The sequence below is a fragment of the Typopeltis vanoorti genome, chromosome 25 (genome assembly GCF_054136105.1).
Source record: "Typopeltis vanoorti isolate ZY-2024b chromosome 25, IOZ_Tvanoo_1.0, whole genome shotgun sequence".
NCBI classification, from domain to species: domain Eukaryota; kingdom Metazoa; phylum Arthropoda; class Arachnida; order Uropygi; family Thelyphonidae; genus Typopeltis; species Typopeltis vanoorti.
This window is the reverse complement of record NC_143573.1, coordinates 67,532,846-67,677,024: the sequence shown is the minus strand read 5'-3', so window position 1 is coordinate 67,677,024 and position 144,179 is coordinate 67,532,846. Positions and strand designations below refer to the sequence as shown.

General features: G+C 35.4%; 1 protein-coding gene across 1 annotated transcript; it reads left to right on the top strand.

Annotated features, from left to right (window-relative positions):
• The first annotated feature begins 42,392 nt into the window (after nucleotides 1–42,392).
• Nucleotides 42,393–142,978, top strand: LOC150092817 (transmembrane protein 117-like). Its single transcript, XM_090414289.1, has 7 exons — nucleotides 42,393–43,198; nucleotides 63,387–63,646; nucleotides 78,228–78,460; nucleotides 88,004–88,264; nucleotides 122,809–122,935; nucleotides 133,141–133,296; nucleotides 142,318–142,978. The coding sequence occupies exons 1-7, from the start codon at nucleotides 42,393–42,395 to the stop codon at nucleotides 142,740–142,742; spliced, it is 2,268 nt and encodes a 755-aa protein (XP_090270415.1). The 3' UTR covers nucleotides 142,743–142,978.
• Nucleotides 142,979–144,179: the final 1,201 nt, after the last annotated feature.

Sequence of the window (144,179 nt, the reverse complement as noted above, 5' to 3'; positions counted from 1 at the left end):
AAAGTAGAGTAGGCAATTTATGTTTCAGTTGGCTACCTGAAAAATAGTCAGTAAATTGTCTTCTTCTTATCATTAAGTTAAGTTGCTTATTTGATTTTATCTGTCACCGCCCTCATATATAATGAAGGCTCTACCCTCAAAGTACTTACACATTGTTGTGTATTTCCTTTATAATACGTTGGTTTCTGAAGCTAAGTCGCCTACTGATGAATCTCTTTTTTTTTATTAATCTCAAAGTCTCTAATGAACACTTGACGCGCCGAAGATGTAGTTTTAAGTCCATATAATTTATTTTTTTATTTTAATTTAATATACTGAGAGACAAGCTGATTATTTCCTCCTAATGGTGAGTAGTCCCCCTCCATAGTCCTCAGAATAGCCAACTCGTTGGGTGAAGGTGGTGGACGAGATATCGAAAGCGTTCCACATGCAGAGCGCATCGCGTTCATCAGCTGCTTTAATTGCACTAAGGTTTACAAGGTGAATACGTTGTGAACAGCTCGTTGTACCTCATCCCATAGATTCTCAGTTTCGAGTTTTGCGAATTAGTAAGCTCACTCTTCTGAAACCATTTCCGAACATTTTTGTGCCTTGTGATGCATTATCCTGCATCAAGTAATCATTATCAGATGGATAGACTGAGAACATAAAAGGATGCAGTTAACCAGCAGCAATGTTCAACCTAGTGTGGCATTCAGACTTGGGTCGAGTAGTATCAGAGAACAAATGTGGATGAAGAAAACTCTCTCATATCACCATGACTAGCAGATGGCAATATTGACACCTGGCATGATTGATTTATTAGTTAATGCTGCTGCTGCTACCACCATACACGGTCTAGCTGTCCGTCTGAAACAAACAGAACCAAGGATGATGTCGTCTACGGATATACCACATCCGCAAACAGAGTTCGACGTATTACAAGTTCATACATGTTCATTTGCAGGCCAATATTGTGTTTAATGATTGTAGTAATCATCTGTTGGACTGTATTGATATTGTCTGAAATTACGAGTCAGCAAAATATGTAGCCCAATCAAGATCATATGTATATGCAATAAGGCTATCAGTGCTGAGTTTGATATCAAGTTAACTGCGTTTTTTTTTTTTTTTTGGCCGGTTTGTCTCTTTGACGAGATGAAAAACCTTAGCTTCCCAGATAAAAAGTTCTTTATAAAGGCTAATTCACTTTCACCTTTTCAGCTGAGTGTGAGTTAGCCCTTATAAAGTTGTAAAGCTCTGAGTTCCTTCACGAAAGTCAGAGCTTACAACTTGAAACTTTAGTTGGAAAACGCTTGTTTTCCAACTAAAAGACAAATGTCGCGTCGTTCTCGAAACTGCGCTGGCAGGCGCCAGGTAGAGAGGATACATCGCTCCCAGAGTAAGAAGCGAAAAATTTATAGCTGGCGCTGTCTACTGCAATAGATGTCACTAGTGTCGAGGAAATAAACGCAAAATTACGATGAACTTACGGACAAAGTTATGGAAGGAGTCTAGCGTTTATGATAGTAATTACTGAGAAAATCAAATAAAGCACACATAATTCAATTTATTTGTCGCTATATTAAATCTGAACGACAGCGGACGTCGGTCATTTGACCAACTTACGCTGTAAATGTCTGTCTGTAACTACCTTGCAGGCATTTAACAGGAGTACCCTAATACATTAGAGAATACATTATACGGAAGATATTACTTGATATCAATGTTCTGCAAAATTTAACAAATGTCAAATTTTGCAGAATAATAAGCTATACATTGTACAAAATGCCTGTTTGGTTCTTCTATGGCATAATGGCATAATAAATGATTAAATAAACAACCTAAGGCTCGCAGAAGAGGGTCTGATATCGACTAAAGGAGATTATTTTTCTGCCTTTTTTGCTGCTGATTCCACGATCTTTGGTGCTGACAAATAGCTTTCTACAGGTTTTTAATCTCACAGTGTATCAATAAAATCTACAGTAAAGCATAGAATAAAAGAATATATACATATAAAGTCTAGTTAGGATTAGGAATATTGAGTTTAATCTAGCAAGGCGTGGGAATGCAGTAAATCGCGAAGACGGTGAGAAGTGGAGCCTGACTGCTTACCGATTTCCGAAAGGTTAGGGCAAAAAGGACTGCGTCCATTTCCCTTTGGGGATTTAAAAATAGTTAGAAGATTTATTTTATTTATAAATAACTTATAATAAACTTAGAACTTTTACTAAAAATGTACCCAATTGTTACTGATTAAAAACAAGAATCATTTCGCATAGCGTTTACCATATTCTTTTCAACATCATAATGTATATTTAGTTATTTTTAAAACAAACAAAATGAATCCCGTAATGCCTTTTCATTCTTCAAAGCATAGGTGGCACTCTTTTTAAGAAATCTCTAGGCAGCCAGTTTCCACCTCTCTATTTCCGCAGGCATTTCTTAAGGTTACTGAAACATTGTACTCCAGAACATTGTACTTCAATCTTATATCTTATGCATGTCAGCGCTGACAATCTCAACTAATCAGCGACCACTGGTTTACATTCCGTCAATCTAGATCCACGTCTGATCTCTTAGCCTGAGCCACACATCAAGTAACACATACCATAGAAAGGTTTGGAGAGTCGTGCTCTGTCGATCTTGACATTCTAATGGATTTTGACGTTTTGTCTGGCATTGTGGTCTGCTTAGCGAACTGCGTTTCTTCGGTCAACCTGCCACCCTCTGTAACCGGATAGACAGCTTTCTCTGGTCGTTAACTGCGTGTCATGATGACCGGCGCGTTCTCTTTGAGAGCTTTGCCACAATGCAGGAATTCTTCAGGACTCCTTTCTATAATCTACTCTCTTTCTCTATACATAAATGACTTACTCTTAATCACACCAATTCTATCCACAGCTCTGCCGACAAAAGCACACTCCATTCATATTCTTTCTACAAACCGTGTACTTCTCAAGCATCAATGGCATCAGCAACTAGTACCTTAAACACTGATCTACATACCATCCTTAGTGGGGACAAGGACAATCTGGGCATCTTCAATGTTACCAAAACGCACTGCCTTTTATCTCGCAAAAGGAATCTTAGTTCGCGTATTATTGAGAGTAAGTGTACTTACTCTCAGTAATACACGAATCACAGACAGGATCATCTCTCTCTCTCTCTCTCTCTCTCTCTCTCTCTATATATATATATATATATATATATATATATATATATATAAAGGGTGTCCCAAAATATATATATATATTTAAATATATATATAAAGGGTGTCCCAAAATTCACGCAAGATTTAAATTTAGCGCCATTTGTGCGGTAAAGTGTTGCCAACGAGAAAAAAAAGACAGCGTGACAGCTGACAGTTCAGGGTTATTAAAAATGGAGCGCTACACGAAAGAACAACGCATTTTCTTTGTTGAGCAATATTTTAAAAATAATGAAGGTTTGGCAGCTACAGTTCGCAATTTTCGTGCAAAATATGGTAGGAATAGTGATTTAACTTCATCAACTGTGAAAAGATTAATAAAAAAATTCAAGGATACTGGATCAATTAGTGATCTTATACACTCTGGCCGTCCTTCAACAAGTCGTTCAACAGAAAACATCGAAGCACTTCGTAAGAGTGTTGCTGAGAGGTTTTCTTTGGGGTTTTTTGAAGTCTAAGGTTTATGCCAACAAGCCCACGACCACCCACGCCTTGAAGGAGGAAATTGAGCGTTGTATCAACGAAATTCAGCCACATTTATGCAAAACGGTCATGGAAAATTTCGACAAAAGAGTGCGTATGTGTCAGCAAAGCCGTGGAGGCCATTTACCCGATATGCTATTCCATGCATAACCCTATACTGTATACTTTATGAATCAATAAGAAATTACAATTTTTAATTAAAAACCTGTGTTTTCTATCAAAATTACTTCTTGCGTGAATTTTGGGACACCCTGTATATATATATATATATATATATATATATATATATATATATATATATATATTTCTCTCTTCTCAGATTTACTTCCCGCTTCTCTACTATGAACACATCACATCAATTTCCTCGGTTTCTAAAAACTATGCGTTCTTTTCCACTCAAGATGCCACTAACCCTATACAAATCCCAAATATATCCATCCTTACATCCTTTTCACACATTTGGGATGGCACCTAAAATTTCCTTAAAAATTCTTGATGCTGTCCAGAGGAGAACAATTTGGCTTATAGATGACCTCTCCTTCACAGACTAACTTCAACCTTTATCACATAGGCACGCTGTTTCAGCTCTGTGTCTCTCCACGGTTACAGCTCTGCATACCATCTCCATACTACCAACGCTGGAGTGCCTCGAGAATCCTTTCTATCATCTACCCTCTTTCTCTATACATAAATGACTCAAACATCATTTCTCCACATTTTCTGTTGAGCCTCTTAAAACAAGATCAGCAACTGCTTAGCATTCCTTTTCAGTGCAACCGCAAATTCTCCAAACCTGCTTCTCTTCTTCCTCATTTATCCGTCTACTTCTTGTTATGTGGAGCAACTTTCCTCATAATGTGTATCAAACCACAACCACCCACTCTTCAAGAAAAGTGTCAATAATTTCTTCCTTCTCAATCCTTGCTTTCACCTCACACATGGCACTGATGCGCTATAGATTCTTGTATACTGCGCGCGCGTCTGTTAAATATTAAAAAATATAAAAAAGCGCCGAGCCCATGTAGGCCTGTTAAATAAGAACAAATGATCTTAACTTGGTATTCATATACAAGTATTCGTATGTGCTCGCTTGTCTGAGCTGTGGAATTAAAAACTGGAGACTGCTTACAGAAGAGGAAGGGGAAAAAAAAGCCTGTTTATTTGCGCCAAAGATAGACTAATCTGGAATCAACTGAAAAAATGCCTAGGAAAAAAAGTTACCGCAGTCCGGTGACCTAGAACCAAACAGATAAGGCCTTTCTTTGCAGACTTTTTACGTGGCAGTTACCAGAAGGATACGCCGGTCTCATTTTTCCATATTCGGTATTTCCAAGTGCACATTTTGAACGAAGACTATATTGCTTGGAAATGAAATACTGTCTTCACTTTTATTATGTAATATCCAAAGCTCTAATTTTTGATATGAGCTATTCTAAAAGCTTATTTTGCCAAAATGTTATTTTTTATTTTTTTTTCTTTATTTATTTTGCACATATTCGTATATTCATTATGCAGATACACTATGTACCTTTCCAGCATCATTTGTTGCTCAGTAGCAGTATTTTTTTCACTAATAAAATAATTCAAGGCTAAAAACAAATAAAGTAAACTATGAACTGATATTCCGAAAATGTCTATTAAAATGAAAAGAGTTATTTAAATTTTGTAACCATTGTCACAGCCAATAGAAGAACAGCAGTAAACATTATCAACATAGTTTTCGTACTAATACTTTAGTTATGGTACTCATAATTTGTCATACTTTGTTCTCACATTGTTGATAATACAATAGCAGCCATTTGACCTTCCCACATATCGTAAAAAAATCAACCTTACAATTGCCATTGTATTATTCTGGAAACTTCTTTCAACAGGTAATGTTCGAATGCCTACATTTTTATGAGAATTTTTATTGGCTTTTCCTTGTTGCTGAATCAACTGTCAATAAAAACAGATTCGCAATCATTTTTGCTTCGCAAGTTCAAATAATAGCGAATACGATTTTTTCCTATACAGCCATTTTTGACATCTTAATATTATTCTGTTGAGCTGTAAAAAGATCTTATTGCATAGACTTATAGAAATATACTTAACTTCAAAATATGAAAAGGAAAGATTTACAGGAAAAAACCTTCAGCTTAGAAGGGTAGGTATGTATGTCAGCCGCACTAGCTTGACAAGCTAAGGCAATATATTCTTTATCAGTCTTATTATTTATTTTTTAATCTTTAAAACTATAAACAACATCATCGGTGTGTTGCTAACAATTGTATAACATGCTCTGCTTCACCAGTTCGTAATATTCTGATGGTGATTTCCAAAGTTTAACACAATATTTTACCACGATCCTACAGCACCACATATTCATATTCAAAAAGATCAATAAAAGTATAAAAATATTCTGATCATCGTGATATTTTCCTTAGTGCTGCCAGATGTTAAGCTAAACAAAAACTAGAAAAAATAGTCCAAGAACTTGTTATAGGTCTCCGTAGTATGTAATATAAATAATGTCAAAATCATAAGTAGGGACGAAATGCAACACTATAAAGCCACCGTATTTTCATACGTATACATACCTATATATATATATATAAAATATATCTTTGTGTACTGCATATATATATACACGTATTTATGGGTATGAAGATGCTGTATTGTGACTACTGTTGCTTTTCGCCGCCTATCTCCTAATCTTTCTTTAAGTTACGTAAGTAAGTGAGGCCGATGACCTCCAAATAATCGAATGTTTCACTGCATAAAGGACCTTCGAGTGTGTCCCCTGACGACCGTATTTTCATGTGCATTATCTCTTTTTTCCGTGTGTGTGTACGTGTGCGCGGACGATCTTAGCCATCCATTCCCATAAGCGTCAGAGCAGTATAAAAATAGACTAGCAGGCGTGTGATGATTTTCGTGCAACGAAAGAAGACTAGTGATCTCGCTCTCTGCCGATTATAATGTGCTCGTCGATTGCTACGGAAAGAATTGAATCTTTTCTTAAGAAAGATCATGAAACTGCACACAGACGTGCACACGTAATTACTCAGCTGCTGATATCTAAACTACTTTAAAATAAAAAAAAAAAAAGATCCCGGAATAAGGAAAATCGGGAGAAAAAAACATCAGTTGACGTAAATGGTGAGCATGGTTAGTTTTTTTGACGTTTAAAATAGAAATTACTTCTGGGAAATCCACGCTTGCATCATATTAGTTTATTATAGTTTTATAATACTGACAGCTTGTTCAACTCACACTGAATTAAAACACTAATTTAGTAAATGACCCAAATTTTCGGAAGGGGTGACGCTTTTATCTCGATATGAGACTGATTAACTCACGTACATTTAAAGATGATTCCTGGCATGGCAGATGGAATTTGAACGTAAGTTTGAATACTGGGAACGCATGCTCCCAGTATTCAAAAATACAGAGCAGTCTAAATAGACTATTAAAATAGCGACTACATGTTAATAATTCTAGTTTTTTTTTTTTTTTGAGTAAATATAGGCATAGGCTGCTAATATATATATATATAAGCAATTCTTGAATTTCTTTAGTTTTGCTGAAGTCTAATTCCAACATGTATAAAGACTAATAATCCCACTGAATGACTATCATTAATTCGGCAATCAACACACACACACACACACAGTGATTAGTTGACCAGCTGAATAGATTCGATATTATTTGTGGCAACAAATTTCTAGCCTTTATGACGAGGCAAGTATCAGAGATCACAGAGGACTAGATTAACATCAACAAGTTAACATTTCTCGAGTGTTGCAAGTTCCATAATCTTTCCCCCAAATACATCACCTTAAGAAAGTATTTAGTACCATTAAAACAGAAAGAGATAAAATAATATATTATAGAGCAAAAAAGGATCTTCTAAAGGAACGGATTTTTGACAGTAAGCGTACCTTACCACATTTGTACTCCCTTATAGCTTTTTTTATCCTCTGCTATCGAACAAACATTTGAAACTAATACTTGGCAACGTATTAATGATGTGCTTAACTTCAAGCATTTCATGTCCAGAACAACATCGACAAAGTTAAATTAATTAGACAATTTGAGGATAGAACAACAAATATCGTCCAAACACACACACGTACTTTTTTTTTTTCACCATCAGTCTTTCTAAACTTCTTTTACAACCAACGGTGCAGAGCAAACATAAAAACTATTTACACTTAAACGCGAGAAATACAATTTGATTCTACAAATAACACTAATGCTCATATACTGTACGCACACGTATTGAAGTTAATCAGTAAGGGTATAGCAATGACTTCTGTGCGTATGCGTTAACAACCCATTAGTGACTTATCACGGATGAACCGCTGAATTGGTCATACAAACACTCCAATTGCAGTCTACTCCCAATTTGAGATCTTTAAACACTTTAATTCTTTAGTAAGATTTCCTTCTTTCTATGCATCAATGATAGTCACAAATATCTTGAAAATATTAGCATAGTTTCCACGGATAAGAATTGCTTGAATCTTTTGATAGGCATGTTAGGAGAAGTAAAGGTCCGTGGATTCGTACAAGTTATCTTGTGTCCTGGAATGTGGGTGAAAATCGTTCCCTGTACTTTTCCAAATGTACGCTTCCAATATAAATTCAGCTTTTTATGAAATTTTTAATATAAACAAGAAATTTGTGATTTATTTATATGTTGATAACTTATGTTTTATTATACATTCAATGAAACGATTTAGTAGACATTATTCGATATTCAATGCAATCTAACATATATTGAATGCAATATGACCATCAACTCAACTCAGCTGAAGTACAATTATTAAATTTCATTTAATAATTTCTCAGCGTGAAATTATTAAATTTCACGCTGAGCTTTTTGTTTTGGTCTGGTTGACAATACAGCAGAAGCGTATATCATGTCTTTTAACTGTGTTAATAGACAAGGATAAAATAACACAAATGCCCTGCTCTAGAGGCGAAACACAGTCGTTTTAAAGTTGTCAAGTCACTTTGGACCTCTAATAAAGATGATGAGGATGTCACAGACATACCGCAGTGGGAATCTGGAGTCTGTTGGTAGCAAACTGATGGTGCTCTTCACCCTGCCATTATTGGGAAGGATTTGATACGTGACATACAGCTATTTTCTGATGACGCAAATAGGTAGGGTAATCAATAGTGCTGCTAATTAGTAGTGCTGCAAATCATTCTGCAAGTAGTACTTGCAGAATGATTTGAATAGGCTGGAATTGTGGGCATGTGAAGTGGTTATCAATGTTAATAAATATAAAGTCATGCACTTTGATGTGATTAGATATCCAATGTCGTATTATATCGGTGGGATTATGCTTGAAGAAACTGATGAGGCTAGGGATCTTGGAGTCTGTTGAAATGTAGACAGGAAATTGAAATTCAAGGGTTATATAGCAAAAATTGTAAATACAACTCAGAGAATAATGGCAATGCTGAAACGAACCTTGACATGTAAAAATAAGGAAGTCATTCTGCCTTACAAGGCCTTGATAAGATCTCACTTGGATTGTTGCGCGCAGGTATGGTCTCCTGGTTTCCGTGGCGATTCGGATACAGGGGAGAGAGAATGTGCAAAGGAGAGTTAAAATTATATCAGGATTGTGGAATATAGATTAAGAATTTGTAGGCTGCAGACAGGAGAAAGAGGGATGATATGATTGAGACTTACAAACTTCTGAATGTACAGAATTTTAGTAGATGGAATTTTTCATTTTATGGAGGGTGGGGAAAGGAAGCGAGGGCATCAATGGAAGTTGAGAATGAATCCTGTCAAGAAGGTTAGAGCTAAATTTTTCTACCATAGAGTAGTGCGTGATTGGAATGGATTGCCGTTGGATGTGTGTGTATGCAAGTAGCGTGAATGAATTCAAGAACAGGTATGACAGCTGGTGCGAATAGTATGGCCTCCCTCGATGAGTTCCTGACTCTCTAGAAGTCTCTCTTAAAATAAACATTACATGTATTTCCCCTCTATATCTCAAAAAAAAAAAGTAATTAGTAGCTCTTGAAACAAAGTGGTGTTCTGCATATTCAGAAGCTGTGAACTTACATTCCTGCCAGACTCACTTCTCTCAGTTATTCTGAATCTGCCTTTTGGTATGAACTTGAAATCTACGAATTTTCTGTTGGACAGTCTGTATAACTACAGATACATATTGTATATCATAATTTCATTGCGCTGTTTCTCATGTTTCAAGTGAAGCAAGTACTCTTACTGCACTTGAAACTAACACAAACTTTGATATAGTTATCACCTGTGCATTTGTGCGTGCATTACGTGTTCGACATGTGCTCCGTGATGACGTTGCCTTATTCCTAAATTAGCTAACTAAATTGCAAACTGATATTAGAGGCATTTATAAATCCACTAGTTCTTGATAATCCCCTTTCTACTCCTAGCTTTAAGTCAAATGAAGTTAATCAACAAACAAATATACGGGGTTAATCAATTTATCCTAGCCAATATAGCATATTATCTGGGATGAAACATTTCTTGATTCATTAAGTGACGCATAAATGTAGTTCAGTGGAAATAATCCTGTGAAAGCAGTAAACGTTCTGTGTGAATAACAGAAATTATATGCGCTAAACTAATAAGTAATTGCATGAATGCATTACATGGGCAACTGGTTGCTGACATATCACGTACTCCATAAAGATATCTCTTCAGTTTCCTATTGCAATAAATATCCACTTCATTGAAAATTTATCTTTTTCTCTTTTGAGGTTCTAAATTCTTACTAAGAGGCACGGATACTGTGTTATTATCTTAATAAAGTATAATTAACTTAGAAGAACCACTTCATCCGTGTAATTTATTCCGGCAGAGCAGGCATTAAGCCAAGCACTCAAATCATATCTGCAGTCTTTTGTTGTCAGTTGTTTCACGCTCCATTGCCTGGTCTTCATGCATAAAACATTCATCGGATGATCTTATAACTTCGAAATCATTAAACACTTCTGTGTATACAAGTCTCTCTTTTGAAGCTCTAGCACCACGTTAAAGGAAAGAACGCATTTCTTCTTTCATTTCTTTTTTCAGTTTAGAGAAGTAGAATCAAATCATAAGATGAATTCTATGGTCTTTAAATTTTGTTTACCGCGGAACACGTAGCCAGTAATGAGTTCTCGCTTCCCATTCTCCTCCTTTGGGGAACTTTTCAACCTAAAAACCATTTTTGTTTCTCCATCACTGCAGATTCAATTTTTTTGAATCTGTGATGATGGAGAATCTTTAACTTAAATTCTGTTTCGCTGTTGTGTGTCTGTATGTGAGTGCGTGTTCCATTCATTTTATTTTTCTTTTTTGTATAAATTTTGTGGTTAACTATAAACGGGCATCATCCGTTGTCAAATCCCAAGTGCCGTCATATAATTAAACCCTGAAGCGGTTCTGCGTTCAGTTTCTCTATGAACTAATATAAGGGTATCGCTTATCCTTAGGCTCCAACGGAGATAACTAACTTCCGAACATTTGTTGTTCACGTACTGTCAAATGCAATGCGCGAATTAATAACCAATTCTAAACAAGAAAATGGATAAACTTTAACAGGTTTTCCGTTGTAATCACTACGCACCAACCCATTTCTAACTTTAGTGTAGTTAAAAAAACTTATTTTAAACCAGGAACACAAAAACAATCGTTTTTGATTATTTTCTTTCTTGTGTAATGTTTCTAAGTGCAATCATAAGTTTTCTACTGAGCAACTCAAGTGATCTGTGCCACCAGTTCCAAATGTTCATCGTTCGAGTCTTACGTACGCTGCAACTATTTTTAGATATTTCTCGAAATAATCGGTAAATATTTAAATTATCGAAAATTTTAAATTATTTAAAACTATAAATTATTTGAAATACTGAAATATTAAAAGTTGAGAGAAAGAATTCTCTCAACTTTTAATCAATACGTAGTGGAAATTCTTTCGCATAAAGTGAACTATATTTTATAATAAACGCTGTGCAGTGTTTTCACAATGGGTGGAAATCTTCCCTCACAAGTGCAGTTCGGATTATCACATACAGTATAAGGATCAATTCATGCACCACGTCCAGTGACTTCAAACTCAGATTCGTCACTAGTTAATTTTTTAAATTATTTTTTAGTTATTCAGTAATATATGAAATATTACTTTGGGTACAAGATAAAAAAAGCATTCTTGTTTCACTCTATACTATATGTATTGCACAGCAGGTATTTACAAATAAAGTCGGAATTTATATGATGGAACGTGCTTCGGAACACTTCTCATACTTGCTGGAGCCACTTCTCAGCGTCTTTCTCCTGCATTTACAGTGTAACGGAAGCAACGACTTTTGATAGTTCAGCAGTTTGCATGGGGAGAAGGATTTCTGCGATAAGTGCTGAGTTAGTGACAAAGACGGTAAGGCGTCTATACTCGCTATCGGAAGTTCTGTGGGAGAAAGACGCCAAAAGACTGTCAGTGATAAAAAGATGATTACAAAAATATTATAAAATTCTTTTTTAAGATCACTGAAAGACGGGTCTCTGGATTTTTCAACTCTTTGTGAAAAGATAAAATACAACTATGATTCCTTGATGTCAAGAATCTCTTTTTCTTCTTTTCTAAAGGATATCAAAATAGAAAAATGACCTCCTTTCTCCATTTTTCAATTATTTAGAAGCATAAATAAAAAAGGCAAGATGCGTTTACGTCAATTATATTAAGATAACATTTTTTCAATAAATTAAATACATATAAGTAATAAAGGGGAAGGGAAGTGATAAGAGGAGATTTTGGAATATTAATAAATACACTCTTATTGTGTTTAGTCTCGTGATAAAGTACAGTCCAGTCTTCACAACTCTTTGCCATTATTTAAAACTTCAGTTTATCGCTGCAGTGTAACTGTATATCACAAACAGTATTCTATTATTTTCCCGTTGTGATGGTCTCATAATGGAACGTGAAATTCATTCACCACCTGAAGACATTCACAAATATCTGTGAATCTAGTAGAATTCGAATCCGCGGCTTAATAATTGAGAAGTGTAAGAACTCTTCACACTACCATCCAGGCAGACGAAAGCGCCTAAATCTAGCACTTTCACCTACATTTTTTCATATCAATCCCACACGCACATGAGAAAGCTGCAAAACATAATATATAACAGTATTATATGTGAACAAGAAGACATGGAGAAAGAAGATATCTGAAAATGTGGTTTTTAAAGAGCTGGAAGAGTATTCATCAGGAAAATGATATGGAAAAGGTTGTTACAAAGAACAGAGACAAATGCAATCAAAGAAGAAAAGGAGAGGTTAGTTCGATAAGTCTAAATCCGAATTGTATATTTATGTTGATTAGTAGCGTCTCGAGTTTTTATTTTCTGTCAATGGCATTGCTCCGGTGGAGCAATGTCCATGACAAATATCTGGAGAAAAGGCACAGTGTAGAAACATAGCATACACGTGTACATGAGAAAGTTACCGGAAAGAATCTGTGAAAGAAGGATCACATGTTAAGTAAACTGCTTTCTGAATAGAATCAGTTTTTGATGCTATTCAGAAAGCAGTTTTGCTTATTTTGATTTGCTTAATGTGTTTAATATCAAAATATGATGCTAATCAGAAGGCAGTTTTGATGCTATACAGGACAATAGTCTTAGGGCAGAGTTGATTTCGGATTTATGTGGTGTTTAGAGTTGCAGAAATGAGCAGTAGTGTCCCAAATGGAAGAGAACACTAAGCCTCTTAGAGGCCGAGGAGGCCATGAACATAATATCTCTATACTAGGAACGACTAGAGATGTAATTCAGCCCAAGAAGAGAAATATTCCGACCCTCTAACTGGAGGTTTGAATATAGATATAGTATCAAAAGGAGAAGCAAAATGAGAGCTTACATCCCTGAGATATGTAAACTTTTAGAAAATAATACACTCAAGAAGTTACAATTCCTATTTTGAATGCATTTTATGAGCAATTATCACTCTCGTTATGCGCAGTAATCCTAACTTAGTGTATGAATGGCATATGTTCGCTGTGATGAGACAAAGAGTACTTTGTGCAGAGTAAAATGTGCAGGCTAAGGTAAGTTAGTTCATAGGCCGCATCGTCCATTGGTATCCTTTTGCTATGGTAAGCCAATAAAGCTAAACTTTTAATTTTTGGAGTGGTCCATATGTTTAAATGGTGTTTTAAAAACATTCATGCAGAAAAATGCAAAACTACAAAGTATTATAACTAATTTTTGAAAATAATATTTTAATTAATAATTAAAACTAATTATTAATTTTTATATGGAAAACGGGTGCAATTTAATTCGAAGTTATCGCCGACTTAATAATAGCTAGCTAGAAAAAGTGGATGAAAATTTTCATAAACCTCACGCGAATTGCAACCGAATATCTAACATGAAGCCTCTTCAGCAAAATTCGCGTAGATATTTATTGTAATTTCTAACATGTAAGGGATTGCAACATTTCGAATCATTTTTCCAGTTTTCCCTTGAAATATCAGATTTAAACAAAGCTGATGTGAACAGACAAATTTTGATAACTCCAAATACCAAACTTCTTTGTAATCTGTTCAGCTAGAATGGAGTTGCTAAGTACGTTATCATAGCCAACAGACAAACGACAATTGACTATCCTTATTATTTTTAGTAGTACACCCTCTGCCCAAAAAGAAACCGAATTTTTCGAAAATAGAAGAAACTAGTGGCACCACTGTTTTATCTTTTTATTGTCGAAAGCGGCAACCTTCATTAGTGTTGTGTCAACTGTTTATGTTTCCTTCATTAGAAGCCGAATTATAGCGCCAAGAGTGACAGTAGTTTGACAAACGATCGGTCGTCACGATATTCATGCCGTACGCGACGAATTCTCGCTATCAATCGCTTCAAAATTTAGAGATAAAACTCACCACTGACCGTTTGGCCAGGCGGAACGAATTCTTTGTGGATAATGTCCTTGGAATCGTAGAAACAAAGCATTGACTTTACTTTTGACTTCTCCAAACGAATTTTTTTCTGATGTCCCTCTTCTAGTGGTCTCCACTCAACACTCTGGCGCTTTGTTTCGGTCTCATACTGAAAACACTACGTTTTGTCACCAGTAACGATCAATTTCAAGGAAGTTTGAGTCCTTACGAGCGGTTTTAATGAAGTCCTTGCAGTGTTCAATTTGATACATTTTTTGGTCGTCGGTCAACTTGTGGAGAACAAATCGCGAGTTCAATTTACGAAGGCCCAAACTCTCGGTCAAAATGTTGTGCACAGTTGATTTTGGAATCCCCAATTCACCTTCAATCAATCTCATGGACGATTTAGGATTTTCTTTGATGAAATCACGCAATTTTTGGATGTTGCCTTCGCTCAGTCCAGTTTTTGGACGGCCCGGCTTTTCGTCGGCCTCAAGCGTCTCACGACCACTTTGAAATCGCTTAAACCACTTGTAAACTTGAGTACGGGATAAGCATTCATCATCGTATGCTTTTGAAGCATTTGATGCGTTTCAGTAAAACTTTTACCAAGTTTAACGCAAAAGTCAATCGCAGCTCTCTCCTTGAAACTTATTTTCCGACCGTTCGTCAAAACACACTGTCACACTTGGCACTATAACTCGGCTTCTAATGAAGCAAATGTCATAAACAGTTGACACAACACTAATGAAGGTTACCGCTTTCGACAACAAAAAGATACAACAGGTGGCGCCACTAGTTTCTTCTATTTTCGAAAAGTTCGGTTTCTTTTTGGACAGAGGGTGTATCATAGTATTTCGCGACTGTAACCAAAATTCTGCAAATTCTTAAATGGGTTGATCTGTATATGCTAGCTCGAGACATTAATCACGGCGTCGAAAAGAGGCTTATTATTACTTGCTACATTCTTGAGTAATGGTGCTACACTGCCGCGATAACCAAATAGCACAGCAATGTATAAGTAAGCGGTGCGTACAATAAAGTTGTGTCCAGAAACTGAGCGTGATTTATAGATAAACATTTTCACCGATTAAGTTTATGTGTTATTGCATTGCATGCTATTGTATGCTGTTATTATACAGTAGAATCGTTTCTTACTACTGCAACACGATTACAGCGTCTCATGTCAACTGTGGCTACCATCGTTTAAACATGAAAACTTGATGGTGAATGAAAGAAAAAAACTCAAGAAAGTGTTACACAGATCAGAGCACATGATTAACATCAGATGAGATGATTTTTCCAAATTAACACAGTAAACAAAGAATCTTAGAATGTTGTTGCTAAAATTAGAACAAATTTCGTATAATAAGATGTAAATTAAATTCTGCAAAATTTACGTTTTGCCGAAAATCGAAAGGGAAAATGCAAAAAAAAAAAAAAAAAGAAAAGTTCTGTCTACTCGTACTTCCTGTCGTATATGAGGGAAATTTGTCAACCAGAAGTTTGGACGCCGCCACTTGGAGAAGTATGTGCCAGAATGTTAAGTACTGAACTCCACAGTGTCGGATTTCATGGAAAGGCTGCTACATTTTTTTATTATTTTTTTTTTTAATGTTGGGTCCATACACGAGAGGTTGGTTGATCAATCTAAAGTACATTAGTGCCATATATGGATACATGCAAGTCAAATATAATACTAACAATAAGGAATAGAGTGACAAATTACGATACATAGCTTTTATTTAGATCAAACCAAACTAAAACTGGCAGCCGCCATATTCAAACAAGTCTGTAATTAAAAGTATGTATCGTAATAATGTTCGGTTGCATTACGAGCAAAGCAACTAAGGCCATGAAGAAATCCCTTATAAAAGGGTTCTGAAGTCCAAGACGGAATTAGGACCCAGGTCTTCCCAGCTGACTGTTAGAAATCAGGATCGTTATATCGCACATTCTGCGATTATTCTAAACAGGAATATATTTCTTAGCATTGTAATCAACTGTATTAAGGAGTCTGTTCACACAATCAATACAGCGTTTCACAGTGGCCCTTATTCTTAGTGATTTGTTCTGTTGTTGAAGGTACGATGGCGTGTAGGTTGTATGAATCGACTGCTTGAATGCAACTAATTAGATGGCTAAGAATTATATTCATGTTTGAGTAATTATCGAATGAGGTGGAGCTACTCCTTGTCTAATTTACATCTTATTGTATGAAATTTGTTCTAATTTTAGCCACAACATTCTAAGATTCTTTGTTTACTGTGTTAATTTTGGAAAAATCATCTCATCTGATGTTAAATTAAAATCTATATTTAAACTTTGCTAAAATGCTTGTTACGTAAGGATTGCTGAGTAATGCAATAGTACTAACTTTAAAAATTTTAGGAATAAACAATAATTAAATTATTGAATCTCATGTTAGAGAGGGATTGCTTAGTGAAATAAAACTAATGATATCATAATGCATCTTTGAGTGCCTTTATCTAAATATTAATTTACGAACAATCTTTCCTCCCTTGTACCCCCATACCGAGAGTAATCTCGGATCAAATAATATTCCAGATGTTCTCTTTTTTTGTTTTGTAGTTTGAACTAGAATATGGCAAATTCCACCTTCATCACAGTATTTCACTAAGCACCTTCGTAATGCAGTCGGAAGCAAACGACACTTGTTGGTTATAAAGAACCGATTTTGAATCCCGTCTATGATGCAAGGAACTTTTATAAGAACTTTATTTTCGACTGAAGGTAAGTTAGCCGGTCTGATACGGTAGCGGAAGGATTTTTTCCTAGCAGAATCCCCCCCACGCCCCCAAAAAATAAAATAAATAAAAACATGATTAGAAAACATATACGCACCGAGTGAGAAACAGTCCATCAGTTAATGAGTACGTGTTCTCCAATAACAAAATTACCAAAATTAGATTTTGTAAGAAGCCAAGAAAAGAATATGGAATTATTTGGCAACATTTTAAACATCAATCATATTAAACTGCAGTCTACAAATATTATCACTTCAACCTGAGGATACAATGTTATTTATAATGTTATTTATGGTTATGTAGATGTGACCAAATATACAATTAAATGTATAGTTGTCCAAGCTGTTCGAGCTGAACCATCATAAACAACGAAAGGCAGAGAAGCATTAGCCGACAATTAAAACGTTCATTTAGAAGGAGATTTTGACCATATTTTGGCCTCTGTAAGTAAATACAGCTGTCTTTTATTATTATGTCCATCCATCCATTTTAAAATCTAAATTTATATATATCTCTTCGTCCTTCCGGTGACAAGTTTTTAACAATTACACTATATTAGATGCAAGAGCATTTACTGCTATTGAGATTTGTTGCGTCGAAAAGTATGATTTATTCCCTCTCCTCGAGTCGAGCTATCACTTTAATGAAACCAGCAGAAATTTCTCTCAAATAGAACTTTATTACAGATGGTATCGCTTTTGAAATATCTAGATAGTATTTGAACTGTGTGTGTGTGTGTGTGTGTGTGTGTGTGTGTGTGTGTGTGTGTGTGTGTGTGTGTGTGTGTGTGTGTGTGTGTGTGTGTGTGTGTGTGTGTGTGTGTGCGTGCGTGCGTGCGCGCGCGCTCATTACAATTATTTATATTTATATACAAAACTGAATTCATCAGTTATATGCAGTTTATAAAGAGGAGATTAAAATAATCAAGAGTTGATTATTTGCAGAGACCTATTCCAAATTACTTAACTGGACGAAAACATGAGAACCTCCTTTTTTAAGTTAAGGGATATAATATCCCATATTGTTTCTTAGCCGAATAAGAAACTCAAAGAGGTTCATGCCGAATATAGAAACTATATAAAGTTCAGCGATTCCAAGCAAATACGTAAGTTGATAAGGCTGTGTATTACTAAAAACCTTGATATTTCAGGGTCTAGCTACTCACTGAGGAGACCTCAAAAAAGGTTGAAACCGGTCTGGGTAGTGACCCCCCCCCACCCATAATGTATAACAGTATACATCTCTTAGTGAGATGTGTTTTACATTATGAGAAATACTAAGAATAGTGATCAGACTTTATCCACCTTTACAACGAGTTGCTCTAGTGTTGCATTACCTTTAGAGTTGAACTACGTTCAGGCGCAAACTTAACTGTTTTGCTTACTTGGGAGAAGGAGTAAAAAAAAAAAAACAAGTATATATATATATATATATATATATATATATATATATATATATACTTGTTTTTTTTTATTATATATTTTTTTTTATTATATATATATATATATATATATAATGGCCCGCAGTACTTACAGGCCTTTAAAGGCTTACGACCTATCAGAATTTCATAGCAGTCATAACTTTAGGATAAAGTACAGTAGTTAGCCTTATGCCTAAAAAAATATATTGATTTCAAAAATGAAGGAATTTCATTTATGAATGAGGAAATTTAATTCCCTCATTCATAAATGAGGGAATGGATTTCAATATCATTTGCTGTTCCTGTTTTTCCAATAAAATTAATGAAATTAGCAAATTCCTTCTTTTGTTTTCACAAATACACAAAAAGGGACATGGCAATGCTTAAATAAAACTCTGTACCCTCAGAGCTTAAATATTCCTACTCCACTGTTTTTAAGAGAACAGATCAAAATACCTTCACTAAAATTTAAAAAAAAAATTGCTCCTACGCTACATTAATTTGCTAATACTCTATGACAGACCGCTTGAATATTACAGTGTTACTGCGGTTAAAAAAATACAACAACAGTTGCAAAAGTAATACACCAAAAACTTCCATAAAACAACAAAACTCCATGCAAAAAAAAGCAGTAAGACTTGACCAACATCCCGGGCTTAATATCAACATTCACAATGTGCACTACTACTTTAGACCGTAGTGCACATTGTAGATAATACTTTTATTCACCTCTACGATTACAGCTCACCTAAACTTTCCACAGTACATCATGTGCATGATGCTCTTTGCAAGAAGGGAGATGGGGAGTGCGGATTTTACAAGTCTGATTTTCCATGTCTTTTTGTTGCCTTTACTGCTCCCCTGATTTTGATTATATAGACTTTTTGATTAAATAGTTTCGGAAATTCATTACACGCAGTCTAATCGCTTATCAGTGAGATAATCATCCCTGACGATTTTGATAACCCCAATTTCCACTGATTCTTCCCTTCTCTAATTTCGCAAATCACGCTGGAAGAGAAGCTGAGTGTTTTCCGTCAGTAATGGTCTAATGTAGGGTTGGCCAACTTTTACGTTCCGTGCACTAATTTTTCCAAGTGAGAGTTCTGATGCGCCATATACCTCTTGTACCCTTAAAAACTCCTAAAAATATGTTATAGCCCTCATTTTGTTTTTAATAAATTTCATGGTTGAAAATGATTGTTCACATCTGTACGAAACGACAGATATAACTCTGGGAAATTTTTCTTAATTCTGGAAAATGCTCACAGGGCATTTGCCAGAAATTAATCATGTTGGAAACATTTGGGACGGAAGGAAGATCATCAAATTTCATGTTCAATAATGAATTTGTTTTCAAGTCAATAAGATTCATTTGTATATTACTAGGCATTTTCATGATTTTTTGTTCACTAAATGTTTTTCTTTTACCCATTTTCTTTTGTACTGTGATGGGCAATATAAAAGATAGGCTTAATTTTCGAAAAAATACAAAACTGCAAATGTTCACAAAGGACGAACAAAACACAACTCAATAGCGCACGAGTAACAATTGTAAACAGATCGACATAAACGTGCAATGCACCGCTGTTGCTAACGTTTAGTCTTAGGATCAAACGAATGAATGTTCAAAAGATGTGCACTAAACAATAAAATCGCCAAAATAATTACTACCTTTTAGCGTTCTTTTTTTCTACAAATTGGTTTTTGGTTAATACTTTTTGCATAAATAGGCTTACTTTGTATTATTATTATTATCATCATCATTTGGGTCCATTTTGGGCGCATGTGCCATAGATTGGCCATCCCTGGTCTAACGGAAACTGATAACCTATCTACCAGTTCCAGATAATCTTCATCAACCTCCCAACATCCTGAACCATTTCTTAACTAGCTCTCTCTCTCTCTCTCTCTCTCTCTCTCTCTCTCTCTCTCTCTCTCTCTCTCTCCCCCTCTCTCTCTCTCCAAATACACCACTGACGTTAACTCTCCTTTTGGTAACTCTGACTATAACCTCAGTCTCGTATCATATGGTACTGCAATGGTGCCAAATGAAGTGTCTTTCGAGATTTCTGTTGCAGCAAACGTGTTTACTGCATAATAAGTAACATAATACTAATATTTCCACAGAGAAGTGAACTACGGAGTTTTATGACAAATTTGAGGGTGCCTCCATTCTATCGTCCACAAACTGACTGATACGTTCAAAGAAATATGAAATGTGAGTAGTTAATCTATTTAAAAGCCACTCCTTGAAGCAAAAGTAAAGGGAAAATTTACTGGTTTCAAAAGTGAAATAATTGAACTGTTAAGGCTTAGAAAACGGAGGAGAGCTGACTCCGGATTTATAATGTTTTTTGAGACGTAAAACTAGATTCAGAAGACAATCACATAAAAACAATAAGGACGATTGATCCTTACTGTTTTACCACTACAAATGGATAAAAGTGAACCGTATTGTACAACTCACTCTCAAATAGGCGATAAGTTTGGATCCTATCGTAGCCGGCAACTTTGCCAATGTCTTTAGGTGTAGATGATTTCATTACCTACTGTAGTGTGTGAACTTGCACCCTGCTTATTAGAGGCCTGCAGTGGATTGAAAGTATCATGGTTTACAGAGCAGGATTTCCGAATGATCTAACTCTTAACTCCATTTATGATCCTGTGTGCTATAAGTTTACACCTTTTCTTAAGTTTATTTATTTATATGGAGTTTCTCCCTATCCCCCCCCCGTCCCTTACGACTGGTTGAGCCCTCCGGGATTAAGTATATTTTTATGACTGTAGATCATGGGGTCAGTTTACCTGTTCTGAGGGACGAAAAACCTGAGTTTCTGGGTGAAAAAACCCTCTACCTCCGTATGAGACTAGCTAACTCACCTTTAGTCGAAAGAGACCGGATAAAGGTTCCTGACGTCATGGACGGGAATCGAACACAGATCTTTCCGACCTATGCCGACTGAACTACGGGAGCTCTACTTTTCTTATGTGAAAAAGATATAAAAATAAATTTTAGCAATGATTTCTAATTGATGTCAGCTTTCTTTACTAAACTAGTGGAAGCTAAGTCTATTTGAAACGTCCCCAAATAAGAAAGTGTACTCTGTATTTGACAACAGAATCGGAGGGTGTAAGAAAAGGACACAACACAAAATGCTGCTTACTTCGATAAAGTAGCTGGTAAAAGTCATTGCTTGCTTGCTAACTGCAAAGCTGAAGATTCGAAAGCTGCGTAAGACAGGAATGCTTACGAATATAAAAGCCTGCGCTGGCGAACTTGTATAAACTACTTCAGGTTACAAGGTTTGTCGTAAAAATAAATCATAGATTTTAAGAACAATGGAAGATACATTGTCATCGATACAAAGCTCATTCGCCAAAAAAAAAAAAAAAAAAAAAAAAAAAGATTCAAGCAAGCATAGAGAGTGATTAAAATGTGTCTTATATAACTAGATAGTGCAGTAATGACTTTTTATTATTTTCCCCTTACTCCTTAACAGGCTTTCGATGTTCCCTTCAAATCCTAGAATTTTCTCTTGGAACCACCGAAACTCTTGGGATTTCTCGCACCGCAGAGTTTCCCGGTATACTAGTTGAGTCTCTAGTAGGATGATATTTTCCAAGAGCGTCAGGATATATTGAAAGGATACCTTCAGTATGTGTTGCCAAAAATAAAGTAGAAACAAGGTTTGTTAGAAAATCAACACCAAACCAACAAAATATTAGCAAACCCTCATACTGCTTGGACAGTTTCCTAATTCATTTCTAAGCGAATAATTTCAGTGATGAGACTGTAACAAAGATTCCGATGCAGAGATTTAGAACAATCTCATTAAAGTAGGGAACAGCAGATATTACGGATATGATCTAAATGAGGTTATTACCAGTCGCCGGGAAAATATGAACACTTACGAGTATAAAAATGTCTTTGGAAGAAGAAGAAACAATGAAGCCAAGCTAGTGACAAGAGTTGCACCAACTTATGGAGGAAGACAAATGTTTTTCTTTCTATAGCCGAATGATAAATGGACTTTTCGTCTCTTCTACTCACATTTATTTCATCTGCGATAAAGTTGTATACTTGGTTAATATATAGAATACTGTGAAACTTTTTTTATTTGGTAAACGACTTTCGTCATTTGCTGAGAAACCACCACCCTGCTTACGAAGGCCGAAAAGTATTGAAAATGTTCTACGTATGTACAGTAAGGTTCCCGGGTTTATCTCATGGTACCGTTGGTGGGGTAATCCCCTAGTCCACCTGCGGTGATTAATGTATTATAAGTTTACAATCTTTCCTGATTGTCGGTCCCAAAAAACTTTTCAATACATATCCATCTCTTATGATAATTTTATGGCAGTACTCAATGTGGAATCCGTTCAGTTCAGTTAAATGACGTTGTAATTTCAAATAAAGCTTAAAGCTTAACAAGTATAACTGCATTTAACGGGAATGGTGATATACGACTGCTAGTGTTGGGCAGGGGGAGGGGGGGAGACAGAGCCCACAGATGCATGTATGAGATCACAATAATGAGAAAAATGTAATGAAGGAAAATCAACAGCAAAATCCATCACAGGATGGCAATGATAGCATCTAACACCAGTATTTTTCTATGCATTTTAACTTTCTCAGAAACTTTTTCTGATAGCAAGATAAATATGATATTTTATTCATTTTCACAATTTACATAGATCACAACTCTTGCTCCTTAGCCACCTGTCTTGTAATCTGCGTGCTTCAAGTCAGCAGTGCTGGTGAAATCGATAAATCTCATTGCTATTCGGTACAGATGGGAGTGACCCAGCATGTGGTTGTAATCCAATTTGCTAATACTGTTAGCAAAAATAGTGTCTCCAACAGACTATCGTATGTAGATTTGCGAAGAGAAAGCCCTAGGAGGGATAAAGATAGGATCAATGACGTTGGTAGTATGCGTAATTGTTTTACCGATCTTTGTCTGTCAGCGAATATAAATTAATTACAGACAAGAAGTTTGCAAATCTAGGGGAGTGGGGGAATAAAATAATATTTAAAGCCTTGAAATTATGACTTTCCCAACATCACCGTTCTCCGTTGTCATTCCCTCAGTCTACTTTCATGCAATCTCGGAAATGATACACCAATTTACTCTATCGCATTACACCAGGAGCCATTTGCACTTTAAACAACGTCTTAATGATGGTAGAATTTGATTTTTCCATAACTGATGAAGCATATCAGCAGTGGAGCAAATATCATCTTGTACACTAATTATCACTTTGAATTTTCAGATAATTATTTTCTCTTTAGCGACGCTTACTGTCGAGAACGATCGTTTTCATTTCCTGATGAATGCTCTATTTGAAAAACAGTAATTATTAATGGACAAGATTACTTCGGTGTTTTATCTCGATTGATAAATATATCTCATTAGTGAGAGGTAATTCTAAAATTTTCGCCAATGCAATAGTTTGTTTTATTTTGTCGTTCTTTGATTTCTTTTCGCATCTTCTGACTAGCATTATTGTGTTTAAACTCCATTAAAGAAAAATTATAATATAACATAAGAAGTTATTCAAAGTGAGATAAGACACACACACACACACACACACATTAATTATGTAATGAAGTTATTACGTGCACGCACGCGTAATTATAATTACTTCATTACATAATTACTTAAAGCATTGCTTTGGTAGCTCAGCTAATAAAAGCTAGTGCTTATTTACCTCAAAGCTTTGGGTTCGAATCTTACACAAGGCTTAGGTATTTGTAAAAGTCTTCTATGCAAGACCATATATAGCTCTTAGAATCTAATAAGGCTTCTTTAAAAAAAATGTTTCTTTAAAGTTTCTTTAAAAAAAATGCAAAAGAAATTAAGAACAAAATCCAGGGTCTTCTACCACCCTAGATTTCTTGATAAGTGCAAAGCCTATAGTGAATGAGAACAGTATCTAAATATTAGGAAAAAGACATTTAAAACTGGTGGAATCCAATCTGTCAGAAGCATGGGGGGCATAGTTTCAAGTAAACTGCAGTTTGCACCATCCATACACAAAATTAAAGGTTAGAGAACTGAAAATATAAGGCTTGCCTTGGTGTTTTATTATCACCTAAGCTTATTACTACGGAAGACTATCAGTTCAAATCCCACATAAAGCGAATGTTTGTAAAATCATGCACTGAACAAGTTTATATAATCTTCCATCTATTATACTTGTATTTTATCCGAACAAGTTTATATTATCTTATATTGTATAAAATTATTATACTTGTATTTTATTTTTAAGGCAATATATTCATATAAAATTCATTAAATTTTTTTATTAAAAGATGTCGAAATCCAAGTCTTATAGTACCTGCTTACCACTAGTGTATTACCAAAAAATACACATATCAATGAGATGTTTGGGCTTGTATATTTGCAAAAATATTTTTAAGTTGGTTTCAGAGATAAATTTGCAATAAACAGTCAAGATGAAAATGCAGTATCGTATTTCTACTGTTTTTTTTTTTTTAATATAAAGTTTGTCCCCAAATGTATGCCGATCATGCAACAGAAATTAGGAGTAAAACAAGAGTAACAAACAGCAACCAACTGCAACACTGTTCAACACTGGAGTGTTAAAATACAATTTGTTAGCACTCTGTTTGTATCATTACAAACAATTTGTAGCATTACACCAGGAGCCAGTTGCACTTTAAACAACGTCTTAATGATGGTAGAATTTGATTTTTTCATAACCGATGAAGCATATCAACAGTGGAGCAAATATCATCTTGTACACTAATTATCACTTTGAATTTTCAGATAATTCTATAAATGTACATTAAACACTGAACATTTTGAGCATTTTAATGGCAATCAAAAAAACATTATGTAACTTAATCTCTAATACAATAGAATTGCTCAAAGTAATTTAGTACTGTGGATAGGTAGGAAATTTATAAACTGTAGATTGTATTTTGCAAAATATATGAATGGAAACCTCCCTTCCGAAGGAGAGTAGCAGACAAAAAAAAAGGAAAACTGCGTGTGATTAGAGTTGAACTGTGAATGGAGTGGCTGGTCTCTGCACGCGTGCCTTAACAGATTCAGAGGAAAGTGGGGAGAATACCTTCTAATGAAAAAGTCACAATGAAAATAAATGTAGAAGATGTATGCAACAGAAAGTGGATATCTCTGAGAGAGGGGGGGGAGATGATTCATTAATCGACAGCACTATTCATAGGAGCACCATGATATGTGAACAGTATTTTTATGATTGGATAGATTTTCGATTATAATGAAAAGAAAAGAAAATATAAAAGAGAAAAGCAACTTTTTTCATACCATCAATACATTTTAATAAATAACACAGTTGAGAAATTTTAATATGCTGCATATTCCAAATAATATAAGTAAAGAAAGAAAATAAAGAACTCCTGTACATGTGCAAGTAACTTAATAAGCAACTAAGAATTGGATACTCTGCAAAAACAAATTGATTTTCGAATGACCCCTTGATTTATTATTATTGTGAAATCTGAAAGATTGCAAATGCGTTACTTTGTAATAAGTTTTAGCACATTTCACTGTTTCGAAATTCATTCTTAACTAAAATCAACAGTGTGTTTAATTTTATCTTTATTTGCATGCTTATCTTAAAAACAGATATGCTTATTTTATTTTGCAAGTTCTGGATTCAAATCCAAGTCCCACAAGCTGAATTACAGCTGAATTAAATCGTATAAAAATGAAATCTGGTCATAATATATATATATATATATATATATATATATATATATTGCAATATGTATATTGCTGTATAAATATTTATGTTTGATGTTGCATCGAGATTAAGAAATTAAACCTCATTGATATCATCTCAGTTTACTGTTTTAGTATTACATATTGAATCCAAAATTAGCTTGTCTTCCTTTTTGTAGATTGAAAGGATACGCTGTTTAAGACTCCAATAACCTTTTCATTCGCTATTTTCTCTTTCGAAAGCCGCATCAATTCAAACCAACTGCTATGAAATATCTGTCGATGGACTGAGAATTTTAAACACTCCACAAGTGTAACTTTCAAACTGAAATAGAAGAATATCGTGCCTGTCTTCTTTAATTACTACCAACTGCACTTGAAAGGTTTGAGTTTTCTTCAGAAGACAGTTATAATCAAATTTGCGAGATTATCTGTCAAGGAAAGAGTATAAACAGCTTCTCTAAAACCTAAAAAACACTGTCTATTTGTTATTTGTTACACATAACGTGCTTCGTTTCGTTTTTTTCCTTAAGGATTAATATTTTGTAGTGAATTGCAACGAACTACACCATATACATCACACTAAAATAATGTAAAACATCTCATTATAAAAAAATCTCGGAACAATAACAATAAAAAAGATCTCGTGCATCTCATTTCTGTACCTTTGAAAGGCTGTTGATCAACGTTATGATCTTATAAAAATAAAATAAATCATATATAAAATAAAAGTAAAACCCTCTTAGACTTGACCGTGCGCATTCAAGGTTCAGTGATATAAACGAACAAGTCCCCTTCTAGCAAACATTACTTACTGAAAGAAAAAAATAAAGTATAAATGTATAAAACGCTAAAATAACATTTCACTGCGGTATATGAATCTTACGCTCGCAGTAGAGAGAAATTTCAGTAGCTTGACGTGACATACACGACGTCACATAAGTACCTCAGCGACCTACAAAATAACTTTACTTGTAATGTAAAGACAATTTCTCTCTCTCTCTCTCTCTCTCTCTCACACACACACATTTTTAATTTTATTTAATTTCTTGGAAATAAGTCACATTTGTCCTGAGATATGAGTCAGGAATTTTAATTTCTCTGTAGCGAGTGTTTTAATTGTTTAAAGCACGCAAATAATGTTCCAATGGCTGCAGCTTAGAGACCATTTACCTAGTCAGTTGACATCCTGCAATTCTACGGCCAGAAATAACGCAGGTTTGCTACTATGCTGGGTAACTGTACATAATAGATGATGAAGCTACCGCTACAAATTGAGACACAGGTATATATATATATATATATATATATATATATATATTGTGTGTGTGTGTGTGTGTGTGTGTGTGTGTGTGTGTGTGTGTGTGTGTGTGTGTGTGTGTGTGTGTGTGTGTGTGTGTGTGTGTGTGTGTTTTGGGGACAAGAAACTACAGAAGTGTAGAATAATAAGACTGGACTGCAAAAATTACATGAAGTATTACTTTTAGGTTTTATATATTGATCTATACGCCTGCTCATTATAATCTTCCATAATCAGAAAATGATACATTTCGAGAAAAAATATCTGTTAAGTATATTATTTAAGAGGCTGAAGCAACACTCAGAAAAGTACGCAACAAAGTCAGATGTTTTTATTTTTATTTTATTTTTTATCACTCAAAAATGTAAGTGTTGCGAATGGCGTTAAGTATAAATGCAGTATAAACAGAGAACCAGTGACCCGCTACTCATTCGCAGCAACTTTTACTGGATTTTTGTTGAAAAAAAAACACTCAAAATCAACTGTAAAATACTGCATTGAATAACCTTTTTATGATTATTTCATCTAGTATTTCTAGTATCTAATCGAATATAGTACTCCACTACTTAAATACTGGAAAAGATAATTTTAAGAACTCAACAGTCTAATATTTAATTTCCTCTATGGGACAAAGATCACCTGTGGCATTTACCAAAAGTACGAAACCAACAAAAAGCTATGTTTATTACGTGGATGGAATTATATATAGATAGATTTTTATTAAGAAGGTCAAGCACCTTTTGTCTACTTGTATATGAGATATATATCTTCTGCATTACTTCTCAACTTTGGTATCTTTCCCGGGTCTGGCTCCCATTGAAGAGACCTCAATAAAGGTCGAAACCGGTCTGGGTAGTTGCTCTTCCCATTATACATTGCATTATATACGCCTGAAAGAGGATGTGCTTTGCATTATGGGATACATACTAAGGCAAGTGATATGAAGTCATTAGTCTCTATATACAAATAGCTCAGACGTAAATATATTTCACGCGCATAACTTTGTTTTGCTTACTTGGAATTTATATATATATATATATATATTTTTTTTTAAGATATCATTTAGAATTTAGATGAAGTATAAAACAATCGAAAGAGCTGATAGAAATCTGTTGACTGATGCGATATGTAACTATGCCAGCAATATTTTACTTTCAATTCCCTCCTTTATAACTCTTTCCATCATACAGGTCCAATCACATGGAAAAATTTCAGGGGTAAATGAAACACAATAATGTATGATTTTTTTTTAAAATTTTTTTTTTTGCCTAGGAACGTTTTGATGACCCCAGCACAAGAAATAATTCTGTCAGTAAAAGTGAAGGATTCAAATACACGAGTTTTCTTAGTTAGGCCTTACTTTCCATACTATACTCTGTTTACTTCAATAGTCTGGAAGACTACGCTATACTAACAGCAAATGACGTGTAGCAACACGAAATCTAATAACGAGTTTTCGGTAATATTACTTTAGAACTATTCCCCTGTGGTTTAGAATGTTTCGGAACTAAGTAGCCTCATTTCATCATCCTGATTAAATGAGAAAAGTACAAATGAGTTTCATGCAGATTAAATATAAAGCCAACAGTAATTTGAAAGAAGAAATTGCTCGAGAATCATTTATCACTAGGTGATAACTGATGACATCGCTATTAAATGACAGAGGAAATGACATGAAAAGAAAATGCCTAGTCATAATATAAATGCATATTCACCTTACTAAAAAAATTCTAATCAGGCGAAAGTACATTTCAAATAGTGTAAATGCATTCCACACAGAGTCTATACGCACTCTTTGGACAAAAAAAAACAGTGAATTGGAGAAATTCACCGAGATAATGCCATTATTAAATTATAATTGAAGTCTTATAAAAGATTACCTAAAAATTACATAACCATCAACTACATTTGTTGGGGTGTCAAAATGAAGGTATTAGCCAAAACTAACTGACATACTAGCCGAAACGAGGAAAAAGAAAAAACCAAAATGCTAATTCCTGCCGAAAAACTAAAGCTGTGCGAATGGGAATGCTATTAGCAGTAATCACTGAAGAATTTACTATCTGGCGTAAGTATTCCATCTCCTACTAAACAGTATGAGACTTTTATAAACAGAGGACTATATAGTGACCGTATACCAATTTGTAAAGCGCTTATTTAAAAGGCACCAAGGAGAGGAAAAACTAAGACAGGAAACCTTAGATCTTATGAAGAAAAGAGATTTGAATGACACCAATAAAATAGAATACGGAAATTTGTAAAACTATACGTAAAAGGATGAAACATGAACTTAGATCGTATAATACTAGGAAAATTAAAGAAACAATAGAAAACAATAGTAATATGAAGGTCCTAAGACGAACATTATCAGTTGGAACAAAGGAAATAACTGCTGTAAGAGGAAAAAAATGGTGAACTGATAAAAAATAGAGATGCAATAATCAAAAGAATTCAGAAATTTTATACTGAACTCTATGAAGACAAAGACCGGGACATCCAAGAATCATCTATGGATTACTCAAGTGAGGAAGAACATGATGCCTCTTAGATCTTACAAGGTGAAGTGGAAATGGCACTGCGGGAAATGAAGAATGGAAAGACCCCAGGAGAAGATGGAATTATGGTAGACGTCTTAAAACTGGGAGGAAGCCCTGTCACCAAACAGTTGAGTAAACTCTTCAATAAATGCCTAAAACAGAGAAAAATTCCGAAAAATTGGAACAATTCACTTCTAATATTAATTTTTAAAAAGGGCAATAAGGAAGAAATTAAAAACTACAGACCTATAAGCCTACTCCCCACCATATATAAAGTTTTCGCAAAATTATAAATAATAGAATAAAATCTAAACTAGAGGGAATGCAATCCTGTGAACAAGCTGAATTTAGAAAGAAATTACAATACTTTGGACCATATTCACGCATTAAGACAGCTCATTGAAAAATCAATTGAATACAATAAACCCTTATGTCTAGCCTATATAGGCTATGAAAAAGCATTTGATTCAGTTAAAACATCTGCAACACTAAAAGCACTTGAAACCCAGGGAACTGAGAAACCATATATTGAAACACTAAAACATATTTACAATAATGCAACTTCTGTAATTAAATTATATAAAAACAGTGAAAAGTTCCCAATACAAAAAGGCATCCGGCAAGGCGACATCATATCTCCCAAATTATTTACAGCTGCACTAGAGGAAGTCTTTAGAAGGCTTGATTGGGAAACAAAAGGAATAAATATAAATGGAGAAAGGCTGCATCATCTGAAATTTGCAGATGATATTGTCCTGATAGCAGATAATCTTGAAGATCTGGAAGAAAGGCTAAATCAGCTAAACGAAGCCTCCAGAGAAACTGGATTAAAAATAAATAGAGAAAAAACAAAAATAATAATGAATAAATACATAAACCATAGAACTATCAAAGTTGAAAACCATGAAATAGAACAAGTTACTTCATATGTATATTTGGGCCAATTGTTATCCTTTGAGGAGTGCCAAAAAAAGAGATTGAACGAAGAATTCACCTTGGATGGATGGCTTATGGGAAAATGAGAGACATATTCAGAAGTGACATCCCTATGAGTCTAAAAATGAAAGCTTTCGACCAGTGCATACTTCCTGTCCTAACATATAGAGGAGAAACATGGACTTTAACAGAAGCCCTAAACAAAAAGCTGGGAACAACACAACATCGCATGGAAAGAAGTATGCTAAAAATAACATTAAGAGATAGGATGACAAATATCTGGATAAGATCTCAAACAGGTGTCCTGGATATTGTAAAGTACATTAAACAGGCTAAGTGGAGATGGGCTGGCCATATTGCCAGATGCAGTGACGGGAGATGGACTAGAAAAACAACAGCGTGTAGACCAATGGACGGAGCAAGACAAAGAGGAAGACCGAAAAGAAGGTGGAGAGATTAAGTGGAACAAATTGCAGGAGTGAGATGGATGGGAGAAGCAGAAAACCGAGTGATCTGGAAAATCATGGGGGAGACCTTCGTCCAGCAGTGGACAGAACCTGAAGGTTGAAGAAGAAGAAGAATACCGATTTGTAAAGCACTTGCTCAAATTCAATTGACAAGAGCGCCTTCGGTAGCACAAAGGAGAAAACTACTTGAGATATTATGGCCAATGACGAAAGATTATTATTCGAATAAATGGAAAACCACAACGAAAAGCCTGAATCCTAAAATCTCATAGCAGAAACTACAATGTGAGGATTGATGTATACAACATTACACTAAAGCCACGATGTGATCGTATTTATTGCGCTTGTCAATAACGTGAGTTATCTAGGCGGTTCATCTGTTCATCTGTTTTTACGGTAAAAAACTGAACTATCCCCGTATGAAACTGGCTAACTCATCTTGATTTATTCTCCTCCCCTTAGGCTGCCTGTTGATCGAGTGGATCGAGCTGTTGATCACAGCTCTCAGAAGCTGTGAGCTCGAACTCGAATCTTTGTGAATAGCTATTAATGAGTAATACCTTTTTAAGTGGCGAAGACAATCATTGCCTGGTGTGAGACCTCTACCCTACCTATTAGAAGCCTGAAGCGACTGAAAAAAAAAAAAAAGGTTTCCTGTTTAATCTTCACAACAAGGTTCCAAATCTAATCATAAGTTAATCTACGTTGTGCTGTAGATTTCCAAGTTAAAGGCATAAGTATCATAAAAATTGGTTCTATAACTGACTTGGATTTTTCCAACCAAATGGCACGTGCCATGATGAGGATTATAGTGGAGGAATAACAAATAAAAAAATATTTCAGACATATGCGCAGGAGAAATGGCCTATAGAATTCAAGGAAAAATACTGGCTTTCAAGGAAAGCCAGTATTGGGCTTTTTCTTTAAAACTGGGTGAAAATGTTGTTTAATCACGTGAGCCAACTTTGTTAACTACATTGTTCTAAGAGCAAGACTGATTTTCAACACACCATGGCCACCAGGATATCCATAATTTAAATCTACTATCCAGCACACCCAACTTCAAGTTTTCTCGAAGTTCTGTGTGCTGGAGAGTGCTTATGATACATCGGTGATGCTCGTTCCCTTTAAGTTCTCCCTTGAATAGCATTCGAGGTGGACTATTAAGATTTCGTTTGGATGATCTGAATGGTCTCGGTGACTTAATGGAATGATTTTCTGCAACACTTACGGAAGACAATGTTTTTTTTTTTTTTTAATTTATTATCGTTTCTTACGGTGAGTTACAATGGCAGTCTATAACGAGGTGATGTTCATAATGTAGAAAATTATCTTAATGTAGCAAGCCAGTGAAAAGTCAATAATACGACAACGGGAGAAGAGTAACGATTGAAATCAGTACGCTAAGTTTTTTGGCGCCATTGGCAACTGCCACAATGCTCTAACGTTCCAACGCTGCTTATTGAAATAATGAATAATAAAAGAGAAAAAAAACATAGTTTCATCATTCAGATTGTTGTTGTTGTTGTATATACGTCTATTAAACCCTTTCATATTTAAGGAAAAAAACCACAGTAAAAAGTCCTTACAACACAAATAGTATGAATAATTGCCAAAGCATCAATAGAGAGTATTTTTACTGACTTTAGTCATTTAATATTTTAAATCCAAGATAAACCACTATTTAACGAGATACACTATTCACTTCATCTTGTATTTGCTGGGCAGAAAATCTTTACAACGTGATGTGACTACCGTTTTTACGGAATTATTTTTTATTTACATTACTCTCATGTTACCAGTACGAAATGGCAGTGAAGTTTAATATGCTCATATTATTACCCAATTATAATAGCCATTCAGTGTAAGCAAGAAAATGTTTCATCTAGTGGAACATACAGGATAATAGAGATTGAAGAGCAGGTAGAAACAATCGTATTAGCGAGTAGAATCCAATTTTTATCTTTTTTCTTTTTCTTTTTTTTTTTTAATGCAAATCCTACTATTGCCAAAGAAAGAACGACGGTTATATTAGACAGCATGTGATAAGAAGACTTGAAAATGCAAGACAATTTGCAAAACCTTAATCCAATATCCACAATATCATGACAACGTGCGGTCATAACTTTTATCGCCACCGATAACAACTGGAAGTGAGTAAAGACGCTTGCACTGAAAATGCCTAATTCAGTTACTAAAATTAAAATAACAATCCCAAGACAAAAGTATTGTGACATAAAAGATAGGAACAGAATCCATAGTTTATACTGTCAAGATTACCTCTTCTTTAAAACTGCTGAATATACTATTATAATAAGTAAGTGAGCGAATGATTATCACAACGTTAAAATTTTTATTGTAAACATCTGCAAAACACTTAAATTAACTATGTTATTTAGTGAACTTTCTCGCTCTTGGAAAAACGACTTAGATGAATGATTTTATTCTTTATACTATGAGTTAATGGTTAGGTAACCCGAGAACCCTGCTCTACAGAGCACATCATATTAACCAAATCACTTAGGTTATATGCTAATCTTCGATCCTAGCAAGACTTGGTAACAGAATTTTTACATTGCTATAAACAGTTGACTAGCTTGGTAAGCCATCCTTTCACATTTGGACTCTCATTCCATAGCAGTTATAAGACGATACTTTGCTTAATACTCATATCTTTTGGTCTTCTGTTAAGGGTATTTTAGTGCCATGCTAGAGAAAGGAATTCGAATATAATTGCAATACTATTTATTGTCCATTCAGTCAACGTGTACGTTCCAAGTAATCTATGCAAGCATGCTTTCATCTATATTTTATTATTTTATATATTTACCTATTAGACCTCAAAGAGAATGTAGTCACGTGCCACATCTTGTATGTCTTCTGTACTTGTACGGAGCAATTCGTCATCACTTTTTTTTTATTTATTTATTTAACGCAGGAAGCAATGAATAAAATAGAATGGCGGGGAGACCTATAAACAAGAATCCCGTTCATAGCAATAGCTCTCAGTTACTATAGTAACGGGAAATCACTCTGTACGGTAAATAAATGTAGAGTAAGTGATGAAACGAACGTTTCGCTGTAACATTGACACGACCGGTTACCGCCTGCAGCAGACATGGGCTTATTTAACATCTAGGTTGTAGGTCGTTCTTCAACTGCCACCCTATTTGTATGATCGAAATCATTCTGTAGTCCTCACCATTCCCTCAGCTTATTAATTTTACGTTCCTATTGTCCAGTAGTCTGAAAGAGCTTTTCGCACTTCGAATGATGGAAAACTTGAAAGGAATGACGTAGTAAAATTCCAGTTTATCATCTTCCTCAAAGAATATTTGCCATATAAGCGTCAACGAGAAAGTTATTTGCTGCGGAGAGATAGAACTATTTTTACATTACTTTTTTATTATTGTCAGTTTTCTGTATTATTTCATGCGCAAAAGGAAAATAAAAAAAAAGTCAGCAATTTAAATACGTATGAAAAGCAGTCGTTATACCATTCACAACTAGCACGTACTGATATAAAAAGTCTCGTCAGTAATCCTAAATCTATTCCTTGGAGTTTCTGTTGACGTTCTCAAAACTCATTTCAGATAGACTAGAAAGGCGTTAAAAATTCTGAAAGTATAGATCAGAAGAAACTTGGAACTTTTCTTGACATGAAATTTCTTGAGTTTTATATCAATAAACAACTTCGGTGAAGAAATCTAAGAATTGTAATTACAGGAGACAAACTCTAAGAGGTCAGAGAGAGAGAGAGAGAGAGAGAGAGAGAGAGAGAGGAAACAACAACAACGAAAAGTTCAAGTAGAGACAATATCAGTTACGTAAGCTTGATGAAATAAGTATATGGATTTGAACTAGCAGAGACGTCTAGACGCCGCTATTAATCAATCTTAACGTTTGGCGGAAATGTTATAGCTTAATAAAGCAAAGTACAACAAAATTTTATTTAACCCAAGGCCGAAGCAACTAAGGCTATGGGAAATTATGTCTATTAATTGAATGTTCTCCTGCTGTTTGCCCTCGTTTTCCGAGATGAACCAGTTTTTTGGAGAAAAAAAGTCTGTCACTCAAGTATAGACTTGTTGACTCACCTCAGAAATGCTTAAAAAGGAATTTCATTTCATCTTAAAGTGAGTGTTCTGTCGTCCTGGAGAGGATTTGAACTCATGACAAATGTCTACCTAGGCACGGGTGACAAATTCACTGAAACCAAAGAGTAAACGCCACGAGTGAGCTACGGGGACACGTAAATTTAGGATAAGCTTATTTAAACAGACGTCAATCATTAATAATGAATTATGCGCCGATAACGGTCCAAGACATCCTTGGATTTCGTAACCATGATTCCAGGATAAAGTGATTAGCCCTATGCCTATAAGTATACTTTGTATGTAAATTGCTTGAGTTCTCCTGGTCTGTTTGCAGGATGAAAAACCCTACCACCAGTTGAAAAGCACTGATATAGTTCTTCGCGTCCTAAACAGGATTCGAACCCAGGTCTTTCCAAGAAAAACGCATCATCTAAACCAGGGGTCGGCAACCTTTTTGGACTGAAGAGTCATTTTTAAAATTATATCTGTTAAAAAACATTTTAGGGAGCCGCACGCAGTGATGAGCAACCAATGGTCCGCGGGTTGCATGCGGCCTTCTCAGGTTTGTTGTGTGGTCCATGGTGTTCGTTTTGTACGGCAGAATTAGTATATTTTAATTAAAAATCTATTTTATGAATGTTGATTTTTACATGTGGATTTATTTTTGCAGGTTAAAAAAATTAAAATATACCTAAATAATGGAAAATAAATTAATACTTTCTTATCAAAGAAAAAGAAAATATTCTTTATGCGGATCGAACCGAGTATTTGATTTATTATTTAATTGCTCATCACTGCTTTAAATTTAGAAACTACATTGAAAAATATTATAATTAAATTATTTATTCAGTTGTTGTTGTTGTTGTTGTTGTTGTTGTTGTTTTTACAGTAACACGTTATCATACTTGTAAAACACAGGGGTGGCATGTCACACGAAATTATATGATATTTTTAAATAGTAAATAATAAAACAAAGATTTGCTCCTCCTTACAAAAACATATGTATAAAATCCAATAACATACCTATTAATTTAATTTTTTTTTTAATTTAAAATATCTTCTTAGTGCGACTTTTGCTGTTGAACTTCTTGGGATGGTTTCTCAATATGCGGCGAATACGCCGTAATTTTCGTTTTCAAACATGACGAAAGACTCATGTTGTTTAGTTGGTTTCTCAACTTACTTTTAATAAAATTCATATTAGAAAATATTTGCTCACAGAAATATGTCGATCTGAAAATCGATAGAAGTCCAAATGCGTGTGTTTGAAATCACCGAATGAAAGTGGCCGGTAAACAATTCCATGTGTCAAATACAATCTGATCTTGTTTTTTAAGATCTTCTATTTCATACCATTTGTGTTGTATTGCAAGGGTAGATTTTTGTCTTTCCAACTCCTCCAGGTCAGCTTTAAGATTTCTAAATTTTGAATTCCACAAATCCTGGGTTTTCAGGTCCTCTAACTCAAGCTGAAATGCAGCCTCATCAATTCCAGCAAAAGGTGAAAAATTTAATTCGGCAGGATTAATTTCAAGTGGTCGCAATAAAAACGACATAGTTGCCTTGTTCTTTCTAAATTCCTCAAATCTCCCATTAACTGCAGATCGCATATTTACCACAATTTCTTTGAAAAAGGTTAAATTTATGGAATTATTATCAGCTTGTTCTTGTTGATATTTCTTCAACGTAGGAAAATGTAATAATGTGCCTTTCTCTAAGTCTTTCGCAAACAAATATAATTTTTGTTCAAACGACATCACTTCTTCTAAAAGCAAAACTGCTGTATTTCTCTTTCCCTGTAGTTTCTTATTGAGTGCGTTTAAATGGGAAGTCACATCCACCATAAAATAGAATTTTTGTAAAATGTAAATAGAATGTAAAGAAGGATTATCGCGTATGATTTCAAAGAGTTCAAACATGAAAGTATTAAATTTTTTAGCATCGCATGTACTATTTTCAATTGTAAAATATCCTTGACTTAATGTAAAATGTCCTTAATTTATTGCAAATGCTAAATTTAGGGTGTTTAGTTTCTAATTTAATAAATAACATTCATTTTGCATTATTCAAAAATAGATTGTTTAATAACGAAAAGAGCCGCAATTATTCATTCAAAGAGCAGCAGGTTGCCGACCCCTGGTCTAAACCAAATCAGCTGCGGAGGCTCCAAATTTAATTACTACGAAACGTGCTCATTTCAATGAAATCTTTCGAGCTTTTCTAATGCCACACGTTTTGAGAAACACTATAAAGCATTTACTGCTACTAGAATGTAATTTACACAGAATCTGAAATACTATTCATCTCACGTGCGTATCTAGCTGCTAATGCACGCAGTTACAATTGTCTTCAAAACTGTATAATCGTTTTCGTAATGGAAAGATGAAGTCTACCGCTACACCTACCATTTTGTTTTTCCTTTCATATAAGACGTCTTTCTTAAGTTAAACTTACCAAATTTCACACAATCCTATGTAAGCTTTTTTCCACACATTCAAAACGTGTTATATACTCCAGCTCTTCTGTTCTTTCATCTTTTGAAGGATGCAATGTCACTGTAAATTTCTTAATAAAATTTCTAACCAGACATGATTTACTTCTTCTCTTTACTTTATACTGTTCTGTTTCAACATGGTGCCAATTTAACTGAAATGGAATTGATATATAGGAGTATAATTGCTTTTCTGGGAGAAACTCTGAGGAAATGGTCGAAAAAATTCGCATTTCATCTGACCGTAAACAATAATGGATTTTGGGACAATGTATGTGCCGCAATCATTAGTAATCGTTGGCAATAAAGACATGGGCTACATGCGCTCATTTTTGTCTAACATCGGAACAAAACCCGCATGTGAAACAACATGGCAGACTGAACGTTTAAGGTAGAAGAATGTAGAATGACGATTTAAGTTCAAATGATTACTTGAACAGCAAATGTCCCTTTTTTGCAGTTAACAGCTGTAATTAAAAACTACGTTTAGTAACAGTCCTGCTTTTTCATGTTTCAATATTATGTTTAGAACTTTAAATGCGTTATTTTTAATATCACACATCATTTGAAATTTTCTTTTAGGATCTTTGTTTTAGTAGAACTCATGTTCACATCACAACATTAATATAACATGCCACAGTCACTATTTTGGAATTTGTTATTTTATATGGTAGTACTGTAAATCAAAGAGCATTCACCCATATTGCGGATGCTATTAAATTTTTTTGTGTGTGTGTGTGTGTTTTTCGCCTCACTTTCCCATAACAAGTTGCGCCATCTGCCGAAAAATTTTGAAATCATTACATCAGCGTGGTTTATTGCATCCCATTATATAATCTTAAGAATGTAGAGCAACATTATAATTTCCATAAGCATTCTTTCTCCTCAGCTTAACGAGCATTAATAATCGCTTTAATAATTTACATATCTTTTATTAAGATATACAACAGTAATTGGTAAGTATTCACCAGCAAAAAACTGATGAACACTTACAGTTCTTTGGCAAACGCCCTTAATACAGCATATTACATATAACTAACATATCCAAAAATTGGTTATTTGCAGAACTTTCTGGAAATTTTCCATCGAATGCTATTTTTGTGGTCTTTTTAAATAGTAGCAGTGATATGTCCAATATTCTTCCTGAAATTCATATCATTCTAAATACTGCGAATGATTCTCATTTTAAAGATAATAACTAACGGCTTCCACACTGAGAAATCTTCCATGTACAGTAATACTATATTCCACATCTACTCAGAAAAAGTTTCAGCAAAATTGTCAAAAAGTAAATCAAAATAAATGTAATCTTCAATTCAGGAAAATTTAATCTTCATGGAAATCATATATAGGCATGATTGTGATCATATACAGCCATTCAAACTTCGAATTCTCATGATTTTCCCTCTCTTAAAGCCTTGCCATTTGTTTTATTTATTGATTCATTTAGTATTATTTTTATCAGGGCTCGACAAATTAAGGAAAATCCTACTCGCCACACAAAAATGTACTCGACCAAGCTCTCCTTTTTTTTAAATGATATATCTCAATAAGTCAGCAGGAGTTCATTAAACAGATCAGTAATGCTAGATCTGTGATTTTTAAAGTTAAAAAGATTTTCTTTAAAAGGTTACTGTTTATTAAATAAAAAAATTATTTTTGTTCAGTCTACTTCTATTCGCCAACTGACAAAATCTACTGTACTCTCCACTGGTGAGTGTATTTGTCGAGCCCTGATTATTATTATTATTATTATTATTATTATTATTATTATTATTATTATTATATCTCTAGTAATATACATACGAGGATTGTTCAATAAGTCCGTGCAAAAAATGAAGAAAACATAATTTTTTTGGGACAAACATTTTTTTATTTTTCAACATAGTCTCCTTTGAAATCTATACAGTTAGTCCAACGATGCTCGAGTTTTTGATCCCGTCCATATAGTATGATTTGTCCAACTCTTCAAAATAGGCAGTTGTTTCGGCAATCACTCACCTCATCGTTTGATGAAAATCTCTTTCCTGCCATCCATCGTTTTCATGTTTGGAAACAGATAGTAGTCTGAGGGAGCCAAATCTGGAGAGTAGGGGGAATGCGAAAGGACTTCGCAGCGTAAATCGAACAATTTTGCACAGTTCGCGTTGACGCTTTTCATCCAGTGTGAACAAACGTGGCATCCATCTTGCGGATAGTTTTCTCATATTATTATTATTATTATGTAACACCTCCAGTGAGTCCAAGGACTCATCGAGGGAAATGTTCATGTAAAATATTATGTATTATTTGAGATGCCGACAGCCTTAGTAATTTCACGCACCTTCACTCTTCCATCATCCATCACCATGTCATGGATTTTTTCAATAATTTCTGGAGTAGTGACCTCAACAGGGAGTCCAGAATGTTGTGCTCATATGGCCACTTCGAAAGTTACTAAACCACTTATAAACCATTCTAATTGAAGGTGCAGACTCACCATAATGTTTATCAAGCTTAGCTTTGGTTTCCTGAGCCGTCTTGCCTTTCAAAAAGTAATGTTTAATCACTACACGAAATTCTTTCTCATCCATTTTTTGGAAATCACGGCACTTGATCGATTCAAATGAACGTCAGACAGAGAGTAATAAATCTATCTGACCGACCTTAGTGTGTGTGTGATCCTCCAACAGTTGCCAGCAACTAAAAATAACCTCGATACGTACTGGTGGTGCCATCTCTTAAACTTTGCACGGACTTATCGAACAGCCCTCGTATTCCGGTCACTGAATTAGAAACTTTTATTTAATACCGTGTTGGATCTTAAGCATGCGACTGCCAATACCAATCCTCTTCAATTCTTTACTCATGGTTCGGTGAGATATGGGTGGGGAACAGTCTACATTAATTGCTTCGGTCAATTGCTGCACACAGGAAGTTCTGTTTGTCCGTGCAAGCCTTCTCAGACGACAGCGATCTCGTTTCTGACAGACTGTCTTAAGACTACAGTTACGCCTCTTAGACAAGCAATGTGGATTATTTTTCCACTTATTGAACACTCGCGATTTCATTTGATTTTTATGGCGCAAAGACATCAAAGCTCATAGTGCACCAGGACACAGGTTACAGCAGTACACATAGTAAACGGTTAGTAGGGAAATCACAAATATCCATGCCTTTGGCGAGATTCAAACCTCCAGCATCTTGGCTGGAGAGCTGATAACCACACGGCCAACCAGGTCGGCAACACCCGGAATGTCTCACCTTTTGAGAAACCAGTCAACTTTGCTGTTTTCAAAATCGTGGTTCCAGCCAGACGGGCAGCCACAATAATCCCTTTATACTCCGGAAGATCCTTTGTTTTGTCCATTGTGATCAACAACTATTGACGATTACTGACCAGGAGGATTCTTCAATAGTTGCCTAGAACACGTGGTGAAGCAAGTATTGTGCATATACACTGCAAGTGACGTTTACGTACATCTGCATGAAGTTTGTAATTCAGTGGATGGTATATGTGTAATAGATAGCTTCTGCAGACTTTCTCATGGAGCGTTCTCCCCCTATTACTTAATATTATTTTTATTAAGTAGTAGAGATTATAAAAGAGATTACTGCATTTATTATAGTAGCGTAGCTTGATCAAATAAAATGTACAGCTCAGCTTTGTATTAGTGTCAGCTGGAATGTCAAGTGAAAAAAAAAAAGCAAAAATCTATTATTCAATAGGACATCAAAACTTAAATCAATATTATCCTGAAAACTATTAATCTGGGACAGAAAGTTGGCTAATTTGACATTACTTTTTTTTTCAGACATATCTTTGGCCTGACCCTTGCCGATCATGTGACACAAAGTCATGGCTTCTCTACGCAATGTGCCTACCGGTCCTCGCCGACTTAGCAAACGGAAGAGGAAGTTCAAAGACTTCCACCCTGGACTGAGAATAACTAAAGGGACCACGGGCCGGAACTCGCCCTCTCGTGTGACGTTATGGCCTTTTGAACTAAGTGACGCTAAGAGAACCGAGAATCTCTTACCTGCTGGAGTGCCCTTCACCCTTTACATCCTTCCATAGTGATCATGTGTCAGATGGAGAAGAGGGAGACGTTCGGTTCCGATCCGTTCTTGGATGTTGATCAGGAAGCATGGGCGACAGCAACGGCTGAGGCCATTCGAAACATCGAGGAGCGGTGTTCCGCTGGCGAGTTCTTAACTTCGACCTCTCCGACCTTGACAGCGTCAGAGCTATCTTGTCGGAACAGCACGTGGGACATCCAGAGACCGATTAGGAAAATTAGACCCAAGTCTGATTCGTGTGTGGAGCCTCAGAACGGACATCTCCATCCATCACGACGGGCAGCCTCTGAAAGATTGGATTCCCCGAACCAAACTCCATCCCGGCCATCTTCAGTAACCTTCAAATCAGACTACCCTGACGAAGGCAGTCCTGTTCCAACATTCGACGCAAAATTGGAAGATATTCGGTACATAGATGACAGCGCAAGGAGTTCCCTCTCGACGAGTATGACTGAACACCCTGCATCCTCACCCCCACCTTCAGCATGCCCTTCCATTCCCGAAGAACAAGTCTCGGAGCCAAAGAAACAACCTACCTTCCATTTTCAGTGGCCGGCCGATGAAACCGATTCACACCATCCAGTCCAATGGCAGGTGACGGAGCATAAGGACAACCAGGCAGAGCAATTTTTACAGCTGAAAGTTTCGGACACAGATACTGCTATTGTTAGTCCTTATCCATCGGACTCATCGAAAGAAATCGGATGTACTACAGACCCGTCTACGGAGTCAGAGTTGCTTGCTTATAACACTAACATCGATATGGATAACCAGAGTGTTTATTCCTTGACAATGGAGGAGGATTTCAGGTAAATAAGATTTTTAAGTTTTAATAATGTCATAATGTCTTTATGGTTCTTTACTGAATGAAACTAGCAGACACATGAAACACAGACTATATAAATATCCAGGCAGTACGGGTGCCACTTATAAATTAAATAATATGGGATTTTATCATTTAATTGATATTACATGTCTAAAGTTTCCACTTTTGACTGGATAATCAGAATTACATGGAGGAAATTTTCAGTATGCTAATTTTAAGTAGATGAAGACTTGAATACTGTTATTCAATGAGAACGCATCAAGCTAAGCTGGATTTATATTTTAAGTTAAACAGAGTTGATAAGTAGAAAACAGCGTTTTAAATTCATATCTCTATTTTATAAATATCAAATAAACCAAACAAAATACGGGGCTCAAATAGCTCAAATCCTGCTTCAGCAGAGGTGTGAGTTATTGCTATTAAGTGGCAAATGAATTTCACTGTTGACATGAGCCAATCACCTTCCATACTGTAGGTCACAACTAGTTTAATATTTCATGTTTACACTCTAAAACAGGGTTCCTCTATAATCTAACTCTTATTCATCGACAGTATTGATGTGCTGAAGATTTAAAACATTCTGAGGTCGGGGAATGTCATTATAAACGGTTGTATACCGAGGACTATCAGATGACCTATATATCTGCTGTAATTCAAAAGCACTTCCTTACGACTGGCGTATATTGTCTTTAATTATAGCAGTATTTGAGAGTTTCATTTCAGATCTGTCCCTCTATCCAGCTACTAGTCAAGCATGATCAAGTAATGAATAGAAACAAATTCTATAAAGTTTCAGTACTAAAAACAGCGCCCAGCTGCACCCATATTTTCTCTGTATACCTGATTGCAACCATACTATTAACCATTTCAATCTACCTATCGTATCTAACTAAATAATAACTAAAACTGTAACGAAAATATGCGAACAAAATTGTTATCTCCAAAAAAACAAAAATCAGCGATATTATTTTTTTTAAGCTTATAGCATATTCTTGCCATACTGATGGTTGATAGGAGCTTGAGAAATATGTCATCAACAATTTCTCAATGGAATCAACGAATACGATTAGAAATGTAATATATTCATAATTGTTTCCTAGCTATGAGTGCATCATACTCTCGAGCGTAGATGTTTATGGGATTTCTTCGATTTGAACGATAATAGCTTAGATAAAATAATATTCGTATATTTCGGAATACTTTTTAGGAGAGAATACAATCAACTCTATCCACTTATTCCAACCAGAGCGTTGTGTCCGTCTGTTGCACTCAAGCATTTATTGATGATTTCCTCTAAAATATCTGACATACTCTGTTAGATTTATTAATACTGCCTTCTTTTATTTTTTAATCTTTTTAGTGAATCATTTCAATGAGGTTTCTTTGGATTATCTATGAAAGCATGCTATAATCCATGCGAAGGCATTCTATAGACAAATATGACGAGAGATCCGATATATTTATTGTCCATTTCGATAACACTGTACCATTGCGACTGTCCATCACTGTAGCTTACGTCATAAGGAACTGTCAAAAAATCCAAAAAAAAAATGCTTCTAATCGATTTATGACGACATTACCAGACTGGATGGCTAACAGCATGTCTACAAAACCTTGTAAATTCAGTTAAAATTATTAACTTAACTTCTAGAACTGAGATAACAATAAAGCAACACATGGATGCGAGAGAAAGAGAGAGAAGCACAGGTCATCCTGTTTCTTTCTTAACTGATTCACTGAAGTGTGATATTGGTGTACCTTACTCAGTTCTTATTTATATTGTTATTCGACACTTATAATTTCAACTTCATAATTCTTTGTAAAACTGCACATTTCATTACGTTCTCTATGTAGCAACTTCCTCTCAAATTTTAACGGTAGATAATAAGCAATTCATACATAATGATATCTATTAGGAAAAACACTAAAAGAAACCTCAAGCATTGTGTGTGTGTGTGTGTGTGTGTGTGTGTGTGTGTGTGTGTGTGTGTGTGTGTGTGTGTGTGTGTGTGTGTGTGTGTGTGTGTGTGTGTGTGTGTGTGTGTGTGTGAGAGAGAGAGAGAGAGAGAGAGAGAGAGAGAGAGAGAGAGAGAGAGAGAGAGAGAGAGAGAGAGATGGAAGACAAAAAAATTACTAGATGTTTACAGGTAGAATGCTGATAAACAAAATAGGTCATGAATGGTCGATAAATGCCTTGCGATGTTGGCGTTATTTGTCACTGATGAATGCAGTCATAGTAATTTCCTATTCTAGTCAATCAGATGTGCCATAATAAAGACAAGAAGAAAGCTGTATAGTATGTACGTGTGTAACATTAGGTGACCCTGTTGATACACTTAGCAGATAACCTGAAGAATTATGTCACCGCAAACGTGTGGTAGTTTGCTGCCAACTCATACTGAGAGTACCGGCATTCGAAGCTGCTCCATTGCCAAGTTATCGACCACTGATGACCTAGTTAAGGCTTCAGCGTCTTCAAAGTGTAAACAACTTACTTGCTCCTTCAAGTCGATTTTCTTCTCTCATTTTTTTCAGGCGGAAGAAATTCATACAAGTTGGGAAAATAAATAGGTTCAAATCGGAGGTTTCTATTCTTTATCCTGTTGATATGGATACTGCCATTGAGAATGCTCCTATGTTTTCTCTCAGTCTAATTTTCAGCATCCTTAATGGCACGCGGAATGACTTCCCTCCGGTGGTGATTTAACAGCCAAAAATAATGCCTTCGCAAAGTTATTTGAAAGCAGTTTGATAATTTTATAATTATAGGTTTCATTATTTTTTTAAATTCATTTTATCCTGGATAAACTTTGAACCACTCAGAAAAAACGGTGTTGTACAAAGCTCAAGGATATCATGATAATTTCAAAATAATCAACCTTTCTAATAAAAATTTGCATATCCACTTCTGAAAAGAGAAATAAATGAATATCATATACTTGGGTATCTCTGTTTGAGGTTTTTTTTTTTGTGAAATGGCGCATTTGTAACTTTTCACTCGTAGCAAAACTGAGCAAACTGCTTATTATTAAGGTGCTGATGATAAATGAACCTTTGCATTTTTCTTATATATGTACTCACGCCAACTGCACAGATCCCGCGATGACCAAGATGAATTTCTTTAGCAATCCACCATATATTGCGAATATGATCGACGTATGTTTGTATATCGCGTGACACTAAACTGTGAAACATGCGGAAAAGAGACATGATTGATTGTTGTAAGTTATGAGAAGCGCAATATAAACTATCTCATTTCTCGCTCTCCGCAGTTCATACCCCCCCCCTCTCTCTCTCTCTCCTAAGAGACATTAAGCTAAAGATAAAAAATCAGTCATATCTGCTGGACCAAACTGAAAATAAGACAGCACTTCTTGAAACATACAAACACTTGTTTCTAAACCAGCACAAAATGAACGAATGTTAAGTTTATATTTTCATAATACAATTTTGTACGAAATCTACACATATTTTATTAACGTGACTATACATACGTCTTTATTTAACACCTGTCGTAAACACACAAATGTTTAATATATTTCCTAAATAACTTCTGAATTACACTGTTAGTAGTTCCCTACACGACACTCCCAAGCGCGGTCATTTTACACGTTCTAAAAATAGAGCTACATTTATTTTTAATTTGGTTACACTATACGGTTTACATTTATTATTTAATTGTGGCATTTTTCATTAATCTGGAAATGCAAACATTACCTTGTGATACTTGCATTGGTGATGTTTCCATTGTGAAATATACTTATACTTCTGTTAAAGATACCAAGCAATTTTATAAGCGCTAGGTTTTTTAATCCTTTTTCCCAAGTAAGCAAACAGACAAGTAAGTCAAGTTTGCGGCTGCACGTAGTGCAAATCGTGGTAAAGGTGGAGCAAGCTCTGATCACTTTCCTTGGAATTTTCCCCTAATGCAAAGCACATTTCCTTGCGGAAATGTATGATGCTATGCATTAAGGTAATGGTCACTACCCCGATTTCGACCTTTATTGAGGTTTCGTCAGTGGGAGCCAGACCTAAAAAATGCCAAGTGTGAAGTGATACAGAGCTTATAAATATTTTACCTAAACAAGTTGCCATAAGGAGCTTTGACCTCATTAAATAAAAATCTCAGGATGAGAGTAATGTGTAGAAAGTTTTTTACCTTGAGTATATATTTTTATTTTTATTTAATAGAGATGTTTATTTTTAGGTAAAATATTTATGAGTTCTGTATTACTTCACCCTTGGCATTTTTTAGGTCTGGCTCCCACTGACAAGACCTCAATAAAGGTCGAAACCGGTATGGGTAGTGACCATTACCTTAATGCATAGCATCATACATTTCCGCAAGGAAATGTGCTTTGCATTAGGGGAAAATTCTAAGGAAAGTGATCAGATCTTGCTCCACCTTTACCACGAGTTGCACTACGTGCAGCCGCAAACTTGACTTACTTGTCTGTTTGCTTACTTGGGAAAAAGGATTAAAAAACCTAGCTTATAAAAGTGCTTGGTATCTTTAACATAATATATACCCAAGGTAAAAAACTTTCTACATACTTATACTTCGTTTGAAATATACTTCAATTTAATTGCTTGTATTTATACTGACAGTTCGCAAGATATAATAATAGCCTTCAATACTTCAATCAAAGCACAGAAATACAAATTATTATGTTTTAATGCTTTCTCTCTAAAGTCCAACCCCCTCCTCCACGTCGTGGAGGGTAGAAGCAGCATAAAGTCGAGGATTGCTTTGTAAGGTGAAGCACAGTGGGGACAGTGTGCTTCGAGCTGATACGGTAGCCGTGAAGGCTTACAGAGAACCTTGAAAAATGGCTGACTAAAGGGGCTCTGGCGAAGATGTGGACTGCAATGACATCTGCTGTTCCATCATTGGTGGAAGAATTCATATATCAACGGCAATGTGAAAGAACTGGCAGGCGGAAGAATCTGAATATAGATCAACGGCTGGCAGAGTGAGCCAAAAAGGAAATATTTTACGGCACTTGAAGAAGAAGGCTTTCTCTAGGAAACACACACACACACACACTCTTTTTTCTTTCTTTCTTTCATTATTTTTTTTTGAAATTAAGTTTTAATTAATTAAAAGTAATTAGCGAAGCTTTGTAATCAAGATAAGAATATGCATTATATTATTCTCTCGTCCTCGAGTTGGGCTGTTTATTTCCAAACTGTCACATTACCAAACAGATATAGGAAAGTTGGTCACCGTATCAAAACATGCTTTAGATCTCCTCTCTAACCCATATTACAATTACATAATCAATTCAGGTTCTGAATGGGGGAATTGTTAAGCGTAGTGAGTGTACGAACCGCGCTCCATTATCACTGCGACCTCTGTTCTTCATCCACGTTTAATAAACAGCACTACGTGACGACAGGGACACTCGGTCAGAACAATAACATTATCTTGTTTCGCTAAGCACGCTAGCCTAAACCAATAGAACGGAGCTGCACATGTTACAAATACCATGCATCTTTTACCCGTAATACGTTATATTGCAATAACGAAGCACAAGCCACAGCTGGAACGTTATTGAATTCATTACCTACAAGACAACATGGTCAAATAGGACTTCGTAGCAACACCAAGTTCAAAGGACTATGTAGGTCATACTCCCTCCAAGGGATGAAGTTTAGTTTTATAAAGATGATAAAAACTCAAATTTATATATTAAATAACGCCTATAAAATAAGTCATTTTTAGAATTTTTCAGTTTTATTGATCATATGGAATAACAATTCTTTCATGAAAAAACAATGTATAACTTTTTTTTTTTTTTCTAAATTTGAGATTTTCGATCCGTACTCTTGAGGTATTTTCTGCACATCATTTTGTATGGAAAACTGAGAAAAATATTATAATATTTAAAATAGCTTTCTCGCAAAAAGAAGACCGTGTGTGTGTGTGTGTGTGTGTGTGTGTGTGTGTGTGTGTGTGTGTGTGTGTGTGTGTGTGTGTGTGTGTGTGTGTGTGTGTGTGTGTGTGTGTGTGTGTGTGTGTGTGTGTGTGTGAATCAGCAAAGTGACTTTAATAATTTATTCTCCCCCAAATTTGTTAATGTTACATTGACATCAGATTGTTTTTGAAATATAGTTTTTTTGTTATAGCTATATTGACAACAAAACCACATGCCCTGATGAGGAGGAGCTAGGTGAATTTCAATAATATTTTAACCGATGCATTCTATAGTTAACAGATAAATTTCAGGCAATGCATCCGTACAACGCCAGCATTTATCATCAATGTGTAATGTGATGCACAGAAAAATAACTAATAAACAGAATTCTCAAGAGCAAGTTCTGTGATCATCTAGTAGCTCAAATATTTCAAAAACGGTATAAAAGAAGCATCCATAAGAAGATACCAATCACAGTAAACAAATATTAGAGCTTATAAACTTCAACCGCACAACATATCATTTTCTCATGCTTGTCATATTTGAACAATTATAACCTGCAAAGTAATTTCTAAACTTTTTTAAGCCTTCAGGCTGGTCCATTAACTTACGAATGAACTACAGAGTACATCATTTCCATATTATCTGCACAATCTTCGGTATAATTAAAATACAGTAATTTCTAAAATAATTATTTTTTATGTCACCGATACTCACAAAAAGTGTGCAATATCTGGCAGTGAGTTTGAAGCCATCCGGTATGAGGTGGAGGTTATCAAGATAAAATACGGGACTAGCGAACAAATTAATCCTAGTAAGCCGAATTTTCGTTGTTTTTAGTTTTTGGTTTGGTGTTTGTTTCATTTCACAATTATTTTGGTTTTAGTTTACTATTTTCTCATTTTAGTTCGCTATTTTGGTTGAGTGCTGCATGTTTTAACTGTCTCTACGATGTTTATTAATAGTGTTATGAGTTTTAATACTGTAAACAAGTTGACAATTCGTAGTGTGTTTTATTCATTTTGTATAAAATGGATACATCTCCAAGAAAGCGATCAAAAATATGTACTCTTTCTCAGCACATATCCATGACTCAAAGACAAACTGCCAATGAGTGGGGTGCTGGTTTGGGTACTGTTAATGCGATTTGAAAGAGGTTTAGGGAGACAGGTAAATTTTCTCCTGGCAGAAAAGGAAAATATGAACGAAAAAAGGAAAACTACTCAAGATCGTTCACTAGTTAGGATAAGTAAAATGAATCCAAGATTGTCTAGTGTAGACTTAAATAGACATTTGGCAGCCAGTGGGATTAATGTTCTGACATGACAGTTCGTCGAAGATTGTTGGAAGCAGGGAGGACTGCCCACAGATCAAAAAGAAAAGAAACATATGTTGATTAAGGTTGTGTAGAAAAAGAGGTTCTACTGCGCAAAAGTGTACAAAAATTGGACTGTTGAGAAGTGGGTAATCTTCTCAGATGAGAGCCATTTCTTTGTCCAAGGAGAGATTGTGTACCCTATATTAGCAAATCAGCGGCTGAGAAGACTTCTCCCACCCACCATCAAGTTCCTAAACACCCAACTAAAAAATATGTTCTTCGTTGTTTTACACATGACGGTCCAGGATCACTTGTGCCTGATGAGGGTATGATGAAAAGTGACCAATACATAAAATATCGAAGAAAAGAGTGGTCCCACAGTTCCAGAAAGACAAAGAACTCATCTGTCAACAGGATCTCGCTCCATGCCACACTTCAAAAAGGGTGAAAGAGTTCCTAAAAAAAAACAACAACATTCAATTGCTTCAGTGGCCTGGTAACTCTCCTGACATTAATCCAAAAGATAATTTGTGGGTCGTGAAAAAGATACTTGGAAAATTAAATTGTGATACAAAAGATTACTTAATACAATCCATTATAAAAGTATGGTTTCGAGATGCAGAAATAAAAAAAATGTGTTCTACGTTGGTAGAGTTCAAGGTATTAATTTGCTTAGGTAGAGCCTAAGCAAATTAATAAACTTATTAGGAACAGAGAAGCACGTATAAATTATTAGGTAAAGCTGGAGATTAATTTTTGTACTTATTTTCTTGCGAAATTAAAACTTTACATTAAAATGTGAGTGTTCGAATTAATTTGTTCGCTACTGTACAAAGTGGGGTATTGTTACAGACCTAGTGGATCGTTTGTTGGTGACAAAGAATGCATCACCAAATAAAGATGATGGGGATGCGAAAAGAGTAATCATAATGTAGACTTTAATTAACCGAACATTGATTGGGTAGTAATCTCATGAGAATCACGAAACTGAATTTATTGTTGCGAGAGAACTTCCTCAAGTAGCATGTGACAGAAGGAACTTGAGGTCAAAGAGTGTTAGTTTTGATTATAGTGTGAGAGTGGATTTTATTTAAAGATTGACTGTCCTGCCGCCAGTGGGTGACAATGACCATGCGTAATTACTTGGAAAGTGGCTAAGTTTATGAATATTCCATTCAGAAAAGATTACGTGCTGAACTACACAGCAGGAAGTTATAAATAACTGAGGAGTATGGTGGATTCTGCGCTATGGTATCAGTTGTTGGATAGGAAAGATATCGACAGTGCATGGAGATGTTTAAAAATACTTAAATGATACCATATCAGAATGTGTCACTAGAGTTTGAAAATTATACAGGGTAGGATGAAATGGATATGTAATCTTATCAAACGAGATATTCGGTAAGAAAAGGGTCATGTGTAAGGATTATATGAGATCGGATTATAAAATATTAGCGTGGATAAGAGGATGGCTTACTGACAGATATCAAAAAGTGGTATGAGAGGGATGTGAGTCTGCAGGATTTAAATTAACCAGTAATGTACCATAAGGATCAGTCCTTAGTCCACTATTATTCAATCTGTACATTAATGACATTGGGAAGGATTTGACAGGCAACGTATGGCTATTTGCAGATGATGCAAAGACAAGTAGGGTAATCAGGAATGCAGCTTATATGCAGTACTTGCAGAATGATTTGAATAGGCTGGAATTGTGGGCATGGGAAAATGGCTATTAGTTCAATATGAGTAAATGTAAAGTTGTAAAGTCAATGTCCTGCTCTAGAGGCGATACACAGTAGTTTTAAACTTGTCGAGCCACTTTGAACCTCTAATAAAGATGATGAGGATATCACAGACATACCATAGTGAGAATCTGGAGTCTCTTGGTAGAAAACTGATGGTGCACTTCTCTCTGCCATTTTTGGGAAGGATTTGACATGTGACATACAGCTATTTTCTGATGATGATGCAAATAGGTAGGGTAATCAGGAGTACTGCTGATATCCAGTACTTACAGAATGATTTGAACAGGCCTGAATTGTGGGCATGTAAGAGTGGCTGTCAACGTTAATAAATATAAAGTTATGCACTTTGGTGTGATTAGATATCCAATGTTACATTATATTGGTGGGATTATGCTTGAAGAAACTGATGACGCCAGAGATCTTGGAATTTTAATAGATAGGAAGTTGAAGTTCAAGGGTCATACAGCAAAAATTGTACATATAACTCAGAGAATAATGGCAATGCTGAAACGAACCTTGACGTATAAAGATAAGATTCTGCCTCTTTACAAGGCCTTGATAAGACCTCACTTGCACTGTTGTTGCGCGCAGGTCTAGCCTCCTGGTTTCTGTTGATTCTGATATAGTGGAAAGAGTGTGCAAAGGAGATTGTTAAAAATGATATCAGGATTGTGGAATACTATTATGAAAATAGATTGAGAATTTGTAGACCGCAGACACTAGCCAACAGAAGAAAGAGGGGTGATATGATTGAGACTTACAAACTTCTGAAAGGGTTGTACAGAATTTCAGTAGATGGAATTTTTCATTTTATGGAGGGCGGGAAAAGGGCGCAAGGACATTCATGAAAGTTGAGAATGAATGCTGTCAAGAAGCAGATTAGGGCTAGATTTTTCTCATATAGTAGTGCATGATTGGAATGGATTGCCATTGGATGTTGTATATCAAGTAGTGTGAATGAATTCAAGAATAAGTATGACAGCTGGTGTGTGTAGCATGTGGCCTCCCTCGATGAGTCTTTTGACCCCAGAGGTTTCTCTTAATAATAATAATAATAATAATAATAATAATAATAATAATAATAATATGTAGCACATCTGAGTACCGTAGGCAAGCTAATGATAATCCAGTAATCCTGCTTTAGGAATCAAACGTGGTACTTTTTCAAGTTATTTCATGCCTCCCAGACGGCTCTATAACAGCACATCGTCAGTAATCTTCTTCCACATAAAGGTTTTCAGAAGCTTCTATGCCACAGTAGGATTTGAACTCAGAGTAGATAATAGAGATGCATTGCTGTACGCAAGGCCAGCCAAGTGAGCATAGATTATATTTAATTAAGCTCACCTCAATTGCAAGCAGTCTGTTCATGTTAGTATCCTATGCACGAATGATCATGATGATAAACAGCCTATTTTTCTACCCACTGCAGGGTGAAGGCCTCTCCCATTGAGGGAGGTTTGGATCTACTACTCCCATGGTGACCCAGTCCATATTGGGAGAGTGTATCTATACTTGAATGTATGAAGGGAGAATGAATGTATGAAGGTGGAAGCAATCACAAATATCCATGCCTGCACGGGATTCGAGCCCGCAGTCGCTTGGCTGGAGAGTGGATACGCTAACCACTCAGCCAGCCAGGCCGGCAATATTATTTCTTAAATTTAACCTTATTAAATAAAAATCTCAGGAGGAGATAAAAATGTAGAAAGTATTTTACATTATAAAACCAGGTTTAAAATAGCTTGGTATCTTTAACATTTATTATACCCAAGGTAAAATACTTTCTACATTTTTATCTCCTCCTGAGATTTTTATTTAATAAGGTTAAAACACCTTATGGTAACTTGTTCTGGTAAAATACTTATGAGCTCTGTATTACTAAAATCTTGGTATTTCTAGCCTGGCTTCCACTGACGAGGCATCAATAAAGGTCGAAATCGGTCTGGGTAGTGGCCCTTGCCTTTAATACAAAGCATCATACATCTCCTCCAGGAGATGTGCTTTGCATTATGGGTAAATATTAAGATTAATGATCAGAGCTTATTCTACTTTTACCATGAGTTGCCTTGGTCTTGCACTACGTGCAGGGTCAGCTAGACTTGCAACACTTGCAGGCGCAAACTTGACTTGTTTGTCTGTTTGCTTACTTGGAGTAAAACCAGGTTTAAAATAGCTTGGTATCTTTAACATATATATATGTATATATATACATATATATATACATATATATATATATATATATATATATATATATATATATATATATATATATATATATATATATATATATATATATATATATATATATATATATATATATGTGTGTGTGTGTGTGTGTGTGTGTGTGTGTGTGTGTATACACAGGTAAATCTATAACAAACCCGAGTTTTCGGAAGGAAGAAAAACCTTCCACCTTTGTATGAGATCAGCTAAACAAACTTTAGTTAAAAAGCACTTAAAAATTGTTCTTTCAACCTAGTTAGACGAATCCAGGTATTTTCGTTACTTGACTGGGCTACAATGCTCGGAGAGCGTGTGGCTGAAGTTAAATAAAATAATAAAAGACATCTAACATTCCTTTGTCATTTTTGAAAAGTTTACAAAAAGTTAGCATTTCTCTCTGTAAAGAATTAATTTATATCTCTGTGCCAATTACAAATCAATGAAAAAATTTTATTTGTATTTTTACTACCTTACTACACACTTCTGAAATGAGAGATTATATTTTTTTTTCCAGCTGTTGCATCTTAGCGATGTTTCTCAGGGCAATGAAATATTCTATTTATATTCGTCTATGCCGTGAGTAGTAATCCTTTTCAAAGTTGAGAAGGAATGCGACATGTTAGTATCGTATGCACGAATGATCATTCATCCCGTTTAGTGTCGCATGCACATTTCGGCATGAATATTTTAATTCCTTGATAAATTTTTAATCCATTGCTCAATATCATTACCAAATAGAGAGGACAGTCATTCTTGTAGGAAAACAAGCTGTACAATAACTAATTTATTAGAACATTTTTATTTTTATCCATAAACTGACTTCAGCTTATGGCCTCCATATCACGATGATATGGAACGGAAAGCTTCACCTGTCCGTTCCATATCATAAAGAAACAGGTCGATTGAGGATTGTGTGTGTGTGTGCGCGCGCGATTCAACTCAGTAACGAAAAACAGTGCGAAAGTGATTGAATTGTCATATGATAGTCGATGATAGATATTTATATACAAGAACCACAGAAACTGCTACCCTGCTGGAGTGTTTACGTAGCATTGGCTAGAATAAAAGGAGAATGCGCTAATAACCAGAAAATATTCTGCCACCAGCAGTCGTGTAATCAGAGTTAGGTTTCTCATAGCAGAGATCGATAGGAAATTAACTGTGGAATTGTGCAATATAACAGGTGAACCACATGCAGTCAAAAGGTTACTCAATACAACAATTATCGAAGAAGAATATCCCAAAATTCATTGCGTTGGACCAACACTGATATGGTATAATTTGCAAAAGAAATTGATGAGTTCGACTCCTATCAAACAAGGAGCTGTAGTAGGAAAACGAACCTCAACAGTAAACAGAGTTGGGAAAAAGGTATATTGGTCCGACTGGTTTCAGTTGTTCTACACTAATTAATGGCAGAGCTGAAGAATGGCGAAAACTGCATATTCTGTATGCCTATCATGGCAGGTGACGTCGAAATATCAAAGCATACCTAAACACTGCTGAAGTCAGGCCCATACCTTAATGGCTCACAGTTCATCAATCTGATAAGAGTTACTTCCATCAGGATAATGTGCCGTTTTAGTCATTTCTATTATAAGCTCTCAATCCAATGGAGCATTTATGAGATTAGGTGGATGTGTTGCAGTTCAATATAAGACAACTGTGAGTAACATAAACGAGCCACGATGCTCTTTGAGTGAAAAAAAAATGGTTACGAGTGATGTATGGGACGCGAAGCACCTTTATTAGGACTTTTTTATCTGAAAGTGAGTTAGCCAGTTTCGTAGTTTTCATCCCGAGTTTTAATCCCACAAATCAGGCAAACTGGCTAGAAGAACACATGCAGTTAACAAACATAACATAATACACTGACCCCATAGCCTTACTTGCTTGCTTCAGCTGTAGCTATAGTTCACAACAGCACACCATGGTGGAATATACACTGCTTAGAAAGAAAACAGACACCATAGTGTGAGGAACAAATGCCATGGTGTCCACCTTAATAAGATGTAAGATCTCCTTTCGCTGCGATGACTCTAACAATCCCACTGGACATACTGTATTTTCCACACGCGTACGATAGCGATCAATGGCAATTTGGGACTATTCTTCCTGTAGCATGCGCATGTAATGAGGTCCTGGACTGTTTTGGGGCGGACGTCCCTTGACCTCACCCGACGCTCCAGTTCAGTCTACAGAATGTTCAATATGGTTGAGATCAGAGCTCTGTGAATGTCAGTGAAGTGTGGTGACGTTCATGTCCACAAACCACACAGTTACAGCAGTGGCCTTATGACACGGTGTATTGTCTTGCTGAAAATGACAATGGTCAGTTCCATAGAAACATCACATAGTAAGAAGCACTGCATTGTCCAGAATGTTCAGATACCTCACCGAGTGGAATGTTCGTGGCACCACAATGCTCCGAGGCCAAATCAGAAAAAAAAAGACCATACCATCAAACCGCCGCCTCCAAATTTCATAGTTGGGGTTACTCTGGTAAAAGGCATTCACCGGACATCTGACACCCACCCACCAATCTGCCCGGTAGAGGGTGTAGCGTGATTCGTCGCTCCATAACGCAGCTTTTGAAGCTTCCATGTCTCACGTGACGTCTTACAGGCTCTTTACACCACTGAAAACGACGCTGCATGTTGGTTCGGGTAATATGGGGCTCGTATATTGTGGTCGTACCATGAAAACCTATGTTGTGAGCCTCGGTTCTGGATGTGTTTGTGCAGATTCGTGTTCTTTTTGATGGCCGGAACTCCGCATTCAACATGTCTGCGACGAATGGCGGTTTTTGCATATTATCCTTCGTAGCAACCTACGGTCACGTTTGATGAGTGTGGTCAGTCGTGCTCCATGGGTAGCACTTGCACAACACTCTCTGCGCTTCAATCTCAGTATGATATCACTGACTGTTGATCTGAGATGGCCCAATTTGTCAAACAATTTGCGGAACAAATAAGCCTGCAACATGACATCTTATCACAATGTGTCTTTCGAACTCCGTCAGTTCTCTTCTCGCAGTCATTTCAACTGGACACGGCTGCACTGAATTGGGAGTATCGTATTCCTCCAATTTATACTGGCTACAAACATGTGAGTCGTTACATTGTACGACACGATGCAACTTGCTCATGGGGATGTCCGCTTACTTCTTTGCAAGCAGTGTATACCCGACGAGTTGATATTCTTTTGAAGGGTGGAGATCTAATTGGTATTAGATAAATGCACCTAATAAACTGATCACTTATTGTATAAATCCAGTTGAAGATATTTTCAATGAATTCTATTACTACTTTCGTTTTTTAGTCATACCTTGACCAAGGTGAAGCACTCTTAATCATATTTCTCCAGATCTATATACAATTCCTTTTTAGTAATTTTATCATAAATAACGAAGTTTGTTAAGAAACTGGGACAAGTTCTTGCTTTTCAGTGCAATACGGAGATCCGTTTATAATTTAAGTATCAAATTATTCTACACGCCTGCTTTAACAACATTCCTTCTCCATTACTTTAGTGACGCTGATGTTTCATTCACGGGTTGGTAGGCATATTCCTATTTCTCCATTCGATCTTCGCTTATGGAATGGAATGGCATCGTTCCAGTCGACATGACCACCCCTCGCTTGCTTCATATAATATTAATATAGTGCCGTATATATATTTCAGTATCTACAGAAATTTTGAAACTTTATACGTTTCTAATCAACTTTGCTTTTTATTCAGGTTTTATTATTAAATCACTTAGCTCAATACTTGGCTTCATTTTTTGCTACCTCCGTTATGCCAATGATTACTGATGCAGTGAATGACATAATCTACTCTCCGTTATCTACTAAAGGATCGATATGAATTATGCGTTTTCTTTTTGTTGCTAAGTGTGCGTACAATTTCTTACTTCTTACATTAACATTTTTGGCCAAAATATCGGCATGCTGATTAATCAAATCTTGATATTCTTGATCCTTTTTATTAAGCATAAGGTATCCTTGCCAACGAGTTCTTATTCATCATGAAATGAACTCTATCCCAGCAGTTCCATTTCATGTTTTATCTAGTGTTTTTACACCCTTGTATTAATAAGATACAATCCTGATCAACGTTTCTTTGCTGCCACACTAAATAATTTGGTCTCTAAACCAAAATGTCTACTTTTCTTAATAAGGTGATTATAGCAATCAAGTTGACATAAATTTTCCTGTTGATATCAATTTATCATTCATCCTTTTGAACATTGCAATCAATCCAACACCTATCATATTCATAATCTACTACTCTGAACATCCCATCTTCCTTGCAATTTGCCAGTTTCTTTTATGTTTACGAGCGAATATGCAATCACAATTTTTTTCTTATTTTACAAATTACTACTAATTTTTACTCGCCTCATAATTTGCAGAATGGCAATTCCGCAAATATGCCGATCAGTTTGTCAACAACTGATGGTATCTCTCCTCTAAACAAAATTATTCTATTTGAATCTTAAGATCCAAATTGTTAAGTGTTCATGCTTCATTTTTAAATTTCTATCTTCTTTTGCATTTGACAATTAACATGTTCATTTGCATTTAACGTTTTCCTTAAGGTTTCTTGACAATCGGAAACTTTGTTGGGTGCAAGAGGGTGAAATTTCATGTTAGTAAAACCCCATCTGATTTGCTATTTGTTTGGGACTAATAGTTACTGGTATCTTCTCTATCCCCAATTGCACACTACTTATTATAATATTTACATAAGACAGTGTGTTTATATATATATATATCCTCTTTCTTTTCTTGTTTTTCTCTCTTTAAAGGACCTACTCCCCTCCCCCTCCCCTCCTCCTCCTCCAAAAAACGTTTATTTTCGGAGTCTTGAAAACGTTGATGAATGATTTTGGCCTTACTAAATTTTACTAATGGTGGTGGTGGTTTTTCCCTTTCAGTCGTTTCCGACCCTAGGTGACTTTGTAGGAATTGCCCACAAAGTGTTCTTGATGAGGTTTTTTACAGGGTAGTTCACAATTGCTTTCCCCATCCCAAACCCCCAATTCTATCCGGGCTCGGAACCAAATTTTACTAATACTATATGTAAAAAAAAACCTCATATTTACATGAACATTATCAAATTATTCGAAAATTGCGGATTGAACAGCAATGCCGAAATAGCATGAAATCAGTGCAATTATAAATGCATTATTAACATTTGAAGCACCAAGGCTATAACCCAGTGTATTAGGCTAGTTGCATGTGTTTTTCGACCAGTTTGTCTGTTGTAGAATGATAAATACATTTTCCGAAGGGGAGTCCTATCTCCTCTGTATGAGACCGGCTATTTCACTTTATTATTATTATTATTATTACGGGCAACTCCAAGGAGTCCATAGATTCATCAAGGGAGGCCCTAACATCATGTCAAGAACAGCTTTCAGTATGTATGTGTAACATTCACACAGTATCATACTTCGCCTTGAATTCATTTACAGTCATGGCACCCACAACAGACTCTGGCAGCTTATTCCACTCATTCACCACTCTCCAAGTAAAAAACCTAGCTCTAACACCCTTGCTAACCACACTCTTACCCAGCTTCTATGTATGACCCCCTAGTTCTCTCACCACCAGTCCTATTATCAAAAATATCTTCTGAATTAATCTTATAGAAATCCTTCAGTAATTTGAATGTCTCAATCATATCACCCCTTTTCCGCCTATCAACCAATTTCTGCAACCCACAAATCTTCAACCTGTTCTCATAAGGTTCATTCCATAGACCTGCTATCATCTTGGTCACTCGTCTCTGGATCCTCTCCACCTCCTCTCCATCAAGAAAAACCCTGGCGCCCATATCTGGGGACAGTAGTCTAGATAGGGTCTTATCAAGGTTCGATACAGAGGAACAATAACCTGTTTGTCTCTGCTTGTTAAGGTATTTTTCAGCAACCAAGTGATTTAGCCACTTTTACGATGTGCCCCCTAAACCTTAACTCTCTATCCACCAACACTACCAAATCCCAGGCCTCATCAATCTCCTGGAGTACAGTTCCCAATGTGATATACTGCTCCTAATCTTTTCACCCCAAAATGCACACCCTTACATTTTGCCACATTAAATTGACATCCATTCTCCTTAGCTCAGTCCTCCAAACTATCCAAATCATCCTGCAAAATTTTGACATCATGTGCATTCACTATTGCTCTACCCAACTTTGCATCATCAGCAAACAAATGAACAGTTCCTATCAGATCCTTTCCTATATCGTTAATGAACAAATTGAACAGTAGTGGTCCAAGAACAGAACCCCGCGGCACATCACTAGTCACAGGTCGTCTTCTGGAGTCTACTTCTGAATAAATCACTCTCTGATATCTCTCCATTAACCACCCTCCTATCCATCTCACCAACCCTATATACATCCCCACATGCTGCAGTTTACTGATTAGAATTCCATGTGGTATCCTGTCAAAGGCCTTAGCAAGGTCCAGTAGAATCACTGTAAACCCATTACCCTTATCCAGTTCAGCCGTCACTGTGTTATAAAACGTGAGAAAGTTACTGAGGCATGATCTACCCTTCACAAAAACATGCTGTCCCCCATACAGTATCCCATTTTCATCTACCCAATCCTGTATTTTCCTCTTGACTACTTTTCTCCAAGACCTTGGAGAAAATAGTCAAGATTCCTGGTTCCTGATATGCTGATCGGTCCGTAATTTACAACAGCAGTCTTGGAACCTCCTTTATGCAGTGGAACTATTTTCCCCTCTTTCCACCACCTTGGGACTCAACCAGACCCGAGACTCAAATTAAACAAAATGGTCAAGGGAACTGACAATTCTTTAGCCGCTTCACGTACAACACGAGCTGGTATACCATCCAATCCCACAGATGTATTGACATTGAGGTTTTGCAATAGACTACTCACCTCCACTTCATTCACCACAATTCCCGTATAATCTATTGGTTCTTTCATTCCTGCAATGTCATCACCTGGATGATATACTCTTGCAAAGTGCTCGCTCAGTAATTCCACTATATCAACTGATTCGGTTACCTCCCTACCATCGGCATTCTTTAAAATCATTCTGCCGTATACATTTTTTCTTTTACTTGCAACATATCGAAAAAACTGTTTGGGATTCTCTTTAGCCTGCATGGCTAATTTTCTTTCATAATCCACTTTTGCTTTTCTTACCACACTCATTATCCTTTTGGCCTGCTCTTTATACCGTTCATGTGCCTGCCGGTCACTTTTCTCCTTAAATTCCCTCCACAGTAGTTTCTTTTTTTGCAGCTCAAGCTTAATGGTGTTATTCATCCATTTAATCCCTACTTCATTTATTATTCGGATTCTAGGTATACAGTCAGCCATTGCTTCATGCAAACACTTCTTTACCACCTCCCATGCACAATCAATTTCTAGCCCTTGCAGTTGTACATGCCATGGCACTGAACCAATCAATCTACTAAGCTTGTCATACTTACCAGCTCGATAATTCCACATGTACCCTGTCTTAATTGTAAATTCCACAGCCAAATTCTCAGATGCAATTACTAGGTCAAGTACTCTCTGACCCCTTGTATTTTCCATTACATGCTGTCGCAGATAGTTATCCCTTAATAACCGCATAAAATCCAATTCCTTCCTCCCATGTGTCCTCTCCTCCTTCCAATCAATGTTACCATAGTTGAAATCTCCCATAATAATTACCCTCCTTCCACTCATTTCTTCTATTTGCTTATGCATACTATCTTCACCATCTATTCCATTACCTGGTCTATAGTAGTACCCAATTGTATATTTTGTTCTGCTAGTCTCAATCTCACACCAAATAGCCTCAAATGTGCTCTTTTCTCTATCCTGTAGTTCAACTTCTATTCTCCTTGGCTGCAGCTCATCAGCTATCATCAATAACACTCCTCCCCCCCCCCATTTTGTTCTCCCTGTCACTTCTGAACACACCATACCTCTCACATTCAATCCCACTTGCTATATCATCTTCTACTTCTGTCAGCCATGTTTTACTAATGCCAATACTCTGTGGCCTGGAAGTGCCAACCAAGGCCAAAAATTCTTCCTTCTTGTTCCTATTTCTTCTGGCATTAGTATACATGAATTGCAGAAGCCCATTTGTCCCATCCCTATTTTGATGCCTTATATTAAACTATCCCATTCTGATTTGTTGTCCTTCCTACTCGCTCGGGCATATTACACATATTCATACACTCGACTGTCTCCCTAAAGTCTGCATATCGACTCCCCCCCCCCCAATAACTCTAGTTTCCCTGATTCTGCACATCAACTTCATTCAACAACACCTTTTCAAGTCTCCGTACACCAAATTCATTCAAATGCAAACCATCCATCTTATATAAATCCTTCCGCCCATCGAACTCACTCCACACGTCCACAAATTCCACACCACTCCTCCTGTATAATCTGCGCTTAGAGTCATTAGCAATTATGGCCCTCCTATACTCTTCACTGTCATACCGCGAAACAGACTCACCATCCTAATTCTCTCACTCTTCTCTTTTGCTACCGCAAGTAATTCCTTCAAGTCCTCTCTCATAGCCATTTTGTCTCCTTTCAAATCATTCGTTCCTGCTACTACTATCAGAACTTTCGGAAGAAAAGTTCTTATAAAGTTTCCTCGTATCCTAAGTAGCATTCGAACTCAGTCTTGCGATATTATGGTACGAATGTTATTTTGCTCAAGTGGAATGAGTTAATTCTCATTGAATTCTTTATCGCCTTTTATGGAAATATGATCATTCTGACTGTGCCTTTTTGTAGGCCAAACTTAACAGATAAAAAAAGAACAAAATAATGCAATCTACATTTTAAGACCTTATTGAATGTGTAATTTTCCACTATTGTAGATTATTATGTTTGTTTATATATCTATAAATATCATTATTTTCATATAAAATAAATAATCTCTTCTTGTTTCTATATATATTTAGATACTACTTCCAGCATCCGTATGCGAGGCTGTTCGTTTCTTATTTTGTTATCTTCTGCAACTTCCTCATCTTTGCTGAAGATCCTGTATCCCATAGTCACACAGAGAGTGAGATTCCAGTAGTAGGGAATGTTTTCTCCTTTGTCGTCACCAAATACCCTCCACAGTGGGGCTGGTGTGTCCTAAAGGTGTCGTTGTGGCTGATCGCAATCCTTGGAGGACTCATCTTCGGCAAATACTTCATCCATCATTTTCTGCTTCGTAAGATTTTCTCACTGTCTCACCGTGTAGTGGCGCTCTGTGTCTTCATATCTCAGCGCGTGAGTCTGTTAAGTGGGCTGTTTTAAATGTTAGCATCTCATGTTTTCGTTTAAGAAAATCCTTGTACTGTCTCACCCATGATTATCTAACATGTCTCGTGAGCCTGTGGTGCAAATGGAAATAGAATGTGCGAAAGAGAATGTGGCAATTCTGTGTTAATAAGAGAGAAAGAAAGAAAAAGATACGCAATAGAAAAATGTGTCTCGTTTTGTAATATGCTGCTGGAGTTTCCATCCTGCAAACTGCTTCATATACGAAGCGTTATACATTTTTATAATTCGCATGTATCTTAGTGTAGCAGATGCAGAGCTGCTAGTTATAGAAACCAACTAATGATTAGTAAATAGTTCGCTAAATAGTTGGAATGTAAATTTCTTAATTGTGATGTTTTGCTTGTTTAGCTGATGACAGAGTGGAAACGTATGAATTTATTAGCATTATTAGTATTCTTGCTTATATAAAGTATTCTGTGTTCCTATTATATCCATAAATTTAAGAATTATGGAAATATATGAATTTTATAGGGCAGACCGTAGCTGACTGGAAACAAGATAAGTTCATACACAATGGTAATAACATAAATAACGAACCACAAAATTATCGAGAGGTACGATAGAATTACGTCAGCCGCGATCTATTCTATAAAAATAGATGTAATGAAGTTTCTTTTAATTTTTCTACTGGTACCATAAATTTTACCATTTTACACCATAAATTGATGTAATCAAAATTGTGTTATTATATATAATAACCATAGTTTATAATAACCATAAACAAACAGTCATGAAAGTCTTCGCTGGAATCAAAACCTATTAAAAGAAAGAATAATAAATATCTTTATTGTTATATCACTCAGAATACAACCTTTGCCACGAGCGCTACTTGGTACTTCCTTACTAAAAATGGCAAACTCTACCCAAGAGTCTATTATTAATATTTCTCATTAAAAGTTTTACTAGTTTGACAGCTCTTTCAAAATGTTGGTTCTAGTCAGAGATTGGGAAGAAACCCTCTGAGGATAAAAAATATTTGTTGTTGTTGTTATGTTCCATCGAGTCGTTTTCGACTCCTGGTGATTCTATCATACATTCTCCATTCAGATCTATCCCTGGACATATATTTCAGAATTTCCAAGTGCATTCCAGTTGCTTCTTTAACTCCATCCACCCATCAAATTCTTGGTCTTCCTCGTCTCCTGCTTCCATCAACTTTAGCAAGCATCATCATCTTAACCACACTGTCATTTGCTTGCATAATATGTCCGAAGTATGACAATTTTTGCTTGATGATCATAGCTTCGATGGAGAGATCTGGCTTTATTCTGTCTATCACTGATTTATTGGTTTGCTTTGTAGTTCATGGCATTCTTAGTAAGCGTCTCCAAACCCATAATTCGAATGCATCTATCTTCTTCTTTCACTCTTTCTCAGCGTCCAACTTTCACATCCATACAGTACCACAGAGAACACCACTGCTTTCACGATTCTGATTTTTGTTGCGAGGATAATATCTTTATCTTTAAAGATCTTGCTTAAATTTGGCATTGCTTTCTTTACGAGTAATAATCTTCTTCTAACCTCTTCAGTACAATAACCATCTTGATCAATTCGGGATCCTAGGAGCACAAAATTGTTAACTGCTTCCATTTTCTCTTTTCTCCCCATCTATTTCAAAATCATTAACTTCACATGTTGCCATAACTTTTTTTTTTAGGTTAAGTTTAAGACCATATTTAACACTTTCTTCTTTAACTTTCATAATAAGGTCCTCCAAATCTTCTTTGCATTCTGCTAGCAAGGTGGTATCATCTGCATACCTCAAATTATTAATATTTCTTCCACGAAGATAAGTTGGTGCATCTGTCATAGGCATCCATGAAATTGCAAGTTATTCTATCAAGTAGTTTGTTTTATACAGCTGTCTGAAGCAAAAGTGTTGTCTATATCCCTTGAAATGGATAAAATTCAGTATCGTGCGGTTATAAAATTATTTGTAAAAAAAGGTTTAACGTCAAAAGAAATTCATTCGAAGTTCATAAAAGTTTATGGGCACTCTTCTCTTTCGTTTTCGACAATTAAGAAATGGGCTGCCTAGTTTAAACGTGGCCGTACCAGCCTTGAAGATGATCCACGTGAAGGACGTCTCAAAAGTGTAACAACACCAGAAATCATTGATCAAGTGCACGATATGATATTGGATGACCGGCGAGTCAAAGTGCATGAAATTGCTGAGACTATACGCATTTTAAAAGAACGTGTAGGATATATTTTGCATGAAGAACTGCAAATGAAAAAGCTTTAAATAGCTCGTAAAAGTTGTTTTTCATAAGGATCGGTGAATAAAATCGCATTTCGAAGATTGCATTATTGTAAGCTGTCCGTCGCTTTTGAACTTTTTACGTTTCAAAGGCAAACACATTGTTTGCTGCTTGACTATGAAACAATAACAGAAATGCCCTGTTTGGAAAGAAGTCAACAGACAATCTTCCCCCAAGGGCAATGTGTATCGTGCCATGTAATGGATCATCTGTTTGTAGCCGGTATCAATTGGAGGAATATGATGCTCCCAAGTCAGTGCAACTGTGTCCAGGTGAAATGGCTGCGAGGAACAGACAGAGTTTGAAACAGGCGTTGTGATAGGATGCCATGTTGCAAGCCTATTTGTTTGGCAAATTGTTGACAAATTTTTGTCCTTGTGACCTGGGATGGCCCAATTTGTTGACAAATTTGGCCATCCTAGGTCAACAATTAATGATACCATACTGAGATGAAAGCGCAGAAAGTCAACTGCAAGTGCTACCCGCATTGGACGATCCACCACACTCACCGAACGTGACCATAGGGTGCTAAGAACGATAATGTGTAACACCGTCATTCTGCAGCAACACGTCGACTTTGCAAATGAAGTGCGTTAGCCAGTCTCATACGAGGTAGTAGCGTTTTGCTTTCCGGAAAATCGAATTTTTTCATCCCGCAAACAGCCACACCGGCAAGAAGAACACACGCATTCAACAAACATAATACACTGGCCTCACTTACTTAGTTTTTCGGCTGTAATTCAAAATAATTTAACTCAGATAAGAAGTTCCATCCATCAATTGAAAAGCAATTATCTTTTTGTTCATATACTTTACTGAGCCCTGGAATGACTAACATGTCTTGAATTGTTTATTTTTCACTTTTATAGTCTATAATTCTAAACTTGTAGCATATAAGTAAGCTCACCCAAGTAGAGTTTAGAGACTGAAGGATTAAGACGTTAGAGTTTTATGGTTCGAAGACAGCACTGATCAAAATTGTAAGTTATATATTTTATATCAAACTTAGTGTTCGAAAGATATAACAAAAACTTTTCTCATTTATGACAATAGAAAATTTGATAGAAAATTCACAATCTTTTGGCATGAAATCTCACTTTAGCAAATTTGGTACAGAATCTTAACACTATGACTAGTGAAAATAGTAAACCTCTATAGTTCTTGGAAATTAGTCTTACTATAACCACATATCACATTGTGAGAGAGAGAGAGAGAGAGAGAGAGAGAAATCACTATCGCATGACGTACTATTTATATGCGGGCTTCAAAGAAAATATAAGCCTAAGTGGTTAGATTATCAGGCATACCAAATAGTGTGTTCAATCATCGGGTGAGCTTTCAGAACACTACACTCTCAATGTGCTAAGAAACCAACTTCAAGAGATCTGTGAAACATTCCAGAGGCATTTTGTCCTAAGTAGACATGATGAATTCCTGCAGTTCCATCAAATTTGTTGGCGATTTTCTTGTCAAGGCAATATTGTTAAACCACATCAAAAAGATACTGGATTGAGTTCGATAACTGAGTAGTCTAATCCATTAATGTACAATTATTATCGTGCCCCTGTAACTATTTCTATGGCGGCCATTATATGCAAATCATCAGGAACAAATGATCATCTTGAATGGATCTATTGGTCAGAGAGAGAGAGAGAGAGGTGTTCGGGTAAATCATGTCATTCGGCTCTTGCTGTATCAATGGTTTAAGCAGTGCAAGTAAAGCATACACCAGACTGTCATTCCACTACCATGTTGTAACCAAGTATAATGGTCCCCAGCTTTATATTCTTGTCCCTTACCTTACCTCTTCCGCATGAAATAACAGAAAATCTTGTCTATAAATTATGTGAGCTAAAAACAGAGGATTTCGAAAGAAGTTTCGACGCGTCTATTTCAAAGAAAGCAATGCATCAAAACTTTATGAACAATACAGTTGCAGTTATGCCTTATGGAAAATGCATAATCTTTTAAAGTAACAGGAAATCTTTTAGAGTAACAGGAAATGCTCCTCACACACTTTGTAGAAGTGTGTCAGAAGCACAGACTGATGTTCAATGGGCAGAAGACTGTCTGATGAATCAAAATTCCCTAATCCATATAATAGCATGGCATTTGGAGAACAACTCAAGAGACCTTGTATTCTCCATGTATTTTCCGTACAATTCCCATTTCTGGGGGTACCTATAATAATCATGACAGTTTTTTTATTAGGAATAATAGAATGTATACTTTATCATCCCTAATAACAGACTGTCCTTTGAACAGTTGTTTGATCCCATACATATACCTGAGACGCTCCTTTTCGACTAAATACAGCTTATGATGACAATATCCAATAGGTGATATCAGTCTAAAGTTTTCAAAAATATTAGCTCTCTTGTTATTGACCTGCATCAATAACAAGACAACAACAACAATGCATGTTGTTGTTGTTGTTGTCTTGTTATTGATGCAGGACAAGACAACAAGACAACAACAACAATGCATGTCTGGAAAATACAATCTTTCGAATTCAAATTTATTGAACATAATGGATATTCTAAATTCAACCTCTCTCTCTCTCTGAGATATATTATTGAAAAGCTCCTCATAATTAACTGATGAACCGTGATTACTTCTTGTCTCTATGCTATGCGTACAAAAGCAGTTCTAAAGATGGTTGATTCATTTTCTTTAATTAATGCATTATACTTATCGAAATAATAGTTTTTTTGTTAGATTGGTGTTGATTTTGAAATACATGCAAAATAATTCCATTAATAATACTTTTGTTGTCACAGAAAAGAATACACGGAATACTGAGATAGAAGTAGAAGTAGGAAACAAAACACAAGATCAGGCCGAATCAGTAAGTCAAATGAATGCAGACGTTTGAGTACATCTTAAGATTTGAGACCTGAAATGGATAATCGACAAATAAATTAACATTATTCAACAATGTTTGCAAAATAAAAGACAGCAAGGATCAAATTATAGGAGAGAAAAATATTAAGAGGGTAGATCTATCAGGAAAAAAGTGCTTTAACACTTACACTAATACTCTAATCTCTTACACTGATTACGTTTTAAAAGATTTATCATTATCATTCAGTTCACACCAAGAACAAACTCTCATGTAAAACTAAATTACTTTAAACCACATAAAACTATACTGATTACTTGTTTAATGTTAAAAACCACATAAAAGATAAATAATAAATAGAACACAATATCTGATTACACTTCTTCAACAACTGCATAACAAGAGACAAAATACACGCACCAAGTTATCTCAGAATTAACAATGGACTCCATCCATATGGAAGAAGTTGTTTTTTTTTATCAATAAGGTTTATGCTCCCAAATAAACAAATATCCTCTTTATTTTAAAAAAGTTGCAATAAATAAATGAATAAGTGTGTGTGTGTGTGTGTGATAACACTCCTCATTGTAAATGCTTGTTTTCGAAGTACAGTTCCTAATTTTGGAGCTTATAAATAACTACTCGTTAGCTAGCTGAAGATCGAAATCACTTGTATTTTACTTATTTATAATATCTATATAAAAGCCTAAATCTAAAAACCTGTACAAAAACCAAAGCTGCAGTAATTATAGATGTTTTGCTATTATAATTATTTATTGAGTAGCATCTATGGGTATGGTACAATGTATCACACATGCACACACACAAACGCTCTCCTTTCTTGTGTCTCTTTATTTGTATCATCAAATAATGATAGTCTAGCTTTTTTATAGACACTTAAGTCACTCGCTGTCAAGTGCATTCTTCCTCGCAACTTTATGAAGGGTAAATATAATTCTTTAAAATGAAATAGCTCTGGTGTTATTAGCTTGACCAGGATGATACGAAAATTAAAAAAGAAAAACAGCAAAGAACCATATAAATAACAGTTAGTTTAAAAATTATGGATTAAATAAGCTGATGTGGACGGCACTGATCACTTAAATAAACACAGTGCATTTAATCCCTTCCATGTTCATAAATTGGCGCTTGACAAGCACATTTATATTATTTTTCACATTTTGAAAATATGCATGCTCACCGTTTACAGGCAAAGTGTAATTATAAATCGTAAGGGCGGAAGTAGAGAGGAGTGAAGTGTGTGTAAAAGTTACAAAATCATCAAATAATTAGGAATTGAGTAATCAAGTGACAAGCTTTCTTACATAACAGTCCTCCCTCCTCCCCCTTTTTTTTTTTTTTTGTTAACGTTAGCTAGAAGTTCATATCGGTCAGTTACCATAGTAACAGGGACATAAACTAAATGCTGGTGTCGAAACTTATTCTTCTTTATTTTCTCACTAAAGTCTATAAAAACTCGTGGGCGGTGCCAATTCTCTGATCGGAATTATCTTTTGTTCGAACAAAAGAGAAAAGGTAATGGAACAATGTCTAATTTTGTCTGTTCCGTTCTTATAGCTACACAGGTTAATCGTTTTAGGTAAAAACAAATCATTTGTTAACATAATAGTTATTAAATGCAGCAAGATTGCGAAATATTATGAGCAAGAGCATGAGCATGCCCTTATACGAAAAGTTGGCTAAACAACGATCTTGAAATAGCATGTGTTAGATAAGAAAATAGCACATTTGAAATCACTAAAATATGAGATGCAGAAATCTTAGTAACCCATAATTCAAAGATTTTCATTGAAGACGTCGAAAGCTTATATTAGCTAGAAAATGTTGATCCTAAACTGAAGACCATTCTGCTGCTCCCCTCCACCACTTTTTTTTTTTTTAACATTGATAAATGGTGAGGGTTTTCGTAAGTTCTCTCACACTGGATATGAATTTCAGCCCGTTCGGAATCATTAGCATGCAAAAAAAAAAAAACTCACACCGTACATGTCTACGAATAACGATAGATCCACTCGTTTTTCTATTTTGCAACTGATAGTGCAGCTGTACTATCACTATATGATGCCATCAACATTTTCGTAATCCCCCCCCAAAAAAAAAGTTATGTAACTCCTATCCACGAAGGGCTGCAAACCTATAGTACATTAGGGAAATTTATTATTACTTTGTCTTATATTATATACATTTTACACAAATCCCACTCTAGATACTAAGCATAAAACTTTTTTAAAGACACATCAAGCGCCTTTAATAAACAAAGCGGTGGTCTCACATTGGAAGATGAAATTCACCTCTCACCTAAATGAAATGAAAATCGAATTACACGCTTTATTTCTGTCGTTCAGCAGACTGTGAGAGCCTAATCGGATATTGAACCAATCACGTAAATTAAACTTGCCAAGAAATTATATTCTTGTTTTATTCTTTATCCAAGTGTAAGCAAACAATGTTTGCGCGTGAAGTATCTTCATAACTAGGCTGCTAGTGCAGAAAGGCTGATGACATAACATCAGCTGCTTTAGTAACCCATAATACAAAGCACACTTTCTTTTACAAGTATATTTCTATGCACAGTAATATACATTTAGACCAGTTACTTTCAGTAAGTGGCCTAAACACGGCACGAAAGACACAAATATGCACGTGGCCAATCAGTCATACAGGTCATTTTTCTAATTTTACACATATTATTCCGGCCTAGTTGGCCGAGTCGTTAGCGTATTCACTCTTCAACCAGTGGGCTGCAGGTTCCAATCCCACCATTAGCATTGATGTTTGTTATTGTCTTTCACTAATTCCACACAAACATGCATATATACAAATATACACTCTTCCAAGATGAACTGGATCACCATGGGAGAAGTATCCGTAGTTCAACTCTACCGCATTTTCCCTTCTGCTGATTGAAGATGCCTTCAATCAGCAGAAAGAAAACTACTACTTCTAGTTGATATTACAGCCGAGGCCATTAAAGCTATGAGACCAGTATATACTGTGTTTGTTAATAGTGATTCTTCGGTCGGTTTGCCATTTTTTGAGGTGAAAAACTTGAGTTTCCAGGTTAAAAAAATCTATTCTTTGTATGACACCGGCTAACTAACTCGCTTTCAGTTGAAACGTCTGTGTAGTAAAGGATCGCGCTAGGCGCAATCTGAATCGGTATGAGGCCAGTTAACACACATACACATCTACTTGAAAAAAGGCCCATATGAAGATACATCACGTTATAAAAATCGAATCTTCTTTTCCAGTCGGAGAGAGAGAGAGAGAGAGAATGTCTCATCGTTCCTCCAAATGCACTGTAGAGTTCGCTACTACCTTTTAAGTGCGTTTAGAAATAATGTGTAATGATCGCACTAGGATCACTTTATATGTTCGTTCTGCTATACCTGCAAGCTGCTGTTCTGGCGAAAAATAATATATGAAGTCACTGCTAAAATTTATCTGGCATTTTAATTTTGGTTAAAATTATATTATAGTTTTAGTAACAAAACTATTCGAAACGATAAGAAAGAAATGACGTAAAGGGACACATCGATGTCCATAAAATAATTTTTCTTGCCTCTTATATTTGAATTATTTTTCTTAATAAGGCACATGATATAAGGATGTTTGGACTGTTCTCAATGATTTCCAATCATTTCTGGGGACTCACTGACTCAATGCGGTAGCGCAGCTATCTTGAGATCTATAAAGAATCAAATAGTTAATAATTGATATTTTACATTTTCACTACTTTTAATTTTCTTTCTTTCTTTTTTTAAAGCAGTGCAGTCATAATAAATTTTAATTCTCTCATGAAATATTTGATTCTTCATCTGCATAAATATTGCAACCCCCATGCCAAAAGAAGTAGAAGCAAGAAAATAGGATTTATTTAAATTAAGGGGATATTAAATCCCACATTGTTTTAAAACGAAAAAGAAACTCAAAGATCGGAATCAAAGAGTTTCATGCCGAATATAGTAAACTATAAAAGTATCGGCGACTACTAGCGTAAGCTAGAGCACGTAGTACAACCTAGGGCAACTCATAGCAAAGGTGGAGAAAGTTCTGATCGCTATTCTTAGTATTTCCCATAATGTAAAACCCATCTCCTAGAAGATGTATGATGTTATACATTATGGAAGGAGGTCACTACCCAGACCGGTTTCGATCTTTGTAAAAGTGAAACGGGTTCTAAAAATAAGACGATCCCGAAAGATCGCCCAACTCCGCGTTGTTCCACTCAATGACAGGCTCACCCCGTCACCGAGAAGAACTTCTCAGCATTGGCTCTACCCAGTGGCAGGCTCACCCCACCACCAAGCAGAGCCATAATCTCAGCGGTGGCCCCACTCAGAGACAGGCAAAAACCAACCTCCAAGTGGAGCCTCTCAAAGCCAGATCCGCCCCGCACCGGTTTCCATCCCTCATTGGGGTCTCATCAGTGAGTAGGTAGACCTAGATAATACTAAGGGTATAGCGAAAAGAACATATATACTCTGTTACACGAGTTGTCAAAAAAGTGCACCCATAATTTATTTAAAATAAAGAGCCAATAGGCTTCATTTCGGCGATGTAAACATTATTTAAATTAAGGGGATATTAAATCCCACATTGTTTTAAAACCGAATAAGAAACTCAAAGATCGGAATCAAAGAGTTTCATGCCGAATATAGTAACTATAAAAGTATCGGCGACTACTAGCGTAAGCTAAAGCACGTAGTCGTATCCTAATTAAATGTCTATTTTATACAATTATACAGTTATTAGTCTTACCTGTTAAAGAGAAATACAATACACCACCAATTATAACAGTGCAATGTGTGAGAATACAAAACCATGGTGTTCAGTAAATGTAAGCAGAGCTATATCCCTCTCCTAATTGTTATGTTCATAATAATATAGTAATAACTTGTTTTATATGTTCACTAGGGGGCTCAGTTGGTTGTCGTAGGCACCAGGGAGTGCCTACGACAACCAACCCCCTTCCCTGTTTCGGACTGGTAGACCAGTTCTCCTTGAATTCTTATGACACGAATTTCGAAGACTCGACACTCAGAGTAGCCCCTGAGTTCGAGTCTTCAAAAGGGGTACCTCCGTCCCCTGGCGCCCAATCCCCCGGGTTCCGGACTGGTAGGCCAGTTCTCCTTGAATTCTGATGACTCGACTTTGAAAACTCGAAATGAGGGTTCCGGCCCCTGGCGCCTACATCCCCCCCTCCCACCGAGTTCCGGACTGGTAGGCCGGTTCTCCTTGAATTCTGATGATTCAAATTTTGAAGATTCGAAAGGGGGAGTTCCATCCCCTGGCACCTACGGAGCCCCCCCCCCCGAGTTCCGGACTCGAAATGGGGGTTCCTCCCCCTGGCGCCTACATCCCCCCCCCCGAGCTCCGGACTGGTAGGCCGGTTCTCCTTGAATTCTGATGACTCAAATTTTGAAGATTCGACACTCAGGGTAACCCCTGAGTTTCAAAACGTTTCAAATAACTTGACAAAAAACGTGACACAAAAACGTTACATAAAAAGGCTTATTATTTTATTTATATATATATATATAGGGTAGATTATGTGATAGATCTAAGAGAATTTTAACAGATTAATCTAGAGGGGATTATAAAAAGAGTAGAAGGTATCAGAACTTTCTCCACCTTTGCTACGAGTTGCCCTAGTTTGTACTACGTGCTTTAGCTTACGCTAGTAGTCGTCGATCCTTTTATAGTTACTATATTCGGCATGAAACCTTTGATTCCGATCTTTGAGTTTCTTATTCGGTTTTAAAACAATGTGGGATTTAATATCCCCTTAATTTAAATAATGTTTACATCGCCGAAATGAAGCCTATTGGCTCTTTATTTTAAATAAAAGAAAATAGGATTTTGTAAAGAAAAGTTTGTTAATTTTTTTTTTAAGTAACAAAATAAAACAGGTGGGGAGAATGATAACAAAGCTCCTGTTTCCTGTTTTCAAAAGATTGTAAGACCATGTGGAAAAATAGGATGCCTCGCTTTTACTATAACGTAAAATGAAATATATTACAGAAGCAGTGAACTTGAAAAGCATATCCTGAGCCCTAGACATGGTATATCTTTGTTATCGGGAAAGACATATTGCCAAAGGCGACATGCAACAAGGAGAGGGGGAATATCATTTGATGGAGTTCACTAGCGCACATGGCCTTCTAGGCGACACCGGAAGGACTGGAAATACGATGCAATAGTTCACGGACGCATGAAAATGTAATATAGTTATTACCGCAAAGCATTGATCAAGAGAGAGAGAGCATGAATGACACTGAAATCTCTTTCAACTATCGAATGAATGAAAAATGAATGCCCTATGACTGGGTGGAAATAGCATATTAATAACAACGTACAGCCATCGGGATCCGGACATCGAACAAAATGAAAGACAGAATATTAAATTTCCTCTGAACTATTTTTTACATACAACAAAATACTGATATCTAGCATTCAAAAATCTTCTCTTAATGGGTAATATTTTACCTGCGATTCAACAATTTTTTCCTCTATAAACTCTGAAAAATAAATTTAAAAAATGCTTCTCCTACGAATACTAATTCGCTATATAAAAGATGCTGATACAAAATAGATTTATATTCTTGAAACAATTCGACAAATGGCTTATTTACTTATCGTGGATTTCGACTATTTCACGAATTAAACATGAATACCATCACATTTCAAAGCTACGTTATTAATAATTCACCCCAAAGTAAAATTCAGTCATTTGAAAATAAAGAAAAATAAAAACGAATAAGTTCTCCAAACACAAATTTCAACTCAACACAAATACATTATTTACTAAAACCATATTAATCCTTATATTATTTAACGTTAATTTTTAGATCCATTTAACTTCACTCGAACCCCTATTTAAAAATTTATAACAAACAATATTATTATTTAAATATTTTATATTATAACTCATATAATAATTTATTTTAATATCATTAATTAATAAACTTTAATGAATAAACGTTAACATATCTATCTATGAATGGGTTAATAGTGATCCAACAAATCATCGAGTTCATTAGATATATGGCGTTTATCCTTGTCTAGCCATTCCATATCTTCATTTTCGTTGTGAGAAAACAGTTTTTTATATCTCGTCTCGTGCCAATAGGCATAGTCATTATAGGATTGTGCGTATTATGTCCAAATTTTATGTGGATTTGGAGAATAATGTTTTTAATGCTAAGAATGTCAACCTGCTAACACAACTTATCCCAATGCTCGTACATGAAAGCAACATCTATCTATATTCCAAAAGAGGGAGCTAAAAGTCTAGTGGCCCACCAGTTAATCAATGATCACCGATATGGATTTTGTTACATTAAATCCCTTAGTCTGCATCACTCACAACTGGATAACATTGGACTTATCTTCCAGACCTTTCATAGCACGTGTCACCCACTAGACATATGACAAGGAAAGATTCGGTGAAACATGTACTGTTGTTTTTCACATTTCCAGAGTATTTCATCATATCTGTTGTCGAGGCTTGCTCAGTAAATTGCTATCTTTCCCTCTGCAAATGGGTTTTCTCTGCATTTCACGGTGGATAGATTCCTCTCTTACAGCTTCTCCATCCATGCAGGAGTTTCTCAGGAATATGTTCGAGTACCAACCTCTTGATTCTATAAATAAATGACTTTCTCTCACTGCCCAATAAACCTATCCACAGTTTTGCTATTAATGATATACACCATTACTGCTATACACTACAGTGCACAAACATTCCAAGCTTCGTGATTATCGTGAAACCCTACAGTGCACAAACATTCCAAGCTTCGTGATTATCTCTAAAACCAGTGCCTTAAATGGTGACCACTATACTATTCTTAAACAGGACAAGAACCAGGTAATCTTCAATACGACGAAATGTTGTCTTTCTTGCCTTCTTTATCGAAGAAAAAAAAATTCAACTCACGTTCTTATACCTTCAATAATACGCAAAACCAGACAGGATGAGATCTCCCCCCTCTCTCTCTCTCTCTCTCTCTCCTTGGACTGATATTTACCTTTAATTTGTCCCGTCACCAACCACGTCAACAGCTTCCTCAGCCTCAAAAACTGGCACCTAAGGAGCTACCTTTCTCCCATCCTGCTGCAAGCTCTGTATAAATCCCGACACCGCCCATTCTTAGAATACTGTTCACATGTTTTAAGGTGGGCACCAAAAAACTCTCTAAAAATTCTTGATAATGTCCAGAGGAGAGTGATTCGCTTCAGAGATCCCTCTTCTCGCTATCTCACAGGAATATTTCAGCTATATGCTTTTGTACGGGTACTTCCAAGGACACTGCTCCACATAACTTGCATCCATCATTCCTCCACTAGCCAGTTGATTTGTTAAAACACGATCAACTGTTATGCAACCTTACTATACAGTCCAACTGCAAAATCACAGAATCTACTTCTTCCTCTTCCCCATTTGTTCCATCTGCCTCGGTCCACTGAAACAGTGTTTCATTGGACCGAGGTGGTCAGCATTTCAAGCAAAATATCAACAGGTTTCTTCTTTACTAACCCTCGTTTACATCTTCCACCCTATACACGGCACTAATTATTATTACATGTCACTTCCAAGAACTCATCGAGGGAGAACACTATAACTCTGTCTCCATCACTTCTTCCATCATCATCTACACACAACGCTATTCACTGCTCAGCCTAATACTTCGGCCTGTAAATTGTGCATGTGTTCTCCTGGCTGATTTGTCCGTATTAAAGATGAAAAACATTGTTACTTTCGTATGAGATCGGATAACTGACCTACAACTGAAAAAGCTCACATAAAGATTCCTCTCCTCACGAAGAGAATCAAACTCAGGTCTTTTACAATGGAAGAACGAAATGTGCTCGTTCATCCAATTGTGCTACGGAGGCACAATTGGATGAACCTGCGGTTCGAATCCGGCCGTGGGCATGGATATATAATATGATTCTCTTTGAGTGGTAGATCGATTTCATTGCCCGGCGTGAGACTATGACCTGAAATGGCCTGAGAAAGTTTCATGTTTGGTCTCTAAACCAGGTAAAAATTAATAAAAATATAATGAAATTATAATAAAAACAGAAAAAATAATCCTTAGCCCACCCACGTATCACTGGTTTACAACCGCACCTCTGGTGGGTGGTAGGAGTTATTAAAAAAAAAAAACATCCTTTTCTTTCTTCCTTGCTCTTGATATTTTCACACAGATCCGATATTCTTATCTTTTAATGATAAATAAGTTTTTTCAAACAAGAAATTATCTTCTTAAATTTACTAATACTGTGACTAAACTATGTTTACTGTTATATATATATTTTTTCCTTCCCCTCTGTAGGCCGTATTTTCCGTCTGAAGATGTTCCGAGATGAGCAAGGTACTTGGATGATCATGTTCTTGACGGCGATCATGTGCATCTATATGGTTTCCTTACTTTACAACGCCTTCCTATCTGGCCATCCTGAAGCTGATATCTATAGCATTAATGCCCTCATGGGAATCACCAACGCTAATTTCATGAAAGCTGCTGCCTGTGGTACCTGGCTAGGAGATTTCGTTACAGCTTGGATGGTAAGGTCATCCTAATTTTTACAAATAAATGCAGTGAAAGGAAATATAAAGTTCCTTGGCATCAAATAAACTTTTCTTAAATAATTTCCTTATAATCGACACAGCAGTTTTCTGGAGTTCGCTGATTACTTAATTATCCTCTTCGTGCCATTTGGCATATATGCCCAATATCCGTTTCTTCCAGATCCCTATGTCTTGTGCCAATTCAGCTTCTCTCCAGCTCTCCCAACCAGCGATTTGTCTTTCTTTTGTTCTTTCTCTGTCATTATCTGCCAAGTTAATTTAGGCTTTTCCTTTTCCTACCCTTTGTCTGCTGTCCAGTCCATTTTGATCTGTTTTTTTTTTTTTTAATTTCATTGGTGATGCTTTTTTTTCCCTCAGTCAATTTAGATAAGTTGTCGTTTGTTATATGTTAGGGCTAAAATATTTTTTAATATTTCACGCAAATATTTTGTTTGAAAACTATTTAATTTAGCTTCTTTTTTATAAATTTCCATGTCTCTGATCCATATAATAATACGACCTTTATACTACTATTGAAGTCCTTTCTTTTGGTTTTAATATGATATTTGGATATATTCTTTAATTTTCTGAAAGTAGTATTTGCATTATATCTCTGACAGTTAGCCCATCAATATCTAAATTGGTTTCCATAAATTAATGAACAAAGAGAAAAATCGAAATAATTCGTGGGGAAAAGGGGGGGGGGACATATGAAAGTCAGGTACACTGTAAAAAGTGACGTCATCAAGTCATGTTATCATATATAAATGAGCAGCGCTGTCAGCGGTATAGGCAAATGAGCTACGGCATAAAAGTGGGACTTTTGGAGTGTTTTTCCATTTCATGCCTGGAAAGAGAACAAGACATTTCGTGATAGCAAAATTCTTGCATATGGTTTCAAGATCATCATGTAACCAATGAATTCAGATTAGGAGCCTCAAGAGAAGGCTGACAAACTGTGAAACCAATTACAACAGTCACAAGCAGCATCCCAGAGATACAGTGAAGGAAGGCAACTGGCTATAAACAGTGCGTGACGTTCATCTCCGATTATTTGCTCGCCAAAACAAGAGTTCTACCCCAAACCAGCTACGATCTAACTTTGGTCGGCTACAGGAACATCGGCATGTGCTTCTGCTATGCGTAGAAGGCTTCATGACGGTGGTCTATATCCCCACGCCACAGGGGAGAACGTTGGCAATTGGTCACGCTCCACATCAACTAGACTCAAGACATAGGAGTAGATATTGTTTGCAGACGAATCCAGATTTGCTCTGCAAAATGATACCAAGTGTGCTCTGATCTGAAAAAAACGAGGGACACATTATCATCCTCCGACCTTCCCATATTATTGTCCCTGGATCTTCCTAGGTCGGTCTATTGTGATAGTTTGCACAGGCATCTTCTTGGGTGGAGGCACCAACCTATATGTACAACCATGAATGTTGCAACTTATAGAGAAGTAGGTCCTGAATCTCCTATTCGTCCGTATGCGGATGCGATAGGGGAGATAGTTATCCTCAATGAGCGAAGCTCATGGACCAATATGTTCAAGAAGAGACTATCGTACGTATGTACTATTCAGCCAAGTTTCCTGACCTTAATCCTATTGAGCATGTCTAGATTGCTCTCACCCCCCTCACCAAAACCTTGAAAGTCTTAAAAGGTTTTTGCAAGAACAATGGTTGTTATTATCAACTGAGCTCCTGGACACCATTATAAACAGAATGAAACATCGTTGTGAGCGCTGTATTAATATGAGGAATGACCACATTCCTTATCGACGTTCTTTGAGAGTCATTTGACCTCTTGTTTTTGACCATTGTCTTTATGTACCAATTTGTTACTGAATTAAACTATTTATTTACAATTTTTATGGGAGTTTCTTCCACATCTCATATCATACTCTTTGTTCCTTAATTTTTTGGAAACTAGTGTACATTTGGTACCAAATATGTAAATTCTTAACTTCTTAGACAGCATGTTGATTGACTTTTAATTCCGATTTTGCTTGTATATTAGTGTATTTTGATGATGTCGTCTGCATAATCTGGAGCTTTCAACTGAGACATAGCAGTCTATTTAATTCCACCAATACACCTGTAAGTTTTCTCATAATTAAATCAATAATCATGTTAAACAGTAAAGTAGATAGACATTACACAACCCTTTTTTCACCAGTCCTTACCTCAAATCAGTTTGATGTTATTGTCTATGTAATAACACAACTTTTACTTCCTTTATACATTTTTAATTATTCTCACATATTTCTAAGGAATTCCATAGCTTCTAATAATTAACCATAATAATGAATGTCTATTTTCTTGATCATCTAACCAGAGTAATTATTTGGACAATAGATCAAGTGTTAACTAATAAATATTTATTAAACCTACTAGTTTCACCAAACTTTAGCTGTTGGCATCTTCAGGGTACAAGCACTTAGGTTAAAAAACATTACACAAATATGAATAACTATAAAATTCTAACGATTATAGTTACAAACTAAAATAGCATTGAACGTGAGTGATACACGTATCGCGTGTACATGATTAACTAGTTGTTGCTAAGGGATTCTGTAGTTTGCATTGAAGTTCATTTCCTGTGTGTTAAGAGATCTAATTAGGGTTTTCCATATCTTTGGGAGTATTAAACCCTGGTTCCTGTTAAGGTTATCAACAGAGCGAGCGACTGTAGCTGCTTCTTTAAACATTCGGGAATGGTAGTTCTATGTAAGGGAAACAGCTTTTATCCCACTCAATGAAATGTCAGTTATAGAGAAATGAGATGACAGGCCTGATATGTCTTGTCTATTGTTTTTGACGTAACCAATGTGCTCCTTCTGTCTAATTTCGAGGTTTCTTGATGTCTTCCCGATGTAACTTGAACCATATGAGCATGGAATATTGTAAACTCCAGAATATTTATAGAAAGGATGGTTATCTTTTGCTCGCCAGTCTCCTCAAACCACACAAAATAATAGTGACATTCAAACCTATAGAAACAATTTGTAAACTACTAAGATCTCCAAAGGATAAGCATCCTTTCTATAAATATGCTGTAGTTTACAATATTCCATGCTCATGTGGTTCAAGTTACATCGCGCAGACATCAAGAAGCCTCGAAATTAGACAGAAGGAGCATATTGGTTACGTCAAAACAACAGACAAGACATATAAGGCCTATCATCTCATTTTCCTATAACTAACCATGTCATTGAGTGGGATAAAAGCTGTTCCCCTTACATAGAAGACTACCACTCCCAGATGTTTAAAGAAGCAGCTACAGTCGCTCGCTCTGTTGATAACCTTAACAGGAACCAGGGTTTAATACTCCCAGAGATATGGAAAACCCTAATTAGATCTCTTAACACACAGGAAATGAACTTCAATGCAAACTACAGAATCCCTTAGCAACAACTAGTTAATCATGTACACGCGATACGTGTATCACTCACGTTCAATGCTATTTTAGTTTGTAACTATAATCGTTAGAATTTTATAATTATTCATATTTGTGTAATGTTTTTTAACCTAAGTGCTTGTACCCTGAAGATGCCAACAGCTAAAGTTTGGTGAAACTAGTAGGTTTAATAAATATTTATTAGTTAACACTTGATCTATTGTCCAAATAATTACTCTAATTAACCATAATGTTTCATTATCAACACTGTCAAATGCTTTGGCAAAATCTATAAAATGTACATTAATGCGCTTCTAAGTTCCATGCTTTTTTTCAACGATGTTCCTTAAAGTAAAAGTGTGATCCACAGTACTCCCACCTGTTCTAAAACTACGTTTTTCATGCTGTAATATTTTTCTATTTCACTTTTAATCATCATATTTATCAATTTTTACTGAATGTTTTGCAAATACTGACAGCAGACTAATTTCCCTCCGGTTTTCGCATTTAGTGACATTGCCTTTCTTTGGGATTATAGCTATCATTACCAATTTTCAATCTACAGTATACTGATAAAGGTCAGTTGCAATTTCCTTAGTTATCTTTATCTTAAGCATTTCTATTGCGATATTATCATTGCCATATGCCTTTCCACTTTTTATCTTCTCGATTGCATTCATTATTTCATTTTTAAATATTAGATCTAGTGTAATATTTAAATCTATGTTTATATGAGGTTTCTTTCATTATCGAACTTCTGTAATGATGATGTCGGTTATATTGATTTCTACATTTAAAATCTCATCAAAGTGTTCTTTCCATCATCATCATCACTTTCCTGATATATACCCCCAAGGAGTGTTCAGATTACAATGACAACACTAATGATTAAGTTTACATTATTATTAATCTCCTACCAATTTTCCTCCAAATCAATCTGTTACTTGTGAGCACTTCAATATTGTCATATCTAACATTCCGCTCTTCTAAGGCACTTCTGACTGAATCAATCCACTTCCACTTTAGTCATCCTCTGAGTCTCTTTCTTGACATCTTGGCATCAAACATCTGTTTTGTTCACCTTTCTTCGCCCATTCTATTTAAGTGGCCATACCTCCTTAGATTAGCTCTGCTGACATTCTTGAATGCAAATGATGTCAGGTTCCTTTCAAATATCTTCATTTTTAATATGATTCTGCCATTGATGTCATCGGATCATTCCCCCTAATTTTTCTCAGAACCTTCATATCTGTGGTCTCTAGTCTTTGATCAAGTGCTTTGTTTCTAACTCAAATCTCAGATCCATAACTTAAAATTGGTTTGAACACTGTCATATACTGCTAGTTTGGTGTTTTGGCAAATTTCTCTCTTATTCAATATAAATTTATTCAGCTGGCTTCCCACCATATAATATTTACTTATTCTGTTGTCTATTTCCAGATTTAACCTGCCATCTTCACTATAGAGCTGAAATATTTTACTTGTTCTATAGGATCGCCATTCAGAATGCAGTTGAAGTTTTTTATGCTCCTGCCTATTTTCATAATTTTGGTCATATTATTGCTGATTCTCATGCCAAAATTGTTACAGCAGCAACAACATCACTTACATGAAGCAAAGAGCTCAGTTTGACATCTCTAATTTTAATATCAGGCCTGCTGTCTGTCACTTTCTTTCATAATGTGATCCATATAGGTGATAAATAAGAGTAGAGATGATGTGTATTAGTCAGCTGTCTTACCTTTGATTTTACAACAAACCATACCCATGTATTGCCTTCAATTCTATATATATTATCTATATGTGAGCCATATAGATGATGAATAAGAGTGGAGATAATGTGTATCCTGTCTTACTCATGACTTTACAACAAACCATACTCCTATATTTGAAGAAAGGAAATTTCCTTCTAATTCTAATTATTAGAATTAGAAGGAAATTTTAATTCTAATTAGAATTAGAATTCTAAATTACCAACTAACAGCTTAAATATAGACTATGTATTGTTCTATACAATGCTCCATTCGCCCCATATAATTGTAGTGTTTTGAAAAGATTTTCTCTGGGCACCTTGTCGTATGCCTTTTCAATATCTACATATAGTTGTAGATCTGGAAATATCAACAGATCTCAACTATTTGTCTCAAAGTGAAAATCTGATCTTGACAACCTCTATTTGGCCTGAACCCAGCTTTCTTCTACAATCTTTCTCAACCTCTTTTCAAGTATGCTTGCATAAATCTTACTTGGAACAATCTTACCTGCCTAAAGTTGTGAATGGTTTTTTTAAAGGAAACGTACGCTAGCTCTCAAAAGTAAAATGCATTTCTCTAAAATACGCTAGGAAGAAAAACAAAAGAAAACAACTAACCTATGGTGAGTATTAGTCCGCAAAGTCTAACTTAAAAAAAAAAAAAAAACAGTTTTCCGTAGTCATAAGATTCAGAGCAATCCGCAAAGTAATTACCAGAAAGAAAAATCACCTGGAAAATATGCAACAAATATAGTAATGGCATGCTCTTAAAATAATCTCGAAAATAAATAAAAATATGAATAAATGAGCACCCAAAATCTTTGAAAATCTTCGCGTATATATGAAAACAGAACTCAAAAATTAACAAATATAGCTCAAAAAAATGTTCAGAATAAGTTTCGGGATTTGATGCTTCCGAAGTTATGACCGTAAAGTTGTAATTGAAAAAAATTTTTTTTCGATTAAAACAACTTGTAATAAAAAAAAAATTCAATTCAATTCAAACAGCTGTGACTTAGCAACCGTTGAGAATTGGAGATTCTGAACGGTTGGTTTGAAAGCTTATAAATGACTTCTTTTTGAGCGAAAAATGCATAAATGGGTCCGACAGTTACGAGCTACAGCTGTTTTGGATTTTATTATTATTATTATTATTTCTCTCCTCTTTTACCTTGCAGTGTCGAGGATTTTTCTACATTTAACCGCTACCGTATTGAGGATAAGGTGGTTAGCCCTGTGCCTCCCGGTGTGTCCCATGTCTGTAGATTCGTGTGTTCATAGACCGGTTTGCCTGTTCTGGGAGACGAAAAACCAGAGTGAAAAAAAAACCCTACTTCCGTATGAGACCGGCTAACTCGCCTTTAGTCGAAAGAGACCAAATAAAGATTCCTCACGTCACTAACGGGAATCGAACCCAGGTCTTTCCGTCCAAAGGGCTTCAGTCTATACTAACTGTGCTACGGAGGCTCTATTATTATTATTATATCAAGTTAGTAAGTAAGAGCTATTCAATACTGAATACATAAATAAATACCTTTTTATGATTTTTTCCTTTTCTTTCTTTTTTTATTTTATTAAATTTTATTTATTTATTTATTTATTTTTGATTCGAAAAGACTTCTAGAATGATACTGTGAATGGTCATATATAATTTCATCAGTTCACTTTTTTACCTTATATTCTAATAAGCTTTATTTTAATTATATAAACATTACAATCGATGTAAATCAAGAAACACACTTAAAAAAATAATCTGACAGTAAGAAAAACTGGTTCAAATTAAAAAAAGAGGAAAGAAAACAAAAAAAAAATCATTTGTATCAGATTCTAATCTGAACTATTCTAGGAGTTCAAACCAGTGGAAACCTATTGATAATTCCTTTTGTTCGGAACAAAAACGGAACGTTTCCAGTGCATAAGCATACATTTTTAGTAATCTACAATTCCTTGTTCTTCAACCTGTAGTACGCGGACCGATGCGGGTCCGTGGCTGGAGCGTTGTCAGAAACAACGCTCCAGCCACGTATATCAAATTTTCTAACCACTAAGCAACAGCAGATGTCGCACTAGCTAAAAATTGTAATTCATAACATTGGATTTAATAAATAAAATACTATCTACATTGGTTTATGTTTTTCTCTTAGCCGTCAGCCGGTCCGCGAAATATTTCTCTATTTTCCCCGGTTCGCAGGTGTAAAAAGTTTTAAGAACTCTGATCTACATTTTTCAATAATGTAGAAACATTTCCCAAGCATTTTTTTTCTTTGAAGCAACGAATTTCATCTGAAGAAATTTTACAAATTCAAATAAGAACAATGTCATATTTATTATTCTGTATACTGTATTTTAAATTTTAAACTATCATCATAAAATAAATGCTCCCAGTTTAGTGTTTATTTTTTTACTTTTTTTTGGTATATAAATAATTTCTCCCTAAAACAAATTAAACCTTTATTTCTAACAGTTTTACTATGCTCTATACAAATATAAAGCAGTAAGGATATTTCCTCTTCATAATTCAAAATTCACAAATTTATTCCAAAGACACAATTTAGATTCTTTATATATTTCGACTCTGAGCCAAGAAATATTATCAGGTATGCCATGAGTTCACTGCTGTAATTAGAGCAGTATAAATTCATTGGGGTTGCATTGAGCCTATTAACACTCTACTAATTCTTTTTATTCATTTATTTATTTTAAGAAATGTGATTTTACGCATGCCAACTGGAAATGTAAAAAATGGCAGATAAATTTGTTCAATCCGGACGAAAATGACGTCCTGGATTTGTATTTGAATAACAACCTCTAGAAAATGCATCGAGATTTTTAAGAGAGGAAACATCACGCCTTCATCAAGAGTGGTAGACAGATATAAATATAACCAAGACGTTCCGTCATTATCAGCCTGCAGTAAAGAACGATTTTAACACTTTCACCCTACATTGCCATTTGTCACTGTATGGTTTATTTTTTGATGCAAGGAAAGTCATTTGGTTTCAGTCCATGCAGTTTTCGTAGGGCATTATAACTCTTGACATAGGTTGTGCTCCTGATAAGTCGCTAGAAAAAAATGCAGTTTTCTGAACGTTTTGAAATGATTAAACTGGAAGCGAAAGTATTAAAAACCAATACATATGTTTATAAAACTCACCACAAGTAAAAAAAAAAAGAAAGTTAAAATCAATAAAGAAGAAAATAAAAATATATATAATTAATGACGCGCACAACTTAAGATGCCTATTTAATATGAAAAATGAAAATATAAAAAAATTAATTTCCAAGGTAAAGACTAATCGCTGTTGAGAATATGCGTTAGCTGTAAGTAGGTAAGCGCAAGGCTTGCGAAGCTTTCTTTAAACATGACCATATTTATATTAAAAAAAAGCAGAAGAAATCATTCTCCTTTTCTTTTGTCTGCCCCTTAATGAGTTTTTAATAAATAAAAGAACAATAGCATGCAAATGTGTTGATGAGGAAATAAATATAAAGTGGTGATATCGGTTCGATAACAGAAACTAGTGAATTTAGAGAAGAGAGTGAAACGTCATAAAAAACCCTGCTGTTATGTATAAAAAAATTAAGAAATTAACAATTAAGATAAGAAAAAGGCTAATTATACATAGATTTTAATATGGATAACCTTTAGAAGCATTCTCATTTAATAAAATAACTGTGGAAAGAAATCAGACTGAGAATAAACTTTTGTTAGAAGTAATTAAGATAATTTTAAAGAAACGTTAATATAGATTAGTATACCTAACGATGAGGCTCCGTAGCTTAGTTGGTTCATTCCTCTGGTTGGAAAGACCTAAGTTCAAATCCCGTCTAGGACGCGAATAACCTTTATTAGGACTTTTCATCTGAAGGTGGGGGGGGGGGGGGTTTCATCCTGCAAAATACGCAAACCGGCCAGATGAACACACGCAATATAGAGACATAGGGTACTACGGGAATAAGGATTAACTACCCTATTCCGTCAGATCTGGTTTCAAATGCCTGTATGGTACGATGTGGGTCTTACGCGAAAGTGTAAAATAGAAAAGGATGGATATCCAACGATCTTCTGTGAATATGTTATATTTTATAGTAATTAGCAAAAACTATATATCTTGTTTTAAAATTTGCCACTAAAAATTCAAGGAATATTATTTTAATGTTAAATTAATTTACTAATTCGTGATGTATTATGGTGGCGCATTATGAATTAAACATTTGTGATTAGAAACAACAATACCGACACCAATTACTTATTAACATATTTAAATGTTCTGGAGTCAAAATTATTTATCGTACTGTATAGAGTGAATCTGAATCTAATGGCATTTATATTGTTATTTACTCTTGTTTCTCTTGTTTAAATCTTAGTTTTTCCTCTCCACCAGGTAACTGACATGATGTTACAAGATAACTTATATTCGCAATGGGCTAGACCAGTAAGAAGATTTTGGAGGTCGCACGGACGGACGCGTATTACTATTTTTTGGACAGGCTCAGTAGTAATAACTACTCTTGTGGTTACACTTATCGTCAGCGATAGAATCAGCTGGGATTATTTAAATCGGGATTTTGTGGCTACAACCGAGTTGTCCCGGGCCTTTTTAGCTTCTTTCATTCTGGTAATGGATCTGCTTATCGTGATGCAGGTAACGTGTAAGTTTTTAAATTCTTTAATGAAACACGTTTAGTTCATAACAAGAAAGGATCCAAAGAAAACAAAGAGAGAGAGAGAGAGAAATTTGAATTTTAAAGAATTATTTATTTACCATTACATTTCACACGTTCAGAATTAATATACTATTAAATAAGTATACTAATATCAATATATTATTCAATATAAAACAACATTAAATAAATCGTCCATCTTTGACATTAATAAATGTGTTAAAAATATGAATGTGTACAATGCCGTAAATTATGCACAAATAAAGATAAAGAAAATATTCATAAATAAGATATGAAATCATGATACTAGGTCTGCTCAAAAACTATTGAATTCTAAAATACATGAGTCTAGAAACAGTGGTTAAATCCCTTCAAAATGATTTCATTTTAGATGTAGATTTGCTCGTGCATTTCTGATACTATTGAAACGATCTTTTCAATTGACTATTGAAACGATCTTTTCAGTATCCTTAATTCTACTTTCGTGATCAACAAGCTTCAAAGGAATATAATGAGATAACCTCTACACAAGTAGTAACTCATCAAGATTAACGTCCCTAAAAAATCAGTTTTAAAGACACGTGGTTTTTGCATGGAAAGATCTGGGAATTATGTTCAGCATGTGAGGAAACTTTACAAGAAACTGAAGGAAAGTTATAGTTTAATGAGGCAGTATCGAGTATAAAATGATAAGCAAGCGTTTGTTCAATACGGAGCTTCCAACAATAATGAACTGTTTTTTGACTACCGGGAGATAACTGCATGTCCTCCAGTCAGTAGCATAGTCAGAAATGCCCAACTGCATGAACCACAGGTTGAGAATACAGCAATACCCCGCTTTACGGCAGTCCGCTTATGCGACGCTTTTAACGACATGACGCTAAAATGTCGTTAATAAAATATATATTATTCTTGTTAACAATGTTTGATAAAATTCAAAGTAGGAGTGCTGTTGCTTCCAGTGAAAAGAACAAGACGCGTAAACTTATTAGTTTGGTCACTAAGGTTAAAAGGATTCAATTTAGTGACAATGATGTATCGAACACTGCGATAGGCTTCAAGCTAAACTTACCTGACCAGGGGTATCTTTATAGGAGCATTTCAGTTGAAGGTGAGTTAGCTAATCTCATACGAAGGTATGAGGGTTTCCTTTCCGGAAAGTAGGGTTTTTCATCCCGCATACAGTGAAATTGGCCATGAGAAATACACGCAACTTACAGACAAAAAATACTATTAGTGGTGGTAGTGGTTCGAAGTAGATGGCGTCGTGTAGTGATGTCAGTAGTGTCGCTGGGTGTTATAGATGGAGGATTAATAGGGGAGACTGTGTGTGGTGGAGTAATGCGTCCTTCCACAATGAGTCCTTGGACTCCCTAAAGATGTCATGTAATAATAATAACAATAATACCTTGCACTATTGTTATAGCTGTTAAAAACAAAGATAAAGTTTTTAATGAAGCGAAATGTGCCATATTAGTTAATGCTACAGTTATCGGTAAGTTATCTTATTGACGAAATGGAAACATTTTTAACGATGTAGATGGTCTAAACTGGTGGTCGTGTTCCCTTAAGCCAAGCTATTCAGAATAACTTTTTCGTTTGTGAAAATTATTCTAAATTTTTCGTTTGCGTATCAGACATAAATAAATAGTGTTTCATTTACGTTATTTACACATATGACTGCTTAAAACGTTATCAAACTATCATATATGCATCTACAAGTGAAAAAAAAAAGGCAGTAATTCGCTATTCGACAAAATTCGCCATATGACAGTGGTATGGAACTTAACGTGTCGTATGACCGGAGCATGCCTGTGTCACTAAGGCAGCAGCGAGATTTTTTTCTCTCAAGAAAATTCAGTACCCCTCCCCTCAAATAAAACCAAAACCTTCCATAGAACGCAGGCAACTGATAAACATAATACACTTACCTACGGCCATAAGTCTCTGAAGAATCCTTCAATAAGAACAGTTCGGCACATCAGGGAAATCATAGCCAGATGCAGTTTACAACGAAGTAGTCAGAATCGATAGTTTTTGATCAGATGTTGAACAAATGCTTAAATAAAAAAATTATATATTTATTAAGCAGTAAAGGTAATTAAACTACTAGTTTTATTAGTTATAGCATTTTTTTCGTTTAATGTATTATTCGCGCTAATAGCAATAAAATGTAACAAAATATAAAGAAGTAAAAAAAAACATGAAAAAGAAAAAAAAGGCATACATGTGAAGAAAGTAAATTAAAGAAATATGGTATAAAGAAATCAAAAAGTACTTATAACAAATATAAATTAAAATACATGTTCAAAGTTAATAAAATATATTTATTCAATATATTAAGTAATAGGGAAGAAACATTCAGACAACATTTTACATAGCCTTTAATTTTATTGTTCATTTTATTTAATCATTTTTCACAGCACCAGTTAGTACAGGTTTCTAACTTTTCATAAGTGAGAGTTTCTTCATTAAGCAGATACAGATATCTACTGTACTTTGCATTCTTAAGAGTTTATGCAATCAATCATGGTTATTTTTCGATGGCGAAAGTATTGATATATAAGGGTTATGAACGAGAATTGTAGGGTGAAATCATACCTGTTAATGGAAAAGATTTCGTCCTTTATTTTTTACCTTCTGACATATTTTTTTTTTACTTCCTCTATTTTTAGGAGTCTTGCTAAGCAACCATGTGCTGTTTAGGAAATTGTTTAATGAGCATTTTTTTAGTATACGTTTTCCTACACAAATGATTTAATAATGTAATGAACATAATTAACGGCATTCTTATTATTAAATTGATTATTAGCAGCTTGCATTTCTAAACGTGCTGTCTTATTTAAATTATTGTACAAAGTTAGCCAATTAACTTTGTAAAATATGGTTGCTTTGCAACCAATTAACAAGTTCAGTCTCCAGATGACAAAGTATAAGCTATAAATGTGTATATAAATGAAATTAATATAAACGATATAAATACCATAATAGAAATTACAATATAAATGGTGTAATATACCATTTATATTTTCATTTCTGATATACTAATTGACCAGCCTTTCCTGGTTGGATAAAATGCACTGTTAACTGGCATTTTATGACTAAACGCATATGAGGAAATCCGGTTTATGCATATAACTAAATCCAGTTTTTGTAAAGGTACATGGTTTTCTTAATTGCTCATTTCAAAAATATTGAAATATTAAGTAGCTTTATTTAAAAAAATCTCTAACACCAGTTTAGTGTATTGTTAACGGCGTATCTTCGAAAAGTATGGTTTGTCGGTTATAACAGGGAAAAATCCCTGCCACCTCCATATAATGAAAACTTTCCTTTTTAAGCAAGTGATTGTTGAAAGCAAGAAAGTGACGTGTAGCAAATAAGACTTATTTGGCGCAACGTACATATAAAAGGTATATTTAAACTGGAATATTCGAATTATTGCTATTAATTTATTAATACGCATTGCTGTATTTTTCATATTAGTTCATAATATAGTGTATAGTACAATAAATCGAAAAGTGTTTGCCGACATTCTTATTAGACATACTGCAATGTTATAAACATTTCTGAATATATAAATGAGAGATGAACTCTAAATCCGTTTGTCATAACTTTTCCAGCTTCAAAACAGCGCTGGCTTTCCAAACATGACGTATCGCCCACGGTCCAACGAAATATTGTAGACAGGTTTGATTTATAGTTTATTTGGCACAAAGACAACACATGCCATACTGTGCCATACTAAAGGTTACAACTATACATAAGCAGTTACCAGGGGCGATGCTGGTCTTGAAATTCATGCTTGCTCTTATCATTAAGGGAATGGGAAGTAAGATTGAAGTCTGATTAGCGGAATAATGAATTACTGATCGTTTAAAACTATGTACAGGTAACCCTCGTATAACGTGGATGTTAGGTTCTGCAGAAATGCAGTGTTATATAAAATCGTGTTATGCGAGTCTCAGATCACATAGAAAAAGTAGGGTTATGTTCCTAAATTTTTTTTTTTTTTTAATTAGATAAACAACAATGACGTATCCAACAAAAATATATTTTTATTTAATTCAGGTAACTCATGCAAGTTCTGAAAACATATAAACTATGAAACAAATACATAGTATAAAAGTATAAAAATTACAAATTGTACTTAAACTTCATTGCGCATAATGCATAAATGTTTCAGGCAAAATAAAATAGTGCATATTTTAATCTTTCATAGCACGAGGATTGGTTAATAAACACTGGTTTTGTCATGTAATCACTTGATGCATTACTACAAAACAGTAGAGTAATTCTATCTTTGGAAACTTTGAATCCAGGCGCTGATCTTTCATTTTCGAAATATAGGTGCATTTTTGCACTTTTTTCCAATATAACCCTGATTCATCTGCATTGTACACCTGGTCTGCACTATAAGTGTTTATAAACTTTGAGTTTTTTTGTTTAATAAGATTTCCATCCACAGGAATTTTCTTTTGAGGTGCAATTGTCTATCGAAATTATTAGATTTCTCCATTTTTCCATTAGAATATCGCGTACACGAGCAAGGCGCTTTGCACTTATTGTTGACCCAGGAATAAACACTTTCTCGGATTTTATGTTCATTTTGTTTGATTGTTCGAATTGTTGATTCATTTAAATTCAAAGTCCCTGCAAAAACTCCTGGTTTTTCTCCATTTTTCAACCAATCCAAGATTTTGAATATTTTTCTTCGAAAGAAATTAATTTTGTTTTCAATGTTGGTTTTTCCCTTTAGTTGCAGTTTGTGACCATTACTATAAAAATAATTTTTTACACAAAAAAAGCAAGCATTACATATTTATGCAACTCTCCAGAAAATAAAGTGCTTAACTTGAGATGAACACACTTATGACTTTTAATGCACTTTCCTGGCAGAAAAGAGGACAATTTTCAACAATAAACATTTTATACAGTAAACAATTGAGATACATGCATGTTAAGGAGTATTTCCCCTAATATAAATTTGCTACTTATAATTACATGCAGAATACAGGCAGACACAAATTTAACGAAAATAAAATTCGATTTTTAAGTCGCACGGTGAAAAACATGAAAAGATAAAAGGTTACTACAATTTTAGACCGCGTTATACGAGGATTACCTGTATTTAGAAATTTATGTACATTTAATCATATATATACATATACAACATTTATTTTACAAATGATATCCTATCTTTTTCAATTTATCTACTTGAATACAAATTCTACCCTATAGTTCTTTATGAACTGGTCAATAACATCGTCATAAAAAGTTGTAATTTAATTTTCCAAGCAACACGCACACTTGTAAAGGCTGGCTGAAGCTTACTGGCTAGAGCTACTTGGACTGCGTATGGCCCATGCTTAAGCAACAGGGTGAGATGAAGTGGAGGAAGCGGAAATGGCTATGCGCACACATGAAATCTCAGTGCTGAAGAGAGGACCTGGATGCTCCCACAACCGAGCAAGCCAAGGTAGCTTTGACTAGCGTCGGCCTTCAACACACAACGAAAGCTCAATTATTGCTGCGCAAGCTTAAAACGTCTTCTGTCTACAAAAATAAAAGCCTAAATGGAATGCTTATAAATGCATGCATTTATTAAGAAATAAATATTACTTCTTTCTCAATTAATGAGCTTGTGCAGCAAGCATGGAGAATTCGCCACTGGTAGTTACATAAAATTGTAAACAATATGTCTGTACGAAAATCTAGTTCCACAAAGCAGCATCTACAGATAAACAGAACTGCTGCAGAGGGCACAGCAACACACAAGGTCAGAGGTTATTACGGTAGTACAAAAATAGTTAGCAATATAAGTTAATACTCAAAATACGCAACACCAAGCCAAGGAATGAAGTATCTACATATATGTAAAATTATAACCGATGCTTTTACAGCAGTAGAAAAATAGGCAAAAAGGGATTATTATACCATATGCATGGATGAAAATTAAATTTAGCAATGCAGTAAAACAGAATTTAGCAATACATACAGAATTACTAGAAGGTACACAAATAGACAAGGTGTCCTACAGCAATACATAATTAGTCGAAAAATAAACTAGTAAATAAAATGCATATACAAAATTTATGTTAAACAATGCAGTATCTACATATAAACAAAATTACTGCAGAGGTTTCAGCAGTACATAAATAGATAACAGTAGAAGTTAACATATACATATACAAAACAAGTCAAGGAAAGCAGTTTCTACATATAGTCAGATTACAACAAATGTTATTATACTAATACATAAAAAGTCAGAAAGGAATTATTATACAGCATATATGCATAAAAATTAAGTTTAGCATTGTGGTATTTACATATTTACAAAATTACAACAGGGTGACAAATATACAAGATCAAGACCTACAGTAATACATAATTGATCAAAATTTAAACTAATGAATAATATGTACGTATACAAGTTAAGCAATACAGTATTTACATATAAACAAATTTACAATCAAGCGTGTTTGTACAAATTAATTCTTTCTAAAAAATTAAAAACATCATGCAATCTGCCTGAGTCTGTTAGCATTTCTCTGCGTGTATATGGCTTGGTTAGATAGGTGAAAATTTCATTCCTCTCTCGTGTAAATTTTTGACACGCTACAGAATATGATAAACAGTGAGATGTGTATTGCATTCTTCACATATGGGAGGGTCATCATCTCTCAGTAAATAAGAATGCGTAAGGTGACTGTGACCTATGCGGAGCCTAGCAAGAACAACCTCCTCCCTTCTCTTTGTGCGTTGACTAGAATACCAGTGCTTAATTTCAGGTTTAATGTCATATAATTTGTTTGTCAATGTTTCCTGCCACGTTGACTCTCACTGAGCAATTAGCTTTGATCTTATAAGTTGTCTGTAGTCTGTATATGGAACTGTCAAACAGTATGTGGAGAAGGTATGAGATGATTTAGCAGCTGCAGTCTCATTTCCCTTAATTCCGATGTGGTTGGGAATTCAGCAGAACTGAACATCAAAATTAAGGCTTTTCATTTGTGAAACAAGTGTAGCGCCTCATAAAGTACTGATGTGGATTATACATAGGAGAGGAGATAGCCTGTAAAGAGCTCAATGAGCCTGTGTACGTTATACACTTTTGGTAGCAATTTTCTTTTATATGCACAAGTGCAAGCTGAATGGCATGTAACTCTGCTGTATAATTACTGCAGTCTACTGGAATCTGATTTGAGATAATAATAATGTGCCAAGCCTGAGGTATCCGCTCTGTTGTGATTAACATCCCCAACGTGTTCTTTCTGTCTAATTTCCAGGCTTCTTGAAGTTTGGCCAATGTAGGAAGGCCCACAAGTGCACGGTATTCTATTAACACCTGCATATTTGAAAAAATATCTGTTGTTTGTTGAGATAATAATGTGAGGAAACACAGCAGCACAGCCAACAGAGATATTAGTTCTTGAACCATCAGTATAGATGGTAAGAAATCAGCGTGTGCAGCTCTGTGTGCATTAAACAATTGCAGGTAGATAGATGATGGAGCATAAGATTTCTGTAGCTGAAAAAGTGAGTGGCTGTAGGATGGTTTGCAAAACTGCCATGGAGAGATGCTGTTATGTTTAGTGTAGCTAATGTTGTCAACATTTATACCAACAGCTTGCACAGTTTCTTTAACACGCATACCAAAAGGATGTATAGCAGTTTGATGTGTGTGATATTGAGCTTCCCAATGCAGAGAGAAGATACTAGTCCATGTAGGATGATTTGCGATAGATTTTATTTTTAGGGCATAATTAAGAGATAACCGTTTCCGTCGAAGTGATAGAGCCGGTTCATTTGCTTCAACATAAAGACTCTGAGTGGGTGATGTGCGAAAGGCACCAGTAGCTATCCGTATATCCTGATGATGGATGGAATCCAACCATCGTAGGTTATTCTGTCTTGCAGAATCATAGACTTGGGACCCAAAATCCAGCTTTGAACGTAGAAGTGCACGATAAAGATGGAGCAATGCAGCTCGATCAGCATCCCACTCAGTAGAGGATAGAGTGCGAAGGAGGTTCGAAGTTTTTTTGCACTTTTCTCTTAGTTGACGAATGTGTGCAAGAAATGTAAGTTTACTGTCAAAGATGAGTCCCAAGAACTTGGTTTCTGTAGTTACTGGAATAACAGTATGTCCCATTCGTTTTCGACAGAAGTATACACAGACACTTTTTTCTGTTGAAAACCTAAACCCATTATTAAGAGCCCACAGAGAGACATGATCAATTGCTTGCTGAAGTTGTCTTTCAATTACTCTAATGTTACGTGAGTGACAGTAAATTGTGAAGTCATCAATATAGAGCATTGTCTACAGTGGGAGGAAGCTGTTCAATGATTGAGTTAATTTTAATAGCAAAAAGGGTCACACTTAAGAAAGAGCCTTAGGGAACACCCTGTTCTTGACGATATGGTCGAGATAGTGTACTTCTCACTCTGACTTGGAAAGTTCGCCTGGACAGAAAGTTTTTAATAAATACAGGAAGGTGTCCTTTGAGACCTAGGTTATAGAGGTCTTTTAATATGCCATATCTCTAGGCTGTATCATAAGCTTTTTCCATGTCAAAGAAAACTGAAACGAGATGTTCTCGCTTCAGAAATGCATCTCTTATACAAGTGTTTCTAAACGAACCAAATGGTCTAAAGTTGAACGATATCTACGGAAACCACATTGTGTACTGGAGATGACTGTTGGGCTCTAAATACCAGAGAAGTCAGGCATTAACCATTTTCTCTAGTATCTTACAAAGACAGCTGGTCAGAGCAATGGGTAGATAATTATTTGCTTGTGTTGGATCTTTTCCTGGTTTTGGGATAGCAATGACAATTGACTTATGCCAAGAATTTGTAAACTCTTCTTCTGCAAGTATTCTATTGTATAATAAGAGAAGAAGATTCATAGAAGATGATTGTAGATGTTTTATCATTTCATAATGGATGTCATCAGGCCCTACTGCACTAGGGTGAGACTGTATGAGAGCTCTTTTTAGTTTCTCCTTAACAAATGGCTGATTACATGGCTGAAGAATGTTGGTAGAAAAATTAAGCCTTTGTTTCTCTTGCTGCTCTTTCAGTATTAAAAATTCAGGAGAATATGAAGCTGTTGCTGAGATTCTAGCAAACGTTTCTCCCAAAGTGTCTGCAATAGCTTTGGGATTCAGCAATAACACTTCCATTATGGTCTAAGGTAGACAAACAATGTGTACTATATCTGCCTTTAATTTTCTGGATTTTATCTCATACAATTTTTGGACTGGTCATTTGATTAACTGATGTAGTAATTTGGATCCATGATTGTTTTTGACTCCGACGTCTCACATAACGTGCTTTGGCTCGAGCACGCTTGAAAGCTATTAAGTTTGATGTGGTAGATAGGGTATCTACGAAATATGCCCCATGCTCTGTATTGATCTTTTTTTGGCTGTCTGACATTCTGGGTTCCACCAAGGCTTTGAATAGAATGTAAACCGAGATGATGTTTTCGGGATGGAGGGTGCTGCTGCTGCCTGGACAATGCACTCTGTTATATACTTTACTGCTTCATTGATAGGTGTTTGACTGATAGTATCAGCATTAAATTTTGCAAGATGAGAAAAACTATTCCAATCAGCCTGGTCCATTTTCTATATAGGTATACGGAAGCGATCACTGTCCTGTTCTATGCACAATGTCCTCACAAGAGCCATGTTCACCCACACGATTACCTAGTGTGGTAATCCCCTTTAGTTCTTCCAGTGGAAGAATGGAAGGGGAACAGATTGTAAGATCAATTGCAGAATATGAACAGGTAGGCATATGAAAGAAAGTATTAACTTTATTATTTAAAAGGGAGGGGTTAATATTATCAAGGACTCTTTCAATGATTCGACCTCGTCCGTTAGTGTTGGCAGTACCCCACAGAGTACTGTGACCATTAAAGTCACCCCATCAAAAGTATGGGTTCAGGCAGTTGCAAGATAAGATTGTAAAGATCAATTTCATTTAACTCAGCACTCGGCGGTAAATAAATTGAACATATTGTAACAAGAAATCCCACAGAGAGCCGAATCGCTACTGCTTCCAGACTAGTATTAAGCTGGACATGGTGAAAAGGAATATGACTGCCCACTAGGATAGCTACTCCTCCATGAGCAGGATTATCTCCAGTTCTGTCCTTACGTACAACAGTGAAATTCCTAAAAGTACGGTCCTCATTGGGTCTTAAGTACGTTTCCTGTAGACAGAAACAGAAAGGTTTGTGTTTCTGCAACAACATCTTGATATCATCGACATTCTGGCGAATCCCACGACAGTTCCATTGTAAAAATTTTCCTATTGTCTTGTCTGGTTTTCGGAAGATTGAGGACTTACTTTTGTCAGATTTATATTTATCCATTGTTCTATGGAAGTGTGGACGGCCAGTGCCCATCTCTTCCGCTGGTAGAATGTTCAAAACATCAAATGTGTTAGGGTCAGTTGGTAGGTTTAGTTTACTTTCAGTGGGTACCGAGGTATTCATTTTTTCTGTGCGAGTGCCTGGTGGTTTATCTTTGAGTGATATCTCCGCCAGGTGAGTTTTCATCGACTGGGAAAATGGTCTATGGCCTTACTCCAGAGACAATTTTTGAAGTTGTCTCTGGAGTAAGGCCATAGGTCTTGTGATTAATGCGCTCAACAGAGAAGCACTTGCGATCATAAAGTTCAGGTATGGTGAAATTATCAGATAGTGGAACAGACATACATGTTTGAGTTGCTGTTGGCACTTTTTAATTGTTACTTTTTCAGCATAAGAGGATCTCAGAACAGGTGTAATGGTGGCCAGCTTTCTTTTTGCATCCTGATATGTTATGTTTTGTTCTGTTTTAATTTTTTGTATCTCTTTTTCATCTTTCCGTTTCTGACATGCACGAAAGTAAGCTGGATGATTTCCCTGATAGTTGACACATTTAGCTTTTTTTTTGCACAGCAAGATTTGTTATCATGCTCTTTACTACCACATCGGGCACAGGTAGTAGAACCACGACAGGCAGTTTGGACATGTCCATATCTCTGACATTTAAAGCATCTCAGCGAATTAGGGATGTACATTCTAACAGGACAGCTGAGACCCTGTTTTTACAGATGTCGGAGGCCTAGGTGTATTAAAAGTAAGGATGATGTTCTTGGATAAAACCAGGCGACCATCCCTACATATCAGGATGCACCTCACACCCGTCACTGCTTGTTCTTTAAGCTCTGAACATATCTCCTCATCAGGAACATCAAGGAGATCCTATTCTGATATCACTCCTCTACTGGAATATTCTGAGGTGTTACTGCGATTTGTATTCCACCTATTGTCGTTGCTCTCGGTAGTTTCTCGGAATGTTGCTGACACAGTGTTTCCACGAGGATGTCACCAGAACGCAATTTCTTAACAGTTTTGGGAGGTCCTGCCAGTTCTAAAGCTTTTTGAATAAATAAGGATGACATTTTTCCAATTAGTTTTTCACCTGTTTCATGAATGATTAAAAAGGTTGGTACATTTATGTTAGTATCCGATATCTTTTGTTTCTTGCTTCTGTTTCAATATGCTGTATCTACGGTATCAGTACTTGGTTGGGATTTTGTTAGGGTCCCTGAAACATTTGAAGATGAAGGATTCATGCTCAAGGAGTTTTTAGTTCGGCGCCAGAGCTCCCTACCCACCACGGAGCCACACATGGACGCCCACTACCTGGCAAGCAAAGACTGCGCTCAGGAGTGGAACGCCAGGGCTACCCTGGACTACCGGCACTACAGCAGGTCTAGGATCCCAACCCAGGACCATGGGGTGAGAGACCTACTGCAATTCCGTTGACCCTTGCAGGCAAGCCCACTAGCTGATTGATCCTGGCTGGGTCATCCAGGACCGCCAGTCTTGCCGAAGTAGGGGCCCAAGTAGTGCAAGACTACCAGGATCCCCTTTCCGGATGTTCACGGGTCGCACCGCACGGCAAACACGGCGGCAGGGCGTTGGATCCCAGTAATGGTGATCTGGAAAAAAGGATAGTGTAAAAAGACTAAGGAAAAGCAGAGCGAAGAATACGGGAAGTAAAGCAAAGAAAAAGAGGAAGAATGAAAAGAGCCAGTACCATCACTGGGAGGTTCCCTCTACAACGAACAGGTGTCCCACATGGAGGGGTTGTAGACAGGATCCGTCTACTAAACATGTCATACGAAGTAGCATTTTTAGTAGATGGATCTTGTCTATGAGAGAGAGAAATGTTTATGATGCTGGAAGATAAACTGATAAGATGATCAGTGCAAACATGGACAAAGCGATCGATATAATAAGGAAAAGTCTGATCCTTCGAGAATTTCAATCCCTTCGAAAGACGCTGCTGCTGTTGATACTACAGCTAGAAGATGTAAAAATCAAGGACACTGTTGGTATCTTCACACTTCGACTGGAATTCTTTACTATAATACTCACGACTGTCTACAACGAGGACGATGCAAATGGAAGCATCCTTCATCCCTTCTGCCAATAAAAGTCCAGAAAGAGTGCATCAGCACGAATTAATATCGTAGGTTTCCTTTGTGCGGATGCATACTGTCAATAACGAGTCATCTCACCACAAATTAAGGCATGTGCATGCTGCCATTCAAGAGAAACGATGACGCGTTGTAATCTGAAGTGTTTCTCATCATGACAACACTCTGCCACAAACAGATGATCTGATTCAAAATACTTCGTTCGCTGAAGATAGGGCCTTCATTATCATCCACATTATTGTCTCGGCTTCCAGCGACTTGCATCTGTTTGGCCTGTTCATAAAGGAGCTTGCGATCAACCTTTTCGAAGCAACGGCGAGATGAAATCAATCATCAGCTGATGACTTCATAGATGGCTGTTCTACGAAAAGCATTATAAATTCGTGGAACTATGGAACAAATAGCTCAAGAAGTGTGAAGGTTATGTAATTTGAAGTAGTTTAAGGATTCCTTTTGCACATGTCCCTTTTGACATATTCATAAAAATTTCCTATGCGAAATAAAAAAATATTGACAAAGATATTATTTATCCCCTTAGTTAAATTTATTTATAATATTATACCACAATATATTTTTTTTTAAAACGTACAACGACAAATTTCTAATGAAATCAGCAGAATAAGTGATAGAAAAAGTATATAAACATGGTCAAACTGTGCAGTCCACACTGAATTCAGTTTTTTTTTTCCGCATCGCGTGTATGTGTGCGCGCGGGCGTGCTGTCTTATTGTTTTATTTTTAAAGCGAACTAAAATTCTCGTTTTCGGTTTTTTTTTATGGTTTGGATTAACTTCTCGTAGGAGAGACTGAGTACCACAGCCAGTAATGACGATGTCGTTTGGATGAAAATACCTGAATTTGAATTTCGCTAAGGACGCAAAGAATCTTTATAAGGACTTTTTGGGAAGCAATCATTTTTTTGTTTCAGAAATTCGAATCGTTCACTTTAAAAACAAAAACAGACAATGAATATGCACACCATTAACAGATAACACATTTGCGAGCTATACTATGGAATGGTTAACACGATGGCCTCCTGAAATTAATCCTAACTCTTTATGGAAATGTCATGTAACAATAACGATAATAATAATGCTCACTTGGGTTGAAAATGGGATGCTACTTATTCTGTGCAGCTATTTACATCCATTGATGCACATTTATAAGCATTATCGTCTTTATTTTGTCGTCCAGTCCAGATTACACACAGAAAGAGAGAGAAGAGAGACTGGGAATCCATTTGGATAACCAGAGGGAGTCTGAATTCTTTATATTTTTCTATGATCTGTCTAAGGCAAAGGATCTGATCTCTGGTGCCCTTTCCTTTCCTATAACCTGCTTGTTCCTCGGGCATCTCTGCCTTAACTTTGGCCTCAATCCTATTTTCTTCATGATCTTCAATAAACATTTTCTTGCATGAGATATCAAACTAATAGTTCTATAATACTTGCACGCCTTCATATCACCTTTCTTGTGTAGTGGTATGAAAATTGACTTCTTCCAGTCTCTAGGGCATGATCCTGTCTCCCATATCCTTGTAATCAATCTATGAAACACTCTTATCCCTCTGTCCCCTGTAGTCTTAATTAACTCTGCTGGGATTTCATCTGCACCTGGGGCCTTATTGCCGTTAAGCTGCTCTTTCAACTTCATGCCTAAGTGGAGGAGGTTCCAGATCAAAATTTTCCTGGTGGCAGGGCTCCACAATTTCTTTATCCACTCTGCTGTACAGTTCCTCACAGTATTCTTTCCATCTGTTTTTGATTTCCAACCTCTTCTATTAGTAATGATCCATTCCTGTCTTTGATGACATTCAATTTAGGCTTAAACTTGTGCTTTAAGTCACGAACTAAATAAAACATTTTTTATAATTTTGCCTTCTCATCTGGAACTATATTTCTTCACATTTGTTAGTATAGAACTTTCCCTTGTCCTGCTTGATTGTTCTTCTGACTTCTCTATGTAATCTCTTGTATTTTTCAGTCCCTGTGTCGCTTTGTTTTCCAACCGCCTTCTTTTGATTAGTTCCCATGTTGAATCTGATATCCATGGGTCTCTTGGTCTTCTTGTTGGGCCGAGATACTTCTTCTCTGTATCCTGTATTATCACCTTGACTCGATCCCAAAGCATTTCTGGTGGGTTCTCCTCATTGATCTCCAAAAAATCATCCAACCGAGTTGATGTTTCTTCTGTGAATCCACTACGAATTACTCTAACATCCAATCTAGTGGGATGTGCCCGACCTGGAAGTTTTCGGAGTCTTAGTCTTACTTTGGCTTTTACTAGCTGATGATCTGTACCACAATCTGCTCCAGGACAAGTATGCACATCAGAGATGCTTGTATTCCACCGCTGGAGAGCCAGGATGTAATTAATCTGGTGCCTTGACCTATCAATGTTAGATGTCCAAGTATAGGTCTGTCGTGCATGTTTCTGGTATTGGTAATAACTAATCTGTTAGCACGGGAAAATTCCAACAGTCTTTCACCACGGGTGTTACGTTCACCCAGACCAAACATGCCACACTCCGGCCTGACTCTCATACTCTTCCCACTTTTGCATTTAAGTCCCCTAAGATGTACAGTATGTCTCTCCTTGGTAGGCACTCCAAAAAGTTTGTAAGTTTTCATAGAATTCCTCACTCTCTTCTTCAGGCCTATCCGTGTGGGGTGCATAAACTACCACAATTGATACATTGGTAGGCTGAGCCTTAAGTCTAATAGAGAGTATCCTATCATTAATGGGGTTATAACCAAGAAGGTTTTTGCCTGAGCTGTCTTCAGTATCACAGCTACCCATGATGTTTTGAGTCATCACCTGAGTAAATAACTAGCTTACCATCCTGTCTTTTGAAGTGACCTTCTCCATTCCAACTGGTCTCTGTAATTAAGAAGGAAATTAAGAAGAAACTTTGAGCAAAGATTCTTTTAAAATACTAACTAAATAATTAAATTAAATTTAAAAAAAATAAAAGTATCCAGCCAAACCAAGACAACGCAATACACACACCCGCCTCTTTATAGAAATAAAAAAGAGAAAAAAAAACTGGCGGTCTTAGTGAACCACACATATTAGCTTGACTTATTTATTTATTTTTTATTGATCCCATAAACAAGAGGTCGAAGGTCCTATAAGCACATCAATATCGTGTGGCTGGGGAGCGGGAGTGCAGATGAGGACTGAGATAGCAGTTTGTTTATTATTTTATTTTATTTTTTAAGAGTTGCAGATTGTAGTTGTTTGGTAATACTTCTTGAGAAAGTATCTGTTCCAGAGGACAGAGATGGAAGGAATGAAAGAGGAAGAATAGAAGAAGATTCGGTGTATTTGTAGTTGCACAGTAAAGGGATGCTGGGTAGCTGCTGCTGCTTCCCAGCATCTGTTGCACCTGTTAAAACGAGAGCAGCAGCTGCTGGGTAGAGAGAAAGCTGACTATCCATTTAGAGGATGGCAGTTTGTTTACTAGGTCTCGAGGCCATACAAGGTCGAAAGCGAGACCATCTAATTTATTTATATTTTCAAAATAAAAAAATAAACAATAACAATGAATTAACATTAGAGCCTGCGTAGCTCAGTTGGTATAGACCATAGGTTCCCAAAGTGGGCGGTACCGCTCCCCAGTAGGCGCTGAAGCCTTCTAGGGGTGCTATAGTGGGATCAGAAGCATTTGGGGGCGTTCAGGCGGTCTAGGGGTCGGTGGGTCTTTATAGAAGAAATTAATAATATATATTTAAAAATTAATTATTTTCGTGATTTTGCGATTAGATAATCATTTAAAATTTAAATATTGAATTTTAATTCATCTTATGCCCGTCTTACACGATCAATTTTTTTTATCAATTTTCTATTTCAATTATTTAATCATTTGAAAATTTACCATGTCAGATAGAAATAGATGTCAATTTTCTATGTCAATGAGAAAATTGAACGTGTCATACAGGATATTTTAACTTCTATTTTTGATATACTTAAAAATTTATTCATTTTTTGCTACTGTAAAAATTGATCGTGCCATACAGGCTTTAGTCTATCCACGCAGCAGACGAATCTTAACTAGTAGTATGTACGTCAACTATTACGTAGGTAATTCACTCAATTCAGCATGTTTTGACAGGAATATGGGTGCTTGCAGTGACTTGTTCAAAGCACGAGTACGATGGTATCGCAAACAAGTCAATGCATGCAAGTCGATTCGGGCTAGATTTCAAATCTATAAATACCCGTGGTTTAGGAATAAGTTTCATTATTTTTTGTGTGCTTTGCCAACAATCATCATTCGAAAGTGTGATAGATAAGTGGAGTCATACAAAGTGTAAATTAAATCTTTTATTTTGTGGATATTTTTGCAAATTTTATTATTCATTATGTCTGAATATAAGAAGAAATGTCGACAGTACAGTATTGAGTATTTGAAATATGGTTTTATTCAGTCTCAAATATTTGAAATATGTTTTTTTTTCAAACGGTTATAATGGGGGGGCATTACAAAATTTATGTCTTGCAAAGTGGGCGGTGGCCCGAAAAAGTTTGGCAACCTATAGTATAGACGAAGCCATTTGGTCGGAAAGACATGGGTTTTATCTGGTCTCTTTCGATGAAAGGTGAGTTAGCCAGTCTCATACGGTGGTAGGGTTTTTTTTCACACGGAATCTCGGGTGTCTCGTCCCACAGAACAGGCAAACCGGTTCCGTGAACGCACGCAGATTATAGTCATAAATACTTGCTATTAAGGGATGCAGCAGTGAAGTGACGAACCGATTGCATTAATTGGTCGTAAGCCCCTCATTAGGGGGGAGGGGCTAAATCCGTCCTAAGGGACGAATGGGAAAGAAAGAATAAGATAGAAATGAATTATCATTACCCCCCACATTTCAGCCCACAGAATATATCTAGAAAAAATGACAGTTTTCTTGATAAGCTTGAACGAAAACTATTTCATGGTTGTTTCAAAGCTGGGAAATGAGCCAAAGTTCGTGAATATCTGTAGGAAGAAGTTAAAAGGATGATTATTGCAATTAAGTATATTTATTTCGTATTCCCACAGTTATTATACCACTCATATAAAATGCGAATCTGGTGAATATCTCCAATAGAGCAAACTTATGAAAAATGCCTCAGGTAGATTTTTTAGCGTTTAGTGGTATTTCTGTTTCTTACGACTGGCATAAATAGGTAAGTTACAAGTATAGGTGCTAAAACGATTCGTTACTTTTTATCAAAATCTTGTTGAGAAGCTAGAAAGTTTTATTTGTATTTTAAAGAAGTATAATTATGTATAAGAAAGGCAAATACTGTACTAAGATGAACTATGAAATGAGGAATAATTTCAATCAAGGATAAGTTGGCTTGTTTCCTGAATGAGACTGATGTTTACTAGCCCCAAACTCCAGATATTCTTAGGAATTAAAGAAAATAAGCCTGAAAACACAAAGAAAATTGACATCAAGTGGTATATTGTAAATAATATAAAGAGATTTATTTGGCATTCTTGTAAATGAATTTAACAAAAAATGAATGGCAGACGCTTTAATTCACATTTTTAACATTGTTAGAAACTTTATAAATACTTTTCTTGTTTTTAAGTTTTTGCAAATAAAAGTAAATGTGTAAATAATTTTGTCTTCTGCCCAATGTATTTTATTTCTCTGTTCTAATATAGTGCGGTAATAACTTGGAAAAGTGCCCATACTAAATTAGAATCGTTCAAAGTACATGAACTATACAGAATAGCAATGCTGATGAAGATGGTTATAATAATTTCTGTAAAAAAAAAAAAGAAAAGAAAGAAAAAGAAAAGTAAAGAAAGAAAGAAAGGATAAATGTTCATTTTAATCGCAGGTCTTATAATACTTAAAATGGAGAAAAAAATAAGAAAAAAAAAATAAATAAATAAAAAAAAATAAGTGCTGCATTCTGTCTGAAGAAACTGATTATCTCTGTCCATGAAAATTGTTTGGGGTGATGTACTTTTTTTTTTTTTATTTCTGTACACGCACAGTTATGTGAATGCACTCGATTACAAAAGAAAAAAGTACAGAGGAGGAAGAAAGAAAAGAACATGTTTGGAAATTCTCATCCGTGCTACAGTAGTCATATAGGAAGGCAACGACCTCCAACTTGTTTCCCATATAAAACACAATATGCTCAAGAGTTGATTAATGATTTCAATTTCATGCAAAAATTACAGTTTAACTCTTCCCCCCCACACACACACACACAACAAAAGGAAAAGTGTGCTATTACATAAAATAAAGGAGACACATCGTATTTTTTTAATAATGAAATTTTCACGACCCAAAGTCAGTGTTGATTTTGAATTAAAAGAAAAAAAAATTACGGTCATCTGATTATATATACTTCTCTGCAAAATCTGCTTGCGCGCGCGCACACACACACACGTAACCTGCAGAATGAAGAATTGGATCCCCAGTGTCTCAATGTTCTTTTCTTAGCTTTCCATAAAATGTTTGCTGAACAGAAAAATAAACATAACCACTGACACGTGCTCTTTGCCCATCTATACCACCGCCGATAACGTATCCCACCACTTGGCACTTTGCCATCTGGGAATTGGACTATGCTACCGGCAACGAGTAATAGAGATATAAAGGGACAGTTATCGAGAGCGAGAAAGAGTCAACACAGTTAATGGCAGTAAATTTGATCAGAGACAAGAGTGGTCTGTTGAGATCCATTACGCCCTCCAGTTAGAAAAGAGTCCATTGTTTGAACCCTTTGCCACTTCTGGGTGGCAAAGCAGTTTTGTATTGGATAAAGAATGATGACAGCCGAGATGAGTTGTAGACTGGGCTTTGTGCAAGTTAAGGTGTATAAAATTGTCTAGCTACGTGTTTTAAGTAAAATTACTTCACTTTAAACTAGACATACATTTTGCAAAAATACTTGTTCACAGCGCACTGACTTCTATCAAGTAATACAGTAAAAAATGTATTTTACTATTTTCTCATTTACAATTGCGGAGGAAACGGTAATAAATCAGGAAGTAAAATAACTAATAGTTGAATTGTAATGTTGTATTTTATAATGTTGTATTTTATAAGATATTAATTAACTGAGCAACATCTTATGTTTCTCAGTGCATGCCTCAATAACTCTTCCATGTGTGATCACAGCAGCAAGTTTAGCTTAGTGCAGTGGTTCTTAACCTGGGCGAGGCGCGCCCCCCCCCTGTGGAGGCGCTGTGAACGCTGAAGGGGGGAGCGTTATAATACTACTAATATAATAAAAGCAAAAAATTTCGTATTTAATCTAGCATCCCTATTTAATTGTATTTTTGACAACACTGTTCAGAATATTGTATGTCTGGCAATACCGTTTAAATTTATTCGCTACTTTACTTATTTTTTAGAATTTTTACATTGAAAGTTACTGTAAGTAACTGGACCACTTCAGTTTACATCTAGCCCGTTGTATCGTGTGCGCACTTCGTTGATATTGTGTAGCACTGTTGTGCATTGAAATGAGTGAAAAAAGAAAGTGTCGTCAATTCAAGTGGATATTTGAAATATGTAGTTATTCCGCCTATAAATAATGAGCAGTTACCAATGTGTTTAATATGTGAAAAACTTTCTCAAACGAAAGAATGAATCCTTCAAGAATGATTGAGCATTTAAGAACGAATCATCCAAATAAAGCAAAAAAGGATGTGGAATACTTTCGTGAATTAAAGACTAAATTTAAAAATCGTCCTGGACTAAAAGGGTTGGTCGCAGTACAAAGTAACCAACAAGAAAAGGTACTTGTGTCTTACAAACTTTCGAAATTAATTAGCAAATGCGGAAAGCCACATACTGTTGGCAAAACTCATCTTTCCGGCTATAAATAAAGTTTTAGATATGATGATTGGCCCAAGTAAAAGTAATATGACGTAGTCAATTCCTCTCAGCAATAGTTCAGTATCAACAAGAATCGACGAAATGACAAGGGACATTGAAAAAAAAAAACTTTGTGATCATTTAAAAACAATAGAATTTTCTTTACAACTCGATGAGACAATTGTACGTGACAACGAAGCTGTGTTAATGGCCTACGTGCATTATAAAGGGTGTCCCAAAATTCACGCAAGATTTAAATTTAGCGCCAATTGCGGTAAAGCGTTACCAACGAGAAAAAAAAGACAGCGTGACAGCTGACAGTTCAGGGTTATTAAAAATGGAGCGCTACACGAAAGAACGACGCATTTTCATTGTTGAGCAATATTTTAAAAATAATAAAGGTTTGGCAGCTACAGTTCGCAATTTTCGTACAAAATATGGTCGGAATAGTGATTTAACTTCATCAACTGTGAAAAGATTAATTAAAAAATTCAAGGAAACTGGATCAATTAGTGATCTTATGCACTCTGGTCGTCCTTAAACAAGTCGTTCAACAGAAAACATCGAAGCAGTTCGTGAGAGTGTTGCTGAAAGTCCAGGAACATCAATTCGGCACAGTGGTCTTGAATTGGGCATTTCGAGAAGCTCTCTACAGCGTATTCTCACGAAAGATTTGCATCTTTATGCTTACAAAGTTCAATTGACTCAAGAACTGAAGCCTACTAACCACACACAGCGGAGAGAGTTCGTTGAATGGATATGGAACAACAACAAGTGGATGCTTATTTTTCGAACAAAATCATCTTCAGCGATGAGGCTCATTTTCATCTTGATGGCTTCGTTAATCGACAAAATTGTCGCATTTGGGGTTCAGAAAATCCACGAGTGATTGTTGAGAAACAAATGCATCCCCGACGTGTCACTGCTTGGTGCGGATTTTGGGCTGGAGGCATCATCGGTCCATTCTTCTTCGAAAATGCGGCTGGTAAGGCAATAACAGTTAATAGTGCTCGCTATCGCGACATGATAATCCAGATTTTTGTGCCTAAATTGCAAGATATGGATATGGATGACATGTGGTTTCAACAAGACGGTGCCACATGCCATACACCTCGAAAAACAATTCAATTACTGCATGAGTCATTTCCTGGTCGTGTAATTTCCCGTTTTGGTGATCAGAATTGGCCGCCAAGATCATGTGACTTAACGCCGTTGGACTTTTTTCTTTGGGGTTTTTTGAAGTCTAAGATTTATGCCAACAAGCCCACGACCACCCACGCCTTGAAGGAGGAAACTGAGCGCTGTATCAACGAAATTCAGCCACATTTATGCAAAACGGTCATGGAAAATTTCGACAAAAGAGTGCGTATGTGCCAGCAAAGCCGTGGAGGCCATTTACCCGATATGTTATTCCATGCATAACCCTATACTGTATACTTTATGAATCAATAAGAATTTACAATTTTTAATTAAAAACCTGTGTTTTCTATCAAAATTACTTCTTGCGTGAATTTTGGGACACCCTGTATAAATACTAATGAAGAAATTCTTGAAGAATTTCTATTTGCTGAACAACTGAAAATTACATAAAAGGTTCTACAATTAATACTAAAAACATTCCTCTCACAAATATTATTGCGTATGCAACTGATGGAGCACCAGCTATGATTGGTCGTCACTGTGGATTTATAGCACATTTAAAAGAAGCAGTTCCAAATATCTTTACAATTCACTGCATTCTTCATAGTCAGCACTTAGTTGCAAAATATCTTACCAGGAGACTACGTAAGACTTTGGATGATGTTATTAAAGCAGTGAATAAATTAAAAGTCCAATCATTGAATACCCGTATTTTTCGGGAATTTTGTCATGAAAATGAAGAATTTGAGTGTCTTTTGCTTCACACTGAAGTTAGATGGCTCTCAAATGGAAAGATTCATACTGATTGATACATACGTGTTCAGATTAATACTATCCTATCTGCGGCGCTTTAATGATCTCTACGATACTGTTTTTTGAATTTCTTAATTCATGTAATGAGAACATGTGTAATGTTCTAAAAAAGGAAAAGGCTGATATCGCATATCTTTCCGATATTTCACCAAATTCAATGAGGTTAACATCAAACTGCAGGGAAGCAACACGAATCTTATTAAAGCAAAGGGAATTATAAATGCTTTTATCAGCAAATTAACATTCTACAAGCAGAGTATTGCAAGACGAAATTTTCTGCAGTTCCCAAGTCTACAAATAATAGATGAGGATTTAATATTAGATACAGATTTGAATTGTTATTGTTCCCATCTTCTGACACTGAAAGAAAACTTGATGATCAGATTCAGAGACTTTGATGAGCTTAAAATACCCGATTGGATCAAAAACCAATTTCTTTCGGATGCTACTTTTGTTCGTCCAAATTTGTATGAAGAATTTATTGACATAAAGAATGATTTTGAAGCTCAAGTAGAATTACAGCAGCGTGGTTATGAAAGATTCTGGGCCAAACATGCAATGCAAGTATCCTGAGTGTTGGCAAGAAATAAAATTACTGCTCGTTGCTTTTCCTTCTTCATACTTGGTCGAGAAAGGATTCAGCGTCGTGTCGCAATTGTTAGCTAAGTAGCAAAATAGATTGCAAATAAGTGAAAGAGGAGACTTGAGACTTCGTATGTCGAACATTGAACATGATATTGAAAAATTAGCAGTAGCTCATCAGGCTCAGGGTTAATAAGCCAATCATTAATGATTGGCTTATTAAATATAGTAAGTTTACATCTTTCTGAGCAAAAATTAATTAGTATCAAAGTCATTAATATCAAAGTCATTAATGATACTAATTTGAACTATTAGTTCAAATATGCTGATGGTAATTTAGGTTTGCCTAATAATGTATTATAATTATCGTATTGAGTCATTAACCTAGTGTAAAATTGAGCGGGGGGCGCCAGGCAAAAAAAAGGTTAAGAACCACTGGCCTAGTGGTTTTACATTATGTAATTTAGAGGACCCATGTTGTATTGTAGGATTCTGACTAGCTTAGCCTCTTCATAAAAGGCGCCATCCAACGAAAGAAAGTCGTTGGATGGCGAATAACTTTACTAAAATAATGATTGGACCAGCTACAGTTTTACTGCTTTACTATGTGTTAATTTGTTCTTTCTTTCTTTCTTTAATATCATAAAATTATTTTATCAGCGTTCTCTTTTCATAAGGCTTAACTTATCCGATAGCATGAATGAAGAATACTTATTATTGGTTTGCATCCCCATTTTAACAATTATAATTATTATTGAAGGATAAAATGTAATTATTGTGTAGAGCATAGGTTCCCAAAGTGGGCGATGAAGCCTTCTGGGGGGGGGGGGGGCTATAGTGGGATCAGACGCATTTGGGGGCGTTCAGGCGGTCTAGGGATCGGTGGCTCTTTATAGAAGAAATTAATAATATATATTTTAAAATTAATTATTTTCGTGATTTTGCGGTTAGATAATCATTTAAATTTTAAATATTGCATTTTAATTCATCTTATGCCCGTCGTACACAATCAATGTTTTTATCAATTTTCTATTTCAATTATTTAATCATTTGAAAATTTACCATGTCAGATAGAAATAGATGTCAATTTTCTATGTCAATGAGAAAATAGAGCATGTATATATGTGTGTATAATAGGTTATGTTTACAGTAGCAAATATATTCGTTATATTTCATTTCAAAATATATATAAAATATATATAACCACTTTTCTAATTGATTTGTACAAAAATAATCCCAATTTTATATAATTTAATATTACGAGTAAACATAATAATGACAAGAAAGAAAGAAATTTTAGTTAGCCTAGTTAGTACTAACTTATATTGCTAACTAGAGGGAAAAAACAAAGCAAATATTATTCGAAACTTATTATACTGTTTTCTGTGGTTATGTTTTGTAGGTTTGTTGTTTATATCTTGTGTAATTATTTTATTATACAAGATAATGGGGGGGGGGCGTTACAAAATTTATGTCTTGCAAAGTGGGTGGTGGCCCGAAAAAGTTTGGGAACCTATGGTGTAAAGCAATGTGTAACCTACAGTTAGTTTTAAGTAAGCAATTAAAATGTAGGATTACAGAAATGTAGTATGATGCAAAATGAGGTATAACGCAAGGGAGTACACTATTCCAGCTGTTATTCGTCATCTATATGCATATTATGAAGGAAAGTGAAATTAAACCTAATATCAAAATCAAAAAAGTATTAAAATACTCTTCAGTCTTCTTTAAATAAACTGAATAACCGAATTAACAAATTTTGTAAAATCAACAATAAAAATACAAAAACTATGAAACAGGCGGGACTATGGCAAACATCAACTGCAATCATTCATTCTCGATTTTTGGTGTAGATGATAATAGATAATATAATAAGTGAAGTTAGTATGATAGATAACATAATAAGTAAAGGTAGCTGATAAACGAGAACAATGAACTAGCAATTTTGTTAGATCAATTGGAAAGAAAACTGTTGATAAAATTAGAAAAATGTAAACTTTTTTACGCAGTGCAAACACAGTATCGTGTACATTCCTTGATGGCACATATCAAGATATGATGATGTTAACAGAGCAAATTTCATCATCATCATCATACGTATCAAGGATTTAGGTCTAGTATGGCCTGTTCCGGCCTTAGAAGTCATCGTTGAATCGTTTAAGAGGACGTCCTGGTTTTCTTTTTCCTAATGGCTTGTACTTTAAGGCTTGTTTTGGTAATCTTTCTGTTTTCATTCTTTGAACGTGTTCCATCCATTTATGTTTATATTTTTTAATTTTTTCAATTACTGGTTCTTGGTTTAATTCTTTCATAACATCTTCGTTTCTTTTGTGATCAAATAGGGTATACTTTGCAGTTTTTCTCATAAACTTCATTTCTGCTGTTGTTAATCTTTGTTTGTCTTTTTGTTTTATTGTCTAGATTTCGCTTCCATACATTAAGACCGGTAGGGCTAATGTATTGTATACTTTTAGCCTAGTTTGTTTTTGAACTAGGTTTGGTTTAAATATAGAGTTACTTACTCCTGTTATTTTTAAATATTTTGCAATTTTTATGTTTATATCTTTTTCATTTTCATAAGTGATCATACATCCTAGGTAGTTAAATGAATTCACCTGTTCTAAGATCTTGTTATCTAATACTATTTTAGTTCTTGCTGGATCTTGTCCTTTAAAGGCCATAGTTTTTGATTTTTCCGTTGATATTATCATACCATAATCTTTGGATATCTCATTTAGATTTAAAATAGCTTTCTGTAAGTTATCTTCAGAATTTGTAATTATTATTTGGTCGTCTGCAAAGAGGAGAGTGTTTAAGTTAAATGTAGGTGAAAGTTTAATTCCTTGATGTTAAATTTTACTCCATTTTATTATTTCATGTTTGATTTCATGTTTCATGTTTGCAAATTTCATGTTTGAAATTAATAGCATTCTGTTTTGTTGAAAACCACATTGCAACATGCATTTGTAATCTTCAAAAAATATCACATATAATTTATATGTGATATTTTTGGAAAACCAGCAACATTTTATGCAAAACACTTTTTATATGATATAAAAAGTGTTTTGCATCAAATGTTGCTGGTTTTCCATAATTGAAGTATACACAAAAGTAAGCCATTAGCCATAATTCATCGGTGAAAATTTAAAGAACAGTGCTTGAAATCAGGAAATGTTCCAGTGTTCAGGTAATTTCGTGAGCTCAAAAAAATAGAACTAAGTATCCTACTTAAGGAACGACATTTAACTTCAAGTAGCACGTGGTCCACTCAAATGGTCCTTCGTTTTCATAAAAAGACTGAAGTCGGATATTGTCAAGTATGGGGTCAGTGGAGCATCCGAGCAATAAATCGAGGAATCAGTCTCTGTTTTGGTGCTTGCATAAGTACGAAGTGCTGTGTTGGAGAAAAAGCAGCAACATATATGCATGGGTTATTTCGAATTAGGAATGAAACAACTTAGGCTATGAAAGAAGTGTATTATGTATGCTAAGTGCGTGTTTTTCTATCTTGTGTACGGTTTTGAAGCATGAAAAACCCGATATTCTGGAAGAAAAATCCTTGCCACGATCATATGAGACCAGGTTACTCATCTTCAGTTGAAAAGCTCTAATACGGTTCTGTATGTTTCAGAAAGGGGACTCAGGTTTCTAACCAAAGGTAAATGCCATTAGCGAACCGCTGTAAGGTGTCAGAATAAACTCTTCTAATCGATACCTTCAGTTTTTGGCGTCAAAGAGACTCAAGAATTTAAAAGTGAAAACATGAATTCCGATTACACTACGCCTCTCACAAAAGCAAAGAGAGTGAATGATAGCAGAATGCGCTGCTATCATTCACTTGAGCTTATTTGATGCTGGTGAACTTTTTCTGAAGGCATTCTCTTTACTGTTAACTTTTTTACTTTACTGTCATTTTACTTTTCTGCAGTTATAAACTCAATTACTGCATTATGATTCATTAGCGATGGAATCATTTCTTTCCTTTTCACAGCTATCGTTCAGATCTCTAGTGGCAGAAGTGAATGTGTTGCTTGAAACCGCTAGGATAGAGCTGTTTAGTTTGCTAATTTGCAAATCTGTTCTAATTTAAACAGCCAGTACTTATGATTGTTGATATTTCACACTACGCATAAAAAGCTCCCATTAGTAGCTACATGTTCAGATTAATACTATAGTATTAAGTTATACTTTTATAAATAGAGAAGCATTCCGAAAGCGAAGGAATACTTATCGACCACATGTATCTGAAAGAACTGGGTTCGAACTATGCACGGATCCTAACTAATTCACTTAATAAATAAATAATTATGACATTTTAATCATATATCGTTACTGTCAATCGAATTTCAAGTTTTACAATATTAAGTTATTTACTTTTTAGAATGAAAAAAAAAGGTTTTTTTTTTTTTTTCACTTTTCAGGATATCTTGTTTAATGTTAGTAATATTGTCAAATTCTGATGAAGAAATTAAAGTAAAGAATTCATAATTATTGAATTCGTAAATTGGCCATAGTAAAAGGTAGCACTACTTTACGCGAAAGGAACTCTAGAGCATTTAATAAGATTTCTGCCCTCGTTTTAAAATTCAACTTTCAATGTCATTCTTCTTTAATATTTTCCTCAATTTTGTTGACGAAAAACATGAGTTACGTCACGTGATCGAATAGAAAATTCCTGCACACAAATTTAGATCTGTCCTTCTTTCCATCGACATTCCAGCAATATTATGAACGTAGAAGTGTGTGCGCGTGCAGTTCAGCTTATGGCACGAGAGAGCGTATTCATTATGGGAAGTGAAGGAACAAGAATGTGTTAATAATTTCCAGAACTATCGTATAAGGAAGGACTACGCGGTCATTAATAAGCAAATTGAATTTCATTTCTGATCTTAACTGTCATTTAAAGCGGCTAATGTAATTTGTGATCTTAATCTAAAAGAAATATAGAATATTCTTTCCCATTCCATAGAATTTCGAGAATTAAAGATTGAAGGAAAAAGCAGAAAAACATGAGAAGACCTTGAACTTGTTTTTCTCGTAATTTTGATGCCTGGAAATAGCACAGAAATGTTTCCAGTGGCGTTCTCTTTTTTACGTCACATTTAACAGTAAACGATTACTCTACTACAATTTTATACTTGTTTTCAACTATTTCTATTGGGTATTTTAATAGGGCAATATAGTGGTTTTCCAAAATGTAGAATGCAGTACTGTATCAATGCGTGATGGTAATAGCAGAGTAACAATTTCAGTTCCACACAGCTTCCGATTAATACTGACTATTAAACTTATAAGTTTACAAATTAAGAACGTAGAGACATAAGAAACTTTCTTTGTATACTAAGAAAAGTGCATTCATTGCAGTATATATTAATATATTTGTAAATAACATAAATTAGAAATGTGACTCTTCACACAATTACAACTAGTAGCCATTAGTTTGAGTAAATCACGATTTTACTCATTTCTTTATCTTGTGTATTAATAATTATACTGGGAATACACTAGAGAATATCGCATTATCTAGAGGCGAAATATAATAAAGTGATTATTTCGTTGTGTTTTGATAATCCACCGAACCACGAAAGTAATATGCATATCCAATACATAAGTGATACTCGTTACTATTTTTGACAGTGATATTCGAATAAGAAAAATATCTTATTATGCAGCTATTTTATAAATTCTATTGCACGACAGTTTTTAATCATTAGCTGGTGATCATTAGTAATAAGATAACTAATTGACCCTGCATTTAATTTTATCTATTCGAGATAGGTGATTCCCATTCGGTGTGAGACCATAATTTTGCTCACTGGAGGCCAGAAATCGATTACAAAAAGTTCCATGTTTGGTCTCTAAAGCAGTGAAAAATTTCCAGATTATCGACACCTTAGTGCGCCTCCTGTAGACTTTGAAACCTTCTGTAATTGATTCATCTGTTAAAAACACATCGGCCAAATATGGCTAGCTACTTCTTTTTTTTTTTTTTATGTGACACCCATCCACGGAAGGTTGTAAGCTTATAGTACTAATAGGATCGTGAGTAGGTTGATTTAAAAAAAAAAAACGTATTTTTTTTTAAATTTTTAACCTGCTCCTGAAACAAACCGTGCTCTAGAAACGAAACATGGGACTAATTCAAGCCACTTCAGGCCTCCAATAAGCAGGGCGGTGGTCTCCCACCCAACACAAATACGTTGTCAAGGATATATATTACCAATAAGTTTTCAGATCGCCTAACTAGGTGAAAAAAATCAGAGTGCTCCAAAGGTATATTTCGAATTTAAATTGTTACTATTATTTCTTCAGAACTACAGAAATAATTATAACCCAGTCTAAAGTGCGCAACAGTTATTAAAGAAAACTCAACTCAAATCAGCGTTTTTGACAGAACCAGCAGCCCGCAAATAAAAGCTCTTTCTCCCCGTGTGCGTGCGTGCGTGCGTGTCGCAGACGCGCGCGCGGTCAAAGTAGTAGTGGCAATTAAAAAAAAATCAATAGTAGTTTTCTGTAACATTAAAGAGTAGTAAACGCATAATTGTTGTTCAGGATTAAAATGAATTTAATGGAAGCAGGTGATGATCGTATATTTTTCCTACCGGTTTATGTGTTTTGTAACGGTGGGGAAGTTTCTGAGAGGAGAATTCTCTCTTACCTCTGTATCAGATCAACATCTTCGGTAGAAATACCACATAAAAGTCCCTTGCATCCTCAACATTCCAGTTTTTGTCTTTATAACCAAAGGGTACTTGCTATTCTTGTGATGAAACTGACAAAACCAGTAATTCATTTATTTCCTGTTCCTTGCTTTTCTCCTACAAAACGGCTCATTTTGTATAGTTTTACTCATGTCGGAATTCCTTTGCTAATCTTGAACCCCAGAACGGATATCTCACGACAATATATCGAATGAAAGACAAATCAACAAGCGCTGAGTTCATTCTAGCCTGAGATGCCCTTTTTCAGAAAGAAAAATAAGCAATAATCTTTACTTTATTGGCAGTGTCACTTAACCCTTGGTCGTAATCAAAACTCCCTGCGCAACAAAAACAGTATTGATAATGATAGTATAATGAAAGGCGTTAGTAATAGAATAAAGGCATTACGATGGCGGTGATCATCATTGTTCTCACTCCCGTTGGAACGGTGTTGAACTGTCAATAAGTACGATAAAAATTATAGCGAGCAGCCAACAAACTAACATGAGACAGCCATGGTGACACAAGCGTCTTCTCATTAATGGCACTCCTTTGTTAAAGGATAACAAATTATCCCTTTTGATGGAAAGTCACACTTCCAAAGAAAACTTGTCATACTTAGTGGCAGTTTGATTAACACCCCTATTTGTAGTTGTTTCAAGTTCACTATGTTCGTTTCTTTAAGTTCACTTTTCAGTTCATTCAAGTGTGCTTTGTTGGCAATTCTGTTTGTTCAAAAAATTCAGTTTGAGAACACTTTACTACAAAAGCTTCGGCCATTAATGTTACAACCAATGACTTATTTCCTAATAACAGTCATTTTTGTAGTGGGATAAACCTATAAATGAAAATCATCTGAATACCATATTGCAACACGATTTAGGATACGGCTAACAACCTTATCCTCGAATCTGAGGACGCTTGGAAGGTCGTGGGCGTTAAGTAAGTTCGTGTTAGAGACACTGATGATGATGAAGCATCGCTAAAGGACTTCTCCCATATGAAGGGTTAGAAAGAAATAAAGGTTAACCACTTTGATCAGTATGAGATCATCTGTAACCGCCTAAACTAAAAAAAAAAAAAAAAACTGATTTCAAAAACTGACAATAGCTAGATATTTTTATTTGCTATATATTCAGGATATCGCTTTACAGAAAAGTTTCTTTTTTATATATTAATCCCACCTATGAAAGGCTAGTAATCTATAGTATATTTGTGTTAGTACCGTGGATGGGTTAAGGTTAAGATTAGATAATCTACGAACCAAATGTGGAAAATTTTCAAGCCATTTTAGGCCTTCAATAATGCAAGGTGGTTCTCACACTGGGAGATGACATTCATCTACTATCTAAGAACATTAACAAACATCCATGCCCATGATGGGATTCAAACACAATCTGTTAGTTGGAGAGCGGATACGTTAACCACTCGCACAACCAGGAGCAGAATCAACAATATTCGAGGAAATGCATACAGTAATGATATACGAACTGAACAAGCTTCAGGGTATTAAACGAGAGTAGTCTGAAAAGTTCTCGGCCTCGACTATAGATGGTAATACTATCAGCAAGATTTTTTTTTCTAAGGTACATTTGTCATAAGCATCGATATGAAATTGCAAGCTAGATAGTCATTTTATCAAGTAGTTTATCTTATACAGCTGTCTGAAGCAAAAGTGTTGTCTGTATCCTTTGAAATGGATAAAATTGAGTATCGTGCGGTTTAAAAAATTCTTTGTAAAAGAAGGTTTAACGCCAAAAGAAATTCATTCAAAGTTCATAAAAGTTTATGGGCACTCTTCTCCTTCTTTTTCGACAAATTAAGAAATAGGTTGCCGAGTTTAAACGTGGCCGTACCAGCCTTGAAAATGATCAACGTGAAGGACGTCCAAAAAAGTGTAACAATACCAGAAATTATTTATCAAGTGCACGATATGGTATTGGATGACCGCGAATCAAAGTACGTGAAATTGCTGAGACTATAGGCATTTCAAAAGAACGTGTAGGATATATTTTGCATGAAGAATTGCAAATGAAAAAGCTTTGCGCAAGGTGGGTGCCGCGCTTGCTCACAGCAGATATAAAACGCACTCGCATGAAAATCTCTGAACAGTGCTTGCAGCGTTTTAACAAGAATAAAACTGATTTTATGTGTCGATTTATTACTATGGATGAGACTTAGATTCCCCATTACACATCAGAATCCAAACAGCAGTCAAAACAGTGGACAGAAGCCGGTTGTTCAGCGCCAAAGAAGACAAGGTCATGGTATCGGTGTTTTGGGATGCTAAAGGCATTTTGTTTATTAGTTATCTTGAAAAGGGTAAAACAATAACCTGCGAATATTATTCCGATCTTTTAACCAGACGAGACAAAAAAATTCGTGAGATAAGACCCGGTTTGCAGAAGAAAAAAATCATATTTCATCAGGACAATGCAACTGCCCACAAAGGTGTTTCGGCAATGAGAAAATTAAAGGATCTACACTATGAATTGTTGGAACATCCACCGTATTCCCCAGATTTGGCTCCCTATGACTTCTATCTCTTCCCAAAACTAAAATTCTTCCTTGCTGGTCGAATCAAGAGGTGATTGCAGCTGTAGAGGGGGTAATTTGCAGATCTTACTGAGAACCACTACAGGGCCGGGATAATGGCGCTGGAGCATCGCTGGAATAAATGTATTAATCTTAGAGGAGATTAAATTGAAAAAAATAATAATTTTGAAATTATAAAATCATTTTTTCATTGTTAGGCCGAGAACTTTTCAGACCACCCTTGTAAATATTATGAGAATCAGATGGCATTCTTCATTAAGTATTTATTAAATTCATTGGTTATAACTGATTTGTTTGAATCATAAATACAGTTCTTCTTCGAAAAACATTGATACCATGAAGCAGCGTTCGACAACAATTGCAACTAATGTCCATGGCCGTCAAAAATAATCAAGAATGGCGGATGCTGCTCAATTATGAGGACACTCGACCTTCATTTCGTTCCTTATTCCATGCTGTTTTACAATAATTTAATAAATAAATTAACTAATGTCTTATGTTCCATATAAGAAATGGACGAGATAGCTTTAGCCCTAATATTTGGAGACTGGGGGGGGGGGGGAGATTCAATAATAAAATTTTTGGTTTAAAAGTCCATATCCTGTAGTTTCCATGCTAAGTCCATAGGATGGATACCAAATCATAGTATGATTTAATGATGTGATTTTATATCCTCCATATAATGAGCAAATTCCTTTCAAAGTAAAAGGTTTCCAGAACAAAGATTATATCCGGATTATGGGATTTAGATTATGAGGACAGATTGCGAGTATGTCGATAACAGACATACTCGCAAGACATACTCACTACCCGTAAGGGCAAATTATTCCACTCACTCACTGCTCTTTTGGAGAAAAAAACCTAGCTCTTAACCCTTTCTTGACTGAGAACAATCTTAACTTCCATGGATACCCCCGTCTCCTGAACCAGGAGAAAGAGGGGTGATATGATAGAGGTCTATAAACTTTTGAATGGAATGTTATAGCATTTCAAATGAAGTTTTTCGTTATATGGAAGGCGGGGAGAGAACACGGAGTTATCCATGGAAGTTAAGGTTGTTCTCAGTCAAGAAAGGGTTAGAGCTAGGTTTTTTTTCTCCAAAAGAGCAGTGAGTGAGTGGAATAATTTGCCCTTACGGGTAGTGAGTGCATCTTGTGTAAATGAATTTAAGGGAAGGTATGATAGCTGGGTTGGGTAATTTACAGCCTCCCTCGATGAGTCCTTGATTCCCTAGAGGTCTCAGATAATAATAATAATAATAATAATAATTTACCGAAGCAGGTCAGTGAAAGGCAACTCACTGCATTGCAATTCATTAAGACAATTTACTTTCAGTCTAAAAGCCTTTAAAAGGTCTTACGTCCTAGACGGAATTAGACCACAAGTCTTTTGAGTCGAAAGGAAACGATCAATAACAAAAAAGTAAATATACCGCCTTGCTACTACTATCTTCGGTTGGAATGTAATCGTCAAAATATATCAGCGACTAAATCAAGATCAGTCTGTCTTGAAGTTGTGCTAATCATGAAGTCTTCACATTACCATACCTAAAAACAATGAATGGTCTAACAAAGCTCGTTAGAGAAAGAACAATTCTAGTTACGCCGCTGCCACAATTTATATTCAATTACGAGTATATTCATAAAGAGAAATTAATTGTATCTCAGTTTAAAATAACAATCATTTATTGCAAAGGTTTGAAACCAAGGGTGAATTTACCCTTGATTTGAAACCAAGGGTAAATTCATCATAAAAATGTGGAACGATTTTTCATCATCATACATACATATACATATATATATATATACATATACATATATATATATATATTCTTAGAACTATTCAATGACCTACTAAATATAACTGGAAACTCCTAGAATGACTAAAAAAAGCAAACGTATGCTTGTCAAGTGACGATCGTCTGACTCAAGATTTAAATTCGTCTACTCCCTGTCAGTTTCTTATCTTTTCGTTAGGCTTCTCCACTTGAAGTTCCTGGTTTCTCGACATGTTATCTTAAATCTTCAAATGGCATGCCTTTGTTTGGCAGTTTAACTTTTGACTCAGATTAATTTTAATTATACATAAGGTTTTAGGTACGTCTTAATCTTAATATTCTATTTTTTTTTTTCTTCTCTCAAACGTTTCTCTTTTGCTTTATGCCTGAATGAGTGAGGGAGGGTTCACTGATATGACAGGCAAAAGATTTATACAGAAATAATTAATTTCAAACATGCATTATTATTTAATGAGATCTCATACTCTGCTTCACTTCTAAAGAATCATAATAGATTGAATTTCGATGATTAAATCATGATAAAATACCTGATACTTCTTTCTGTTAATATAAACTTGGAATAAACTTTATCTAAAATAATGCTTTTTTTTCAGGATTGGGACTTTCCACATTTTGTCTGTGATTTGGACATTAAGTTACCTGGCATGCATGCAGCTTCTTTCAAGTTCAACCTCTTTCAGAAATACGTGAGCATTCCAGATGTTTTCTTTCACATCACAGGTAAAGCATATGATCTCTAGACAGATTTAAATGAATATCAAGTCATTATTTGTTATAATACAAGTTTTTTTCATGAAATATACCATACTTATATCATTCTTAATTCCGCCGTAACTTTTGAACTTTAAAAAGTCTATGTTTCTACTAGTCGCATCATGAGCAAAAAGATTACTCCTATATGTAGTGGACAGGAAATGCATGCATCCCCCAAAAAAATTACTAACTGTTTTTATCGCTTATGTATAAATAGGCTTTTCTATGAATGTAGTATAAAGATCCAGCAAGAAAAATACATAAAACTTATTACATACAATTTTTAATTTTTTTCCTACGTTTTGCACATTTAAATGGCAAATTCACTGGGTGATAATGTATCACAAGAAATACAATGATGTTGTAAGCTTGAATAAAGATGAAAGACGTCGCCATCCAAGGATAAGTATATAGAGAATTAATCCAGAATACAAAGCTAAATCACAACTGAACTAATGGGAAAAAAGAGAAACAGTGTACAGAATTAAATGCATATCACGTATTATCTTATCGAAGATATTCTTGACCAATGCACAAACTACTCATTACTCCTCTCGAAATCAATCTGCAAATATATCGAACATGTTTCATGCACAGAATAATCTAACAAACAATTTTTACTATCGTTTCATTAATGAATAAAGCTCCACTACATTGAGAATCTGATACAACAGCAAATAAGTTCTAGGAGTTCAATAATGATGCAAGGTGCATTTGTTGGTATGGTTTAGGGATACTGTAATTATCCAGTTATAACTGAATTAAATATTATATATTAAGTAACAGAACTGTGCTTTATATGCACTGCTTGAAAAGAAGTCAACGGACACCATAGTGTAACGAATAAACAGCCACGGCGCCCACCTTAACAATATGTAGGACCTCCTTTCATTGCGGCAATATTATGGAGCATACTTTCCACAAGCCTATGATAACGATCAATGGGAAATTTGGACAATTCTTCCTGTAGGCATGTAATGAGGTCCTGGACTGGTCTGAGGATGAAAATAATCCGATTACTGAGAGATTATTTATTTTATCAAACTAGAAATTTTCTTTCTTGTGATGTCTAATTTCCACCGCAGGTGAAGTAACCTTCAATCCGTTTAAAATCACATTGACAAATAGTTGAATAATTCACATAATTCATTTTCTGGTCTACTCAGCTCTAAAATGGTGTTGCATGAAGCACTGCTTGTAAGTGAAGTTTGTAGATACCCTTTATCTAAACATTGGTTCATTTTGTATATTGCTGTGACTGGTTGTAGCGCGTGACAGCCCAGAGGAAGATGGAACATTGTTTAAGATGTTGTATTACATTATACCGATGCAATTTTCGAAAGTAAATCCAGCATTCATTTCTTTTTACATCCAGAAAAGTAGCTTCTGGGAAATTTTACCAATGGAACTATAGTTTTTTCAAGACTTCCATTACTGAAATCGGAATATATTAAGAATAATTTTAATTTAAGACAATACTCTAGCATTTATATGCATATGCTTATTATTCGGACCGTTTATTAGTATTTTTTGGGGGGGGGGGGGAATTATGCTTTTTTTTCTAGTATTTTCTGTTTCTTTTCCTATCCTGAGCCACTTACACTGAAAGCGTACTCAGATGAAAGCTGATGATTCAGCAAACATCGAAACGATATCTTAACGGACGTTAACAATTGACAGGTTCGTGGAAATGCGGTTACATTTTTATTCCCAGTGTATTATGCATCTTCTTAATGAAGTGCTCATAAGCTTCATTTTCTCTCCGATGGGAAGGTGAACGAAGCCAATTTGGAAAGAAAGTATAGGGCAATTTTTCAGCATGACCAAACTTGCAATTCAGTGTATTAGTGAAATTTCCAGAAGAAACTGTTTTTTTATTATTTAATTTTATAGATTTATTCGACGGGAGAACAGATGTGAGAGTTCCGCTAAAAATTAGGGAATGACATCTGTTGCAGAATCATATTAAAATGAAGATATTAGAAAGAACTTGGCATTGTTAGCATTCAGAAATACGTGAACAGAGTTAATGTCAGGTTGTACTTTCACTTAAACAGACTGAGAGATGAAATAGTAGTAAATTCAGTGCAAGAAGGCAGAAGAAGAGACCCATAGAAAGAAAGAGCAATGTGTAGGTGAATTGATGCAGTCATAAGTGTCTCAGATATTAGAAGCCCTGGATATGACATCTGAGTATTGGGATCCTGACAGATATAGACTAATTTGGAAGAATATTTTCACAGGAAGTATATAATAGCATCATAGTATCCTGTATACCCCTTGAGCGTACATATTAGGATGGTGAAGTTTTATTTTTCAGCATACAGGAGAGATAGACACTTAATTTAAAGACTCTGTCTCCAACATTAAATTTAATAAACATATCTGTAATTATTATTCTTATTATTAACCTCCAAGGAGTCCTAGAACTCATCGTGGGTGAGTACACTACTCCACTACACCCAACTCACCGTCTTTCCTATTTAATCCTCCAACTACAACACACAACGACACTAATACCATTAACACACAACGCCATCTACCGGCCACCACGATCACAAATAGTATTTTTTGTCTGTAAATTGCGTGTGTTCTCATGGCCGATTTGCTGCATGCTGGATAAAAAACCGAGTTTCCGGGAGAAAAAAACATTGCTACCTCCGTATGAGATCAGCTAAACTCACCTTCAATCGAAAAATCCCTATGAAGATTCTCTTGTCTTTCCTCTGTGGAAAATCCAGTTATATCCAATTAGAGCTGTCGCCAAATTAGATCGGGTCCTGGGGCAAACAATTAAATATTGCCGCTGATGGATTATAAGACAAAAATATAAGAAAATCTCTAATTGCTATTTTGTTTTTATTACAAGAGAAACATGAATGCAAAACGATTACACAATAATATTAATGAAATGTTTGCTCTACGGGGGATAATCGCACAATAAAACTGTTTATAACTCCTCTAAATTTAAATTATAAGTTATGTCCGCCTCTATCGACATTGTTGCTAAACCAACCATTCTTTCTTGGGTCATTGCTGTTCGCAAGTAATTTTTAATCAGTTTAAGCTTGGAAAAACTTCTTTCCGCACTTGCTACGCTAACAGGAATTGGTAGCGTAGCGACGGCGCCTACCGCAATATGGCTGAACGAGCGCCCTTATTAAGCCGCGCCGTGAGGCAGGCTGCCTCTATGCTACATCCTGTCGACGGTACTGTATCCAATATCTCTTTGTGATATTGCTACTTTTATGAAATTTGTGTTCACTTTTTTGCGCAAAATTATCTGAAAATCAAGTTTATGCTTTTATAGAAACTAAATTGCTGAAGCAACTTCTTCATAATCATGATCTACGTAACGTAGTATATTAGCGAGAAAAGTTTCTTCCAGGATATGAAATATTATAGTATATTTCCTAGTTTTTGATACGTAGTCAGTAACTGCAGATTTCACACACAATAGGATTCAGTTGCGTGTCTGTTTTAACTAAATCCCCGACCAAATATCATCTATATAAAAACTTTAACAACACTCAAGCAAAGAATGAGAATGAATTTGGCAATACGTATTATAAGTACGCCCACAGATACGAGACTCTTCGACACTTCTGCGCATGTTAAAAGAAGGAGAATCCATTCCGATAATAGGGTAATCAATCCGTATTGTGGGATGAGTGTTAAGTATTATTACACGTTGGAAAATTAACTTCTCTTTTATGATCATTGTAGTTTTTAAAGTGGTAACTATTTTGCTTGTATAACAGTTGGAAACTTTTACGTATAAAGCATGTGATTTCGCGTGTTGGTGACCAATTCGTACATCGCCTAATTTCTTTCTTCCCTTCAACATGAATTGATACTTCTTGGCAGTCTGTGGCGTCAACTCAGGCGAGCTTCACACCACTCCACCTGACGCTTGGTGTTATCTCGCTTCTGTGGTCGGGATATACCTTCAGAATTGATTTATTCCTACCCAAATAATATTTTGAGAATCTCCAGAGTGAACATCTTAAGGATGAAGAGCATTCAGGAAAGATTTCAGTTGAAAGTGTGAACAAACAAGAATATTGTTAACAACAAGAATATTACTTCCTGGTGTTATTTTAGTGGAAATTGTTTAGCTTAGTAATGGATGAGAATTGACCATGCACTTATAACATGAAAATGTTTGCATTTTAAAACAGCAATCTACACTCATATCTAGACACCTGCTCATCCGAACTCTCAAATATGAAAGGCATTACTATGGAGTTGGTCCACTCTTTGCTTCTACAAGTATAACAGCCCTTAATTTTCTGGGAAGGCTTCCAACTAGATTTTCGTACGTTGCTGCGTATATTCCCTTCCATTCTATCAAAAGAATATTAGTGGAGTCGGTCACTGATGTAGAGCGATTCGGCCATGCTCGCAATGGGCATTCCAATTCATCCCACAGGCGTTGATGGGGGGGGGGGGCTAAGATCAGAGCTTTGTGCAGGCCAGTCAAGTTATTCAACTCATACATCTCAAACCATTCCTGCACAGATCTCGCCTTGTGGAGGGGAGCATTTTCGTGTTGATACAGGATAAGGGCTTCAACGAACTGTTGCCATAAAGCTGGAAGCACGGAATTGTCTAGAATGTTATTATAGGCGGCAGCCTTACGTCTACCCCCTGAAACTAGGGAACCACCCAGAAATCATTAAAAATAACCTCAGACCATAATGCCTCCTCCAACGAATTTCATAGTTGACACAATACATTCGGGCAGGTTGCGTTCTTCTGGCATCCCCCAAACTCAGTGATGGTTGATTCATCACTTCAGAGAATGGAGTGATGAATCAACTCTGTTGGACTGCCAGATGGTAAGTTACTCAGTTATGGTTGATTCATCGCTCCAAAGAATGCTTTACCTTTGTTTCAGAATCCAACTCAGGCGAGCTTTTCACCACTCCACCCAACGCTTGGTGTTATCTTTACTTCAGCACTTGGTGGTCCAGCTCTGTGATTTTATGTGGCTTATCGGGTCCAGATTGTGCTGTTGTTGTTTCAATGCGTTTCCACCTCACAATAACATGAGTTATAATTGATCGGGGGTAAATGCAACAGGGCAGAAATTTCCCGAACTGAGTTGCTACAAGGTAGCAGCTACCCTATGATACTATACGATAGTGGCAGTATCCTATAATACTGCCACTATCATATCATATCGAAAGTCATTGAGCTCTTCAGTAAGGCTCACTTATTTTACTGTTAATGTTTGTCTATAAAATTGCAAGACCATGTTCTTCCTTTTATACCTGTATGAGCTATCGTATATAGTCATATGCACTATTACGAAAGGGTGTCCGTAAATTTTTGACCAGGAAGTGTATGTGTTTACTGGATTCTAATTTTGGCATTTCACAACGGCAGCATACATGCCCCAAACAGCCCTAGATTTAAAAAATAACAATAATAAAATAAAATTAAAATATTACTCAAGAATTGTTTACAACGACATCATTAATTACAACACCAATTAAAACTGTGAGCTGTTTTTGGCATATCTGCTATAAATATAATTTTATTCTGCCCAATTTTCAATTAAGATAATCTAAATGAAACGACAAAATTTAATTTTGAACCTAAATATCAATATTCAATAATTTGACAATACTATTAAAATTTGTTTTGCAATTTAAAAAAAAAAAGAGGAAATTTTAATTTTACAGTGAACAAATATTATTTTTAACATTTGAAATCGTTTTGCTAAGTAAAATAAATTTATACGAAAAGAATCATTAAGGTCTTCATTGTTGAACGTATTTAACAACGAAAATTACCACTGTGCTGCATACCTAACCAAATAACATTGTCTTATAATTCTTTACATACAACATCGTTGAATTGTTCAGAGTTGTATTTTGCAAAAGGTAAGGCACCTAAAACAAGTGAAGTATCGTCCATTCCAATGGCATAACTAGAAATTGCTAATGCTTTTTTTATTCAAAGATACAGCAGCGAACAAATTAATCTGAATACTCATATTTTAAAGAAAATTTTAATTTCGCAAGAAGATAAGTACAAAAATGAAACTCCAACTTCACTTAATAATTTATATGTGCTCTGTTCCTAATAGGTTCATTAATTCGCTTGGGCATGGACTCTGACAACGTAGAACACATTTTCCTTATTTCTATATCTCGAAACTATACTTTTATAATGGGTTATATTAAGTTATCCTTTGTATTACAATTTAATTTTCCAAGTCTTTTTTCATTATGGCCTACAAAATTTCTATTGGGTTAATGTTGGGAGAATTACCTGGCCACTGAAGTAATTGGCTGTTGTAATTTGTGAGGAATTCTTTCACTTTTTTTGAAGTGTTGGAAGATGATTCTGGATCGTGGAACCACTCTTTTCTCCAATATTTTTATGTATTGGTCAGTTTTCATCATACTGTCAACAGGCCAAGTGATCCTGGACCGTCACATATAAAACAACCCCATAACATCCTTTTAGCTGGGTGTTTAGGAGCTTGTTGAAGGTGAGCAGAAGTCTTCTCAGCCGCTAATTTGCAAACATATGGAACACTCTCTCCTTGGACAAAGAAATGGTTCTCATCTGAGAATATGACCTTCTTCTACTTCTCAACAGTCCAATTTTTATACACTTATGTCCAATGGAGCGCTTTTTCTGCATAGCCTTCGTCAACAGTTATTTATTTTTTGATCAGTGGGCAATCTTCTCTGCTTCCAAAAACCTTCGACGAACTGTCATGTCAGAAACATTCATTCAACTAGCTGCCAAGTCTCTACTGAAGTCTTCTTTGGATTCATTTTGCTTATCCTAACTAATAAACGATCACAATTTACTTTTCTGTCAGGAGAAAAGGTACCTGCCTCCACAAATCTCTTTAAAATCGCATTAGCAGTACCCAAATGAAAACTACACTCATTGGCAATTTGTTTTTAAGTTATAGATGTGTGCTGAAAAAGAGTACATATTTTTGAATGCTTTCTTAGAGATGTATCCATTTCATAGCAAAAAATGAATAAAACGCTATGAATGTCAACTTCTTTACCCTCTTAAAAACACACAACACTATTAATAAGCATCATAGATACAGTTAAAATACGAACTAAAATCAAAACCGAAAATAATAAACCAAAACTACTGGGAACTGAAACAAAAACCAAACCAAAAACTGAACGAAATTCGGCTTGTTGAGATTAATTTGTTCCCTACTGTACCACCACCAGAACTGTTCCAGCCTATTTCTATAACTATTTCACAAAAAATAAAGTATTTAACAATCATATTTAAACAGCGAATTAATTTTGTCTTCCTGATACCGTTATATTGAATTTTAAAAGGACATAGCCATTTTCACACCGCCATGTACATTTTATCGCGTTTCCTCTTGTCAGGATGTGGATGAACATCATTATCAACAAAAATATCCTCAGTAAAGGAGATTATATATATATATATATATATATATATATATATATATATATATATATATATATATATATATATACATACATACATACAGAGAGAGAGAGAGAGAGAGGACATGTTATGTTAGCTAGAATACTGTTCTTTAAGAATGCAATACAATCAGGGGTGGGTAACTAACTGATCACGGCACAAATGACGTTGTGTGACAACAGGTGCTTCACGTTGTGCACTGTCTTCTGGGCCGTGTTAGTTTAAAATCACTGATGAAGACGAGTAAAGCTATAAAGCAGGTGTATATTTGTTATTGCATGCGTCTCATCCCCCGAAAATCCGAGTTACTGGTAAGAAAAACCATTTCATCTCAATATGATACTGAGTAACTTACCTTCATTTGAAAATCCTTACCAAGGTTCTTAGCGTTTTAGAAGGGATTCGAACAGAGACCTTTCTAACCAAAGGGAAGTAGGATGACGTCTTTCATACCAATTAGAAAAACCTTTAGTAGGGGGTATTCATTATCTACACAAACAATGAATTATGACTACATGACTCTTTGACAACACAGATTTAACTAGGAGGGTCTAACATGAATAAATTAAATAAAATATGTAAAAGTAACAGCATTTCAAAACACCTCAAACTATAAAACCCTCTATAAAATCATTATTATGCCTATGGCAAAATATGGAGCCGAGGCATGGACACCCAATCAGAGAGAAATACAGAAAACAGATCATTCGAAATGAGATGCTTAAGAAATATAAATAAGACTCACTGGTCGGAACACAAAACAAATGAACAAGTCAAACACGAATTAAACTAAACCATACAGAAGATATCAAAGATATAATTCTTAAAGCAATTAAGATGGTTTGGACATCGCCAGAGAAATGTCCTCTCAGATATTATCAAATATAGCCTTCATTACAATCATTGGAGGAAGATGATCAAGAAGTAGACAAAAAGGACTTGGATACAGATTTGAAGGAAAGGTCACAATTATCGATCTCTAGAGAGAGAGAGAGAGAGATGGCAGAAATGGCTAGAGATAGAGCCAGATGGCAAATATTTCGTATTCATACGGGACTAAACTCATCATCTAAGGAATGAGAAAGAAGACGAAGATTTCTTTAGCCGCTCTGCACAGCTAACGGCCTGTATCCGTTGTCACACTGATTCAAGTAGATGTCTCATGACATCCATGTGGATATGTAGCCATGATATCTGCGAGACAATGTCACTGAAATCAGGTGAATGCTCCGATCAAACTAGGTAACACATTGTGTGTTCTTCAAACCAATTTCTTGGATCGTAAGCCCAGTTAAAGGCCCAGTATTGTTTTTGGAAATTCCATCTCTGCATGAGAACAGTTACAACATAGTGCATTTGATCTGTTTGTTAGTTGCACGTAGATACACAGTCAATAATCAATTTCCTAATTATCACCACCAAAATGTACCCCAACTTATTATGTCACCTCTAATAGCCTGGATGGAGGAATCAATGCAATGAGGTATTCATTACAGTGAATATACAATACTATAATATACAACAGGCATACTAATACCACAGCATTTCAACGATAACCTTCGATGAAAAAGGGAATATCTTGCTCCAGAAACCCCATAAGGGTAAGAGTGAATTGCATCGTCATCTTGGATATCGTTTCAGCATTTTCTTGTGCTGATCTGCTAATACGAGACATTACACCCTTCGTTGAACATAAGCATCCGCCTTCTGTGTTTATTTCAGTTTCATCGGTAGAATGTAATTTCGTCTGTTTGGCACCATTCTGTGGGTTGTGAGCTGTGCCATAAGTAAGATGGATACACTCGATTCTCGCCCGACAATCATGGTATTTTCGAACATAATCTTCGAAAATGCAGCGATCTCTTTGTGATATTGCTACTTTTCTCGTGACTGCAAATTTAACAACCTACTTTGTTCAACTATGCTATGCCAGTGTACATTTATAATACGCATATCATTATGCTGCAGTAGAGTAGGTGTGTTTCACTTTGGATGAGGGTGGGGATAACTGTATGGCTCTGCCTCTATAGAGAAAAGAGAGAGAGAGGGAAACTCAAGGAATGAGCACTATATCATATATTAAATTCACGAGGCTTAAGATCCAGGACCATTTCTTAACACCCATACTGCTTCGAGTAGTAGCAGTATCGTTACGAGCATTTAGTCATTGATCTATACGTAATGATTATTGGTAATAATCCAGATTCCTGTCCTCTCTCTCTCTCTCTGTGTGTGTGTGTGTGTGTGTGTGTGTGTGTGTGTGTGTGTGTGTGTGTGTGTGTGTGTGTGTGTTCAAGCCTAGAATACTGCCAGTGAAACGTTGCCATGTAAACCTTTAGTTAGGTTAGTATTTCTTTTATTCTTGTTCTACGTAATTATGTATTTTTTTCAGAAAACTTCAACATAAGTGATTTCAACTACAGAAATTTGAATAAGACAAAAAGAGAAATTACATGAACATTTTATTCAAGAAAACTGAACTGTTCCAAGTTAATTGCGCAATAAATTAAGACTGATTGGTGAGCATCTTCATTCGCTTTAGTTTAAATGTAAAAAATAAATAAACAAGAATATTAAAATCATTCCATATGATCCTATGATTAAATAAGCTTAGCATCATATGACTGTATGATGAAAAAAATATCCAAAAAATCTGTTGAAATTTTATTCTACTAATCAAGGGATTTCTAAGTGTGCCCTTTTCCCATTCCTTCCTATAGGAAAGTGGTTCAATTACAGCATCATTTTGATTGTGATGATCCTTGACCTGAATATGTGGAAGAACCAAATTTTTTATACGCCCACTGATTACGGACAGTACACCGCCCCAGATAACAAGGTGTTTACAGTCTCAGATCTCAGAGTGTTAGCTACAGGTAAGGGATTAATTCTGCAATTTCTTTATAATAAATATTATTTCTGGAAATAGGCGAAATAGCCATAAGTACCACTTCATACTAATACTAAAATATCTGAAAACTGCGATTAAAAGAATAATATAAGTCTTGATGTTCCAAAGATTAAGAAGTTGGTTATCCTCAAAAGTTATCCAGCTTTCTTACCAGCAGAAAAAATCTCAGAGACCGAAATGCCTAACTTTCATACCACATATTTTTAGGTTCGTCTCTGATTGGAAAGGTAAAGTGAAAAACAATGCTGTTAAGTGTCGCCGTAAATCAAGTAAATAATCAATTTAAAAAATAATATCTCTTCGGTAGCGCATGCATTGATTAGCTCAACACTAAAGCAATCCATGACGAATGTAATGTGCGTTCCATATGTCATCCATTATATTTCTAAAAGTCTTTCTTTCAAATATACAAACATTAGTTTGCCTTATTTAGCTATAATGTATGGACAATTTTATCATTTCTTTAATATTAAATTATTTATTTGACTGTTTTCCCTAAATCATTGTTAAGCTACGTATGTTTCTGTTGCAAGCTTATTTTTTATACTTAGTCTGGGATAATTTTATGAACTCATCACGATCATATATGATAAGTACAAGAACAGAGCTCCATGCATTACATCTGTATCCACCACCATTACGATTTAGATGGGTTAGCATCTTAAAAGAATTTTCTATTCTGATAATAAAATGTACTTTATTTAATATACACATTGCGGCAAACCGTGAATGCTCAATATGAAATTCAACTTAAATAGTTTTTACATGTTTTAGTTATAAAAAATAAATCCTCTGATGATTTTTCGTTACCCAGAGGGAGCAGACGGAACTCTTTTGGCCATTTTTAGGCAGATGGTATTCCACTCTTCATTATCACTGTAGTTAAAGTTCATATCGAACATCGATTTGTAAACAGAAAGATTACCATAAAATATCAATGTTGACATCCGTCTTCCTAATTCTAACCCTTATTACTATAAGAAATAATGTGAGTTCAACGATCGATTTTTCTTAAAATTTAAAAACCCACGTTTCTGGGAAGGAGGGAGAGAGAGAGAGAGAGAGAGAGAGGGTGGGAATCCCATTTACTTGATCCAAAGATCGACTAACTCGCAAACCGGCTGAAAAAGGCCTAAAAACGTCGACAACGGCAATCGAACTTATAATAGTTATAATAGTCTTTCTTCTGTCGAACTAATATCATGTAAAATACAAGGTTACACAGATATGAGCCTATTAAATTTTTGAGAGAATGGTTTTACTATCAGCAGTACTCGAGAAATTAAATGGGTGGTTCACGAATTCAAAATCCAGAAATACAGAACAAATATTTAAAATTACTCTTCTGTTTATGGGACAGATGTCTGTAAATGTGTTTAGGCGAAATATGATTTTTATCGCTTGTTGCGAATACATAAAAATATAATCTTTTCTTTTCGTTGACTTAAAAGTAGTTTAAAAAAAAAATCACGTTTTCTCGCTAGAGCAGTGTTTCCGGATTATCCGACCTTTAATCTAGCTACGGTACTATACATTACCATCCTTTCAAGAGTATAAATTAACAACAAAAAAAAAAAAAACTTATAGAATCCTTCGGACTGTGCTATCGAACAAATAGTTTTTCATTAGAAGCAAAGCATCGCATTTGAAGAAAAAAGCGATCCAAAATATATCTCAGAAAATTAAAAAAAAACTGTAAATGAGTTTTGAAAACGCTCTTAAAAAATCATCACAGTGTATATTATTTGACTCGATTAATCGCTGTTACCAAATCCATGATAAACAATGCCAATGTGTGGACAGGAAAGTGTTAATGCTGTACGTAACTGGTAAGATTAGAAGAGAAGTGACCAAGGTGGTCATGGAACTAATAGATTATGTTAGTTCACTGTACGTGTTCTTCAGAAAGTATATCTGTTACGCAGGAAAAAAAATCCAGAAATACAAATCTTTCCATTCTTGAATGAGACCGGATCATTCATCATCCGGAAGGTCAGGAGGTTTCATGCAGGGTTACTATTTACAGTAAGTGTTAGTATTTGAAGCCTGTACAATAAAAGCAAAGCTCGATTTCAGAAGAAAATAAAACAATCCTTGAGAGCAATATATTCTTCAATATCATTCTCTCTCTCTCACACGCACACACACACTCATAATTTCAAGAACTGTATTAACTGAAAATAACATTAAGACAAAATACTAGCTCAATTCAATCAATTAATCTGATTTATAAGCAGTAAGCTTAGTTCCTTTCAGATCTCAATATTTTTTATAGATCTTACTGGTTCCTAGTTAGCTGCTGGAAACCTTTAAAGAATATAAATTATTCAGAAAAAGAGGCTGATTCATCCGTTTTTCTGTTTGTTTGTTAAAGTTAATGCAGAATACAATTGTGTCTGCTAAGTCCCAAACTGCCAGCCCTTATTCTCGTTGGATCAGTCCAGGCGGATAACTACTAACTGGGCTACAACAAAAGGTAAGGACTGTGTTGATAGATGTATAAATTTAAATGGAAACAAAAATAATGCAATTGAATTTAGTCACTTCAAGAACTACTTACATTATGGGATTCTTGTTTCAACCATAATAAAGTATTGATGAAAGGTGAGGTTTAGAAGTTCTCCGAAGTTACGATTAGTATATCCCAAATTGCGTACGTTCGCCAAACCATAATTTTCGAAAGGTCAATTTAAAAAAATGTTAAAAAGTAATAATTATCTGGAAACATTAGTAAACTTATGAAAGTTAGTTAAGATTCTTAAAGATAAAAAGAAATCGGGGTAAAAGGGAATAAAAGATGTAAAAATATTTCCTTATTAAAAGTATAAATGGACCATATGAACCAATGAGATCATATGAACCAACACTTTTATGAATATTTAATTTTTTTAATCATTCGTTATTCCTTGAACAGATCTTTGTGTTATGCAGGTTTTATAATGTGGATTTAAAAAAAATACTGCATAAAGATCTGTGATCAATTAGGAATATATTTCTAAAAGTTTACCTATACTTAATTGGGTTGGAAAAAATAAAATAAGCGCATTAAAAATTGAAAAACAAAGCGAGGAAGTTCGGAAACAACCAAATGAGATTTTTTTAAAAAAAATTCTTAACTCCGTCCACATTCATGAACTATCTAAGAAGTCTAACATTTTACTGGGGTTCAATTTGGCGTGAAACTTTTTGAGCAGAAGAATTTTGATTCCTTATTTTGAAAATCCAAGGATCTCATTGGAGTAATGGTTTTTGTTCTCGCGACTACAATAGTTCCATTATCCGGATTTCAACCTTATTTCGAGTTCTAGTAGTAAGTGTTCATCCATCTGATGTGGATTTAAAAAAATAGTGCATAAAGATCTATGGTCAATTAGGAACATATTTCCAGTCCTACCAGGAAGTGACGACAATGAAGAAAAATAAGAATTTATAAATATTCATTTAATTTTAAGCATGCTTTTAGGATATGTAGAATTAGGATCAGAAACTTAATTCGCATGCAAATAAAAGTATTGTACTTGTTTTCAAGAAATCGCTGTGTCAGAAAACAATTTTATTTTATTTTATTTTATTTTATTTAACCTTAGGCCTATCTAAGAGGGGGGGGGGAATAATAAAACAGCACGGTAAAATCCCCAGAAAAAATTCTGGAGATTTTAAAAGGTATTATACTTTTACCAGTTCGTATCGATGAAGTCGTAAAGAAGGAAAATATTCAGATTCAGCGTTTTCATCGGCTGTTATTCAAAATAAAATTCCAAAAGAAGACAGTAGTACAAAGATAATAACATATCTACCTGCACTTTTAAGTGAAACACAAGAAATGAGGTAATAACCTGGTTTTGAACTAAACAATTACAAAAATAATATCTGAAGAAAAGTCCTATTTCACACCGCACACATATCGAGATGCCACAGTTTGCAATATTTCCTTCACTTATTTACTGTTTGTATCTGGTGAAGCTATAAAACAAGCCGCCTAATGTCATTTTCCATAAAATATTTTATGAAAAAAATTATTACATAACAATGTTAATCTTACACAGATCCTGCATTTTGTAAACCACAAATACGTGAAGTCTTTTTGTGCTGTTTTTATTATTTGAAAATTTGGCCTCTGGTATATCGGATATACTTTAAGTCTTCTTTAAGTGATGCGCCATATTTAAAATGCAGAGCACACAAGTGTAAACACAGAATTATGATATGGAAAAACACTACATCTGAGAAAGTACATCAGTAAGTTTGCTGAAAAATCGAAATCAAGAAATCAAAAAGGCGGGATATCCAATCAGTCATTTACATTACAATCAAAAATGCGAATGAACATAAAATATATCTTTAATAAAACCTGTGAAATGTTATCTACATAGATAATCAGAACTGCTTTCTTATAATTATCTATGTCGAGTTCTCGCAGTGCCCGAAACTTCTGTCCACATTTTATGCCTTACATAACGAACATACACATAATCGATTTCCCAAGAGAGAAAGATCGATACCGATGAGTAACATATTACAGTGGACTGACTTGTCAAATAAGTCTTTCATGGAGCTGTTTAGTGCGCCTCACTCAGACAAAAAGTCAACTGTGATACAGGAGAATGGTTTCAAGACGTTATGTTTTTCCATCCATCTTCTTGTGAACTTCCATTCTTTTCATTCCACTTCATGATTTACGTTCGTAAAGACTCTTTAGTTTGCTGTTCAAAATGAAGGCCCGACTCCATCATATGTTTTTTGTTTTGTTACTTTATTTTTAGGAAAGTGGAATTTCTTGTCTTTATTCTGTTACTTGCTACTGTCATGATATCGAGTTAATTAACTTCAGTCATATAATTAGTTATCTTGAGAAAACGACAACGACATTAAACACGTGAAGTGAACAACAATATTGTTGGATTTTGTTTTATTTTTACTTTTCATTCCATTTGACTCATTTAACGCTGGAAAAAAAATTGGACCAAATATAAAAACGTTGACATAATATAATGCTAGAATAATTTATGTTGCTTGTAATATACACTGCCTAGTCTACATAATTAAATGAAGCATTATTCAACTTTGAAAACGAATGGGAAAAATAAATCTCATTCTCAAAAACTATTGCAGTTTAGTTTATTAGAAAATTAGTGTATTAATCCTTTACTGTGATCATAGAAAAGGCACTTTCTTAACTTACTAAGCATTTTTAAATTATTTTCACACAATAGGATATTTCTCTTCTTGCAATTATGAAAACCCTGAGTTTCTCCTGGCATAAACATGCCACTTTGTAGCTACTATATTCATCCAAACGCTCCTTTCTTCCCTCCCAGTTCTAGGTGTTACTTTCCATCTGAAAAACTAGTTAAACTTACCAACTATTAAATCAGCCCAGTTATTTTTATTTATAACTGGGACGATTTGATAGATGGTGTATTTTCATACTAATCGCATATTTCAGAGAATACATCTGAATTCTTAAAAACCCGAGATTCTTTTAAACATAGAGTAATCAAATCATACTATCGACTGTCATTGTACTCAATATTCCAAAGATGCTCCATTTTTTCTTTCTTTTCTGTGTCTCTTCTAGATACCTCTAATGGTCCCGTTCCACTGAGCTGGCATAGCATCCATAATTCTGCTACATTCCACAATACCTGATAAAAACTGTTGGCAAGTAGTCACCATCCATTTGAAGTAGAATTCACCTTACTAACTGCTATGCTTTTACATCCATTCCTGCTGTTTGTGTTCTGTGGTATGTTTCTTGGTTAATACAATACGTTGTTCAAGAAAATTATTGGCGAATTTTTACTTCTATCTATCCACTTAACTAACTCACGACAGTAGTGAACTATAAGTGCCGAACCTTTTGTAAACAGAATTACTTAAAAATAATTATGGTACTTTTTGTGATATTTTATTACAAATATAAAATTCAACAATCTAGATGATTTTTTTTTTTGCACTTTAAAAGTGTTTTCAAACATTAGGATGTTCATTTCAAATATTATACTGCCGGTATCGTAAACGCTTTCCCCATCTTGAAAATGCATGCTGATTACAAAAAGGGAGCTGTATCAATGTGTTTTGAATCTGAAGTTGCAAGTGACATAAAAAATTGCTCAAGTGTAAGTGCAATTCCAATTTCATTATATAAAGTGATTTGATTTAGCGTATAGAAGATTTGAAAATCTATAAAGTGATTTTGTTGTTGATTATGTTGTTTATGCGTGATCTTCTCGTTAGTCGTTTGACTTTTGTTGACCTTCTGAACACAGACTGTCCATTTCTCTCTTAGCTTGTCTTCATTTGGCAGTAGTAATTTGATATTGGTAAGTTTCTGTTACGTTATCCATTCAACTCATATTCAATACCTAACACAAATGGTTTGTTTAATGATTCACATGTTCGTAAAATGTGTCCACAGTACACTAACTTGTTTAACAATCGATGTCTCCAAGGAGGTATTCCGTCTTCAAAACTTTCTTGTTAATCATTATTGCTATCGGATTCTTAATAGTCTCCTCAACGTCCCTAATTCAAATTAATTCAATCCTTTCCGCCTTTCTTCTTAAATTAAAGAGAATTAAAGTAATTCTCAAAGTCGAGAAACATTTTTTAACTTACCTTTGATGATATTATCAACGGAAAAGAAGATACACTGAATAAATAATTGTAAAACATATCCAGTTCATGCAATACGATATCGATACGATCAAAAGTGAGAGACTTGTGCTTTTTTTAAAGCTGAATGCATTCAAAATTATTGTATTTCAGTCTTAAAATATTTCACTCAAGATTCTGTTCATTCAGTAGGTTTATAATACACTCAATGGACAAAAACATTAGAGATAGAGGTGATGGGAAGTTGATACTGACATCCCCCCGCGCAGAGTGAAATGTACCCAAACCGGTACTCACATGGTAAACAGGCAGACATTGGGGCTTCCCAACAGTGTATCGCAATCAACGAACATGGATAAATGTGGCACTCTTAGCGACTCTGATCGTGGAAGCATTATCGGCGCATGACAGATGGGTCATTCTACCGCCTAAGTGGTAAGAACCCTAGAGTTTTAGGGCAACCGTATCAAAGGTCAACGGACGTACCAGCGTCCAGCGAGCAAATGGTGGCTCACCACATGCCATTGATGACAGGGGTCGACGTAGACTATCCAGGTTCGTACAGACCAACCGCAAGGAAACTGTGGCACAAATCACATCCAGTTTCAATTTCGGAGGTCCACTTTCGTGTATCACTTTTGACAGCTCGTCATCGGACATTGCGCCTCGCCTGGTGTTCAGGCCTATCAAAACTGGACCTCTGCAGATAGTCCAGAGTCGTGTGATCTGATGAATCGCGTTATCAGTTGTACCGAGCTGAAAGGATGGTACGAGTGTGGCGTCGACAGCATGAGACCATGGCCAGGTCGACTCTGTTCAAGGAGATGGTAGCTCTGCGATGGTTCGGGGGAGCCTTCTCATGTGACATATTACATTCCTTAGTGTGTCTGGAGAAGTCCTTCAACGCTGCGAGCTACCAGAATGTGCTGGCTAATCACCTACACACTTTCGTGGCCTTCGTGCATCATGCAACCGATGGTCTGTTTCAGCAGGATAATGCGCTGCCTCACCGGGCCGCAACCACCAAGGCATGGCTTGAGGAATACCCATCCGAGTTTGGAACCACCCAGTGGCCCCAAAGTCGCAACAACGTATAAAAATTCGATCGGATTTAAATCCGATATCTCTCTCTGGGATGCCGTAAAGCGTGACATCAGATCCATGTTTCCGGGACCGACGTCTAAAGAGCAGTTGTGGACAATGCTACAACAGGCATGGCTAGCGTTACATCCGGCAACCCTCTGGCATCTGGTGGAGTCAATGCCTCGGAGAGTATAGGCTGTTATTCGAGCTAGAAGACCGACATGATATTAGGTAGGTATATGTAATGTATTGTCCATCGAATGTACATCAGAATTTTAAAACTAATTTAACAGAAACGATCTTATTTTTTATATTCGAAAATATTAAAAATTTAAAAGGGCTAGGACGCATTACAGTTTTAATGATAATTTCTCTTGCGCGTAATGAGAAGGATAAACCATACTAGCTCATTTTCAGCTTACTATTCAGTCAAGTGTAATTTAAAACACGAAGAAAAACATGAATCATTATTTACTGTAGTACGTTTTTAATTTTTGATAGCTATTACGGTAATTATTTATTTATTCGTAATTCTATAAAGTATTACATTGTTAATAAATTTCATTAAGAACCTGCATTCGTTTATCATTAAAGTTGAAATTATATGGCAATGATACGATTATTAATACAAATAAATAATTTACAAATTCCGTTCACAAAGGGATGGGATGGGATGGACAGATGTACAAGAAATGCTAGAAAATCAAATACTTCAGTTTATGACCCGTTAATATCTTTCAAGTTTGAAGACAAAAGACTACTACTACTAACTTCCTAGTCGTCTGTGACATCCTTTTCTATGAAACTTTACGTACTGATTAACCAATCTCATTATTTTCTCGCATTCACTAATAAACATAGAGGCGACTCGGAGGCTGGACTTTGGTTGGCCTCCGAGTCGCCAAGTACAACAATCATGGAATGGTGAGATTTACAAGCTCGTCAACAGAAGTCGCAACCACGTATAAAAATAATTAAAAATATATAATTGTTCTCATTCATTCCTCACAATCACTATAAGCCACCGTCGCATAACGAGCTACTTAGCAAATTATAATTTGTAAGTCTTTATTTTTTTTAGAAAATGTTGAAGTAAAAAAATGAGAAATCTTTCATATACCGTAGTATTAAAAAAGAAAGTAATAAAAGAGTATAATACAATTCATCTGCATAAAAACAGTTCAGACAGGAATGAAATAGCATTTGGAAAATTACTGCCTTACATAGGTTACTCTAGAATGACATCAAATGATAGCAGTTAACATTCATTTCCTTGTTTCTTTTATAGGAAATGCCACGTTGTGGACATATGAAGTAAGATCAAGTCAGGTGAACCCACGGACCAATCTCACGTACATAGAAGGCGATATAGGTATGAATTCTCGTTACCTTGGTTACCCACTTTCTGTGAAAGGAATGGCCTTCGTACCTTCATTGGTTGGATTCGCCATGTTTGGCATTCTGACCTATCTGTATGGTCGTTTCCCGCCAAAGACAGATTTCACGGCAGGCGGTCGGTTGAAAAAGCGAAAGAGAGATATACCTCGCAGCAGCTGGAGGAGAGAGAGAGGCAACAGGCGAACTCATTATGTTACGTCTAGTAAAAAAACGGAGCGTCGGAAAAACAAGAAAGGTGTAGGTCAGGTAGCTGAATTAGTTGTTGCCTGGGATGAGAATATAGGGACGTCTACAGCGTGTGAAAAGCCTGTATAAGTAACCGACAAATATACACAGTAAAGCCTTACAATGCTGTCATTATGCCATTAACCTCGGATGTCTGCCGTCCTTTCAAACAAATAGCAAAATACTGTGTGTGATGATTTTGTATATAATGAAAGATAGGATAGGATAGGATAGGATATTTAACGTCCCAGCTTTCCTACTTGTATACCTGGATAAGGTTATTAACATTTTAGTTCAAAGAGGTCTAAACAACACACAACACACAATATGAGAAATGCATGATACCAATAAAACTTTCATATGTCTAAGTTTGAAATTAATCGCTTATTAAAGGCAAATTAATGAAATAAATGTTGCCGCCCTCCTCCATTGAGTATGTGTTAAATAAATGAAATAGTGCCTAACTGGAAATCTCTCAGTGGAAAACAAATTACCTTTAATACTACTATTATCTTACCAATTTTTTACGCATCAAGCATATCTTGAAAAGCATACATTTATAAATAAAAAATATGCTTTTTAATATCATATGAAAAACTTATTCAACAAATAAACAGAAATGCAGTCGAACTAATACAGAGATAAAGTTAAAATATATTGGAAAATCGTTTGGGTTTACCAGGAACGATTTCTTTGATCTATCCAGCGATTTGGATGATATGGATAGGAATCATTTCGAATAATGTTCCATTACTTCTCTTCATCCCTGGAATGAATTATGCTATATGCACCAAATAGTGCAGGTGTAAAATACTTCATAAAAACATTTGTTAAAAATAACGGTGAAGTATACAGGACATCTCAGAAATATTATACACATATATATAGCTAGAATATTCTACATATGATGCATATTGATTCCTTAAGGACAAAATTTAAAAGCTTTTTACTTAGCTAAACTATATCTGAGTGAGGTACGATCTCTTTTCACTGTCATGATATTAAAGAAAGAGTCCATAGCTAAAGTCAATAATATTAATGCGGTGCATTTAAGACTCTTGTTAATGCGACTGTGAAATTCTAGAAAATAATTTATCAAAATTATTGTCCGTGATATTCTACATACATCCGAGGTTACATGGTGAATGAAGAAAAAAAAAATTTAGAAAAACGGACTTTATTTGAGTAACATATGAAAGTTCGTTTTCTTCCTAATAGGACCGTTTTGATTATTCCATTCTTAAAAGCCACATATACAAATACGTGAATTTGCATTTCTACTGCGCTCTTGATAAAGAAGTCTTCTGTTTGAAAATCGTTCCAAGTGTTCCCTTTTTTGCCAATGGACCTCAAGGATGCAAAGAACCAACTTTTCAACACTGAAGACCAAATCCCAATCCCCTTTCCCTGAAGAAAAGAAAAAGAAATATATTTCAAGAAAAAAAAAAAAAAAAACAAGAAAGAGAACAATTTCTGTTGGATTTATGAAATACTCACGGTCCATTATTTCCTTTTCCTCCCGTGGCT

Bases quoted from the DNA above. Each gene is read 5' to 3' on its own strand.
- LOC150092817 (XM_090414289.1), top strand. From the start codon at position 42,393: ATGTGTCAGATGGAGAAGAGGGAGACGTTCGGTTCCGATCCGTTCTTG. The intron at 78,461-88,003 runs GTAAGGTCATCC...CCTCTCCACCAG, and splicing joins ATTTCGTTACAGCTTGGATG to GTAACTGACATGATGTTACA. The intron at 122,936-133,140 runs GTAAAGCATATG...TCCTTCCTATAG, and splicing joins TGTTTTCTTTCACATCACAG to GAAAGTGGTTCAATTACAGC.